This window comes from Echiichthys vipera (genome assembly GCF_963691815.1).
Source record: "Echiichthys vipera genome assembly, chromosome: X".
Lineage (NCBI taxonomy): Eukaryota > Metazoa > Chordata > Actinopteri > Perciformes > Trachinidae > Echiichthys > Echiichthys vipera.
Genome location: NC_139825.1, coordinates 43,986,220 through 44,130,398, shown reverse-complemented (window position 1 = coordinate 44,130,398; position 144,179 = coordinate 43,986,220). Strand labels below are relative to the sequence as shown.

General features: G+C 43.3%; 1 protein-coding gene across 11 annotated transcripts; it reads right to left on the bottom strand.

Moving 5' to 3' along the window:
- Positions 1-59,222: 59,222 nt before the first annotated feature.
- slmapa (sarcolemma associated protein a) lies at positions 59,223-141,419 on the bottom strand. Of its 11 annotated transcripts, XM_083938993.1 has the most exons (26): positions 139,707-141,419; positions 109,553-109,700; positions 108,887-108,959; positions 97,134-97,170; positions 93,306-93,368; positions 92,183-92,278; positions 90,037-90,108; positions 89,781-89,921; positions 88,178-88,315; positions 85,255-85,423; positions 84,971-85,021; positions 83,394-83,540; positions 79,523-79,588; positions 74,342-74,401; positions 73,487-73,561; positions 71,362-71,442; positions 70,894-70,953; positions 70,572-70,697; positions 70,035-70,109; positions 69,813-69,913; positions 69,487-69,661; positions 69,275-69,392; positions 66,431-66,602; positions 66,110-66,244; positions 63,920-64,007; positions 59,223-61,360 (listed from the first exon to the last, which is right to left on the bottom strand). In XM_083938993.1, exons 1-25 carry the CDS (start codon positions 139,902-139,904, stop codon positions 63,924-63,926), a joined length of 2,661 nt encoding a protein of 886 aa, XP_083795119.1. In that variant the 5' UTR covers positions 139,905-141,419; the 3' UTR covers positions 59,223-61,360; positions 63,920-63,923. The 11 variants fall into 11 exon arrangements, with proteins under 11 accessions (XP_083795119.1, XP_083795116.1, XP_083795120.1 ...); XM_083938990.1 differs by lacking the exon at positions 63,920-64,007; XM_083938994.1 differs by lacking the exon at positions 63,920-64,007 and having other exon boundaries at positions 83,394-83,513.
- Positions 141,420-144,179: the final 2,760 nt, after the last annotated feature.

The following is a 144,179-nucleotide window of genomic DNA, read 5'->3' as shown; positions in this document are numbered from 1 at the left end:
ATTACTGTATGTAGAATTATTTACTGTGCTTACCATCCATACGTCTTCAACCGCTTGTCCCCGACGGGGTCGCGGGGTCCTGGAGCCAATCCCAGCTGACGGGGAGCAAGACGGGGTCCACCCTGGACAGGGCGCCAGTCTAGGACACATAGATACAAACAGAGACAGACAACCATTTACACCTACGGGCAATTTAGAGTCATCAATTACCCTAACACGACCATATCGTTGGACTGTGGGAGGAAACCGAAGAACCCGGAGAAAATCCCAGCCGGGATTTGAACCAGGAACCCTCTCAGTGAGGTGACAGTGCTAGCCACCACATCACCGTGTCGCCCAATTGTGCCAACTGTGCTGTGCTTAAGAGGCACCATCCGTCTATCTTCAACCCCTTGTCCCCGACGGGGTCGCGGAGGGCTGGAGCCGATCCCAGCTGACGGGGCGCAAGACGGGGTACACCCTGGACAGGACACCAGTCTGTCCCACATAGAGACAAACAGAGGCTGACAACCATTCACACTCACATTCACACCTACGGGCCATTTAGAGTCATCAATTAACCTGACACCTGCATGTCTTTGCACTGTGGGAGGAAACCCACGCGGACACAGGGAGAACATGCAAACTCCACACAGAAGGGCCCCCAGTCCGGATTCAAAACGATAACCCTCTTGCTGTGAGACAGTGCTAACCACCACAACACCGTGCCGTCTACTATTCAATTCAGTTCAATTTTATTTATAGTGCCAAATCATAACAAAGTTTTCTCAGGACTCCCCACAACAGGCAGGAACGTCAGACAGACCCAGCTCTGTGGAGGACAGCCATCTGTCCTGACACAATCATCTTAAAAATAACAACATAGCTGAGGGCTCGTAAGCCTTAGCTGTAAGCTTTATCAAAGAGGAAAGTTTTAAGTTTATTCTTAAATATGGGGACAGTGTCTGCCTCCTGAATAACACTTGAGAGTTTGTTCCACAGGAGAGGAGCTTGGTAGCTGAAGGCTCTGCCTCCACTTCTACTTTTGGAGACTCTAGGAACGACACGTAGCCCTGCATTCTCAGAGCGCAGCGATCTAGTCGGGTAATACGGTACTATGAGCTCTTTAAGATACGACGGAGCCTGAACAATAAGAGCTTTGTAGGTAAGGAGAAGGATTTTACAGGTAGCCAGTGGAAAGAAGCTAAAACAGGAGAAATATGTTCTCTTCTATTTGTTTTAGTTTGTACTCGAGCTGCAGCATTTTGGACCAACTGGAGACTCTTAACAGACTTATTGGAGCAGCCTGATAATAAGGAGTTGCAGTAGTCCAGCCTAGAAGTAACAAATGCATGGACTAGTTTTTCTGGTCTGATAAGATAGGATTCTGTGGAAAGACTATTAAGTCATTAATTTCACACCATAAGCGAAAACATGGTCGAGGGTGGGATTAAAACAGTGTGTGAATTGATGTACACTCTGACTAAAACCAATTGAATCTAATACTACGCAATACTAAGGCTACTATTATCAACGTCCACATGAATATTAAAATCTCCCACAATGATTACTTCATCAGATTTAAGGACTTAATGACAAGAAACTCTGTGAATTCAGATAGAAATTCAGAGTACGGACCAGGAGCACGGTACACTGTAACAAGTATAATTGGCTGAACAGTTTTCCAGGTTGAATGTGAAAGATAAAGAACAAGACTTTTAAATTAATTATAGTTTAGTTTAGGTTTAGGGTTGATTAATAGGCCTGAGTCGTAAATAGCTGCAACGCCACCTTCTCGACCACTGCCTCGAGGAATATGAGTATTAATATAACTGGGATCGGCTCCAGCACCCCGCGACCCCGACCCCGGGATAAGCGGTTTAAGATGAATGAATGAATATATGACTGGGAGGAGTGGATTCATTTAGGCTAACATATTCTTCATGACACAGCCAGGTTTCAGTCAGACAGAGAACATCAATATGGTTATCTGATATCAGATCGTTTACTAATACAGCTTAAGATGACAGAGATCTGATGTTTAAAAGTCCACATTTTATTTTTTGATTTTGTTGCATTATCGCAGATTTGGTGTTGATTTGTATCAATTTTTTCTGTATAGCTCCTCTTCTGTTTGATTAAATTAAGATGATCGTGAGGCAGACAGCGTTTGTATGGGATACTGAGCTGTAAAGTGATCCACAGGGAGCGAGGAGAGGTGTGTAAGACTGCAACTATGCATCCTGATCCCAACACTGGGTTGTCAGGAGGTGGTGGCGGTGCAGGACCGGACAGTCAGGTCAGTGTTGACCGATAAAAGTCTTGACCCCTCTTGGTTAGTGTGCAGGCCATCGTGTTTAAAGAGCCTGGGTCTGTTTAAGAAAGCCGTAAAAGTTGTCCACAAATGGAATACTTTTCCCCAGGCAGTATCCTTTAAGCCACAGGTGCAGCTGGCGGAGGCGGCTGTACATGACGTCACCAAAACATGGCGGGGGAAGGGGTCTGGAAATAATCAGACGCTTCCCTGTGTCTAGCAGGTGGTCCACCACGGACCTGAAGTCCTGCTTGAGGACCTTGCCTGGAGGTTTTTTAAATTGTTGGTACCGGCTTGCAGGACCAGCATGGAGGCCAACTGTGCTGTGAACACAGCTGGAGGGTGGAGGTCTCAACCTCCCTGACGCGGGCTACAGGGCCTCACAAGCCTGACAATCGAGGTCCGACAACCAGCATGGAGGGGATGCACTGTGCCACGGGCTGCCTAGAGGTGCAACGCCTCGCGGCTGCTCCTAACAAAGACGAAGGGAAGGGATCGGGTAGGGCAGTCGGACCCTGGCTCCTGGGTTGGCGAGAGCCACGACCCTGATCCTGGGGATGAGCTGGAGCGCTCACCCAACGGAGGGAAATCCTGCGGGCTTAGGACGTCAAACCTGTTATCCAGTGGTAGATCCGGAGGCGGAGAAGTGAGAGATGGGTGAGCCCCAGTGCCCCTGTTTACCACTGACCAGGGTTCACTCGGCTTGAGTGGAGTTGAGCTCACCAGACCCGGAGCCACCGCTCCGTCCTCCCTGGTGGAGCACTGCCACTCCGCGGGCGAAGGCAGGAGGCTGAGGGTGCCAATGACTTGGGCTTGGTGAGTGATGGTGCCGAAGATCCGGTGAGGATGGAGACAGTCCACGGCAGGGTGGTATTGTTGGCGGCCATCATGGTCCGGTCGCCATTACCGGAAGCCTTAAGATGAGCGAGGAGCTTCCCCTGATTCGGGGGGATGGCGGAGAAATCCAGGAGGATTTTGTTCCTCTCCAAGAGGTCAGCCTTCAGGCCAGAGACATTCTCCCTCAGTTTTGAGAGCATGGGGAGACAGGACTCGCATACAGCCATCATATCGCAGCCTGTGCTGGGGATCCATCACCCCGGGACACAGAACCACCACAGGGAGGTGAGTTTAATTCCGGCCCTGGAGCCGAATGTCCAGAGAGACCTTCTTCCCTCCTGGGCAGGGAGCCCACTTCACCAGTTGTTTGTAGATCCCACTGTGTTGACGAAGTCCTTTAAAAATTGGCGCCTCGCTATTGCTATTCGGTGTCACGACCTCCGTGTTTTTCTTCTCCGGTGTATTCAGAGGCAACCACAGGCCCGATGGTAGAAAGCTTCAGTCCATGGTTTAAAGAAAAAAAATACAATCAAAGCTAGGCACGAGTGATTCCAAATATGGAAACGATGAACTTAGTTAAAAATAATATTTTCCGGAGCCGAAGTGACGGGAAATCCAGTGAAATCAAGCGATGCTGTGCATGCCGATGCGTAGATGACGTAGACTGATGACATAGACCGTACAATGCGATACAATGCAATACAATACAGACCAATACAGACCAATACAGACCTCTTGGTGGCGGTGGCAAGAATCCCCTTTTTTAATGTATTTTACATTGAGCTATCGGCAGCATTATTTTTTAATTATGATTATATTGTTAATAGGCACACCAACAGTTGGGGGTTCAGTGCCTTGCTCAACAGCACCTCGGCAGTGCCCAGGAGGTGAACTGGCATCTCTCCAGCCACCAGTCCACACTCCATTCATGGTCCACACAGGGACTCGAACCACCTATGGACTGAGCTACTGCCGCCTGCCGGGTCTCCCCTGTTTAACCTTATCATATGACTAGTACATAGTTTGTTTGTGCTAAATGGATGACATAAATAACTGCCTCATGACGGTATAATGGCATATTTGTGCTGCTGTACATCCTGTCTCTTGCAGATAACTCATGACTGTGGACCCTGTTTTAGAGACCTTGACCTATGTAGACCCTGTTTTAGAGACCTTGGCCTGTGTAGACCCTGTTTTAGAGACCTTGGCCTATGTGGACCCTGTTTTAGAGACCCTGGCCTATGTGGACCCTGTTTTAGAGACCTTCGCCTATGAAGACCCTGTTTTAGAGACCTTGGCCTATGTGGACCCTGTTTTAGAGACCTTGGCCTATGTGGACCCTGTTTTAGAGACCTTGTCCTGTGTGGACCCTGTTTTAGAGACCTTGGCCTATGTGGACCCTGTTTTAGAGACCTTGGCCTATGTGGACCCTGTGTTAGAGACCTTGGCCTATGTAGACCCTGTTTTAGAGACCTTGGCCTATGTGGACCCTGTTTTAGAGACCTTGGCCTATGTGGACCCTGTTTTAGAGACCTTGTCCTATGTGGACCCTGTTTTAGAGACCTTGGCCTATGTGGACCCTGTTTAAGAGACCTTGGCCTGTGTGGACCCTGTTTTAGAGACCTTGGCCTATGTGGACCCTGTTTTAGAGACCTTGGCCTATGTAGACCCTGTTTTAGAGACCTTGGCCTATGTGGACCCTGTTTTAGAGACCTTGGCCTATGTAGACCCTGTTTTAGAGACCTTGGCCTATGTGGACCCTGTTTAAGAGACCTTGTGATGAGAGAAGTTCAAAATGTTCAGAATTGTAATGTCTAAGGCATGTTTTGTTTGGTCTAAAGAAGTCAACCAACCAAGGCTTAGCAAAGTGATCCAGTAAAGGGTCGCTGTGGCTGTTTTCATTCCAACCAATCAAAAACACACCTGATCCAACAAATCAACTGTGTGAAGACAATTCAGGTGATTGCATGACTCAAGTCAGGTGTGTTTTTGCTTGGTTGGAATGAAAACCTGCAGCTACAGCGTCCCTTTATTGTATCACTTTGACACCCCTGCTCTAATAGTCTGAACACCAGTGGGCTCTGGGTCATTTCTCCTAAACTCTGAGCTTTGTGAGGAAGCAGGAGTGAACGTATTTTTGTTAGCAGAGGAAATACTTTGTCAAATAAACCACAGAGAAAAAGCTGATCCTGTTTGTTGATCTTTATTGAAGAAATCCATTTGCACAACAGGAGTCAGCATTAAAGAAAGGACTTAGCGAGAGAAGGACTGGAGGAAACATGTCCAGCTGATTCAGTCAGAACAGGACGACAGCTGAGTGAAGGCTGAGTGAACCAGACCAAGGAGTCAGCAGGTTAAATGACCACAGCTCTGCGTTCTGTCTGTTCTCCCTGAAGAGAAGACGTCACTGCATGTTCTCATCAGGATTTTATCTGAGCTTCAGCTGTGTTTAGTTTCCAATAAACTGCAAGTCACGTTGGCAGCACTTCTCATGAATACCTGGAATGCACCATTCCTGTAAAAGTGTCAGCTGCAGCTCGCTGTTCAGATGCTTGACTCCCTCAAACTATTTCCTAAATCTAGAGATGAGGCTAAATTCAACATTGTCTCTGATTAGAGTTTAATGTATCTCTCTTGATATTGTTATAAAGTCGCTGCATTAAAGTTCTTCTACTAGTTTTTAAGTGTCTTAACGGTCTTGGGCCTTCTTTCCTATCTGATTTGCTTTTACCTTATCGGCCGACGCGGACCCTGAGGTCCTCCGGCACCGGCCTTTTAACCATACCACAGGTAAGTTAAAAGCACGGGGAGGCGGCTTTCAGTTATTATGGGCCCCGACTGTGGAACAGCCTGCCGGAGAGCCTCAGGGTCGCGGAGACTGCTGAGGTTTTTAAAAAGAGGCTTAAGACCCATCTTTTTAACCAGGCGGCTAGAGGGCTCTGCACCTTGGTGCGGAGGCTCCTGTCTGCTCAGGTTGGGGTGGTCTCTGTTGCGGTGCTCCCTGTGACCTTGGACTGGGATCTCTCCCGGTGTGGTTGGCCCCCCAAAGGTAGCTTCCTCTAGACTCCTCTGTACCTCAGGTCTCGCTGCCCGGCCTTGTCTCTGTAGTGACAGCTAGTGTTGGTGTAGGTGTGAGTCTGTGTATCTGTGTGCCTGTGTGTGTTTATGTGAATGTGTGAATGAACGTATATACATTTGCATGTGTCTCTGTGCATGACTGTGGGAGGGTTGGGTTCTTTTAACTTTCTTCTCCTGATCTTATTTGATGTTTCTCTTTTTCTGTACATCTCTGTAAGGCACTCTGTATGAAAAGCGCCAAATAAATAAAGGTTGATTTGATTTGATTTGATAAAGGTCATCTCGTGTCTCGATCACGATAAAGCATGTTTTAATTTCATAGTCTGTGTGAAATAACCACGTGGTGAAGCCTATTTTAGTCCTCCTGTGTAAATTTAACACTTGACAAATGAAAAGTACTGAGTAAATCCTCACTTCATAAAGAACTTTATTGCAAAACGAGTGCAGTTTCAGCAGCAGTTTCAAGTGAAAATTCTAATAAACTCCACGTGCTTTGTTTACATGCACACACACAAATATTGTGATGTAAAATCAAAACTGTAATCTTCAAATGATATTCCCTCAAAATATTTCACATATGTTTTCTGAGAAATTTGAATTAGTAGGTGGTTATTAACAATTTAACAGTCGTTTGCTGGACTTACTGCAGCTATGAAACAGATTGAAACGCACTGGAAGCCTCCACACTCTGTCTATGAAGTCCTGGTCCGTCTCCTTGTTGAATTTATTTTACATGGAGCTATCGGCAGCATTATTCTTTATTTTTTAATTATGATTATATTGATTATTGTTTGGTATATGTTGATTATTTGCCTTGATTTGCCAACTTGTACTTCATTATTGTCATATTTGGCAACAAATTTTGTTTTGTTGTTGTTTGCTTTGTCATATAATGATCACAAAAAAACAATATAGACATTGTGTTGGGGCTTAAAGCCCTTACCCAGGGTTTGACCATCAAACTATCAGCCTCTGTGGAAGAAACATGACTGAAAAAGTGAATAACAGGGAATTATTTCACAACCACAATGTCACAGTGTACTTGAAACAGCTCAAATCCTGTTTAGAGCATAATAGAACTATATTTGGGCATGTATGATGACGACTCGACACAAAGTAGACCCTACAGATGGTCAATATATGAGTGTGAATTGGAAAATCTGATGGGGCGTGTAAACGTTGTCAGCACACGAACCTCAGTATAAGAGGGGGAGTTCTGTTAAGAGACACTGACCTTTATTCAATAAATTCCCCTTGATGGCTGTGAGACTTCTCTGCTGATTCCTTCTTGTAGACCTTTCTATTTTTATAATACATTGTTCTGGTTGGTGACCCCGACGTGATATATAAAAATGAAAACACTGCTTTCCTCTTTCCTGACTGTCAACTGTGCAGATCATCCGCTAGATTATAACTAATCTAATCTGAGTGTTTACATCCACCATATCCCTCCTGAAGTCACTATTTGTGATTTACCTTGTATTACTCCCCCGGTGTAATACTGAACGCCAGAGGAAGTCTTTTCTTCCGGCGGCCATCAAACTTTATAATTCATCTCCCCCTGGTCAGGTAAGGAACAGTGGATCCTGAGAAAATGTCACTTTGTCACTTTATATCATCACTGCACCACTTTATTCAGTTGTACTGTAACTTACTTCAGAAAGTAATGCTGCTATACTACACTTTATATCACCACTACATCACTTTATTTATTTATTAATGGTTTACTGTAACTATCTGCTGATACACTTACTGTGCTTTAGGACATGCTGCTACATTTCACTGTGGTTTACTGTCACTTAGTTCTGTAGGAAATGCTGCTACATTTTTAACATTTTTAACACTTATAACTTATTGCTCCTTCTCACTTATTTAGTTTGTACTTATTTTATTTCATATGCTGCTAAACTGCACGCTGCGTATTCTTGTATATTGTATAAACCTACGTTTAACCACAATGTCTGTTGCACTCTGTCACACTTAGTTCATTGCTTGATTTATCTTATGTTAGCTTTACTTTGATTTGATTTATGTTTTTATGCTTATTGTTACTCTGATCCTTTCCCACCTTTGTATTGAAACTGTTGCAAAATAATTTCCCTCGGGATAAATAAAGCTTCTTGAATCTTGAATCTTGAATCTTGAATCTTGATTGTCTTATTACCATAAAACCTGTAACTATCCTCTGGTGTATGATTATGATGTAACCTTTATAATGCGACTTACACTCTAATATTGGATAGCTTACCCATATGAAATTCATGAACATTATTGTAAAATCTTAAACAATAGTGGAATAATATGTAGGTGAATGTGTCAGAATCGTCCATCATCAGTCCTTGAAGTCGCAACTCCGCCAATGCCAGTATTCAGTGGTGCAATATTAGTGCATGGGAGGATATCTGTTAAAGAAATGCATAAAATATTATCAGAAATGTCCTTTTTCATGCATATAATCCAAAATGTTTTTCTTCAGAGTGTTTGTTGCAAAGTGTGTGCCTGCATATCTGAACCAATTATATTTGACCCATCTGGGTAAAGTCTGATAACGCGTTCCCTCCCTAAGAGAACTGTGGGAGAAAAAGCAGCTGTGACCTTGTAGAAACTCTTGTGTGGAAAATAGTATCTGTATGTAACTGGTTAATGATTATTCATGTACTCTAATGATTATTCATGTTCTCTTTAATAAAAAGACACGGAAGGAGAATGGAAGACGAAGAGAATTTGTAGAGGGACAGGCCAAGTCGTGCTCGTTGACCTCCTCTCTTCCTGTGTCAGATACGTAAAAAATCTCTTGTCTCTGATTGATGAAAAGGGGTATTCTCGAATAAGGGGATACCAGGAAGTCCCCATGTGTTGTTTTGTTAAGACAACAGAAATATTTTGACAATATCTCATGGCACAGTCCTGATGAGCCCTCTCTCAGTTAGTTTATTTCCATTTTACCATCCTCCTTACTGCTCCAAAAGAGAAAAAGAGAGAATCTGAAGCCAGATAGAGATTCCATGTTATGGTTATGTGGGGCGGACCCCTATCTTTCCTGTATTCATGCTTTTTGCTGAGCTGGTGAGTTAAGAGATATAATGTTATTACACCTTATGTTGAATATTATAAGCATGTTTGAGTATGCGGATTATACAGTAGATAATATGTCTGTGTCATTAATATTGTGGTTTTGGTTAATTTTGTGTCATTTCAGTTGTTTACCTGGCGAACGGCATGGTTACTGTTCAGGTGCTAGTTAGCACAGCCCGTGTGTAAAGGAAAGCTTATGCAAGACAGTAATCAGATATCCGAGTTTGCGGTTTAACACACACTTTACGGTGGGAGTTATTAGAATAATGTAGTTAGTTTATTAGAACCATGCAATACTGCGACTTACTACTTCTTTTGCAGGTCTAGTAGTGACCTCAACCTTAGGGAGTAAGATTGTTAAAGCAGGTGTCCTGTCTAAAGGGGTGGTCTAAGCTCCTTATTGGGAGATTGGGTGTATAACCTGTCTTTAGAGTAGGTACACTGGAAAAGGACTCTGAACGTCTAACTGTGCCTTTGTGTGATGAGACCTTAGCATCTAAACTCTGTTCTAGTGGTGATATGTGTGATTCTGAGATGTCAGCTCTGGATGGAGCTGCCACCTTATGGATAACTAAGGTAACTTCTGAGCTAAACCCTGAGTTGGACGCTCTGTCAATATTTCCTTTTCTGGGTCATGGGTTAGACTTTGATTTACACTTGTGTTTGACGCCTGTGTAGTTGCATCATACTCATCTGATTCCTGCCTCCGATCGGGCAGGGTCATTGTTTGGATCCAGCCCTTCAGGCATAACGTTCTTCTTCCTGGCAACAACATTAGTGTCAGCAGATAAATCTGCAGCATTTTGCTTTTACTCTCACCTGACTCTGTTTCCTTTGGATCAGCTGCTACCTGGGCACTGGTGCAGTGATTGAGATGGTACCATGTTGTGCTCCCTCCACTTGAACCGCCGTTGGTGTCCCTTGAACCACGGTGTGAGGACCCTCCCTCCTCCGCTCGTGCCACCTTTCCGCAAGATTTCTGTGTACACCTGGTCCCCTGGTCCCACTGGTCTCAGGATCTGTGAGCTGGGGCCTGGTACCCTGTTGTTCTCCCATAAATAGACATCACTATAGCCACTGTTAATGCTCCATTCATTGTATGTACATTCGTATGTTTTCCAAGCGTCTCACCAATCAGTGTGTAGATCTCCAACTGAATCTTGAATCTGACCTCAGTTGCTAGTTTGTGTAAACTCCATGAAACACAAATCACAGTCAGACGACGACAGCGAGGCGGAGCAGCCTCCTCCTCTGTTACCCCTCTTCCTCCTCTCTCTCTCTCTCTCTCTCATCTGTCTTCAGCTCTTCTTCGGTCTTTTGTTCATGTGGCAGCAGATCTCCCAGGACTAGATCAACAAACTGACATTTCAGAAGGAAACTTCCTGTTTATTACAACTTTGGTCTTATTTTCATAGAGATATCCATCATTTCTTCCTTTGCACTCTGTGCACTAATAGAGTTAATATCTGGGACCATGATGGCTTGACTGATGGCACTAAGGAGTCATTGCGGTTCACAAGATGATCAGACAGGTTAGAAACAAAACTTCAGGTTACCAAGTAGGTTTACACATACAAGGAATTCGCCTTGTTGTTGTTTGGTGTGCTCAATAAAAATATTAAAAGGAAACCAACACTAAGAAAAGTACTTCAGCGTGAATATAGAATAGAAAATTACACCCATACAGTGTTAAATAATATTAAAAAGATGGAATACTCTTTAAATATCTATATTTAAAAAAGAAAAAGACAGGAAAGCTGCATAATGTTGTGTAAAAGTTCCCTTTTCCATCACAGACCCACTCCTGCTTTGACCTTGACCTACCTTACTTACTGTAGTTGTGTGCACACAGTTTACCTGTGCACTGAGGGATTAATAGCAGGATTTTTCACCTTCAATTGGGAGTTTATCAGACTTTGTGCAGCTTCCACTGGAGCCACAAAAGGCCTCATGCAGCTTCCTCCACATGTGCATTAAAACAGCGTACACATACATACAGTTGAATGACAAACAGCTGAACAATTCCAGGTGGTCAGTATTTTGGTTTCACATTTAAAAGCATGTTTGATTACAAAACTATGAACATATCACAAGTTAGCAACAGTCTCTCAGACGCAGGCGCAAAAATTTGGGTTTGTTTTGCGTCACTGAAAAGATGGAAGGCAGTGACAGCACGGGGGATTTCTTCTTCCAAGAGTCTAAGTCTGAAATGTGGTCGTATTTTATTTTTTATTAGAGAGCTGAGAGGATCACAGATGTTATTAGTTCAATATTTATGCAAACAAAAAGTGCTGCTAATATATTTATTAATGGTTTTCAATATAAAACTGTGTGTTAGTACTTTTTGTTCGTTTTAACAACATCGCTGTAATCCTGATTCATCTCTAGTGAGGACAACACGTTTAGCACTGATGGAAATGATGGACCCAACTGTGAAAGTAAGACTTGAGTTTAAATAACAGAATTATCCTTTAAGTCCATTATTTATCTGCACCAGGCACTTATAAACATGCATTTATTGTATTTTATTCAGTGTATTTTAGTGATAGACCAATAATATCGGCCCATACTTGCGTTTTTTAGGTGTATCGGCCGATGCGGGCTGCTGCGTTCACCGACATTATTTATTTACAGACGGACGTCCACAAGTAGCTCTGTGTGTGAAACCTGAGACTCGTTACATTTGTTATCAACGTGTAATTTTTAGGATGTTATTGAGGGATCAAAAGTATCGGCTCCAAATATCGGATTGGTCACCGGCTGAGTCTGATGAAAAATAATAAAAGGGTATCTGCGTGAAAAAATCGATATCGGTCGATCCCTAGTTTATGTCTCAGGAAAGTGCATGTTTGAAGCAGCACTGTGAATATGCCAGAACTGTTTCCTCTGTAATGACCTTTAAAGTCCCGTGAACTCTTCCATCAGTGTCACCAGCAGCTTTAATATGGATCAGTGCTAATGAGACGTCCTGGTGCAGAGAGTTAATGAGATGAAATCCCACTGGAGAATGTTTCAAAAGAGTGACAGACGGCACTTCTTCTGTGGTGTTTGTGAATGTGGCTGCTGAATGTGAAGAAATGGCGTTGTTGCTTTGTGGAACCGGCCGCCTCGATACAAACGCCTTCCTTCCTACAGACTTCTCTTCTCTCTCTCTGTCTCCCTCCCCCCTTCCTCCTCCTCCCCCCTCGCTGTAGCTGCTCCATCCTCCATGTTGGTTTTGGTTGATTTGCCGGCTGATATCTTCTTATCCCTCTCCTCCCTCCCTGCCCTCTAGCCATCCATACTGCAGCCTGTCCAAGCCATATTCATTGGCCTTGTCCTGGCTCTGCTGTACTGGTGTTTCGGCCAGTTGTGGTAGAAAGGTACACACCGACATGACATCAGTCTGTCTCTTTGCCGGTCTCTCTTTTGCCTCCATCTGTCTCCATCATGTCTGTAAGAGAAGAGGACGGAGGTGAAAACATGTTCTGTCTGTTCTGGCTCTAGTCGGCCATATAATAACATGAAATGGAATATAAATACTTTAGAATTATATTCAAGTACAGTATTTAGATAAAAGTAGCTGACAAAAACAGAGAGGAGACGTGTGATGTCATACTGAACACGACAGTGTGTGTGTGTGTGTGTGTGTGTGTGTGTGTGTGTGTGTGTGTGTGTGTGTGTGTGTTTACTGACATTAGCTGAGTGTGTGTTCACACGACAAACACACATAAATCATCCTGCAGGAGCATGATCTCATCTTTATGAGGCGGTTGCAACACGTTGCAGGTTTTAATTCTGCTCAAAGAAAACTTAATATTTCAGGAAGGTTTTCATTCTTGTTTGATGTTGGAAACGTTAAAGGTAACTTAAAGCAAAATAAAGAGTTTTCTAAGGACGCTAAACGACTGAAAATAGACACAAAACGACCACAAAGAGAAGCTAAATGACTGAAGAATGGACACAAAACGACAACAAAGAGAAGCTAAATGACTAAAAATAGACACAAAATGACCACAAAGAAAAGATAAATGACTGAAAATAGACACAAAACACCAACAAAGAGAAGCTAAATGACTAAAAATAGACACAAAACACCAACAAAGAGAAGCTGAATGACTGAAAATAGACACAAAACGACCACAAAGAGAAGCTGAATGACTGAAAATAGACACAAAACGACAACAAAGAGAAGCTAAACGACTGAAAATAGACACAAAACGACAACAAAGAAAAGCTAAATGACTGAAAATAGACACAAAACGACCACAAAGAGAAGCTAAACGACTGGAAATAGACACAAAACGACCACAAAGAGAAGCTAAATGACTGAAAATAGACACAAAACAACAACAAAGAGAAGCTAAACGACAGAAAATAGACACAAAACAACAACAAAGAGAAGCTTTATGACTGAAAATAGCCCCAAACGACCACAAAGAGAAGCTAAATGACTGAAGATAGACACAAAACGACCACAAAGAGAAGCTAAATGACTGAAAATAGACACAAAACGACCACAAAGAGATGCAAAACCATCACAAAAAGATGCTAAATGACTTGCTTGCAAATGATTTGATATCAGATAACCATATTGATTTACTCTGTCTGACTGAAACCTGGCTGTGTCCTGAAGAATATGTTAGCCCAAATGAATCCACTCCTCCCAGTCATATTAATACTCATTTTCCTCGAGGCAGTTGTTGAGGAGGAGGCGTTGCAGCTATTTCTGAATCAGGCCTATTAATCAACCCTAAAGTCAAGACAGATGTCCCTCCTCCACAGATGTCAGATGTCATAGAGTGTGGTCTTTACCTACTCTGTAAAGTGTCCTGAGATAACTTTTGTTATGATTTGGCACTGTAAATAAAATTGAATTCAAACTAGATACAAAACCACCTCAAAAAGATGCAAAATGTGGAAAACTAGATGCAAAACAACCACAAAAAGATCAGAATATCTAAAGATTGACGCAAAACCACCACAAAAGATGCAAAATGTCTAAAAATAACCATCAAAAAAAGATGCAAAATGTCTAAAAATAGATGCAAAACTCCACAAAAGATGCAAAATGTCTAAAAATAGACACAAAATCACCACAAAAGATGCAAAATGTCTAAAAAATAGATGTAAAACCATCAAAAAAAGATGCAAAATGTCTAAAAAATAGATGCAAAACCACCACAAAAAGATGCAAAATGTCTAAAAAATAGACACAAAACCACCACAAAAGATGCAAAATGTCTAAAAAATAGATGCAAAACCACCACAAAAGATGGAAAATGTCTAAAAAAATAGATGCAAAACCACCACAAAAGATGGAAAATGTCTAAAAATAGACACAAAACCACCACAAAAGATGCAAAATGTCTTAAAAAATAGATGCAAAACCATCAAAAAAAAGATGCAAAATGTCTAAAAATAGATGCAAAACCACCACGAAAGATGCAAAATGTCTAAAAAATAGATGCAAAACCACCACAAAAGATGCAAAATGTCTAAAAATAGATGCAAAACCACCACAAAAGATGTAAAATGTCTAAAAAATAGATGCAAAACCATCAAAAAAAGATGCAAAATGTCTAAAAATAGACACAAAACCACCACAAAAGATGCAAAATGTCTAAAAAGTAGATGCAAAACCATCAAAAAAAGATGCAAAATGTCTAAAAATAGATGCAAAACCACCACAAAAGATGCAAAATGTCTAAAAATAGATGCAAAACCACCACAAAAGATGTAAAATGTCTAAAAAATAGATGCAAAACCATCAAAAAAAGATGCAAAATGTCTAAAAATAGACACAAAACCACCACAAAAGATGCAAAATGTCTAAAAAATAGATGCAAAACCATCAAAAAAGATGCAAAATGTCTAAAAATAGACACAAAACCACCACAAAAGATGCAAAATGTCTAAAAAATAGATGCAAAACCATCAAAAAAAGATGCAAAATGTCTTAAAATAGACACAAAACCACCACAAAAGATGCAAAATGTCTAAAAAATAGATGCAAAACCATCGAAAAAAGATGCAAAATGTCTAAAAATAGACACAAAACCACCACAAAAGATGCAAAATTCAAAAAATAGATGCAAAACCATCAAAAAAAGGTGCAAAATGTCTAAAAATAGACACAAAACCACCACAAAAGATGCAAAATGTCTAAAAATAGATCCAAAACCACCAAAAAAGATGGCAAATGTCTAAAAAGTAGATGCAAAACCACCACAAAAGATGCAAAATGTCTAAAAATAGATGGGAAACCACCACAAAAGATGCAAAATGTCTAAAAATAGATGGGAAACCACCACAAAAGATGCAAAATGTCTAAAAATAGATGGGAAACCACCACATAAAGATGCAAAATGACTAAAAACAGATGCAAAAGCACCATAAAAGATGCAAAATGTCTAAAAATAGATGCAAACCATCAAAAAAAGATGCAAAATGTCTAAAAATAGATGCAAAACCACCACAAACGATGCAAAACCATGAAAAAAGATGCAAAATGTCTAAAAATAGACACAAAACCACCACAAAAGATGCAAAATGTCTAAAAAATAGATGCAAAACCATCAAAAAAAGATGCAAAATGTCTAAAAATAGACACAAAACCACCACAAAAGATGCAAAATGTCTAAAAAATAGATGCAAAACCATCAAAAAAAGATGCAAAATGTCTTAAAATAGACACAAAACCACCACAAAAGATGCAAAATGTCTAAAAAATAGATGCAAAACCATCGAAAAAAGATGCAAAATGTCTAAAAATAGACACAAAACCACCACAAAAGATGCAAAATGTCTAAAAATAGATCCAAAACCACCAAAAAAGATGGCAAATGTCTAAAAAGTAGATGCAAAACCACCACAAAAGATGCAAAATGTCTAAAAATAGATGGGAAACCACCACAAAAGATGCAAAATGTCTAAAAATAGATGGGAAACCACCACAAAAGATGCAAAATGTCTAAAAATAGATGCAAAAGCACCATAAAAGATGCAAAATGTCTAAAAATAGATGCAAACCATCAAAAAAAGATGCAAAATGTCTAAAAATAGACACAATACCACCACAAACGATGCAAAACCATCAAAAAAAGATGCAAAACCACCACAAACGATGCAAAATGTCATATACAGCCTTTTGGTTTTAATTGTTGCTGTATATGTAGCTTCAACTGTAATCTTCTTCTTCTCCTTCTTCTTCTTCTTCTTCTTCTTCTTCTTCTTCACCTAATGACTGTTTCCTGCAACCAAAGCACGTTCAACCATCTCTTCCACCTTTTTCTTTTTCTCTCGTCCTTCATCCGGTCCTCCTCGTTACTTCGTCTCCTTGTTCGATTTTATTTCGTACAAAACCTTAAAGACATGTTAACTCTCTCACAGGTTTTATGCATCTAGTAAGGATGAACCCTGGGCGCCACCCTAGGGAGGTGTTCCAGGCACGTCCAGCTGGGAGGAGGCCTCGGGGAAGACCCAGGACCAGGTGGAGAGATTAGATCTCCACACTGGCCTGGGAACGCCTCAGGATCCCCCAGTTAGAGCTGGTTAATGTGGCCCGGGAAAGGGAAGTTTGGGGTCCCCTGCTAAAGCTGCTGCCCCCGCGACCTGACCCCGGATAAGAGGCTGAAGATGAGTGAGGAAACAAAGGAAGCGAACTAAACTGAGGGAGAAAGCCCAAAAAAACCTCTCGCAGCAGTCCATGAAATCACAGGCAGAGCAGAATCGACAAGGTGAGAGCTGAGCATGTGGCATGACGAGTGACAGAGGCTGCATGAGAATGGGTTTTAACCCTCCTGTTGCCCTCAAATTTGACTAACACCATTTATTCTAGGGGTCAATTTGACCGTAGCACTTTAAACATCTGGAAAATGATCAAAATCAATGTGTGACTCAAGTTAAGTCGGGTACTTTATGTTTTTATTTAACAAAATGAAAAATATCACTGATGTTAAACTGCATGGAGGGATTTCTGTGTGTGTGTTTTAAAGTAAGTCTGTTATTTTAAGTGCTATTTTGTGTTATTTGTAACATCTGGAATGAAAGTAACGTCCGTTATCAAGGACAGCAGCATGAATTTGACCTCATATAGTATTTGAATTGTAAAATAGACAATAATAATAATTATTAAATCATCCAGATTATCAAACTGACCCAAAGGAACACAGATGCCACAAGTACATGTACGATAAAAAAAGCAAAAAAGGCGCAAAAAAATGCAAAAAAAACACAAAAAAACGCAAAAAAGACACAAAAGAAGACAGAAAAAGACAGAAAAAGACGACAAAAGGACGACAAAAAGACACAAAAAAGACACAAAAAAACAAAAGAAAACACAAAAGTAAATAAGTGACGTTTCACTCTGGAGGTCGACAAAATATATAAGTTAATTCATCAGTTTATTAACCCTCCTGTTGCCCTCAGATTTTACTAACACCATTTATTCTTGGGGTCAATTTGACCGTAGCATTTTAAACATCTGGAAAATGATCATAATCAATGTGTGACTCAAGTGAAGTCGGGTACTTTGTGTTTTTATTTAACAAAATGAAAAATATCACTGATGTTAAACTGCATGGAGGGATTTCTGTGTGTGTGTTTTAAAGTAAGTCTGTTATTTCAAGTGCTATTTTGTGTTATTTGTAACATCTGGAATGAAAGTAACGTCCGTTATCAAGGACAGCAGCGTGAATTTGACCTCATATAGTATTTGAATTATAAAATAAACAATAATAATAATGATTAAATCATCCAGATGATCAAACTGACCCAAAGGAACACCGATGATACAAGTACATGTACGATAAGAACAATAAAAAAATATATATAATCATGACAATTTCAGGTTTTTTATGAGTTGTCCCCATAAAATGAGGAAAAGTCATAAATAAAAAGCAAAAAAACAAAGAAAGATGTCGTTATTTAGAGATGTTAAACATTAAATGGGGTCAAATTGACCCTTAGGAGAACAGGAGGGTTGAATGAGACTGGGCGGGAGGCTGATGAGGATAACGAGGGCCAGTTGTGTGAGCGGGTGGTGAAGCACAGGTAAAGGGAATGAGGTGATTGCAGGGCAGACGAGGCAAGACCTGCGATGACAGGATCGTTAGCAGATCAGTCCCTAAGGAGGTGATCACATGACACCCCTGTATATATCATTTCCCAACGATTACAGACACCCCTATAGTTGACCGTACCATTTAAACCACACCTCTGTGTTGCAGAGACTTCTTTGGCTTTAACAAGGTCTCATTCTCTGATAAATTTTTGTTGAGATGTGTAATGGTTAGCACTGTCGCCTCACAGCGAGGAGGTCCCAGGTTCGAACCCCGGCTGGGGCCTTCTGTGTGGAGTTTGCGTGTTCTCCCCGTGTCTGCGTGGGTTTTCTCCGGGTTCTCCGGTTTCCTCCCACAGTCCAAAGACGTGCAGGTGTTCGGTTCATTGATGACTCTAAATCACCCGTAGGTGTGAATGGTTGTGTGTCTCTGTTTGTGTCTATGTGTCCTGTGATAGACTGGCGTCCTGTCCAGGGTGGACCCCGCCTCACGCCCGATGTCAGCTGGGATCGGCTCCAGCCCCCCCCCGGGACACCGACCCCGGGATAAGCGGTTGAAGATGAATGAATGAATGTTCTTATTAATAAAAATAAAATTAAAATATCCTAAATGATTAAAAATATATTTCTAACTCCACATTTCTCTCGTCTTCTCCACTACAACACAAATCAGAGTTTCTTATGCCCTATAAACCATCATTCATTCATTCATCTTCAACCGCTTATCCCGGGGTCGGGGTCCCGGGGGGGCTGGAGCCGATCCCAGCTGACATCGGACGTGAGGCGGGGTACACCCTGGACAGGACGCCAGTCTATCACAGGACACATAGAGACAAACAGAGACAGACAACCATTCACACCTACGGGTGATTTAGAGTCATCAATGAACCGAGCACCTGCACGTCTTTGGACTGTGGGAGGAAACCGGAGAACCCGGAGAAAACCCACGCAGACACGGGGACAACATGCAAACTCCACACAGAAGGGCCCCAGCCGGGATGGTAACGTGGAACCTTCTCGCTGTGAGGCGACAGTGCTAACCACCACATCACCATGCAGCCCCTATAAAACCATTTGTATCATATTTGCTACGCTAGTTTCTGAGAGCTCTATTTTATCAACATTATCAAAACTTTACTTAAAAACCTGTTGTATACGACTTGAAACCTGTAGTCTGCCCCCTAGTGGATTATCACCCCAATGCAGTCATTGGAGGGGCTTTTTTTGACCTTTTCAAAATGGCTGCTGTCATCAGATCAGCCACACACCTTTTCAAAATGGCTGCCATCTTCAGATCAGCCACACACCTTTTCAAAATGGCTGCCGTCATCAGATCAGCCACACACCTTTTCAAAATGGCTGCCGTCATCAGATCAACCACACACCTTTTCAAAATGGCTGCCATCTTCAGATCAGCCACACACCTTTTCAAAATGGCTGCCGTCATCAGATCAGCCACACACCTTTTCAAAATGGCTGCCGTCATCAAATCAACCACACACCTTTTCAAAATGGCTGCCGTCATCAGATCAGCCACACACCTTTTCAAAATGGCTGCTGTCATCAGATCAGCCACACACCTTTTCAAAATGGCTGCCGTCATCAGATCAGCCACACACCTTTTCAAAATGGCTGCCGTCATCAGATCAGCCATTTTCAAGAACTTACAGTCAGAATAAAAACATTTTTGTTACTCATTTCTCATGATAAGTATCTTCTGTATTGAAACAATGCATATCTATTTAATAATTAATTCTTTATATTAGAGTTAAATCGTGTTAAAAATGAGTGTATCATATTTGATACTGTAGGTATATAAGGTGATTTATCCCTGAACTCTCATGTCACAATTTTGTAATATAATCTACATCAATACATGTATTACAATACACAGACTATTTTGATGATTTGATTATTCTAATTAATGGCTGAAATTCATTCATTCATTCATCTTCAACCGCTTATCCCTGGGTCAGGGTTGCGGGGGTGCTGGAGCCGATCCCAGCTGACATCAGGCGTGAGGCGGGGTCCACCCTGGACAGGACGCCAGTCTATCACAGGACACATAGAGACGAACAGAGACAGACAACCATTCACACCTACGGGTGATTTAGAGTCATCAATGAACCGAACACCTGCACGTCTTTGGACTGTGGGAGGAAACCGGAGAACCCGGAGAAAACGCACGCAGACACAGGGAGAACATGCAAACTCCACACAGAAAGGTGCAGGCCGGGATGCGAACCTGTAACCTTCTCGCTGTGAGGCGACAGTGCTAACCGCCATCTTAAATTACATTTTATGTGGAGAAAAACAAAATATCAATCAGTCCATATCACTGCATGTGTTGAGGAAGGCACAGGTGACGGCTGTGACGGGAGCAAAACTACCTGAAATGCTCTATATTGTCAAAATGTTCTGTTTTTGTATCTAAAATTAACATAAGTTGTGAACAGAAAGCTCAAAACAACCCCTATGTATCAAATGTGATACAAAAAATACATCATAAACAAAATGATGTGTCAAAAAAATAAATTGGGATTTTGTTTGAGGCTATAATAAACATTTCAGTCCCAAAAAATTTGAATTTTCTGACTATTTTTCCATGGGTCAGGCTTTACAGGGTTAAAATAATCGCACACACTGGGAGAAAAGGAAGAACTGGGAACACATCACATGCCCGAGACCCTTGAAATTAAGATTTACTAATATAACAGTTAAATAAGCACTCACTGCGTTCACATGCACAGCAGTAACTCGAAAATGGCCTTACTTACTTTAAACTGACCTTACCTTATTAGGGGCGGCAGCAGCTCAGTCCATAGGTGACCTGGCTGGGAACCGTAGGGTTGCTGGTTGAAGTCCCTGTGTGAACCATGTATGGAGCGTGGACTGGTGGCTGGAGAGGTGCCAATTCATCTCCTGGGCACTGCCGAGGTGCTGTTGAGCAAGGCACAACTGCTCGGGGGCGCTGGTCACTGGCAGCCCCCTCGCTCTAACATCTCTCTATTAGTTGCATGTATATAGGTCTTGTCTGTGCATGTGTGTGTAACATGATTAATAATAAGAGTGAAATAATTAAATTTCCCCGTTGCGGGATAAATACAGTAATTCTTCCTCTTCTTCTTCTTCTTCTTACCCCAGTTAAGGAAATGATTGGATAATTGAAGTCCCCGCGCATGAGCAGGGGGTTGAATGGGAAAATGACAGAGAAACTCTTCCTCCGGTACACTAGGTGGGGCTCCGCCAACATACAGCTGGTTGGAATACGGCTTTTTTTCCAGTTCACCTTTCCGGTTACTTGCCGTTGCGAAGTCCTCCCCTCGGTTTAAAGGTAACGCTCTATTATTGTTGTTTTTTCACGTTGTTTTCAGCGCCGTTGCTTCCTGGAGCCACTGCCGCGGAGTGGGGAGCATGCGCAGACGGGAAACCGTATAATAACCCAAGAACGCTGTTTTCGTTGCCACTGTACTCTACAGAGGAAATATTGGGTCTGTGTAAATCATAAATAAGTCACAGAGTGTGGTCTTTACCTACTCTGTAACGTGTCCTGAGATAACTTTGGTTATAATTTGGCACTGTAAATAAAATAAAATTGAATTGAATTGAAAATGAAAACTCTGGTTTTACATGGTGTTTAAGAAACCGGGGTATGCCCTTAACCCGACTATATTTGTGTTTTTAAGCTGCATGTAAACGCAGTGAGCGATATGCTGTTGGCTCTTTAGGACAAATAAACAAGACAGGTAAGCACAGTAAGGCAGCACGGTGGATTGGTGGTTAGCACTGTCTCACAGCAATAGGGTTCCTGGTTTGAATCCCGGCTGAGGCCCTTCTGTGTGGAGTTTGCATGTTGTCGCCGTGTCTGCGTGGGTTTTCTCCGGGTTCTCCGGTTTCCTCCCACAGTCCAAAGACGTGCAGGTGTTCGGTTCATTGATGACTCTAAATCACCCGTAGGTGTGAATGTTTGTCTGTCTCTGTTCGTCTCTATGTGTCCTGTGATAGACTGGCGTCCTGTCCAGGGTGGACCCCGCCTCACGCCCAATGTCAGCTGGGATCGGCTCCAGCACCCCCGCGACCCCAACAGGGACAAGGGGTTGAAGATGGATAGATGGTAAACACAGTAAATTAGTCTACATACAGTAATTTTTAAATTATATGAAGTTGTGATTTATGGTGGCATGTCGACAGTTTTTGTGCCCCCCCCCCCCCCCCCAATTCTGACATTGGCCCCAACAGACTCTAAAATCGCCTCTGGAGCCCTTTAAAACCTCAACACAGACAAAATAAGAAATCCCAGCTGCCAATTAGCAGCCAATCACCCGCCAATCATCAGCCAATCAGGCTCCGTGAGTACTTGTTAAAAGTCCGAGCCAACTTCAGTCATCGAGGACACACAGCGGGAGCAGAGGCACGCTCCCCAGACAAACTCAACCCAGAGCCCGAACCAGAACCCTTCATTCAAGATGGCAGCAAAAGAGGAGGACCTGGCCGACAACGCTCCGTGGAAGAAGATCCAGCAGAACACCTTCACCCGCTGGGTCAACGAGCACCTGAAGTGCGTCAACATGCGAATCGCGGACCTGCAGCTGGACCTGGGCGACGGCCTGAGGCTCATCGCCCTCCTGGAGGTCCTGAGCCACAAGCTGATGTTCAAAACGTACAACAAGAGGCCCAACTTCAGGCAGATGAAGCTGGAGAACGTGTCCGTGGCTCTGGAGTTCCTGGAGAAAGAAGAGATAAAGCTCGTGTCCATAGGTGAGTAATGGCAGTCCATTCATTCACCGCTCACACCAGACTCCCTTTGGAAACACAGCATTTTTAAAGTGTAACTGCGTTTACAGCATAAATATACATCAGAACTTACTTTAAAATATAAACTTTGAATCAGTTTGACCCACTCTTCAATTCGGCTTATATTTACTTCACACACACAAACGTTTTATTCATTCTCGCGCACGCCTTTTTTCTGTCGCGCGGACTTCCAATTAATAAAGTTTGATTGCGTTTAAATCATAAATGTAGCATCATAACTTTTTCTTTAAGTGTGCCGTTTCAATCAGTTGGACCCACTTTGCAATTCGGCACATTTTATACATAAAAAACAACAAATCTTTCTTATAAAATGTTTTTTTTGGGGAGTGATTCACTCATTTGTTGCACAGCTCGGTGGAAATGAAACCCCTTAAAAGTTGTTGTCATTAAAGTGGCTTTTAAGCATTTTCTGTGGTGTTAAGCATGTTCTGTGGTGTTAGGCATGTTCTGTGCTGTTAAGCATGTTCTGTGGTGTTAGGCATGTTCTGTGGTGTTAGGCATGTCCTGTGGTGTTAGGCATGTCCTGTGGTGTTAGGCATGTCCTGTGGTGTTAGGCATGTCCTGTGGTGTTAGGCATGTCCTGTGGTGTTAGGCATGTCCTGTGGTGTTAGGCATGTTCTGGGATGTTAAGCATGTGTTTTATAATGTTTGACCATGTGAGACCGAAGTCCAATCCTTACATTTGTCCTTTTGTGTGGAAGTTTCCCTGATTTCTTATCATGATAATGATGATTTTGGTTAATGACAACCAAAGTCTATCCAATGAAAGTTCCTCTTGTAGCAGAATAGAGAATATAACACCATGTTATTGAGATTTATTCTGATTTAAGTGAGTTTGCGTGGTTGGTTCTCCTGTATGCACCACCAGCCCAAGTCACTTAAGAATCCTGCAGTTTAATATTAAATATTACCTCAACTAACATTCAATCACCTAAAATGATTTTGTTTGAATATTTACAGAACTGAAAATGCCTCATCTTCAAATCGGCAAAGTCATGATACACAGTTGAACACAGGGCTGTACACTATCATTCGTCCTCTTGATCAAAAAAGGTTAAACTGCTATTTTATAACATTTAAATTGAAAATCTCAGTGTTTCTGAGGAAACCGTGCTCCTGCTGCCTCAGTTCTGCAACATTCATGTGGAAAATGAGACCTGGAGCCACAGCGCCTCTAAAACGGTCCCTTAACTTAAAAACAGATTTGGGGTCCCACAGTAATTACTGGTGAAATGCATCCTGTTGTGAACAGCAGCAGCACTAAAATGACAGATTTGTGAATGGGGTTTGGCATGTGTGTGTGTGTGTGTGTGTGTGTCCAGTCTCCACATGGCAACAGCAGAGTGTGTGTTAATGAGCGGGCTCATACAGAGCGATGACACACCTGTGCTGATGTTAATGAGCTTCACCTGGAGAGGTGAAAATGCTTCACCCCAGAGTTTGTTAATGAGAGTGAACATGATCAGCCTCACCTGCTGCTTACAAAGCCGTCTCTCCCAAACATCATCAACCACACATCTGATTTGAATTAAGGCCGTTTGGCTTCTACCCAGTCCGCACAATACTGACAGATACTGCTGTTATCTTTGCTGAATGTTTGCCATATAAACAACAGTATGAGACAATAATTCAGATGGTTTTGTAGTAACAAATGTGTTTTTTTAATGAACTGATATGATGCTGCTTGTTTTAAATGAATTTGATTTGTTCTGTCGAGCTTCCAAATGTTTTTCTTTATACTTTGTCCAGAAAAAGTCTAGATTTAGTCTCCTGCTGTGATGTTTGGTGTCTCTGCTGGTGTTGCATGTTGCAGACGTAGCTGCTCTGTCACACAGCTGTGACACTTTAAAATGTGCAGTCTGTGATTCTCTGCTGGAGGTCCTATTCTTGTGCAAGTGTGAGAAGTTTTAGGGTGTATTTTTCAGTCAGGTTGGAGTCTTGTTCTGTGACGGAGATGCTTGAAATGAAAGAATAAGGTTTCAAAAGTAAAGCGGTGAAAATGTCTGTTTGAGAAACGCTCTGAAAAGTGAACACTGCTGCTGTTTGTTGAGCAATTTGTTGGGTGTAACTGGAGGCCCATCGATCTCTTTGGCTGCTTGTCATGCAAAATGCTTGTTAGGACGCACGCACGCACGCACGCACGCACGCGCGCACACGCGCACGCACACGCGCGCACACACACAATCCAACAGTATCCTCAGTAACTCTTCCTGCACTTTCATCTATATTTCCCCTGTTTTCACAGTTATTCTGTGGCGTTTTTGTCTTTAATAAAAGGACCAAAGGCGTCATCCGCAGTACAGGTTTTGCCTCTTGACAAATCAGTTCTTCACCGTTCATTGCTGCTTCTCTCAGACCGCTCGCTCTGCAGAGAGGCGCGGTGACAGCAGTGACAGCGGTAAACAACTGGAAGGGACGCTGTGACTGACGGGCAAGAGCTCGGCAAATAATTTTAATCGGACGGGATAAAACGATCGGTCAGACTTTAATCAGAAATGTAGGAACTGAATACTGAGTTTGAGCCCCTCTACCACATTTGTGTGCCATACGCTCATTAGGAGCACTTTAAGATTACAATAAAGGGGCGACTGTGACTCAGTGACAGAGTGGGTCGTCCTCCATTCAAGAGATTGGCAGGTCGATCCCCACCTCCTCTGGTCCACATGTGGAAGTGTCCTTGGGCAAGACACTGAACCCTGAATTTCTCCCTGTGCTGCACATGGGTGTGTAAATGTGTGTAAATGATTAGATTAGATGGTCTGTAGATGTCCACTGCCATCAGTGTGAATGTCTGTGTGAATGGGTGAAAGTGACAACACTGTGAAAGCACCTTGAGTAGTCAGAAGACTAGAAAGGGGCTATTTAAGTCCAAAAGTGTATCCAACTTTGACACAATGTTGAATATTTGCTCCGCTTTATTTTTGTAGCTTTGTTTTGTTTTTGTGATGAGATGTTTCTGATGAAACTTTGATTAATGACTTTAACCCTTTTTATGGAGTCAGGTTTAGCTCTTTAGCTGTTTTCAGACAGTTTGTGAGTCTCTTTGCTGTTGAACAGGAGGAACTCTTCATGTCCACCTGGTTGCTGTTTTCGGTCTTTCGAGGAGATCTGTATTCAAAGTCAGACTACACCAAGTATCCTATAGAAGTCGCACCGGAGTTCACTTTGAATCCTGACTACTGTTCTGAGCTGGCATTTCGAGGTTCAGTGTTTCCTGCTTTTATAGAGAGTTTAACACGTCTAATAAACTCTGGTTCAGGAGTTTGAAAGTGTGAAACGGTCTTGAGTCACTGAGTCCGGTCAGTGTTTGGTGATGGGAGTCGAGGTCGAGCTGAGCGGTGACGTAAAACTGTGACGGTTTGATTTTCCACAATAGAAAGGAAATGACTGGGTGACAGAAATGAATCACCTTGAAAAAAAGTGACTCAAATCGATTAATCCATGGATTAATCTGTGCGGCTCTTGTGCAGATGTTTGTTAATGGGACATCCGCAATAAGATGGGATCACTTCACTTCTTTAGATTGTTTTATCTCCAGATGCCTGTGCAGGTTCTCATTTGTCCTGGTCGTCGTTATCCTCAAAGCAATTTCAGTCAAAAGCAACTGGACTTGGTTATTTGTCTAGGAAGACGTTTCACCTCTCATCCAAGAGGCTTCATCAGTTCATGTACGCATCTGACCAGGACCAGGACCAGGCTGGGACTTGACCAGGACCAGGACCAGGCTGGGACTGGACCAGGACCAGGACCAGGACCAGGCTGGGACTGGTCCAACTATCTGGTGTGAGATCCAGGTCTTTAACCTCTCACAAGGCCGATGATGTCACTGGAACCCTTTGTGCTCCAAGTGCCAACGACCGCCGTTAGAGTGACAGTCGTTGGTGGGAAGTTGGTTTGGACTTGGTTAGTGCTCTATTGAGTCTGAACGACAGTCGTTGGGGTCACCCAGGCCATGTGTGAACAGTTGTTCTTTGAGGTTAGATTGTTGAATGAAGGGATGAAAGGGCAGCATTGTAAACTGGAGATAAGTGGTGTCTCAGACCTCCTCCTCTGTTTAGCGATGGTTTCTCTACTTTTACATAGACAGCTTCTTTTGCTCCTCTTTCAAACCATCTGTCCTCTCTGTCCAGGATGTGGACGTTGCTGTCATCAAAGGAGTGGGCTTTCTCCTTGAGATGTAAGTGGACAGCAGAGTCCAGGCCTGAGGAGTTAGCTCTCCTGTGTTGGGCCGTGCGTTTATGCAGTGGTTGTTTTTTCTCCAATGTAAAGATCTTTGCATTCCTCGTTGCATTGGACAGCATAAACCAGGTTGCTTTTGTGGGTGTGTGGTGTTCCGCCCTTGGGATGTACTAGTCTCTGTCTGAGTGTGTTACCGGGTTTGAAATACACAGGGATGCAGTGTTTGTTGAAGATCCTCCTGAGTGTCTCTGATACCCCAGCCACATACGGGATGACTATGTTGTTTCTCTTGTTTTCTTTCTCAACCACTTTGGTTTTCTTTCTGGAGGCAGCTGGCGTTTTCACAAAGGTCCAGCTGGGGTAGCCACAAGTTGTGAGGGCACCTCAGGTGCTTGCGTTCTTCCCCTTGGGCCTGTGAGCTGGTGGGTACGTGATCAGCTCTGTGTTGCAGTGTTCTGATCACTCGCATCTTGTGCTCCAGGGGGTGGTGAGAGTCAAACAGTAGATATTGATCTGTGTGAGGGGGATCAACAATCTAACCTCAAAGAACTGTTCACCAATGGCCTCCTGTGACTCCAACGATTGTCGTTATGACTCAATAGAGCACTAACAAAGTCGAAACCAACTTCTCACCAACGACTGTCACTCCAACGACGGTCGTTGGCACTTGGAGCAAAAGGGTCCCAGTGACATCATCGGCCTTGTGAGAGGTTAAATACCTGGATCTCCACACCAGATAGTTGGACCAGTCCCAGCCTGGTCCTGGACCAGAACCAGGCTGGTCAGATGCGTACATGAACTGATGAAGCCTCTTGGATGAGAGGTGAAATGTCTCCCTAGACAAACAACCAAGTCCAGTTGCTTTGAACTGAAATTGCTTTGAGGGTTTACCTCCAGAAACGTGAATCTGACCTCACGTCCGTCCCTTTCTCTCCTTTAGACTCTAAAGCCATCGTGGATGGGAACCTGAAGCTGATCCTAGGTTTGGTCTGGACTCTGATTATGCACTACTCCATCTCCACTGTGGACTGCGAAGACGAGGCTAAAGAGGTAAAAGTCCAGCTGAGTTTCTATCAACGTCTGTTCATCTCTTGACTTCAGATGAAAATAAAGTGTTGCAGGAACGAGTCTTAAACCTGTAAATGAGTTAGTATTTGGCACTTACTGCTCCCTCATCTCAAAGTCATTAAGTTCTTTGACTCAAATAAGGATGAACAGATTTTAATGTTTTGTTCTGCAACGTAAAACACGTCAGTAAACATTCCACTTTTGAAGCGTGTAAGTGTCTTAAAAAGGCAGCTGCTAAAGTGGCTAAATGAAAACGCTTGCTCTGGGGCAAATACTTTTAATTTTGTCACTCTAAAAAATAAACAGAGAAACAATTAAATAAATTCATTTTCTGCAAAAATGCAAAATAAAAACCCCATCGTCTTTTTTGCAGAGGGAACCAGGGTGATGCTCACTTCAGCGTCAGCCTTTGTAGTGATGTAGTGATAAAACCTGTGAAACAAAACTACAATAAATGTTAGAAAAGCTGACTTTGTTTGTGTTTTCAGGCAGAGTCAAAGACACCTAAGCAGCGTCTGCTGGGCTGGATCCAACACAAAGTCCCTGATCTGCCAATCAACAACTTCAGGCAGGACTGGAGCAACGGCAGGGCACTGGGAGCACTGGTCGACAGCTGTGCACCAGGTACTGTGTGTTTATAGTAGAGCCCTTACTGTCCTGCGTCTGCAAGTGGTTTTTGGTTGACAGTGTTGTTGTGTGTGTCGTTTGCAGGCCTGTGTCCAGACTGGGAGTCCTGGGATCCAGTGAAACCAGTGGAGAACGCCTCTGAGGCCATGCAGCTGGCTGACGACTGGCTGGGCGTCCCACAGGTTAGATTCCCTCTGACATTGCTCAACATCTGCTTCTTTACTGAAGAGCAGATATTTTATTCAACACTTCACTTGGTTATTAATATCAGTTTGGTTTTTGGGTTGGACGTTATTCTTTGTCATGTTCCTCAGTTTTTCTTATCTCAATAATAATTTCATGACTTCTCGAAGGGCTGTTATAAAGGAACAGTTGAGATTGAATGTGCAGGTGCTGTCTAACTTTCATTTTCATTATTTCAGAACTAGCTTTGACAAATTTGACAGAAAAATGCAAAGTAAAGCAAGTATAGGGTTTTATTTATTGAACATGGTAGCATGCTTATCTTTCAAAAAGCTCCCTGTATGTTAAGAAGAAGCTGTATATCTGTGCTCTCACTGCAGGGGAATATCGTGCCCCAAATCATCTCATGGCCGAGTAACCCATCAAGTTTTTTTTTTTTTTTAGTGTATAAACTATTAACAGAAATCTGCTAAAGTGACCAAAAGCTTGACATGGCTAACACTGATTAGCTCGGGGCATTAATGGTACATGCATTAAAACAGCTTCTCTAACCACTAATACTCTCAAAATAACACCAAACCTCTGCAGTAGCACAATAAGAGTCTTTACACATAAAACAAAGCACCAACAACGTAGTTAGTGAACCCAGAGTTTATTAAGAGTGTTTTAAAGACTTACCAACTGGCCCCTGTACCAGCTCCTCTCATAGTAAAGTCCGTTCAAGTGGATTACCAAAGTCAATCCCAAAGGAAGGGAGACTCCAGCCACCCTCCTGAGAAAACCCATTTAGGCCGCTTGTACCCATGACCTCGTTCTTTGGGTCGGTACCCATTTCATCACCATAGGTGAGGGTAGGAACGAAAATTGAAAGCTTTGCCTTCCTCAGCTCTCTTTTCGTCACAACGGTGCGGTAGAGCGACTGCAACACCTCCCCCGCTGCTCTGATTCTCAGGCCAAACTCACGCTCCATCGTCCCCTCACTCGTGAACATGATCCCGAGGTACTTGAACTCCTTCACTTGGGGTAAGGACTCATTTCCTACCTGGAGTAAGCAATCCACCTGCTGAGAGCCATGGCCTCAGATTTAGAGATGCTGATCCTCATCCCAGCCGTTTCACACTCGGCTGCGAACCGATCCAGTGAGTGCTGAAGGTCACTGACCGACAATGCCATCAGGACCACATCATCTGCAAAAAGCAGAGGCGAGAGCCTCAGCCCACCGAACAGCACCCACCCCCCCCCCCCCCCACCACGACTACGCCTTGAAATCCTGTCCATGAAAATCTCGAACAGGATTGGTGACAAAGCGCAACCCTCTGGCCGAGGCCAAGCCCCACCTGAAACGTGCAGCAAGCAAGCGATCAGGCACATTTTAAACGAGCTGCACTAGTTTCATTAATTCAGGGTTGAATGTTTTCGTGGCCTCATTACGTTATGCTCCTCTTCCTGTCAGTCAGCTGACACCCACAGGAAGTCCCCTCCAGAAAAAACATAGCTGACAAACTTCACTGGTACACCTATGGCGTTAATTAAGGCCTCATTTCCGTGCTGGAAAAGCCATTAATTCCAGTCAAGGTTTGACTTTTTAAATCTCCATAGCCTGTAAAACTGACATGTGGGGGAAAATGCTGAACATGGCGTCAGCAGAAGGGAAAGAGCGGGGACTGTTAATGAGGCCGGTGTGACAGAGTTCAGGACTTCCCTGTCTACGTACCGGGACTGTTTCCTGGTTTGAGCTCCTCAGTTCCAGTGAAGGGGAATCTTTATGCTGCAGATCACAATGATATTTCAGACAATGGTGTGACTTTGCAACAGCAGTTTGATGAAGGTTTCCTGTTCCTGTTTCAGTGCTCCTGTGCAAAAAGTCGGCTCCATACAGAAATGTTTTTCCCAGTTTAATGTAGAAGAACTGGTCTGCACAGAGCTCTGACCTCATCTGGCAGGGGCAGACCATGAAATTAGCTGAATAGAGTTTAAACAATAATAGCTCCTTTTTAGTGCTTTAACATATACAGATCAAAATACACACATACTACTATAATTGTTTGTTTCTTTACTGTTTATAGTGTAAGTTCCATATTTACTTAGTAGTCATTTAATTTATGGATCTGGCAAAGGAATAACAATGATGAGAAAAAGATAAAAGATGGATAATGCTAAAGATAGACAGCATCATATTATTGCCCCAAAAACTACATCCATGTGATCACAGATATATTCGCCCAACCTTATCCTGATCTGTGTGTGTGCGTGCAGGTGATCGCTCCAGAGGAGATCATTCATCCAAGTGTGGATGAACAGTCCGTGATGACCTACTTGTCTCAGTTCCACAAAGCCAAACCGAAGCCAGGAACTCCACTCAAACCCAAACTCAACCGCGCCTACGGACCAGGTACACACACGCACACACACACTCACGCACTTTGACCTTGAGAAGGAAATACCTGGAGGTAGGAGGCAGCAGGACACACCAACACACACTCACAGTAGCTTGTATTTGGGTTTATATTGTGAAATACACTCATGGTACGATAACTGTCTCAGAAAATGTCATGGTGTCACTGTATATGGAATTACACAGTTGAATGGTAAATGGACTTGTACTTATATAGCGCCTTTCTAGTCATCTGACTACTCAAGGCGCTTCAGTGTCTGTCACATTCACCCGTTCACACAGACATTCACACTGATGGCAGTGGACATCTTCATACCATCTAATCTGATCTAACCATTTACACACCCATGCGCACGGGGAGCAATTCGGGGTTCAGTGTCTTGCCCAAGGACACTGCGACATGTAGACCGGGGGGAGATGGGGATCGATCCACCAATCTCTCGAACAGAGGACGACCCACTCTGCCACCAAGCCACAGCCACCCCTGAATAGACGTGTATAGAACTTATCAGATACAGTATATTCAGTATAAACATGGTATTTACTACAGTGTTGTAGGTGGCACTGCCCTGATTGAACGTGCACACAAAGTGCCCAACCCTACATGGGTTTACAAAACATCAAAATTTCTGTTGCAGTGTTCAAAGATTTAATTTCAGCTCAATCTTCAACAGAATATTCTGCCTTCTCTCTCAGGCTTAAATACAATCTGCTGCAAAAAGTTTTTCAGTCATCCAGTCAAAAGAATTCAACATAAAGGGAGGACATTTTAGTAATTAGTGCATCCGTTAAGTCCTCGTAGACAGGACAATGAAACAAAACCTTATTCTCAGTGTGACAGTACAAATAAGCATACAAACAAACAAAGACGTCATGTCGTTGCAGAGATGCTCACAGTGAAAATGTTCAGTGAGTCAACTTGACCGTTTGTGTTTTCTTCTGCTGCAGGTATCGAACCGACGGGCAACAGAGTGCTGCGTCCTGCTGTGTTCACAGTGGACACGTTCAGTGCTGGTCAGGGTCAGGTCACCGTCTACCTGGATCATCCGGACGGCACCAGAGAAGAGGTATGCCACCGACCACACCTGAGCAGACCAAATAAGTCACCTTCTCCTCATCTTAGTTGGTCTTTCCACTGTTCCAACAGTCACCAACTCCGGTTTGGTCAAATTAAATCCTCAATTAAGTCATTTTACTTTTTAGATCATCGTGAAAAACAGTTAATTTGAACTGGATTCAAACCTGCTGTGGTTTTGTGACATCACTTAATCATCTTCTTGTGTCCATCAGCTGGGGGTGGAGCCTAACGAGGGCAAGAAGACATTTAATGTCACATATATTCCTCGAGTCATGGGACTTCACAAGGTAAGCTTCATTTTCTGTAAACATGAATACAATAATTAAATGCATTTAAATTATTTTATTTAAATCTGGTGAAAGAAAATGTTCATATTATAAAAAGGAAGAACTATCACAAAAAGTGGATTATTGTCGTTTCTGTGTCCTAGGTGACGGTGACATCTCCAGGCCAATCGTTTCTCAAAAACACATTTGAGGTGAACGTGGACAGGGCGCTGGGCGATCAGGTCATGGTTGAAGGCCTGGGGATCAAACCTGTGGACAACTTCGGCAACAAACCCACATACTTCGACATCTACACTGCAGGTCAGAGACACAAACGACCTCTGAGGGCGTTTCACACACAGAAACACACAAAACGACCCTCGTCACTCAGGCCTGAGACAGGAAGTGATGTCACAAACTGTACAGCTGCACATTGAAGCGTGGTTGTGTAACTCACCTCCCAACACCCACGCCTATTGTTTTCCATGTACGCACACGCGCACACACACACACACACACACACACCGGAGCATTCTCGACATGAGTCACCATGTCAGGATGAGTGTTGGGCAAGTGACACCTGACGTGTACCAGTGAATGTGTTTCAATAAAGTTTACAACAGAGCAAAAAAAACAACCCTCACAGGGACGGTGAACGTGACAAAATGTAAGCTTTGTAAAAACAGGCTCACCTGCAGTTTCATCTTACCACCAAAGAGGGCGCTAGAAACAATACATTTCAATTCTTATGGAGCACAACTTTAAAATGAATGCTTAAATAGACGAGTAGCCAGTGGAGTGAAGTTAAAATGGTTAAAAGACGTGCAGCTGCGTTCTGCACCAGTTGAAGACGTGCGATGGAGGATCCACTCACCCCCACATAAAGTGCATTGCAGTAATCCAGCAGTGGTCACAAAGGCGTGGATTACTGTTTCAAAGTGCTAATTGTTACAATGCATTCTCAACCTCACCCACCATAACTACATGTCCAACACACCGTAACAGTGAACGGTACTAAAGCTGCTCTCAACTGCTGCTTTTGTTGTTTCGCACCTATTCTGTCCCCTCTTGGCTAACGTGTGTGCGCGTCCGTCTGTCCGTCCACAGGGAATCGGATGGATACCATGTCCGACACGTCAGACACTCAGAGTCCCAGCGTGGACCGCAGCAGTGACGACACTTCAGGTCAGTGAAACACAGACGAACGAGAACGATAAGTTATAAGTAACCTCCAGAGAACTAAATATTCTCTAAATTATATTGAGATGTATATTCTAATATTTCTATTGATGATGCAGAAACTACATCCACAATCTATCTAGAACTAGGCTACACTTTGCGCCTGTGAATGTTCTCATGTGTCCAGGTCGTCGTTATCCTCAAAGCAATTTCAGTCAAAAGCAACTGGACTTGGTTATTTGTCTAGGAAGACATTTCGCCTCTCATCCAAGGGGCTTCATCAGTTCATGTACGCATCTGACCAGGACCAGGACCAGGCTTGGACTGGACCAGGACCAGCTTGGACTGGTCCAGTCCCAGCCTGGTCAGATGCGTATATGAACTGATGAAGCCTCTGAAGGTGAAACGTCTTCCTAGACAAACAACCAGTCCAGTTGCTTTTGACTGAAATTGAAATTTGACTTAGGATAGGCTACACTTTGTGTCTTCGTTTATCAAATAAAGTAATGTTGTCTTTTTAAAATTCTTTGTAAGCTTGTGAGGTCCTTTTAAAAATGTAGTCCTCATTAGAAAGAAAAATGTGTGTTTCAGACGGCACCATGGACATCCAGGACCTGAATGAACCACAGAACAGAGTAGCTCAGCTCAAAGGTAACCATGGCAGCTCATCTCTGCTTTGTCCTTCATCAACAGTAACGGCGGTTAAATGATTCAGTGACCGTCCTGTAGGGGGAGCTGTGCACTCGTGTTGGTGGCTGCAGAGACTTTATTCTTTCTACATTGCTGTTATGTGTGTGTTAAAGAAAAAAAGGGGTTGAATTTGCGCGTGTGTGTGTGTGTGTGTGTGTGTTTCAGAAGGCACCATGGACATCCAGGACATGAATGAACCACAGAACAGAGTAGCTCAGCTCAAAGGTAACCATGGCAGCTCATCTCTGCTTTGTCCTTCATCAACAGTAACGGAGGTTAAATGATTCAGTGACCGTCCTGTAGGGGGAGCTGTTCCCTCGTGTTGGTGGCTGCAGAGACTTTATTCTTTCTACATTGCCGTTATGTGTGTTAAAGAAAAAAAGGGGTTGAATTTACGCTTCTGTGTGTGTGTGTAGCGGAGTTGCATCGGGCGAGTCTAGATCTTGGAGACACGGAGCAGGTCTTTTACAACCTCCGCAGGGAACTTCTGAATGCCCGGGAATTCGCCAACACTGTCCAGCGGAATTGTCTGGATCTACAAGGTAACTAAGAGTATAAAATAATCCTACGTAAATGTAACTGACTAAATCTTTGCTCCAATCAGCATTTGCAGGTTCTTAAATGTCCTCCCTTGTTACTTGATATTCTAAAAATCAAACTGTTAAATTTCACGACTGAGCAAGAAGAGATCTGTAAGACGACCACCTTCCTTTTTAAGAATCATTTTTGGAAAAAATACTTTTTGATGACCAAATCTTGTTTAACACAAACAAGTATTTTCCCTCAAAGTTATGATTTCAAACCCCAAGCCCCCACCACAGTGACTTCCTGGTTGATCCAATCAGGAAGTGCCAAATCAGCAGTTCTCCAAGTGTCCACCAGGGGCAGGTTTCATCATAGAGCAGTTTCTCAGTGATTCCCGTGTTAAAAAGGCCGTTTTCACAGCATCATTAAACCTAGGTAAGGCCAGAGGAGTATACTACGAAGCGCCCTGAACATACACAGGGTTTAACCTGGATCGACAAATACGAAACTCTCCATCAGAGTTCAACTGTACCATGAAGCTCAATTTAGAGTTAATTTGTCAAGCCAGGGTTTCTGCTTTAGTTTCAATTCGCGTTCCCATATAAAGAGCGCGTATTGCGTCATTTGACTAACCCTTTGGATCAAGGGCCGCATCATAGTTCACTGAAGAGGAGCAGATCATTGTAATGAAATCCTATGAGCAGTTCAAGAGTATAATAACAGCAAGGGGCAACACAGGTGCACATAAGGCTACTTTGGTGTCTCAGCTGAACCAGCGCGACAAACCTGCTAACCCACTAATCAAGCTTCGTAGTACACCCCACTGGTACAAAAACATTCTCGTCTGTATGTTTAGGTCATATCTCCATGACAACACTGTGGAGGTTAGTTTAAATTTGTTGTAGGTTAAAGTTTATGAATTAAAGGCGTGGCCTCTTGAGTGACAGCTAGCCGTTAGCCCTCACTTCCCCTTGGAGGTACACGTCAGCCAGATGGACCCAATTTCACATAAATGCCCTTTTTGGTAAGAGGAAATGATGCTGAGTCAAAGATAAGGCCGTAACTCCAAGAGGCGAGTACGATGGGATCAAACTGAACTCAACGTAAAGGCCACATCAATTTTTTCAGTCCACACGCAGGTATTTAAGAGGCCGTGTTTCTCTGTCCATTTAGTCTTTCAGACGCACGGAACCGCAGTTGTTACGAAAGACTTTCAGAGCGCACAAGAGTCCAGCGTGAACTTTTTTTTTTTTTTTTAGAAAAGTCCGGTTTCGGCAGTCGTTTTATGGCAGCTCCTGTGTTTGTGTGTGTGTGTGTGTGTGTGTGTGTGTGTGTGTGTGCGTGCGCGCAGAAGTGTTGCATCAGGCCTGTCTAGCTCCTGGAGACACAGACCAGGTCTTCCACCACATCCAGAGAGAGCTTCTGAGCACCCAGGAAATGGCCCACACTGGTAAGCAGAATTGTCTGGAGCTACAAGGTAACAGTATAAAATAATCCTATGTATGTTATTGTGACTAAATATTTGCTCCAATCAGGATCTGCAGGTTCTTAAATATCCTCCCTATCATATGAGCAGTTCAAGAGTATAATATCAGCAAGGGGCTACACAGGTGCACATAAGGCCGGGGAGGTGTGCTGGCAAAAATTAAAAAAACTAGCAGATCGTGTAAATATGTAAGTGAAAAGATTGTGCATATTGTATATAAGATAACTGTGCCAAATGCAGAATTGATCCTGATTAATTCCAATAGACTCATGATGATTTAAAAATGCAACGGCAACGTCCATCTCATCTCATCTCCAGCCTCTTATCCAGGGTCGGGTTGCGGGGAGAACAGCTTTAGCAGGGGACCCCAAACTTCCCTTTCCCGGGCCACATTAACCAGCTCTAACTGGGGGATCCTGAGGCGTTCCCAGGCCAGTGTGGAGATATAATCTCTCCACCTGGTCCTGGGTCTTCCCCAAGGGAAGAACCACCTGAACCACCTCAACTGGCTCCTTTCAACACAAAGGAGCAGCGGCTCTACTCACGTTAGTTCCTCACGGATGCTGAACTTCTCCCCCTCTCTCTAAGGGAGACTCCAGCCCCCCTCCTGAAGAAACACATTTCGGCCGCTTGTACCCGCGACCTCGTTCTTTCGGTCATGACCCAGCTTTCATGACCACAGGTGAGGGTAGGATCCAAGATTGACCGGTAGATCCAGAGCTTTGCCTTCCTCAGCTCTCTTTTCATCACAACGGTGAGGTAGAGCGACTGCAGCACCGCCCCCGCTGCTCTGATTCTACGGCGAAACTCACGCTCCATCGTCCCCTCACTCGTGAACAAGATCCTGAGGTACTTTAACTCCTTCCCTTGGGGTAAGGACTTATTCCCTACCTGGAGTAAGCAATCCCCCGGTTTCCTTCCCATTAAACAACAAACAATGACCAGTCAGTTTCAAACTAACTGTTGGTCAACAAAAACAAAATCAAGTGATGCGTTCTACGTCTAATAGACCAGTTATGTAAATCTCTAACACAGCCAAGAAACATGGAGGCTCCTTGTCAATCACCGTTATATTAAAACAGCATGAGAACTCCTCAGTTGGCCGACTGAAGGAGTTCTCTAGGTCTGTTAACCTGGGAATGAGAACTTTGATGTTACATGTTCACATGTTGTTTAAGAAACCAGGGTGTGCCCTTAACCCAAATATATAATCTGGTTTTTAAACTGCATGTAAACGAACTGTCATTCTATGTTACATGACATCACAACAGATTAATATGATCACCATGTAGGTGTCTGTTTGTCTGTAGCCCTGCTGGAGGAATATACTAAAGAGTGGACTGCACAGATCCTCTACCTGCAGGGTAAACGCACACACACGCGCGCACACACACACTAAGCACCTGTATATGTCATGAACTACCTCGCTCCTACCTCACTTCACTTTGTTTGTTTGTGTTTAGGTCAGCTTGGGAAGCTGCAGACTGACGTGGGGGAGCTGTTGAGGCAGGAGAGCAACATCTGCACCACCAGAGAGAAGCTCAACTGCGCCCACGAGATGGTACCACTCCCGCCTATTACCCTATGACTCCCTCTGATGCCTCTGAGCTCCTTCTTATTTGCTCACGGACTGTGTTTTTGGCATCAGATTCTCAACCTGCAGCACGCCATGGGGCAAGCCGAGGAGGAGCGGGAGCGTGCTATCACCGCCCTGCAGGCCGAACTGGACAACGTGCAATCTGAGCTTAAGCACTGGAGGGACATGGTTGCCGTGTACGAGGGGGAGATCAGCCAGCTGCAGAAGTCCTTCACCCTACAGCAGGGTGAGAGAGAGAGAGTCCAAATGACAACGACTAACAGTTTGTTTGTGTTTTTACTTCTTCTCAATAAACAAATTATAACTTCTTCCTTCTTCAGCGGAGTGTGTTGCGTTGCAGCAGCAGAGTGTGAGTTTGCAGCAGGACTGTGATAGCCTGAGAGGTGAACGGGAAACTCTGACAGATAGACTGCACCATTTGGAGACTGAGCTGAGCAGGTAAACACACACACACACACACACACACACACACACACACACACACACACACACACACACACACACACACACATGACAGGTTTTGTTAGTATGTGTATTTTACATACCTTTGATGTTCTTGGGAGAAGCTAAAGACAAATTTAAACCGAGTTGGACAACAACGTCAAATAAGTCAGTCAATCTAAAAACTGTGCGAGGGTGTTCGTTAAAGCTGGACCTGGAAGTCTTTGTGACAACTGTGATCGAGTCCAATCAGTCCATTCTGGCTCAGGACAGCTGACGGGGCTGCCGCCAAGTCCACGACAGGTTCAGAGTTTGGAGTCAGCATTAAAGAAAGGACTTGGGGAGAGACGGACTGGAGGAAACATGTCCAGCTGATTCAGTCAGAACAGGACGACAGCTGACTGAAGGCTGAGTGAACCAGACCAAGGAGTCAGCAGGTTAAATGACCACAGCTCTGCGTTCTGTCTGTTCTCCCTGAAGAGAAAACGTCACTACATGTTCTCATCAGGATTTTATCTGAGCCTCAGCTGTGTTTAGTTTCCAATACACTGCAAGTCATGTTGGCAGCACTTCTCATGAATACCTGTAAAAGTGTCAGCTGCAGCTCGCTGTTCAGATGCTCTACAACCTCAAACTATTTCCTAAATCTAGAGATGAAGCTGAATTCAACATTGTCTCTGATTAGAGTTTAATGTATCTCTCTCGATATAGGTCATCTCGTGTCTCGATCACGATGAAGCATGTTTTAATTTCATAGTCTGTGTGAAATAACCACGTGGTGAAGCCTATTTTAGTCCTCCTGTGTAAATTTAACACTTGACAAATGAAAAGTACTGAGTCATTTCTCTCTATGAAGAACTTTATTGCCAAACGAGCGCAGTTTCAAGTGAAATGCTTTGATTTTACATCACAATATGTGTGCATGTAAACAAAACTGTAATCTTCAAATGATATTCCCTCAATATTTCACATGTGAAATTTGAATTAGTATGTGGCGAATAACAATTTAGACGTCGTTTGCTGGACTTACTGCAGCCAAGAAACCGATTGAAATGCACTGGAAGCGTCCACACTCTGTGTCTATGAAGTCCTGGTCCGTCTCCTTTTTGAATGTAATTTTTGAGAAGAAGGCTCCATCAGTCATCAAACTCCATGTTTGTGTTTCTGTGCAGCACCAGGGAGCAGAGTGTGGTCCTCCGCACCAATCTGAGGGACAAACTGGTTTCTCTGAAGAATCAACACCTGCAGGATGCAGACAAGCTGAAGAGCCAGCTGGACCAGGCGCAGGCCCACACACACACACTGCAGAAAGAGGTAAACACACACACACACACACACACACACACACACACACACACACACACACACACACACTGCAGAAAGAGGTAAACACACACGTGCGCTGAGGAGAATTAAAAAAAACTCAAAGTTGTTAAGCCGCTTCTTTACGGATATTGATAGAAATAAATTAATGATAAAATATGTGATAAAGAAGTGTGTGTGTTTCTGTGTTTTGTGTGTAGTATGAAGACACACAGTCCCAGCTGTTGGACCTCCGTCAGCGTTATGAGAGAACAGAGGAGGAGAAGCTGAACATCCACCAGGAGCTGGAGCAGTGCAGGAGCAGCCTGAAGCTGCTGCAGGACAAGACCAGCTCTGTGAGCACACACACACACACACACACACACACACACACACACACACACACACACACACACACACACACACACACACACACACACACACAGTTACTTTACACAGTGTTTTTTGTTTCTTTGCTTAAAGATCAAAACACCAGGCTTGCTCATGGACACTGTGGCGGTATCAGACTTGCTCGCAGTAACACACACTTCCAGTTTAGACTCCCTCCTCACTGCTTATTTGCTAACTCTAGACACAGAAGCGTCTCACCAATCAGTGTGTAGATCTCCAACTGAATCTTGAATCTGACCTCAGTTGTTAGTTTGTGTAAACTCCATGAAACACAAATCACAGTCAGACGACGACAGCGAGGCGGAGCAGCCTCCTCCTCTGTTACCCCTCTTCCTCCTCTTCTCTCTTTCTCTCATCTGTCTTCAGCTCTTCTTCGGTCTTTTGTTCATGTGGCAGCAGATCTCCCAGGACTAGATCAACAAACTGACATTTCAGAAGGATACTTCCTGTTTATTACAACTTTGGTCTTATTTTCATAGAGATCCGTCCGTTGTGCTCCAAGTGCCGTCGTTAGAGCGACAGTCGTTGGTGGGAGGTTGGTTTCGACTTTGTTAGTGCTGACTGACTTGAGTAGTGTTTTGAACTTTCATCTTATGTTTGAATCGTAATGTTTGCCGTGCTAATTCATGTGCATTGACCAAAAAATAAGATAAAATATTGATTTTTGGATTTTAAGGGGTTCATAAATCTTTTAAATGGTCTTTTTTTATTTGCTGCAGTCCTCCCTGCTCTCTCTCCCTCTGCTCCTCTTCTCTCTCTCTTTCTCCTCTCCCTATCAAGTCTGTGTGTGAAAGTGTGGACGTGTCTGTCGGCTGATTTGATTCTCTGTGTGTCGTCTCTCGGACAGAGCGGCTGGAGCCCCTGGACGCCGGTCATCGCAGTGATGGTCGCCGTGACTGCAGCCGTCCTCTACCCCAAGCTCTCCAAGAGCAGCTCCATCTAGGACACACACAGCGCTGTAAGGAGAGCATCACTGCTTTACTTGTATAGTCTAATTGTACATAATTGTAGAGGGAATTTAAAGGTTGGGGTTTTGTTTTTTTCATTTTTGGGGGCAAAGAAAAGGGGGTCAAAGTGCCTCTGATGTAACTATCACCACAGTGTGTGTACATGTGTGCGGACCAACACACATAACACACACCTTCTCTGAAAAACACACACACACACACACTTTGACTGCCAGAGGTCTGTCAGTGTTCAGAGTGCGGAGAGAAGCTGAACTATGGTGATCAGCAATGTCTTAGAAGCTTTTTACAGAGCGTTTGACTGCTAACTCTCTGCTGATGAGCCCGTTAGAAGACAGTTAAAAGCTCAGGAAAAGGTTCGTTAATTGACATAATTTAAGAATATTTTTGTTAAATAATCCGTTAATCTCCCAAGTATTTTCTCAATTAATCTTTTTTTCTATAAATGACAAAAAAACTTGGATTTTGTTTAACTATTTTTTATAAGTATTAAGATTTCTTGTTTTGTCCAAAACCCAAATATTCTCCGTTTAATATTAAATACAACAGAAGCAGCACATCTCCATATTAAAGAGGCTGAAAAGGGCATTTGCAGTTAATCATTGCAGGTCTTCTGCCTTTTCTCGTGCACCATCCTCAGTACAAACTTTACCTGCAGTTATTATTAATTTCATTATCAATTAATCTCCAGATTATTTTCTCGATTAATCGTCCGGTCCATCCCAATTCTTCAAAGTCCAAGGTGAAGTCTTTTAAATGTTTTGGTTTTTTCATCCCAAAACATAGAGATTCACTTTATTATTATATGCAACAGGAAAGCAGCTTGTCTCCATATGTATTGTCGCCATTTTTGCATAAAAAGTTACTTTAACGATTAACAGAATATATTGGCATTATTATATAACTAATCGCTGCAGCTCTACTTCACTCTTGCACAATCCTCAGGACAAACTTTACGTTCTTTTGTCCCACGAGTAAAAAGTATGAGTGTGTTGTCTGCAGCTTTCATCCATGTGAAGGTGTTTGTTCCTGTGAACCCTCAGAGCTGCAGTAAAAAAAACACGAAAAAAACCAGCTTCTCTCCAAACTAACGTAAAAACCCTTCAGGCCTCTGCTGAAATGTTTTCATCTGACATTAAATTATTCGGAGGTGTGTGTGTGTGTGTGTGTCGGCTCACACTTTGGACCCCTCGTCATCGTTTGTGTACTCTGTCTCGTTCCCTGTTTTTAAAAAAAAGAAAAATGTTTAAATAAAATCGAACGAAAATATTCTCAGGGGCCAATTGTCTCAGAATACATCCGTGGATTTAATGCCTGTAATTTGCTATGGAACAGTAATATTACCAGTAGTGTTATTTCCACGTTTTTATTCTAGATATTTACCATTACAGTACTTTGAAAATGTGTATTTGTGTTGTATTTTACACTTTTAGGTGTTATGTGTTTTGTGTGTGTCGTCAAGCACACACAAATCATCCTGCAGGAGCATGATGTCATCTCTATGAGACGGTTGTAACATGCTGCAGGTTTTAATTAAGATGTTGATGTTGGAAATGTTTAAAGTAACTTTTAGCAAAATAAAGAGTTTTCTAATGTTTGAAAATAATAAAAGCTCATCTGACACTTGAGAAAGGTTTGTTCTGTTTTTCTTTACGCAGTATATCAGAAACTCCTGGAGGGAATTTCTTGAAACTCGTCACAAAGAACTTTGGAGGTCGATAACTCATCCTCTTTCACACAAAACGACAACAAAGAGAAGCTAAATGACTGCAAATAGACACAAAACAACAAAGAGAAGCTAAATGACTAAAAATAGACACAACAACAACAAAGAGAAGCTAAATGACTAAAAATAGACACAAAACAACAACAAAGAAGCTGAAGGACTGAAAATAGACACAAACGACAAAGAGAAGCTAAATGACTAAAAATAGACACAACAACAACAAAGAGAAGCTAAATGACTAAAAATAGACACAACAACAACAAAGAGAAGCTAAATGACTAAAAATAGACACAACAACAACAAAGAGAAGCTAAATGACTAAAAATAGACACAACAACAACAAAGAGAAGCTAAATGACTAAAAATAGACACAAAGCAACAACAAAGAGGAGCTAAATGACTGAAAATAGACACAAAACAACAAAGAGAAGCTAAACGACTGAAAATAGACACAAAACGACCAAAAAGAGAAGCTAAATGACTGAAAATAGACACAAAACGACCACAAAGAGAAGCTAAATGACTGAAAATAGACACAAAACGACCACAAAGAGAAGCTAAATGACTGAAAATAGACACAAAACAACAACAAAGAGAAGCTAAATGACTGAAAATAGACACAACAAAGAGAAGCTGAATGACTAAAAATAGACACAAAACGACCACAAAGAAGAGCTAAATTACTGAAAATGGACAAACAATCACGAAGTGGAGCTAAAAGACTGAAAATAGACAAAAAAACGACCCTAAAGAGAAGCTGAATGATTGAAAATAGACACAAAACGACAACAAAGAAACTAATTGACTGAAAATAGACACAAAAAAATGCAAAATGTCTAAAAATAGACCCAAAACCATCACAGAAAGATGCAAAATATCTAAAAAATAATTGCAAAACAATCACAAAGACATACAAAACAACTTTTCCCCAGAAAGTTTTGAGCGTCAAACACATTTTGTTCTTGTAAAGGAAAACACAGGTAACAGTTTAAAATACAATACAATTACTTGCAGCAACCTCTTCTATTAGGATTCTTGATGGGACTTTGTGTTACTGTCCCATGATGATCGGCTCAGTCACAATGATGGAGATGTTCTCTGAGTGGGGTCGGAATGAGAGATTTGGGAATTGACCGCCTGGTGCAACCAGTCCAACACATCATCAGTTGTGTACCACAGTCTCTTAGGGCTTTTCGGCCTTTTCTCACAAGATGCCCTCCTCCATGGCTGGCCCACCACAGGTTGATCAAACCTGGTCATGTGTCACACTGGGAGTACCCCTGCGGCCATCTGGCAGCCCAAACGATCTCCTTTTTGGCAACACTGGCTAACTCCTTGATGGTCTTCTGTTGAGTCTGCCCTCTGATTCGGACCCCTTCAGGAGTCTTGTGGTGGAACTGGCTACAAATCCCCTACAGCCAACCTCCACTGGTCGCACCTTAACGCTCCAGCCCTGATCCTCTGCATCAGCTGCTAAGCTGGCATACCGCAGGCTCTTCCTTTCGTATGCTTCATCAATGGCCTCCTCTCACGGTACTGTCAATTCAATGATGAAGACTCCTCGACAGGTTTAGGACCAGAGGACCAGGGGCCTCATGTATCAATGTTGCGTACGCACAAAAACGTGGCGTACGCCATTTTCCACGCCAACGTTCGGATGTATCAAAAGTGAAATGACCGTGGAAATGTGCGGTGCGCCACGCAAACTTCATGGCTGGCGTACGCACGTTTCTACAGCTATTGTTTCGTTGGCGACACTTAGAGGTGATGCTGGAAAACTGTTAATCATGTGAAAACAATTCATCCTCAGTGTAATGTGCGCATCAGAGACACATTAATGGACAATTAACACACACGTGTTTGCAATCGTAAGGATATAAAATAAGGATAAGGATATAAAAGCATGCGCAATTTAATAAAAAATGGAATTAACAATGGCAGCCTTGGCCTTGTTAGAAGACATCGCAAATGGTTATGTCAGCCGTGAGAGGTTGTTTAGAGAGCGGGAAGATCTGTTTGCAAATGACGACAACTGGCTCATGAGTCGTTTCGGGTTGCCGAGGCCAGTGTTACTGGAGCTGTGCGCGGAGCCGCGGCCAGACTTAGAACGACACACGCCCAGGAGCCAGGGGTTGTCCATTCCCACACAGGTGCTGACCACTCTGGGATTTCTGGCAACGCATGACTCGTTCAATCTAAACAATAGCATGGTTGGTAACAGGTTGGAGGCTGGCACGGTGCGCGATGGGTGGCTTCTCGATGAGTAAATCATTTATCCGTTTAATGCGCCCCGAATTTAAACCAGCACAATGCCCGTTTGGACACGCGCATTCAAATATGTGTATTTGTTTTTTTCCCTGGTGAAAAAAGAATGTCTCCTTGTTCATTATTCGTCTCAATAAACGCGTGCGTAAAGTTGGAACCTCTGCAGTCATTAATATAAGTGTGATCAGTCTTGTCAATCCTTGTAATGCAGTTATTTTGTCCTGTTTGTTTTCCCGCGAACAGTAGTGTGATTTATATATATATATATATATATATATATATATATATATATATATATATATATATATAGTTACCCCCTGAGAACGTGGCCGTTGACCCCTCTCACTAACCCCGGCACCGACCAACAGGGGAGATACAACGACCGCCATTCCCGAACTCGGGCAGTGGTGGAGAGGGCAATTGACCTATTGAAGGGGCGCTGGCGCTGTCTAGACAGGTCGGGCGGGGTGCTGCTGTACACACCTGAGAAGGTGTGCCGCATCATGCTGGCCTATGGTGTCCTGCACAACTTGGCACACCGCCATGGCATACCACTGCCAGAGCACCCCCCCCCGACCGGAGGAACCGGATGCCGGACCCGTCAACCTCGACCCACCCCGCAAAGCGATACGGGCCCGGCAGCGTCTGATTTCAATGATGTAAAGAGGCAAGGACACGATTTACTTTGTACGTGCATTTATTGCATGATAAATATCTCCCAGTGCATTGACAATTTGATCTAGAAGATCACTGACGCCACGGATTGCTCTCACTATTTCCTCCTGTGATTCCAGCACAGCTTGTGAAAGGACACGGCCAGTCGGGCGGACGTCAGCTGGCGTGGAGTCGCCGGGGCGCGTGGTGCTGGAGGTGCCGGTGGAGACGCCAGGGCGCACGGTGCAGAGGGAGGAGCCCTCTCCTGTCTCATCGTCTATTGAGAAATAATAATTAAAAAAAATGAAGTAATTAAACATGAGTCAATGTGTTTATATCCTGGCAACTTAACGCACGAGCATGTGTAATGTGAGCAGCCTAGTATAATGACATTTCTGAGTTTAACACATTTACCTTGAGGATGATCTGTGTCGCCTTCATGGCCCCCCACAACTCCGCTTAGAGCTGTTCCCTCCACAATAGCCGCCACTCTCTGATCAACAGGGGGTCAGTTCCTCCCCTCCTGTCACCCCGCCCGTTGCGGTGATACTTCGGCGGTGGGCCGAAATCCTCCGCTTCACGTCGGACCATTTTTTTTTTTATTTCAGTGGTTGTGCGCTGCTCCGACCCCACAGCGTTCACTGCCTCACACACACACTCCCCAGAAATGTCTTTTTCTTTGTGTTTATCCCTGAAAAGAGGCTACCAAATAACACAGCTCTTCGGTCTCCACTTCATTTAATAAAATTTCGAGCTTAGACTCGTTGAAGTTGCGCTTCTTACCTTTACTCATCGTTTAAATCTGATAGTGCAGAGAGGGAATCCCCGGTGCAGGCCCTATTTACATTGATTTGCATATTTAAATGGGGGCGTGGACAGGGAGGAGTTTAGCACTTCTGCATGTGCGCTCAATTCCACGTTGATTGGGATGTACAAAGGAAAAGTGCTTGGATCCATGCGTACGCACACATTGATACATCTGAATTTTTTTGTGCTTACGCCAGTTTCTGGATTCTAGCGTACGCCATGTTTTAGTAAGAAAGCCACGCAATTCTTAGTACATGAGGCCCCAGGTCTGGACACAGGTTGGTCGCTGCAATTTCCGATGGGAAGGAGAGCCTCTGGCCTAGGTCAATGCTCATTTCCCAGTCCCGGTCTGCATCCAGCGGGCTTGAGTGGTTCAGAGACTTGATAAATTGCTTCTCTCCCTCCCGTACACAAGCAGTTTTAGAGAAGGTAGTCTGGGCTTTCAGGGACATGGTGCTGGTGGTTACCCTCTTCTTTTCAAGCTCAGCAGCCAAGCATTTCAACACCTGATTGTTGCGCCAGGTATATCTGCCTTTGATGAGGCTGGTCTTGCAACCCACCAGGATGTGTTTAAGGGTTGCTGGTGCAGCACACTTGGGACAGGCTGGGTCCTCCCCGAACCAGAGATGTAAATTAGTTGGACAGGGTAGTGTGTCATATGTTGCTCTAATGATGAAACTTACCCTGTTGGCCTCCATGCATCACATTTTGCTCTAGGTGATTTTCCTCCTCTCCACACCTTCCCATTTCATCCAGCGGCCTTGCTTGGCTTGAGGGACCACAGTGGCACATCTGGCTGCTTCTTCCTAGTGGCACACCTCATCCACCATCAGCTGCGAATGTCCAGATGAAGTTGCCTTCTGCCATGTGGGTGTTGTTCCTAGTTCTAGGCCCTGTCATCCTTGTTGGACTTTTCCCCACTATGTCTCTGTGTCTCAGAGCCACCTTCGCCTGTGCCACTGCTGTAACAGACCTCCATTTCCTACCTGTTGCCAGTGAGAGCAGCACCTCTGACAAAAGGATCCCAGGATTCTGTGAACATCGTCTGAAGCCTTGTTTTAGCACATTTGTACTCCTCCACCAGGCTTGAAATTGGCAGTGAGAGGGCTCCATTACCATACAGGCCTATGGTGCTGAGGCATTTGGGTAGTCTCAGCCATTTGCTCACTTGCACGTTCACCAATTGTTCCAACCGATTCACATGAGAAAAGGTGATCCCGTACATAGATATAGGCCACATGAGACGAGGCAGCATCCCAAACTGTAAACACCACAGCTTCAACTTGCCTGGGAGAGCAGTGTTGTTGATTTGCTTGAGGCCACAGATGGTGTCTTGCTTGAGTTGCTCCACTTGGTTGGTATCTTTGAGATTTGCGTTATACCAGCAACCAAGGCTTTTGATGGACTTCTCCTGTATCGTTGGTATCGGCTCATCATTGATGTGGAACCTCTCATTTGACAGTTGGCCTTTGATCAAGGATATACTGCAGGACTTACTGGGTTTAATCTCCATTCGTGCCCATCTGATGTTTGACTGGAGTTTGTCCAGCAGTCGTCTTGTGCATGCCTTTGTTGTTGTTACAGTCGTCATGTCATCCATATACGCCCTGATTGGAGGAAGCCGCAGCCCACTCTTCAGACGTTCTCCTCTGACCACCCATCGAGATGCTCGAATAATGAGCTATATGGACATGGTGAAAGCAAGTGAAGAAATTGTGCAGCCTGCCATTATCCCTACTTCCAGGCACTGCCAGGTAGTTGTAACAGACTTTGTTGTGTTAGAACTTTATTCTGAAAACCTCACAACAGCGGCCCTAATATTCAGCCTTTTAGTTTTTGTTGTTGTTGTATAAGTGCAGGGACGCCTGCATACTCTGCAAAAAGATGCAAAATGACTAAGGAGAAGGAGGACTTTCTTGCCACCGCCATCTAGAGGTCTGCATTGGTCTGTATTGTATTGCATTCTATTGCATTGTACTGTCTACGTCATCTGCGCATATGCATGCGCATTGTCCCTTGATTTCACTGGATTTCCCGCCACTTCGGCTCCGGAAAATATTATTTTTAACTAAGTTCATCGTTTCCATCTTTGGAATCACTCGTGCCCAGCTTTTATTGTATTTATTTCTTCAAACCATGGACCGAAGCGTTTAACAATCAGGCCTGTGGTTGCCTCTGATTACACCGGAGGAGTAAAGCACTGCAGTTGTGACGCCGAATCCCAATATTGAGGCGCCAATTTTTAAAGAACTTCTTCAACTCAGTGGGATCTACAAACAACTGGTGAAGTGGGCTGCCTGCCCAGGAGTGAAGAAGGTCTCTCCGGACATTCGGCTCCAGGGCCGGAATTAAACTCCGCCAGGGAGGACGGAGCGGTGGCTCCCGGTCTGGTGAGCTCAACTCCACTCAAGCCCAGTGAACCCTGGTGATCAGGGGCACTGGGGCTCGCCCATCTCTCCCTTCTCCCCCTCCGGATCTACCACTGGATAACAGGTTTGAAGTCTGCACGATTTACCTCCGCTGGGCTGAGCGCTCCAGCTCGTTCCCGGAATCCATACATACAACCGGTCGTGACCCTCGCTGACCCAGGAACCGAGGTCCGCTCGCCCAACCCGATCCCTCCCCTCTGTCTCGGTTAGGAGCAGCTGCGGGTCGGTGCACCTCTAGGCAGCTCGTGGAACAGCGCATCCCCTCCTTGCTGGTTGTCGGGACCTCGATGGTCAGGCAAGTGAGGGTACACTCCGGCCAGACCTTCTGCCGCCCTGGAGCCCGCGCCAGGGTGGTTGAGTCCTCCGCCTTCCAGCTGTGCTCACAGCACAGCTCGGCCTCCATGCTGGTCCTGCAAGCCAGTACCAACAATTTAAAGAACCACCAGTCCGAGGACCTCAAGCAGGACTTCAGGTTCATGGTAGACCGCCTGCGATTATTTCCGGCCCCCTTCCCTAACACGTTTTGGTGACATCCCGGCTGCACCAGGCTTGCAATTACTCTGTCTGACTGAAACCTGGCTGTGTCCTGAAGAATATGTTACCCTAAATGAATCCACTCCTCCCATTCATATTAAAACTCATATTCCTCGAGGCAGTTGTTGAGGAGGTGGCGTTGCAGCTATTTATGACTCAAGACTATTAATTAACCCTGAACCTAAACTAAATTATAATTAATTTGAAAGTCTTGTTCTTTGTCTTGCACATTCAACCTGGAAACTGTAGCCAGGCTGACAGAGAGCCACAGCTCTATTGAGCCATGTATTCATATAACCCTCAATAGTAACGACTTCATGACCCTCTTTAATGACAAAATTATAATTATTAGAGACAAAATCAATTTGCTTGGCACAAATTTTTCTTCAAACCCAGGAACCTTAGAAACAACTGTATGACCTGATATGTTCTTGGACTGATTTTCTACAGTTGACCTCTTCTATTTATCAAAGCCTTCTATTTGTCTCCTAGACTCTATTCCAACCAGGTTACTTAAAGAAGTGTTATCTTTAGTTAGCACTCCTGTATTAGATATGATAAACATGTCTTTATCAGCAGGTTATGTACCACAGTCTTTTAAAGTAGCTGTAATCCTCCTCCTTTAAAAGCCCAGTCTTGATCTTGAGGTACTAGCCAACTATAGATCTATATCTAAACTTCCTTTTCTCTCGAACATCCTTGTAGCGGCATGGATGTGTTGCTTGTCACTAGGAGGTAATATGTGTGTCTCGAGGTATGTCTATGTGGGCGCGGAGTCAAGGGTGTGTGTGTGTGTGTGTCACTGGAGCCTCCTTACAAGATTCCCGAACCACCTCAACTGGATTGTTTCAACGCAAAGGAGCAGCGGCTCTATTCCGAGTTCCTCACGGATGGCTGAACTTCTCACCCTATCTCCAAGGGAGACTCCAGCCAGCCTCCTGAAAAACCCATTTTGGCTGCTTGTACCCGTAACCTTGTTCTTTCGGTCATGCATAACGTGCATGCAGTGGTGGTATGAGTTTATGTATATTTCTATGAGAGTTTTCATAAGCAGTGTGTTCCCCTTACCGACTTTTTTCTTTCTGTATCACAGCTGCTGACACAGCCCAATGTTTCAAATTCTTGTTATATTATAATAAAATTTAAAGATTTACAGCAGCTGTCCTGCATTCTTAAAATTCTTACCATTTTGGCACCTTCTGCACAGCCCCTGCAATGGTGAGCTCAGCTGTCGTCCCAGCGAGCAGGTCCAAACCGATCACGTCGGGGTCACCAATTCATGGCAGAACAATGTATTATAAAAATAGAAAGGTCTACAAGAAGGAGTCAGCAGAGAAGCCTCACAGCCATCAAGGGGAATTTATTGAATTAAGGTCAACACACTCTCATAACAGAATTCAAAGTGTCTCTTAACAGAACTTCCCCTCTTATACTGAGGTTCGTGTGCTGACAACGTTTACATGCCCCATCGGGTATTTCGAATACGCACTCATACATTTACCATCAGTAGGGTCTACTTTGTGTCCAGACGTCATCATGCCCAAATATAGTTCTGTTGTTCTATTATAGTCATGTTTCTTCCACAATGGATAATATTCTTAAGCAACACTTCACTCTTTTTCTCCGTCAACACGTCAACAACAACCCTACTTCCTGGATCACACGTTCCTGAACTAATGCATCAGAGGCTAGAGAGGCTTTACCTTAAGCAACTGTAAGCAATACCACAGAGGCAGATTCAGGAGATTAACATAACTGTCTTTTAGGTTCTAAGATAATTGTTTAAACATGTAAATATATAAATAATAATTGTAACCATGAATGTGTAAATAATTACTGTGTAAACATGTAGGTGCTCTGGCCAACCACCCAATGGGCCGGCGGACAAGAGACTCTGAACTAACCTAAATAATGACCCAAACTTGGAGCAAAACCAAAACAGTAATGCCAGCCTATCCTTCCCTAGCTAAGTAAATTTTAATGAAAATGAAAACTACAGGAAACTGTTGGATTGCTTACTCCAGGTAGGGAATGAGTCCTTACCCCAAGTGAAGGAGTTCAAGTACCTCGGGATCATGTTCACGAGTGAGGGGACGATGGAGCGTGAGTTTGGTTGGAGAAACGGAGCAGCAGGGGCGGTGTTGCAGTCGCTCTACCGCACCGTTGTAACGAAAGAGAGCTGAGCCGGAAGGCAAAGCTCTCGATCTACGGGTCAATCTACGTTCCTACCCTCACCTGTGGTCATGAAAGCTGGGTCATGACCGAAAGAACGAGGTCGTGGGTAGAAGTGGCCAAAAGTGGTTTTCTCAGGAGGGGGGCTGGAGTCTCCCTTAGAGAGAGGGGGAGAAGTTCAGCATCAGTGAGGAACTCTGAGTAGAGCCGCTGCTCCTTTGTGTTGAAAGGAGCCAGTTGAGGTGGTTCAGGATCATCTGGTAAAGGTGTGTGTGTGTGTGTGTGTGTGTGTGTGTGTGTGTGTGTGTGTGTGTGTGTGTGTGTGTGTGTATGTGTGTGTCATCACAGTAAAATGTGCTCCTGTAGCGCAGAGGCAGTGTTATAGCGTATTTTACCAGGTGTTTAAACGTCTGATAGTGTTGCAACCGCACAATATACAGTTGTGAATCATTCCAGGTGTTTAGTGCCGATCAAAATGAACGTAACAACCGTGTGGTCCGTGAAGAAGAAACGGTCCAGGTGTGTTGAGAACAAACTCAAGTGCTGCAGGAATGAGTCCTGAAACCTGTGAGAGAGTTAACATGTTGGCAGTTGTATCCCACCTGGCGTGTGTGTCACCAACCCTGCAGGTATGTCTCATGTCTCGGTTCTAAGAGGAGACTGAAAGTGAAATAGAGCAGTAAAGTAGTAAATTAAACCCTTTTATTTCTCCCCACAATAACTCACACCAACCGTTAACCTTTTTCAATTCACTGTATTGTTTTATGTTTCAATGTTTCAATGTTTAACGGTTTGTTTCACTTTTTTCCCGGTAAGTTAAACACTAGATTTAAATAGATTGTCATCACTTCAATACACTTTCTAACAAGGACTTTTAACTTGTACACAATTGGCATTGACAAAATGTAAACACACATCTGACTAAATTTAAAAAAAAATTATCAATACCGAAACAAACATGGCAACTTAATATTCATTCATTCATTCATCTTCAACCGCTTATCCCGGGGTCTGGGTCGCGGGGGGCTGGAGCCGATTCCAGCTGACATTGGGCGTGAGGAGGGGTCCACCCTGGACAGGATGCCAGTCTATCACAGGGCACATAGAGACGAACAGAGACAGACAACCATTCACACCTATGGGTGATTTAGAGTCATCAATGAACCGAACACCTGCACGTCTTTGGACTGTGGGAGGAAACCGGAGAACCCGGAGAAAACCCACGCAGACACGGGGAGAACATGCAAACTCCACACAGAAGGGCCCCAGGCCAGGATGCGAACCTGTAACCTTCTTGCGGTGAGGCGATGCTAACCACTACACCACCGTGTTAATAATCACCATGAAATTAAGCGATAAATTGTATTCAACTTTGTATCAATTCACAAATAAATTGTTGGGACCCAACCAAAAGAAAATAAGAAAAATTTGAATTCTCAATAAACAAAACAAATGACACTTGTGTCAACAGTGTCACAGGCGGTGACGGGCAATACATGGAGGATTGGACCCAAATGCAGACACAAACTCAGGAGTCAGTTTTAACAGATTTAATAAACGTACTTAACAAAAAGGGTGCACAGAGAACAAAGGGAAAACACGGAGAGGACTGGGAAAAACTGATCACGGGGCATGAGCACAGGAGGGAGGTACGCTGGGAGACAGGCTGGCAGGTAGGAAAGCAGGCTGACAGGCAGGTTGACAGGGAGACGGGCAACTGGAGCAACAAAACACTAGGAACAGCCACAGGTCGATAGGAGTGAGGGGAAAAACATTGACACAAGGATGAACGGCAGCCCGGCTACACGCTACACGCTCCTGCTCCTGCTCCTGCTCCTGCTCCTGCTGCTGATATAATGATATATAATATAATGAATGAGACTCAGGTCCGACTTAATGTACAGAGAGGCAGGTGATTAGAGCCAACTAGAAACACCTGCCGGGAAAACGAGCTCACAACAGGGAAACACAGACAGAGGGAGACAAAAACACAGAGACTAGAAAGGAGAGGAGGGCTGCCCTGCTGTCATCATGACAAACAGGGTGATTATGAGTCAGTCTTTGGTTACTCAACCCAAGTTTGTGAATGTTTCAGTTTATTTTTGAGTGCACTCAAGTCTCCTACCACCCTTTATGAGAAAGACTGTCCATTCTGGCTACAGACGATAAAGGCTGTGAGGTGAGTAGAGAAGAGGTAGACTGAAGACGGTGGAGATGATGACTGGAGATCCAGTGAGCAGTGATGGGGGATGATGATGAGGGGGAACCAGAAGGCAGCGGGATGAAGGCAGCTTAGGCACTCGATCCAATCAGAACAGCTCAACAAAAACCAGCCGGGATATTCAATAGCCACGTCGTTCGGACAGGTCAGGGACCTCCACGACGTTGGACGACTTCTCTTTCCACAAAACACTCTTCTAGCGTAGCCTCACTACTTCCTACCTTAAAGACAAGTAGTGAACTATTGTTTTGTGCCAGCAGCAGTCCTCCGCTGATGCCACCAAGCTCACACTCCACACTCGTGTCTGTTGTTTTCTGACTAGAAACACTCGTCAGTGCACCACTTCCTATTGCTCAGTTGCACCACTATGCGGCAGCGGTGAGCAAAACATGGATGATATGGTACTAGAATGGCTGTTCAGACTGTCGGGCTACACTCCCCCCCTCTAAAACCGCATGTGTGCACCTCAATGAATATTTAAAGGGCTGATCTTGGATTGGGGAAGTGAAGCTTGTAAACTTTCAAAGAATGAACTAAGCGCAAGAATCAGCGGCTTTCCTAGCTCATCAAAAGGTCATTTTTGTGGCGTTTTTGTGACGTCTCTCTCAAGCAGAACGTCTGGGCTCACCAGGTTCACTTTCAGATAAAGCTACATGTCTTGGCTGAAAATTACAACTCTGCCCTGACTCATGTAAGTTACTTTTGTCCTGTGCCTGCCCTGATGACTCTTGTGTCGGATTTCCAGATTGTGGAGGGAGGTTTAACATGTCAGTGTCAGGAATGTCTATGATAACATGATCAGATGATGTCAACACCGTCTCAATTTCTGGCTCAGGGGGATGGATTGGGAAGTCAGGTGAATTCAATGGCCTGAAGGTTGAGAGCAGCCAGAGATCGCCTGGTCTCATCTCCTGCGAGATGTACGATGGGGGGTTTTGTTGTCACCTCTATGACCGTCTCTGTCCAATAACCATCCTCTTCATCACTCAGGTTCTCCTCTCGATCACTCTGATCCATTTCCCAATCTGTGGCTTCTCTGTTTCTCAGACTTCTCCTCCGGAGTACTTTTGTCTCAGTCTCGTCTTCAGGAACTGCATTGACGGGCAGGAATCTGCAGGGACGAAAGGAGATTGGAATGTAAAATGCGATGTGGACCGTTCCCTTTCTCAGGTTTGACCATGTAGACGGGCCCTCCATTGATCCTCTTCACCACCACATGTTCTCTCTCATCTGTCTGCCAAATTGTGCTTTCCTCGTATGTTAACATTCGACACCAATACTCTGTCTCCTGTGACGAGTTCAGCTGTCCTCACTTTAGCATCAAATCTGGATTTGTTGTGTTCTCCTGTCTTATGAGCTTGATCAGCAGCTAATACACAGCTTTCCTGCAGGCGCTGGCGTAAATTATGAACATACTCTGAATGAGAACTGCAAGATCAGGATTGGTTCCCCGGACGAAGTCGACTGGCAACGCAGGCAGTCTTCCAAAGAGAAATCCGTACGGTGAGTAGCCAGTTGTGTAATTTCTTTAACAATTATACGCATGCACAAGTGGCTTCACGTAATCCCTCCAATAATGCTTATCTTTCTCCTCAAGGGTCCCGAGCATACTCAAGAGTGTGCGATTGATCGCTCCACCGGGTTCCCTTGAGGGTGATAAGGTGTGGTGCACACCTTTTCCGCTCCTATGATAGAACATAGCTCCTTTATAGTGCTGGACACAAAATCCAAATGTCTCTGTGCAGCTGTGCTATAACAGCCCCTGGACTGACCGGAGTTTATATATTTTATATTATTTTTAGATCGCCTCGTTAACCGTTAACGTCCTGACAGGCTTTTCTGTCTGAACAAGAATCGCAAAGTGGTCATTTTAACGCACTGTGGACACGTGATCTGGAGGTCCGGTGTTTTCTGTTGCGTTTAAATTCCTGTTCCTTCTTCCTGTTCATGTGCCCGCTCACACTTTTATGTGAATTCAGTTTGTCTTTGGTCGGCCTTCGTGCCAAGCACTGGAAGCTCGTCTGCATGTGGATTTCAGTTTGTTATTATATATTATATATGTTCTTTATTTTATTTAATTTAAACATTTTATCACCCACCACCACAGTATTCGTGTTCTCTGTTTGGTCAAAGGGTTTTACTGAAGCCTGACACTTTTTATAGCCTGATGTGCAGAGGTGACCTGCATCGATACAGCGTGCGTGCTAACGCAGGTCGAGGGTTTTATAAATGCTTCCTTTTCGTCTGAGCTGAGGTAGAAAAACACCCTCATGGCCGGCCTGCTCCACGGTATCTTGGCGCCCTCTGCTGACTAATTTAATGTCTGTACTGGAATATTTCTTTATTCTATTTTTATGTTTTATTATTTACTATTATTCTCATGTGACTTTAAGGGGTCAAACACTGTTTGTTTAGGGAGGAGACCACAGAAGTTCAGTTTAGTGGTTAGTTCGAGCTGGAGAGCGTTTTTTCTATGGGAGTAGCCCTCAGATCGGTCACACTGTTACTGTCTCTTGTTTTATGTTGTTTTTGTTCTGCTTTATGTGCGTTTGTGCCTTTTATTTTGTTTTGTTTTTCCTTTTACCTTCCTCTCCACTCTCTTCCCCCACTACTACAGATTACTTTGGGTCATGCAGTGTCATTCTAACTTATTATTATTGTTCCTATGGCTAATGCTGTAAAGACAGGTACTGGAGAGCGTCTGATCTCCTGGAAAACTAAGGGAATGAACAAAGCGATCAAAATCGGTAAGGTCCTGACACAGTTGCAGCACCTTCAGGGGGATGTGATGTTTCTGCAGGATCAGCTGACACCTCACGTATAAAGAGGGCGTGGATGAGCCACTTAATCCATTTGAAATGTACAGATAGAGTTAGAGGGGCAGCTATCATCATTCATAAAAGGGTCCTGTTTGAGCTGACCAATGTAATCCTAGATACTAACGGCCGTTATTTCATAGTTTAGGGCACACTTCAGAACACATCGGTGGTCTTAGTTTCAGTTTATGTGCCCACCTGGGACGATGAACAGTTTTTTACGAGGCTATTCGCCAAAATCCATTACGCTGACAGTCACAGTCATTATCATGGCTGGAGACTTCAACCTGGTGCAGGATGTGACTCTTGACAGATCTTTTCCCACACAGGTTACACTATCCTCATCAGCACACACGGTAAAAACATGTGCATCGCAGTTGGGAATTTCAGATCCCTGGAGGTTTAAAAACCCCCATGGTAAAGCCTTCTCCTTTTTTTCCCATGTACACTACACACATTTCTACTCAATAACAATCTCCTCGATTGCGTGAATGCGTGTGAATATCACCCAATAGTCACTTCTGACCACGCTCCTACCACATTTGACATTAGTTTTCCACGAGATACAATTCCACGTGCAACATGGAGGTTCAGCTCACACTAACTGTAAGTTTAAAAATGTTGTTGCGACTCAAATCCACTCTTACATAGAGTTTAATGACACCCCTGATGTCAGCAGCGGTACTCTGTGGGAAGCACTTAAAGCTACTGTTCGAGGACAAGTGGTATCCGATATTTCTCAAATGAGAAGGGCTGAACGGGCTAGGCTGGTGGAAATTGCGGAGGAACTGGTAAAACTCGCTGGAACCTACTGCACCTCTCCACCCCCCCTGCCCCCTCTTTATAAGATTCTTTAACGATATTAATGAAAACAGACTGGATGAGACCTTGTGGGCAGTTATGGGGGGCTTTGAGCAATTTGTAAAGTGTAAAGAGCATGAGGAAGACGGGCAGACGTCTGCAACTTCACAGCAGAGCAAATATAAAAGCTTATTAATGTTGCAGGCACAGAAGTAGTGGTGGACATTAGGGAGTGCGAGTCCCCTTTCAGGTTTAGGGAGTTGAAGAATATGATTTGTGATACGGGCTGGTTTATTTTGACAGATAAAGGTGTTGAGTTGTTGGTCTAGGGTTAGTGAAGAACGATTTGTTCAGACAAATTGGGAGATGCTGAAAAAGGTACAGACACTTTGGTAAAATGACCATCTTAATAAGAATAACCCAGCCTACAAGGGACAGGGGGAGGCCCGCCCAACTAGACAAGTCTGACTTGCATTTATCCAATAGTGACTGGAAGTTCTTTTGAGAAAGGTCCCTGAAGGAGCTGGTGACAAACACCCCCAAATACTTGAACCCCTCATCAGCTGTTTTAAAGGGGAATATGGATCGTGGGAGTGATCTCCAAACAACCCTCACCTATCTGAATTTTCAATTTATACCCCGACAGGTGTCCAAGCTAATCCAGGATTGATAAAACTGGGGGAGGGAGGTTGTGGGGTTTGAAATAAATAAGAGTAGGTCATCAACATATAAGGAGAGTTTGTGGACCCCTCAGCCCTAGATCTTTCAGTAGGCGAGTTGTTGAGTCTCCCACAAAGCCCCTAGTGCCCACCTCCACTGGGAAGAGTCGTGTCCTCCAACCGCTCTCCCTGCATTCACGACTAGGTCTGCGTACTTCGCTCTCTTCCTCTCGTAGGCTCCATCCATCCCCTCCTCCCATGGCACCGTCAGCTCCACCAGCAGCACCGACCTCCCTGCCTTGGTCCACAGCACCATATCTGGCGAAGTGTGGCGCTGCAGACCAAGTCCACCTCCATTCTCCACTCCACACCCGGCGACAGAAGGGTGGGTGCAGGTCTCCTACAGACAGTCCCCCCGCTTCCCCCTCCCTCGGGAACTGGGTCCACCGTTGCTCGCCTCTTGCCTTCTCTTCTCCACAACCTCCGCCAGCTTCCTCAGCACCTGATCGTGCCGCCATCTGTACTGTTTTGTTTTCTTTCTTTCTTTAATGTTCAGGGAAGTTTGTGAGTAAATGAAGACGACAGAAGCGGGTTTGGTGGGTCAGCTTGCTACAACTTTATTCCAAACATCTCTCCATATTCAATACACCATCACCATCATATGCTCTATACAACTTCCTCTCATATCTCTAAACAATTTTAACAAAATAAGTCTAGTAACACATCATTCAATAACATTTTATTTTACAATTCTCTCTCTGTACTGTAGTGTTTTCATCTTTAATCATATTTGTTCGTTGGATTTTATTTAAATCTTTTGCTTTTTTAAAAAACACGGAACGAGACAGAGTACACAAACCATGACGAAGAGTCCAGAGTGTGAGCCGACACACACACACACACACACACACACACACCTCCGAATAATTTAATGTCAGATGAAAACATTTCAGCAGAGGCCTGAAGGGTTTTTACGTTAGTTTGGAGAGAAGCTGGTTTTCTTCGTGTTTTTAAGAACATTACTGCAGCTCTGAGGGTTCACAGGAACAAACACTCACGCATGGATGAAGCTGCAGACAACACACTCATACTCTTTACTCTTGGGACAAAAGAACGTAAAGTTTGTCCTGAGGATTGTGCAAGAGTGAAGTGGAGCTGCAACGATTAGTTATATAATAATCCCTATATATTCTGATAACTGTTAAAGTAACTTTTTATGCATAAATGGCGACAATACATATGGAGACAAGCTGCTTTTCTGTTGTATATGATAATAAAGTGAATCTCTTTATGTTTTGGGATGAAAAACAAAACATTAAAAGACTTCACCTTGGACTTTGAAGACTTGGGATGGACTCGAACGATTAATCGAGAAAATAATCAGGAGATTAATTGATAATTAAATTAATAATAACTGCAGGTGTAGCTGGTACTGAGGATGGTGCACGAGAAAAGGCAGAAGACCTGCAATGATTAACTGCAAATTCCCTTTTCAGCCTCTTTAATATGGAGATGTGCTGCTTCTGTTGTTTTTAATATTAAACTGAGAATATTTGGGTTTTGGACAAAACAAGAAATCTAAATACTTGAAAAAACTTGGATTTTGTTGAACTATTTTTTATGTCATTTATAGACAAAAAGATTAATTGAGAAAATACTTGGGAGATTAACAAAAATATTCTTAATTTATGTCGATTTACAAAACTTTTCCTGAGCTTTTAACTTCTAACGGGCTCATCAGCAGAGAGTTAGCAGTCAAACGCTCTGTAAAAAGCTTCTAAAACATTGCTGATCACCATAGTTCAGCTTCTCTCCGCACTCTGATCACTGACAGACCTCTGGCAGTCAAAGTGTGCCTGTGTGTGTGTTTTTCAGAGAAGGTGTGTGTTATGTGTGTTGGTCCGGACACATGTACACAAACTGTGGTGTTAGTTACATCAGAGGCACTTCGACCCCCTTTTCTGTGCCCCGAAAATGAAAGAAAACAAAACAGAAAATAAAATAAATCTGATTTTTATTTCAATAATTTGGCTTCAAGTTTCAACGCCCGACCCCCTAAAACTCCCCCGAAGAAAACAAAACAGAGAAAGAAACGCCTACGTGGCCGACTACAGCCAGAACAGAGCGGAGCAGGACTTCCTGACACACCTGAACACTTCCCAGCAGACTGACGGACTCTTTGTCTTAATGTTACAGCGCACACGGACATTTACTGTGAAGGAGATTTTACGGACGTGGATTCACTTCACACTGATGGTTTTCTGATATTTGGAGCCGATTTTGTCTTTTCCTCTGACGAGACTTAAGGCTGCCGGAAAGTGTTCGCTCACGGATGTGAACTTCACCTCTGGCAGGTGTTTTGTGTGGAGGCTCAGCCTGCTGGAGAACGCTTCGTTAACCCACCCAATCAGCAAAAGACAAAAACCCCCCAAAAAAGAAGCCCCCACCACAGCCGAGAGAGAGCCGAGAATAAAAACGACGAAACTCTCCGCCCCAGGAAAAAAAAACACGAAAAACGAAATCAAAATAAACCCAAAAAAGCTTCTGAATCTTCTGTAGAAACCACAACCTTTATATTCCCTCTACAATTATGTACAATTAGACTATACAAGTAAAGCAGTGATGCTCTCCTTACAGCGCTGTGTGTGTCCTAGATGGAGCTGCTCTTGGAGAGGTTGGGGTAGAGGACGGCTGCAGTCACGGCGACCATCACTGCGATGACCGGCATCCAGGGGCTCCAGCCGCTCTGTCCGAGAGACGACACACAGAGAATCAAATCAGCCGACAGACACGTCCACACTTTCACACACAGACTTGATAGGGAGAGGAGAAAGAGAGAGAGAAGAGGAGAGGGAGAGAGAGCAGGGAGGACTGCAGCAAATATAAAAAAAAGACCATTTAAAATAATTTATGAACCCCTTAAAATCCAAAAGTCACTATTTCTCTTATTTTTTGGTCAATGCACATGAATTAGCACGGCAAACGTTACGATTCAAACATAAGAGTTTAAAACACTACTCAAGTCAGTCAATACAAATGTCAGACCGTCCTTAAGCAGATTTATTTTTTACATATAGATCTATATATATATATATATATAGATCTATATCTATATATAGATCTATATATATATATAGATAGGGGATTCACAGAAAGAAAGAAAGAGGAAGCAACAAAGTACGTAAACAAGGTTGAGAAGTTTACCTGAGCAGAACAAAAAAAAGAAAAGGTCACTGTTAGACATTCCCAAATAAACACACAAGCAGCAAACACGGGACGGAGACGATGGACACAATGCTGTTACAGATGAAGAAACTGCAGTGAGTCCAAAGAAAGACTTGGAGACAACAAGATGGATGAGCCCACGTGTGTGTGTGTGTGTGTGTGTGTGTGTGTGTGTGTGTGTGTGTGTGTGTGTAGACAAAACAAACCTGTAAGCAGGTAAAGGTAGATGGAGAAAAATAACAGATTAAGCAGCAGACTGGATGCAAAAAATGGAAGTGAAATGAATAAATTAAACACAAACTCTGCCGCAAGAGAACAGCACGCATTAAAAGAATACATGAAAAAGCAGCAACAACACCCTGAAAGGGAGAGGGAGCTGTGAAGAGGCTGTTAATGAATGAATGAATGAATGAATGAATGAATGAATGAGGCCGCAGGAAAGAGTTATTAACTGAGTCTCATACAGATGTGAAGGACAGAGCACAACTCTTTAAAAGGGGACACTTGTCTTCACAAGACATTTCAGAGGAGTCCAAAATAAAGACTGAGATCAGGAAACTTTGTTGTAGGAGCCTGAGGACAAATGTTCCCTTTAAAGAGCAGAGTTGATTCTGTGTGTGTGTGTGTGTGTGTGTGTGTGTGAGAGAGCGAGCGAGACGGCCATGCAGTTAGAGCTGCTCACACCAGAAGACAACGACAGACCGCAGCAATGATGACGACGATGATGATATTCAGTCTTAAAGGGAAGGGAGGAGGTGAAGATAGCGTCCTGATGATCAGAATTCAGGGTTCAACAACCTTTGAGTTACAGCAGCATAATTACACGTACAGTGATCCTCTCTTCTCATTGGTTAATGTCGTTGTAAAGGGATGACATTTACGTACTACGTCAGGGACTTAAGTGACGAATCTGCAAGCTTGTGTTTAGTTTGCGTCCCCCCACCCCCCTCCACATTTTGACACGCATGCTGGACCGTACATTTTATAATATTTATTCATTATCCTGTTCTGATTTCATTTATTTTAATAATAATACACTTTCACCCTTTGCGGGTCACGCCCCACACACCTTTGCGTTCTTTGAGCTGCGTTCAAGTGTCATGGGAAGTCCACACTTGAACGCAGCATGAGCAGCACAAGTGAAACCGAGCGACGGACGACCGGCAGGAAGCTCTGCAAGTAATTTTATTTGGACAGATTTAAATGATTGGTCAGACACGTGTATGATTTATTTTACATTTAAGTGCCGTACGCTTATTAGGAACATTTTAAGATTACAAAAAAAAAGTGTAAAAATGTCAGAAAGGTCAGAATTGCTTTGAAAAACAAACTTAAATGGAATGTTTTTTTTTAATTATGCTGTTTTTCTTTTATTTTGAAAAAACTAATAAGGAAATGACACATGGATTCATCGACGCTGGGGTGGACCTGATCGCCACTGGTCGCTCAGCACTACGTCACACGTGTATAACGCGCCCAAGGAAATTGAAAATGAACTCCAGACTAACGTGGTTTCCTGATTTGGTTTGATGTCAGGCAGCAAACAAAACAGATTTTCTGTCTTTCTTTATATTTTGATTCGCTGATTTAGCTCCATGCCTAAGAATAAAGAAAAATTGTTTTTAGCGTCTCAATCTCCGTAAAATGACTAATTTCACTGTCAGACTCTGATCGATAGGTCTGATAACATTTAGAAAGCTGCAGGATTTAATAACTTTAACTCTATTTAAGATAGCACTGGAGTGACTCTAGTCATTATGGCGTGATTTTAGTCAACTGATTTAATTGTTGTTTTTCAAATATTGTCCTGACAACTCACCCTAATTATAACCATCGTGGTTCCATACAGATCCATTTAATGCCAGAAACACTACTTTATATAGGAGCGCTGAAGGTTAAAAGGTCGTGAGTGTAGTTTAGATTTGGGAAGAATAATAATTCTCAACACGTTACCCTGAATTCATCACAGATCAGGACGATGTTTTCACCTCCGTCATCTTCTCTTACACACATGATGGAGACAGATGGAGGCAAAAGAGAGACCGGCAAAGAGACAGACTGATGTCATGTCGGTGTGTACCTTTCTACCACAACTGGCCGAAACACCAGTACAGCAGAGCCAGGACAAGGCCAATGAATATGGCTTGGACAGGCTGCAGTATGGATGGCTAGAGGGCAGGGAGGGAGGAGAGGGATAAGAAGATATCAGCCGGCAAATCAACCAAAACCAACATGGAGGATGGAGCAGCTACAGCGAGGGGGGAGGAGGAGGAAGGGGAGAGGGAGACAGAGAGAGAGAAGAGAAGTCTGTAGGAAGGAAGGCGTTTGTATCGAGGCGGCCGGTTCCACAAAGCAACAACGCCATTTCTTCACATTCAGCAGCCACATTCACAAACACCACAGAAGAAGTGCCGCCTGTCACTCTTTTGAAACATTCTCCAGTGGGATTTCATCTCATTAACTCTCTGCACCAGGACGTCTCATTAGCACTGATCCATATTAAAGCTGCTGGTGACACTGATGGAAGAGTTCACTGGACTTTAAAGGTCATTACAGAGGAAACAGTTCTGGCATATTCACAGTGCTGCTTCAAACATGCACTGTTCCTGAGACATAAACTAGGGATCGACCGATATCGATTTCTTTTCATGCAGATACTGTTTCTTATTTATTATCAGACTCAGCCGGTGACTGATACGGACTCCTGATTTTCTTGAGCCGATATTTAGAGCCGATACTTTTGATCCCTCCATTAACATCCTAAAAATGACACGATGATAACAAATGTAACGAGTCTCAGTTTTCACACAGAGCTACTTGTGGACGTCCGTCTGTAAATAAATAATATCGGTGAACGCAGCAGCCAGCATCGGCCGATACACCTAAAAAACGCAAGTATGGGCCGATAGTATCGGTCTATCACTAAAATACACTGAATAAAATACAACAAATGCATGCGATGACGTCAATCAATGCGTGTGACGTGTTACGGCGTGATGACGTATAGACAGCAGGAAGCATTCTCGCTAAGGCCCAGGTAGTGTGAGTACAAACGGGCCTGGGCCGCGGGGGGAGAGGAAGGGGGGACAAGTACCCTAAAGCACGGGGCACGGTACGGACGGACAGTGTGAGTGCGCCCTGAGAGACTGTTGCTAACTTGTGATATGTTCATAGTTTTGTGATCAAACATGCTTTTAAATGTGAAACCAAATTACTGACCACCTGGAATTGTTCAGCTGTTTGTCATTCAACTGTATGTCTGTGTAACGCTGTTCTAATGCACATGTGGAGGAAGCTGCATGAGGCCTTTTGTGGCTCCAGTGGAAGCTGCACAAAGTCTGGTAAACTCCCAATTGAAGGTGAAAAATCCTGCTATTAATCCCTCAGTGCACAGGTAAACTATGTGCACACAACTACAGTAAGTAAGGTAGGTCAAGGTTTAAGCAGGAGTGGGTCTGTGATGGAAAAGGGAACTTTTTTATTGAGCACACCAAAGAACAACGAGGCGAATTCCTTGTATGTGTAAACCTACTTGGTAACCTGACGTTTCGTTCTAACCTGTCTGATCATCTTGTGAACTGCAATGACTCCTTAGTGCCATTAGTCAAGCCATCATGTTCCCAGACATTAACTCTATTAGTGCACAGAGTGCAAAAGAAGAAATGATGGATATCTCTATGAAAATAAGACCAAAGTTGTAATAAACAGGAAGTATCCTTCTGAAATGTCAGTTTGTTGATCTAGTCCTGGGAGATCTGCTGCCACATGAACAAAAGACCGAAGAAGAGCTGAAGACAGATGAGAGAGAGAGAGAGAAGAGGAGGAAGAGGGGTAACAGAGGAGGAGGCTGCTCCGCCTCGCTGTCGTCGTCTGACTGTGATTTGTGTTTCATGGAGTTTACACAAACTAACAACTGAGGTCAGATTCAAGATTCAGTCGGAGATCTACACACTGATTGGTGAGACGCTTCTGAGTCTAGAGTTAGCAAATAAGCAGTGAGGAGGGAGTCTAAACTGGAAGTGTGTGTTACTGCGAGCAAGTCTGACACCGCCACAGTGTCCATGAGCAAGCCTGGTGTTTTGATCTTTAAGCAAAGGAACAAAAAATAAACTGGGGGAAAAATAATCATGGACACTTCTGGATTTAAAGCTGAGCAAACAAGATCAAAAGTTACAACACAAATAGTTCACATGGTCTTTGGTATATTAAAAAATAAAGTAACTGTGTAAAGTAACTGTGTGTGTGTGTGTGTGTGTGTGTGTGTACTCACAGAGCTGGTCTTGTCCTGCAGCAGCTTCAGGCTGCTCCTGCACTGCTCCAGCTCCTGGTGGATGTTCAGCTTCTCCTCCTCTGTTCTCTCATAACGCTGACGGAGGTCCAACAGCTGGGACTGTGTGTCTTCATACTACACACACACACACACACACACACACACACGCACACACACACACACGCACGCACGCACGCACGCACAACAACAAACACACACAATTCTCTTCAGTGCGCGCTAGTGTGTGCGTAACTCTTTCTGCATGTGTGTGTGTGTTTACCTCTTTCAGCAGTGTGTGTGTGTGTGTGTGTCTGTGTTTACCTCTTTCTGCAGTGTGTGTGTGTGGGCCTGCGCCTGGTCCAGCTGGCTCTTCAGCTTGTCTGCATCCTGCAGGTGTTGATTCTTCAGAGAAACCAGTTTGTCCTTCAGAACCGCCTCCTTCTTCTCCAGAAACTCCAGATTGGTGCTGAGGACCACACTCTGCCCCCTGGTGCTGCACACAAACGCAAACATCCTCACCTGACTGACTGACGGAGCCTTCTTCTCATGACGTGCCTCTATAATAATACACTCTGCTGTTTGTTTGTATGTACCTGAATCAGGAAACACTGCAACATGAACAGTTGGGACACATTTCACTGTGTAAATCTGCTCTCTTTAGAGCTGCTGAGGATAAATATTTCCACTCAAGTAGGGCCGAGCGCTATACAACATGTTCTTTGTTTTCTTAATTTTTTTGGCTTTTTCTCTCTTTATATGATAGTACAGCTGGAGGCTGATTGGTTGATCGGTGGTCGAACCCTGGGTGAGGACCTTAAGCCCCACCACGACGTGAATTGTGATCAAATGTATTTATTCTTATATGACAAAGAAAACACGAAACAAAATATGTTGCCAACCACGACAATAATGAAGTACAAGTAGGCTTATCAAGGCAGATAATCAACATATACCAAACAATAAACAATATAATAATAATTAAAAAAATTAAAAATAATGCTCCTCTCCGAGAACCTTCACCTATTTGTGGTGGAGAGGTTTGTGTTGTCTGGAGTCTAGTGCTCAAGGTACGGTCTACCATGACGGAGTAGTCTCAGGCGAGGGGCCGGACTAAGAATGGTTCACTAAGACTCTATGGATCAACGACGAAAAGGAAGAGAGACCCTGCCTGGAGGAAGCCCAGGGCCCCTGTCTGGTGCCAGGCCCCCACGGAGGGCTAACCCGCGAGCGCATGGTGGTCGAGTTTGCCACGGAGACTGGCCGGGCACAGCGCGGAAAAGTGACGTGGCGCTTCCCTCCTCTCCATCCTGTTGGCCCACCACTCGCAGGAGGAACCGCTGGGGTCCGGTGCGCTGCTATACGGTGCGCTGCTATACGGTGCGCTGCTATACGGGTGGCAGTGAAGGTGAGGGGCCTCGACGGACCAGACACGGGCAGGAGAAGCTCTGGGGACGTGGAAGGTCACCTCTCTGTCGGGGAAGGAGCCGGAGCTTGTGCTTGAGGTGGAGCGCTACCAGTTAGATCTGGTGGGGCTTACCTCCACACACAGTCTGGGTTCTGGAACCGTTCTCCTGGATAGGGGTTGGACCCTATTCTTCTCTGGAGTTGCCCAGGGTGTGAGGCAGCAGGCGAGTGTGGGGATACTCACAAACCCCCGGCTGAGCGCCGCGGTGTTGGAGTTCACCCCTTGTGGACGAGAGGGTTGCCTCCTTACGCCTTGTTTTGCATATGCACTGAACAGCAGTTCAGAGTATTCGGCATTCTTGGAGACCCTGAATGGAGTCCTGAATGGGGCTCCAGCAGGGGACTCCATAGTTCTGCTGGGAGACTTCAACGCCCATGTGGGCAATGATGGAGACACCTGGAAGGGCGTGATTGGGAGGAACGGCCTCCCTGATCTAAATCTGAGCGATCGTCTGTTATTAGACTTCTGTGCTAGTCACGGATTGTCTATAACTAACACCATGTTCGAACATAAGGATGCTCATGAGTGTACGTTGTACCAGAGCACCCTAGGCCAAAGGTCGATGATCGATTTTGTAATCATATCATCTGATCTGAGGCCGTATGTTTTGGACACTCGAGTAAAGAGAGGGGCAGAGCTGTCAACTGATCACCATGTGGTGATGAGTTGGGTCAGAGGATGGGGGAAGATTCTGGACAGACCAGGTAAGCCCAAACGAGTAGCGATGGTGAACTGGGAACGTCTGGAGGAGGCCCCTGTCAGGATGCCCCCCTACCTGTTCCAGGCACGTCCAGCTGGGAGGAGGCCTCGGGGAAGACCCAGGACCAGGTGGAGAGATTAGATCTCCATACTGGCCTGGAACACGTCAGGATCCCCCAGTTAGAGCTGGTTAATGTGGCCCGGGAAAGGGAAGTTTTGGGTCCCCTGCTAAAGCTGCTGCCCCCGCGACCCGACCCCGAATAAACGGATGAGGACCAGATGAGATGGATACTAAAATAGGCCTTATCACGTGGTTATTTCATACAGACTGTGAAATTAAAACATGCTGATCGAGACACAAGATGACCCTTTATCAAGAGGGATACATTAAACTCTAATCAGAGACAATGTTATATTCAGCTGCAGCTGACATATGCACTTTTACTGGAATGGTGCTTTCCAGGTATTCATGAGAAGTGCTGCCAACATGACTTGCAGTTTATTGGAAACTAAACACAGCTGAAGCTCAGATAAAATCCTGATGAGAACATGCAGTGACGTTTTCTCTTCAGGGAGAACAGACAGAACGCAGAGCTGTGGTCATTTAACCTGCTGACTCCTTGGTCTGGTTCACTCAGCCTTCAGTCAGCTGTCGTCCTGTTCTGACTGAATCAGCTGGACATGTTTCCTCCAGTCCGTCTCTCCCCAAGTCCTTTCTTTAATATTGAATCCAAACTCTGAACCTGTCAGGGCTCGTGGACTTGCCGGCAGCCCCGTCAGCTGTCCTGAGCCAGAATGGACTGATTGGACTCGATCACAGTTGTCACAAAGACTTCCAGGTCCAGCTTTAACGAACAGTTTTTAGATTGACTGACTTATTTGACGTTATTGTCCACCTCTGTGTAAATTTGTCTTTAGCCTCTCCCAAGAACATCAAAGGTATGTAAAATACACATACTAACATAACCTGTCATGTTCTGTGTGTGTGTGTGTGTGTGTACCTGCTCAGCTCAGTCTCCAAATGGTGCAGTCTATCTGTCAGAGTTTCCCGTTCACCTCTCAGGCTATCACAGTCCTGCTGCAAACTCACACTCTGCTGCTGCAACGCAACACACTCCGCTGAAGAAGGAAGAAGTTATAATTTGTTTATTGAGAAGAAGTAAAAACACAAACAAACTGTTAGTCGTTGTCATTTGGACTCTCTCTCTCTCACCCTGCTGTAGGGTGAAGGACTTCTGCAGCTGGCTGATCTCCCCCTCGTACACGGCCGCCTTGTCCCTCCAGTGCTTAAGCTCAGATTGCACGTTGCCCAGTTCGGCCTGCAGGGCAGCAATATCACGCTCCCGCTCCGCCTCGGCTTGCTCCATGGCGTGCTGCAGGTTGAGAACCTGAAGGCAGAAACACAGTCCGTAGGCAAATAAGAAGGAGCTCAGGGGAACCAGAGGTTTGTCACAAAGATGTCAGAGGGAAGTTGGAAGGAATCAAAGAGGCATCAGAGGGAGTAACAGGGGAGTCATGGGTAACAGGCGGGAGTGGTACCTTCTCCTGGGCGCAGTTGAGCTTCTCTCTGGTGGTGCAGATGTTGCTTTCCTTCTGCTCTATCAGTGCCACCATGTCAGCCTGCAGCTTCCCAAGCTGACCTAAACACAAACAAACAAAGTGAAGTGAGGTAGGAGCGAGGTAGTTTATGACATATACAGGGCTTTAGTGTGTGTGTGTGTGTGTGTGTGTGTGTGTGTGTGTGTATGTGTGTGTGTTTACCCTGCAGGTAGTGGATCTGTGTGGTCAACTCTCTAGTCTGCTTGGAGTAACCCATCCTCTTCTCCTCTAGCAGGGCTACAGACAAACAGAGACAGCCACATGGTCATCATATTACTCTGTTGTGATGTCATGTAACATACAATGACAGTGCGTTTACATGCAGTTTAAAAACCTGATTATATATTTGGGTCAAGGGCACACCCTGGTTTCTTAAACACCATGTAAACATGTAACACAAACAAGATTTGGTCATCAAGAAGTATTTTTCCAAAAATGAAGATTCTTAAAAAGGAAGGTGGTCGTCTTATATTTGGGACGGTACGGTAGTAAAACTATAATGTCAAATATTAGAAGGAAACTCAACTGAGGGAGCCAATACGTTCAGATCTCTTCCTGCTCAGTCATGAAATTTGACACGGTTTGATTTTCAGAATATCAAGTAAAAAGGGAGGACATTTAAGAACCAGCAGATCCTGATTGGAGCAAAGATTTAGTCACAGTTACATTTACGTAGGATTATTTTATACTGTTAGTTACCTTGTAGCTCCAGACATTTCTGCTTGCCGGTGTTGGCTAATTCCTGGGCATTCAGTAGCTCTCTGTGGAGGTGGTGGAAGACCTGCTCCGTGTCTCCAGGATCTAGACTCGCCCGATGCAACTCCGCTACACACACACACACACACACACGCGCAAATTCAACCCCTTTTTTTCTTTAACACACACATAACAGCAATGTAGAAAGAATAAAGTCTCTGCAGCCACCAACACGAGTGAACAGCTCCCCCTACAGGACGGTCCCTGAATCATTTAACCTCCGTTACTGTTGAAGGACAAAGCAGAGATGAGCTGCCATGGTTACCTTTGAGCTGAGCTACTCTGTTCTGTGGTTCATTCAGTTCCTGGTCGTCCATGTTGCCGTCTGAAACACACACACACACACATATTTCTTTCTCTGATGTGTTTCTAATGAGGACTACATTTTAAAAAGGACAACATTACTTTATTTGGTAAACGATACATATAAGAGCATTTTAATTTCAGCAAGTGTCAAAAAATATTAATATAATTTAGAGAATATTTAGTTCTCTAGAGGTTATTTTTAACTTGATGAACTTATTAATGACTAGATTCTCTACATGTAACAGACGCAGACTGATGAGTGAACAGACTTCAACAACAATAAAAGTAAATTTCAACAGTTAAAAAAACTGATAAAGGGGACGAGTGTGATGAGATAAAACCTGAGGCTGAGATACAATCACACAAACAAGACTTTAATTCAAAAACTCTTGCTAAAACGTGACTCGTTCGTCTGTGTTTCACTGACCTGAAGTGTCGTCACTGCTGCGATCCTTGCTTGGACTCAGAGTGTCTGACATGTCGGACTCTTTGGCATCCATCTGATTCCCTGTGGACGGACGGACGGACGCACACACACACGTTAGCCAAGAGGGGACAGAATAGGTGCGAAACAACAAAAGCAGCAGTTGAGAGCAGCTTTAGTACCATTCACTGTTACGGTGTGTTGGACATGTAGTTCTGGTGGTTGAGGTTGAGAATGCATTGTAACAATTAGCACTTTGAAACAGTAATCCACGCCTTTGTGACCACTGCTGGATTACTGCAATGCCCTTTATGTGGGGGTTAGTGGATCCTCCATCGCACGTCTTCAACTGGTACAGAACGCAGCTGCACGTCTTTTAACCATTTTAACTTCACTCCGCTGGTTTCTCGTCTATTTTAGATTTAATTTTAAAGTTGTGCTCCATAAGAACTGAGATGTGTCGTTTCTAGCGCCCTCTTTGGTGGTGAGATGAAACTGCAGACAAGCCTGTTTTTACAAAGCTTACATTATGTCACGTTCACCATCACTGTGAGGGTTTTTTTTTTTTTTTTGTTCTGTTTTAAACTTTATTGAAACACATCACCTCTCTACTTCCGGTCCGTCCCCTACATGTTCCCCTCTTAAATGCGCACGCACGCACGCACACGCACACGCACGCACACGCACACGCACACGCGCACACACACACACACACACACACACACACACACACACACACACACACACACACACACACACACACACACACACACACACACACACACACACACACACACACACACACACACACACACACACACACACACACACACACACACACACACACACACACACACACACACACACACACACACACACACACACACACACACACACACACACACACACACACACACGTTCCTATTACACTTCTGCCCTTACTACAACCCTGACTCAGAAACTGGAACTTCCCGATTACAAGTGAACGCAGCATAATTGTTAGTGAAGATCTGGGCCTACAGACCAACCGCTGTCAGCAGAGTCACTAACATGGCGGCTTGTTTACATCTAGTCCGCGAATGTCGCCACAGACACGGATATCGTAATACTCGGTAAAAAGACAAGTAGAAGTGTTTTCATTAGTGGCTCAAATGATCAATCACCATTGTTTTAACTCACTCTTTGATAGACAGGAACTTTAAAAAAAAAAATCTTACGGATTACATCTTTAAATCTCTAAACAGTCTTGCCCCGTCGCACCTCTTCACACCCCGCCGATCCCTTAAGTCAGCTGATCAGCTGCTCCTGAAGGTTACCAAAACTAGGCTGAAGTTCAGAGGCGACAGAGCATTTTCTGCCGCAGCTCCATAATTATGGAACGAGCTGCTGCCGCACATTAGACTCTCTTAGCCTCCTCACTGTCTAATTTTAAAACTCACCTCTTTTTTGGCTTTTCACGCCTCGTACCACCACCGGTTGTTGATTTTAAGTGCACAAGATATTTTATCTGTTTTATTGTGTATTTTATCTTTAGTATTTTGTCTTTTTATCATGTTTATCGTTTTTATTTTACTATACAGCACTTCAGAAACCTTTGTGTTTATTTAGAATTGTGCTGGATTTGAAGTGGGTTCCTGAAAAGTACATAAATAGGTAAACAATATACATGTATGTATGTGTGTGTGTGTCCAGAGAAAATGTATTGTGTGTCAAAGCGTCCACACATGTCTGCTGGTGAGCCTCAGCATTGTGTGTGGATGACAAACAGTCAGCTCTCTCACAACAGCAAGGTCAGAGGTCAGAGGTCAGAGGTCACTGTAGTATGATTTCTCTGTCAGCACTTTCACCCTTTGCGACAAAAAGTCAGTCGATGTAACAACTCAAACATTTCCAAGTAGATTTCTGAAGAAGCCCTACGAAGAAATCTACGCAGGATATATTCTCTTACATTTTCTTATATAACCACAAAAATTAAAGAAGAACTGGCACAAAATAGAATTGTAGGAACGTTTCTGTTGTTGTTTTATATCAAAAAAACATACAAATGTTATCCAACAACATCTAATATGTTTTGTGACTCCCATTAGACTTTTGTGTCCAGCATAAATCCAGTGTGCGTGTCCTCTACCTTTGAGTCGATCAGGGCTCGCCAGGATGTCGTCTTCGGCCGTCTGGTTGTTCTGAAGATGAGCGTCCATCACTTCTACAAACGCACAGATAAACATGAGGGCTTCATTTATATTTTGTGCCCATTTGTGATGACAGAATAAAGTTCATATAAGTCTTAGAATTTGTAGAAACTAATTTTAAATCACTCTCCTTAGGGCGCACTCACTCTGTCCATCCGTACTGTGCCCCGTGCTTTAGGGTACTTGTCCCCCCCTCCAGGCCCGTTTGTACTCACACTGCCTGGGCCTCGGCGAATGCTTCTTGCTGTCCATACGCCATCACGCCGTAACACGTCACACGCACTGATGACGTCATGGCGATGCGTGGCTTTGTTTCCAGAGCTTTCTGTAGACCTCTGAGTTTTTGTGCGTCTTGTCGACTGTTTTTGAATATTTTCATCGACCAAATCTGCAGTAAACACTCCACCTCCGCATCACACCAACGTGAACCTTTCACCGCCATTGTTTTAAATGTCCGCGCATGGTCCCTCCTTCTTTTTTCAATGTCCCAACAGGCGCACAGGAAATTACCTCAGAACCGCCGTAGGCCTCGTGCTCGTACACGTGCGCATGCTCGTGCTCGTACATGTGCAAACGTGCTTTACAAAAGCCCACCTCTCCCAAACGGGCCGTGGAAGTTTGGGAGAGGTGGGCCGCAACTAGAAGTGGTATGTTTGCACTGGTTAAACAAACTAGACTTTAGACGTGAAACCTGTTTGGGCACGGTACGGATGGACAGTGTGAGTGCGCCCTTAGATTCAGAGTTTGTTTTCTCTGAAGTACTTCATATATTTGAAGCTCTGTTGAGTTCTTACCATCAAAGTTGGCCAGTTTGTGGATTGAAGAACTTACAGTCTCCTTCAGCTGTTTGACCGCTGCAGGGGGGGAAACAAGAAAACCAGGAGAATCAGTGAATAAAGTCAGTTCAAAGTAGCTTTAAAAAAAAAAACACAGTTTGAACATGAATCAATTAAATCTGTCCCAAACTCTGCAAATGTCCAATAGACCAACTTAACATCCTGCCAATAAAACAATCAGCAATCAAACAACCATTTACACTGACTCTGTTCTCAGCCGCATTAGTGGCTGGTTAGTAAAGATGTTAAGAGTCTCTGAACTAATGTTTGACTAACAACTGAAGTTGCTCAAAAGAAAAGTCATTTTTTTAAAGACATTGCGCATTAAAAGAATCAGTAAAAAATTAGCTAAGACAGTTTTGGGTTGAAAATACTTATTATACTTTATCACATTAAAAAGGATTGGTTGCAGGTATTACATAATTTGTATGAAATAAATGTTGTAAATTAACAGTTGTGTAGCTGCTTTGGACAGGGGCATCAGATAAATTACTAAAATGTGTAAAGTACAGACGTAAATAAACAAGCCGTCATCACTTCAGTGGCATCTCACTTGTATATCTGCGATACGACACTACAACACTCTTCCAGGAAAATAAAACCTACCACTGTACATGTTGAAATAAAGCCCAATTCAACCAAATAACTAGATTTCTATTTATCGAAAAATGCACAATAAACATCAAAACACCACAAACCTCAACTGAATTCGATTCACATCTATGAAATCCTCCTGATCTAATGCCTAAACGCGCTGCATGTAAGTTATGTTTCCTTGTCGCATAGAAGAGAGTTCTGCTTTGTTTCCTGTTCTCAGTACCAGTGAAACAGCGTTCAGTGCGACCGTCCCTGCAGTAACAACAATGTAACTAGAAGACACATCTCAGCCAGAGTCAGAAATTAAGGAAGCAAAGTGCAAAAATACCCCAAGGAAAACCAGAACGCCCCTAAAAAACTGCCCCAAAGACTGATAATATACACAGACACACACATTTGCAAGTTTAGGTCAGTATCCTACTACTACATTAAGTCATTTCATCTACATTTAACTGCACTGATAATAGCGATAGTTTGCTTTTTATTGACTTCTGTTGGCACAAGGTGGTGATTTATGTTTTCATTTTAATCTTTCAGATCTAAAAACAGCAACTATAAGCACCAGATGCTATTTTTTAAAAAAGCCCTCAAAATGTTGTAAATTCAAATTTTTTGGACTGTTTTTCAGATTCCCTTCACTGATTTCTGCCTTTATACCTAAATATCCACTTTCAACATTACAACCTGCCAAGGCAGCAAGCTGGACAGCTTAATGATGCTGCTATAGGCCTAGTCTGCCGGGGGATAATACTTTTCCTGATCCTCTGAGCTTCTCTCCTCTCTGTCTGTATCATTCATGTCTCATCAATGCATGTTACTAATTCAACTTCTTCCCCGGAGTTGTTTGTGCTTTGTCGTCTCTCAGGTCTCTGCTGATCGTGGTGGTGCCTGCTGCCGTGGTCCTGCATGACGCTTCCTGCTGCTGTTATAATCTATCACCTTAGCTGTGCTTGTTTCTACTATTCTGCTGTATTAATAAGTCATATTCACATTACTATAGATATTATTATAGTTACTGGAAGTGTGTCTGTCTCTGTCTTTGTGTCTGTCTTTGTCTCTCTCTGTCCATCTGTCTGTCTTTTCTCTCTCTCTCTCCTTCTCTTCCTCTCTCCGGCGCAGACAGATGTGCGTCCTCCACAGAGCTGGGTCTGTCTGACGTTCCTGTCTGTTATAGTGAAGGTTTTCAACGCCACCGTACTCTACGGGGGAATTGTTGGGTCTGTGTAAATCATAAATAAGTCATAGAGTGTGGTCTTTACCTACTCTGTAAAGTGTCCTGAGATAACTTTTGTTAGGATTTGGCACTATAAATAAAATTGAATTGAATTGAATTGAATTGGACTGACAGTAATGTTGCAGAAACACTTGTTTGCTATCGTCACATTCATCACTGCAGCCACGGAGAACAAAGGGACAACCGTTCAACATCGGCTAAAGATGTAACTCGTCAAGGGGAAGTTTCCACAGACTAGATACTTGAACTGCTGCAGGTGTTTAATTTGTTTAAAAAGCTGCTGAACAAATTCTTTTTAAAGCAAAGCGACCAGAATAAAAATAAAGAACCGATGACAAAAGAAACAGGGAGAAACCAGGAGGCTGAGAGCTGATCCTGTGAAAAGCTCAGAGAGGCAGCATTCAGAAACAAAGGAGGTGACGGTCTGCTGAAGAAGAAGTAAACAATTGTGAACCAACCAGTGAGTCAGAGGAACCACCTAAGCTACCAAAGCACCAGTGAAACCTGTAACTACCAGACAAGATCTTCAGTGACCTCCAGCATGAGACACTGATGTGGTACACAATCTACAAGTCTGTTTGTTTGAAGGGTGAATTCACTCAACATCAACATCTCTCCTGGTCACTCAATCAACCACCAACTACAATAACTCTCAGGTAGTTTCCAACTGGTGCAAACTGGTGACAGTGATGTCTGTGGGTTATTATAAATAATGGGGACATTGTACCTGGAGAGAGAAGCCGCTTTAGGGTTTTTTCAAATGTAATTTTTCAACGCTTTCTGCACCGCAAATAACATTTCTTCCACGTGCACTGGGCCTCATGCAAGAACAGTTTCATACTCTCGTTTCAACTCTCTCGTGCTTTAATACCCGTACGGTATGCGTGCGCTACGTTAACACTCCAAACTTCAGAAAATAACTGACCCACAAAACAATGACACAATAACACCATAAAAGGCTGCGTGTCCTGTCTCATATTCCCAGAAATGGGTAAAAACCTTACAAAGTCCTACTTTCAGAGCTCCGTAAACCATATATTTAATTGCATTGAAGGGCCTGCTGAAGTCCAGGGATGGGAGAAAGTGTCGTTAACGGATAATGGGTCGCACTGGCACTTTAAAAATAAGTGACAGTAAAAAGTTTGATGTGAAAATGGCTTCAGAAAAACATCTCGACACAGACGGACGATCGATGACTACAATGGGAACTGCAGGGGTTAAGGAGAAGTCTCGGTCACTGTGATGTACGAGAGAGTAAGTGACGAATGGAAGATGTTTTAATTTACAAATGTGACCAGATTTATCTCCCTCTTATCCCTTTCTTTTATTCTCCTTTGTCCAAATATTGTAAATGTAACTTGTGCCAATTTGAATAAATAACAATAGGCTACTAGTAGAAATATATAAATGTATATAAAGCACGATTTTTACATTCAAAATTACTTCAAAGTAATGAAAAATAGAAGAAAAAGTTACATTACTCCTGCGACAGGTGTGGATCATGTAACTAGTGTTTGTAATTCAGAGAAAATTCAAAATACGATAAAATTGGTGAATGCAACCAATTCTCCTAAACCACTCAGACAAGTCATTAAGGGCGCACTCACACTGTCCTTGTGCACTGCGCCCCGTGCTTTAGGGTACTTGTCCCCCCTCCCTCTCCCCCCGCACCCCAGGCCCGTTTGTACTCACACTGCCTGGGCCTCGCGCAAATGCTTCTTGCTATCCATACGTCATCACGCCGTAACACGTCACACGCATTGATGACGTCATCACGATGCGTCGCTTTGTTTACAAATCTTTCCACAGACCTCAGAGTTTTTGTGCGTCTTGTCGACTGTTTTTGAATCTTTTCATCGACCAAATCTGCAGTAAACACTCCACCTCCGCATCACACCAACGTGAACCTTTCACAGCCATTGTTGTTGTTGTTAAATGTCCGCGCATGGTCCCTCCTTCTTTTTTCTATGTCTGAACAGGCGCACATAAATTACGTCAGAACCGTCGTAGGCGTCATGCTCGTGCTCGTACACGTGCGCACGCTCGTGCTAGTACATGTTCAAACGCGCTTTACAAAAGCCCACCTCTCTCAGAGGGGAAGTGGACGGCCAGCTGGCCGCAGTTATGCGTGGAGCGGTTGCACTCACACTGGTCAAACGCACTCAGCTTTACCTGAAAAAAATGGTTTTGGCCCAGTGCGGAAGGACAGTGTGAGTGCGCCCTTAAAAACGGATCTGTTGATACGAGTGGTTTTTGCACGAGGCCCAATGTGTTAAAATCTCAAAACCTCAAAATAAAACCAAAATGATCTGTGACCGATCAAATCAAAGATGTCCCTCACCTCCAAGAATTATCAACTTTACTTTAAAATTAAGAATAAATTATTGCCAAGACATCAGGTCTGTCAAGAAACTAGTTCTTCCAAGACGTCACAATGGTGTCTTTGAGAGAAATATATTTTTGGGGGTATGCAGACACTTTACACGTCACAGCAGAGGCTCTTTATCGGTTTAACTGGCAATTAAACGACTTCTCATGTGTAGGGCTGGATAAAAAAATAAAGATATAAAGATAGGACAATAGGAGTTTTGGTAAATACTCATCAGTAATGTGGATATAATGACTAAAGTGGGTGAAAGCGAATAATAGAACAGCTAAAACAGACTAAATTAGGTCACTTAATTGTAAAACTTGTCAAATTACGATATGGAAAATCTAAATCATATATATTTATAGATATATAACAATGTCGATATATCAATATTTTGCCCATCAACCCTATGAACATGACTCTGAGTCATAAACACTCTTCAACCAAGAGCGTGTCAGCAAATGATCCACAACATGCTCCTTTAAAGAGACGTCACATAAATATTGAAGCACATTTCCACCGGGAAAATAAAATAAATACACTTATTAGGCATCTTCATAAAAATAACCACGCTAAATGAAATGAGATAATAACTACAAAATCATTGCTTATTAAGTCAAAATTATGAGAAAGACAATGAAATAATTAAAAATCTTTAATTTTACGTCAAAAAACTTCTGACTTTATATCAAAAAAGTAAATTTTGAGGTATTAAATATGTATTTACTTTCACTGAGAATAGATTTACCATCTTATAATTTAGAATTAACAAGTTTGTTTTAAAAATATATATTTTCCTGGCAGTAATGGGCGTCCGGTCTTCTGTGTGTGTGTGTGTGTGTGTGTGTGTGTGTGTGTGTGCGTGCGTGCGTGCGTGTATGAGTGTGTGTGTGTGTGTGTGTGGCAGCATACAGCAGGAATGGCTGTTTGTACTCACGCTGACACTCAATCAACTGTTGGATTCTAGTCGAGTCTCCTCCGCTGTTGTTAACATGACAGTTGTCTGATAGAAACACAGAGCACTGACGTTACCACGATGACTACCAAGGGCAGAGTTTGGGTTTTTAATTCAAGGATTTATCGATTCTGCTCATCGATGCCACATATGTAAGGTTTGAAGAAGATTAAGGCTGCCAATTGTGTTTAAAAAATATATATTTTTGGTAAAATATGCAGTTAAAATAAACGGTATAATCTATCTAACCAGTTAATGTGTCTTCCTTCTGGTCCTATCAGCTGATTAAGAGGCATTATGACAAATTATTATTATATTGTATTAATTATTATCAAAACTACTTATTTCACTTTAACATTTAGTCTTCTATATTGTGACAATATACTCGTGTTGATGCATTTATAACCAGCTTTACATATTGAAGAGCAGAAGGTCCTTTTATAACTTAATGGGATCGATGAGCAGAATAAAAAAAGCCATATTTCTGTATAAACACTCGGTTCCTCTCAATACCCAAACCTGTATTCGAGAGGACGAGACAGAAAGAGCCGCAGACAGAAATCATGACGGAGAAAAGACAGACAGGTACAAGCAGGTAGAAAGCATGACAGAGCTAACGAGTAACAGAGAGATCGAGAACTACACGAACAGATAGATGCTTTGATCAACAAACGGTGCAGGGCAGAAGTCAAAGCCAAACATGGCAGATATTTCCAGACAAATAAAAAGGTAGAAAACAGTGTTTCTGGACAGATACCACAACACTGTAACAGCAGACAGGATGTGGACAGGCAGGCAGACAGCTAAAGCGTACATTTCTGTCCCTCAACCACTTCTCGGTTCAACATCTCATCTCATCTTCACTCTCTTATCTGGGGTCAGGTCGCGGGGGCAGCAGCTTTAGCAGGGGACCCCAAACTTCCCTTTCCCGGGCCACATTAACCAGCTCTAACTGGGGGATCCTGAGGCGTTCCCAGGCCAGTGTGGAGATCTAATCTCTCCACCTGGTCCTGGGTCTTCCCCGAGGCCTCCTCCCAGCTGGACGTGCCTGGAACACCTCCCTAGGGAGGCGCCCAGGGTTCATCCTTACCAGATGATCCTGAACCACCTCAACTGGCTCCTTTCAACACAAAGGAGCAGCGGCTCTACTCCGAGTTCCTCACGGATGCTGAACTTCTCCGCCTCTCTCTAAGGGAGACTCCAGCCCCCCTCCTGAGGAAACCCATTTCGGCCGCTTGTACCCCCGACTTCATTCTTTGGGTCCTGACCCAGCTTTCATGACCACAGGTGAGGGTAGGAACAAAGATTGACCGGTAGATTCAGAGCTTTGCGGTAGAGCGACTGCAACACCGCCCCCGCTGCTCCGATTCTCCGGCCAAACTCACGCTCCATCGTCCCCTCACTCGAGAACATGATCCCGAGGTACTTGAACTCCTTCACTTGGGGTAAGGACTCAACATATCACATGTAAAATTTGGAATTCAGCACCCAGTGATAGAAATCCAATATCTCATCAATCTATATTAGGAGGAGTTTCTGCATCAGAGCATGAAATCTCACCTCCAGAGTCAAAGCGGAAACTCAAGACGACCAAAACAAAAAGTGAAATCCAAAAAACCCACTCGAAACGACCAATAAGACACCACACGTGCAGTCGCCATGATCCATGCAGATCAACCAAGGGCTCAACCTCCATCGCCCAAACAGCCTACAAGACAAATCTACAGTAAAATCCCTTCAAGTGAATCACTCTTTTAATATCAGGCTCTTTTAATCCTTGTGCAACCTTTAAAAAAGTGTCTCTGATGTCTTTAGAGGACCAAAATGCCAATAAAATTACATATTTATATTCTTTCACTGAGTTAAATCATTAAAATCAACTTCAGTCCTGAGCATAACTACCAAATACTCACTCATTTCCTGAATTTTAATCCTTTAAATGTCATTTTTTTTGTTTTTTTTTACAAAATGCCACTGTTTTAATGGGGGGGGAAATATTATCTTCTATATACTTAATTTTAGGGAAAGGCATCAAAAACTGCAGTGCTCCATAACACAGCGCGGAAACCAAGAAAATAACATATTTTATATAACCTCAGGGAAATGGCAGATATAATATATACAGATTTATGCTGTAATGGCTGTGGGATATAAATTGTGCTTTTAAATGTTGATGGAGTTGAGGTTGAACTTCCAAAAAAAGAAGAAAATTAAATTAATTTAAAATTAAAATCGCAAAGAAAGGTTCTTAGGGCGCACTCACACTATCCTTCTGACCGGGGCCAAAACCGTTTTTTCAGCTAAAGCCTAGTACCTTTAAGCAGTGTGAGTGCACCCGTTCTGCGCATAACTGCGGCCAGCGGGCCGTCCACGGCCCGCTTGAAAGAGGTGGGCTTTAGCGGAGCCGTTTGCACATGTACGAGCATGAGCGTGCGCACGTGTACGAGCACGAGCACGAGCACGAGCACGAGCCCTACGGCAGTAGCGTTATGTCCGCCTGTTCGGACATGTAAATAGAAGGACGGACCATGCACGGACATTTAACAACAACAACGGCGGTGAAAGGTTCACGTTGGTGTGGTGCGGAGGTGGAGTGTTTACTGCAGATTTGATCGATGAAAATATTCAAAAACAGTCGACAAGACGCACAAAAACTCAGAGGTCTGTGGAAAGATTTGTAAACAAAGCCACACACACGCGATCAATCCGTGTGACGTGTTACGGCGTGATGACGTATGGACAGCAAGAAGTATTGGCCGAGGCCCAGGTAGTGTGAGTACAAACGGGGCTGGGGCGCGAGGGGAGAGGGAGGGGGGACAAGTACCCTAAAGCCCGGGTCGCGGTGCGGAAGGACAGTGTGAGTGCGCCCTAAGACTAAGAAGGTAATGTCTTTGCAAATGAACCAGAACTGTTACATCATATTGGTCGCATAATGCACGTTATAACACAACAATGAACGAACGAACAAACAAACGAACGAACGAACGAACGAACGAACGAACGAACGAACGAACGAACGAAACTGGAACACTTGTCAAAGTGGAACCTCCAGGTCGCTAACTCGGAGGAGCTCAACCAACCCCGACCTCACCAAGATAAGTCGGAGAACAATGCCGGCGCCCGTGGAGAGACAATTTGTGAGAGACGAAACGTCAAAGAATAAACGTTACTTCCCTGCATGTAGCGTTATATTAGATACTGGAGACAATAAATCGCCCTCCATTGAGTGTGTGTAGTGTGAAGGTGCCTCCGTGATAGCAAACAGCAGAAATAGCCTTAAAGCTGCTGTGTGGTGAGATGTTCTACCAACTGTGTAAGGAACCCAGAACTATTTTATAAAAACAAAACATGAGCCTTTACGAACACAAAAGTGGATACAGGTGATAAGACGTGGCACATCAGCATAAATAGATTTCCATATGCTAACATAACGTGTGCAGCAAGCAGTGTATCAGTCAGATATCTAAATGTTAGATTGAGGCTAAATATGTTTAAAGTTAAGCTTAAGAATTGGACGGTAGTGTTGAAATGTGGATAAATCAGAAGGATGTGCATTATTATGTTTGCCTGCTAACACATAGCTAACATTATCTCACCAACAGCTAACTTGTCCTCTCTGGTAAACACATGGTGCTAAAATAACCCTTTGAAATGCTTAGATCTAATAATTGCTGACTAAGTTTCAGCTCTAGCCGCTGATTGTTTTCCCCTCCGGCCGGTGTGGTTGTCAGAGTTTGACGCGCTGCGTTCTGTCTCTATTATGTTAAAGTGTTTACTTTTATTCTGTATATCCAACCCTGCTAAAGAACAGTGCTTTATAAAACTTAAGCTGTATGATAATCAAACTGACTACCATCAACATCTTCATCTTCACCAAATGCACCATCATCAGTGTCTGTATCCTCCTCATCCTCGTCTTCCTCCTGGCTGTCAGGTGTCTGCGGGCTCTGTTTGTCTTCGACAGGCTCCTCTACTGGTCCGTGGGAGACAATGTCGACATCTGTCATGTGACCAGATCATATATATGTATACACACACACACAAGTTTGTCGAACAACATGTTCATGACCAAATGATGGCAGATTCCTTCACAAAGTGGCTTCTGTGGCGGAGTGAGCAGTGAGACAGCAGTCACCTCCAGCATTCATATTCAGTGTTTTCATTCAATCACCAAGAAGTCAATCAGTGACCCGAAGCTCGTTTTCCCCAGAAGAAGAAAAACAAAGCAGTGGACAGTTCAGCAACCACAGAAACAACCCAGATGATCCAGAAACCCCAACAAGCCCCGTTCAGGCTCAACAGAACGCCACCGTGTTCCTGAGACAACCTGCCTCCTCTGAAGCAGCCGCAGCCACCCCGTCACTCAAAGATCACGTTTGAAATCCTCACACAGGGCACAGTTGACGTTGCAGGTTTACGTCACACACTTTGGCTAAGAAAGTCTTCTCATACACAATATGGATGAGATTTTTTAAACACTAAATTGGGAAATTTCTCTGTGCTTTGTCACAATTTAAGTTGAATGAAAAAATAAAAATAATCTCAATCTTTTTTCGCCAGAGAATGATTTAAATCCTTCTGCGCTACGAGGCTAAAAACGTGCAACTTTTTCAGCTTACGCACGCGCTGAGCAACTTTCATTGTAATGATTTGCACATTTTTGAACCAGGAGTCCAGTTCTCTTAATACGGCCAAGGTGCAGCCAGGCATCCTGTCTAAGGAGTCCCTGTGCTTCTGCACAATATGAGCACTATTACACCACTAGACATGTTATTGGATTGTACACTTTAGTATACATTTGTTTAATAGAATATAGTTTCAATAGGTATTCATGATTGTTTTAATGTTATTGTACTGACTCCTACTCTAAAATAAATTATTTGAATTATTAGTAAAGATTGTAATTCAGCAGTGAAAGTTATTTGTTGTTTTGAATTTCTTTATTTCGGTGGTCTGATGACTGGTGTTGCTAACAGTAACCGGCCTGCTGTTATAGGCAGCTGCCACTGTGACTGTGTTGAGGTTTCTGAATGTAAATCATGAAAAGTGACGGTTTATTCTTTCTGAATGATTTAAGATCTTGACAGGGATGTGCTGAGGGCTTACGTGGACTGTACATCAGTAAAGTATGGATTGAGCGTGAATCAATATCACATGTCCCTTTAAACTACAAGATGACACCTGAGGGCCAGACATCAAGCAACCATAAACAACACCAAGACAGAAGAAAGACAAGAGACTTCCACTGTGACAGACAGAGAGACAGATGAACAAAGAGAGCAGCGAGCAACAGGAAGTTACATGGACACCATGCAGGAACTTGTCATGCATCATTAGTGCAGGATGAGGAAGTGAAGTTTGTGGCAACAGAGACAAACGGCGGCGGAGAGGACGGGTGTCCCAGAGCAGACCAGAGACATGTGCACTCACCCAGGCTGTTGTTTTCTTTAATGCTTTTCTCTTGTAGCTGTTCTAACCGCACTGTAAATAACAACGACAACAACAACAACAGCAGAGAGAAGCGTTGACTGACAGGAAGTCCCAGCTGAGCCCCCTGATTGGTAAAAGATGTGTTGTGTTGAGCCAGTGGTTGCTCCTGTGTTAAAGTTAGAGTGATTGGCTTGCAAGGTGCAGTATGTCAGCAAGTTAAAAATGAGTGCTGGGCTCTGAGTGTGAGTGTGAGTGTGAGTGTGTGTGTGTGTGTGTGTGTGTACCCTGCAGGGCAGCAAGCCTCTCGTTGGTGAAGTCATTGTCGGCCTGCAGAGCTTCGATGCGAGCCTGGAGAACCTGCTCCTTCTCCTCCATCTCCTCGATCCGCAGCTCCAACTCCCTCTTCTCCGTCGCTCCCCGCTGGGTCAGTTCCTCCTGCCGGCCCTCCGCTGCCTGGAGAGGGAGAGGGAGGGAGGGGACAGAGGAGTGAGAAGGAATAAAGAAGATGATAGAACAGGAAAGGAGAATAAGGTAGAAGAAAGTGGAATAAAGAGCGAGTAAATAGAAAAAGGTGAAAGATAAAAGAGGAGGAGAAGGGAAAACAGGAGACAAGCGGGGGAAAAGGAGGGGAGGAGAAAGAAGGAAGACAAAATTTAAAGTCACAAGGAAAGAAAAGGATTGTTCTGGAGGCTGCATGACAGCAGGTGATTTAGCCAGGTCCAGCCACTAGGGGCGCTATCACGCTCTACTGGGCAGAGTGACGCTGCTTGTGAGAGAAGAAGAGATTGACGGAAGTGAGACCTGTGTGTGGCTGGCAGAAGTTGTGTTGGTTCAGTGTGCGGCCAGAGAAACGTGAGTTATATTGTTTATTTACTGGATGCATTTCATTGCTGTATATTTAATTTGTTTCATACGTCTGTTAGTTGAGGTCATACTTTGTGCTACAATGTGTATTCTAGCAGTGTCAGCTAATGCTTCTGATGGTTTAAATGGTCATTAATGTTACATTTATGGCACTGACCGTTCTCTAAGTTGTCAGTTATTGTGATATCATGTATATTACTTCAGTATGTGACGTATATGTTTCCATGCTAATGATAATTATATTATTTTGGATTGTGTGCTATGATCAAGCATATTGTGACCTGTGTTATTGATGGCTGTTATTGTTTTTGGTTTATTCCAGAACCACACAAACACACAACACAACTGTGTACTCTGCTAATATTGGAATAAAGCGCCATAAAGAAAAAATATATAAGGAGATGATTTTTACAAGGTACAGAAATTAGGAGGTTGTGTGATTATTACTGTGTGTATATTGTTTATTTACTTTGTTATTTATGTATCTACGTGTTATCTTCAGTATGTGTGTGTGTGTGTGTAATATTTACGTATGTATATGTGTATATATATGTGTGTGTGTGTGTGTGTACGTCCGTGTGTATGTGTGTTTGTATAGGTAGCTATATCGTACTCTGTGTCATCTTCAGTATGTGTGTGTGTATGTATGTATATGTGTATACATATATATATGTGTGTGTGTGTGTGTACGTCGGTGTGTATGTATGCTTATATAGGCAGCTATGTTGTACTCTGTGTCATCATCAGTATGTGTGTGTGTGTGTGTTATATATTATAATAATATAAAGACTAATATAATATTTTATTAAGATAAACATCTTTGTAACAGAATTATTCTTTGTTAGATACAGAACAAGGATAATTGAAGAATGACAAATGGAAGTTATTATTATTGTTATTATTACTTTATAGATAGAAGGAAAAATATTTCAGTAATATTTATTAAAAAGGGGTGGAATTAAATAAGTTTATACTTCTTCCCACTCCTTTTCGGATATGTAAACAGAGTTTTATTAATATTTTTCAATTTACTTTGTTAAACTTTGTTATTGTACATTTATTTTTCTCAGTTTTATTTTTCCTTTTCTTTACGACTGCACATTAATGTATGATAATTTAGTTTTTCCACATATTCGACATAAACTAACTAAACTAAACTAAACTAAAAGGGATTGACTGTCTCCTGCTTCCTCATTCACTTAAGTCTTGGGGGAACTTTATGGAGCGCGTTCTAACCGATGCACACTTCGCAAAAACAAATCAGAGTAGCCAGTCTGCATCCTGTAAGACTTCGTCACAAGGACAGAAATATGACAAAAGGGTAGAAAGAGAGGATAATAAAATGAACACTATTAAAACACAGGGCTCAACGCTAACGTTTAGAAGTGGTTGCCAGGTTAGCAAAAAGAACCAAAAATGTACAAATGTAATTTTTCTTTATGTAAAATGTTTGTTTCTGGTTCTTTGTCAGATGAATGAATTTGCTAACTTGTTTGAGAGCCTGCTCACACTGTCCTTCTGGCCTTCTGGCCGGGGCCAAAACCGGTTTTTCAGTTAAAGCCTAGTACCTTTAAGCAGTGTGAGTGCACCCGCACTCGCGCACAAGCGAAAGAGGTGGGCTTTAGCGGAGCCGTTTGCACATGTACGAGCACGAGCGTGCGCACTTGTACGAGCACGAGCACGAGCCCTACGGCAGTAGCGGTATGTGCGCCTGTTCGGACATAGAAAATAGAAGGAGGGACCATGCGCGGAGATTTAACAACAACAACAATGGCGGTGAAAGGTTCATGTTGGTGTGATGTGGAGGTGGAGTGTTTACTGCAGATTTGGTCGATGAAAATATTCAAAAACAGTCGACAAGACGCACAAAAACTCCGAGGTCTGTGGAAAGATTTGGAAACAAAGCCACACACACGCGATCAATGCGTGTGACGTGTTACGGCGTGATGGCGTATGGACAGCAAGAAGCATTTGCCGGCCCTGGCAGTGTGAGTACAAACAGGGCTGGGGCGCGGGGGGGAGAGGGAGGGGGGACAAGTACCCTAAAGCCCGGGTCGCGGTGCGGAAGGACAGTGTGAGTGCGCCCTGAAACGTTGTTGAACTTTTCACCACACAGTGAAAAAACTTAATTTGCTTCTCTGAAACACAAACATGTGTAGTGTTGTCTGATGCAGGTGTCTAGTTTTATTATGGGGCGCGTACAGTGCCGTTTTCTATCCCTATTCTTAACGTGTTAAAACGTGGACGCCACTGATCACAAACCGAAGAACATGAATCTGTTGAGCCCCGATTTAAGCATGTGAACATGTTCTAGTAGAAACACACCAGTGTCTGTGCAGGTACCTTAATTTTGTCGGTGAGCTCTTTGATCTCGTTGACGGCGGCGTTGTACTTGCTGGCGAGCTCCCTCAGCTCCTCCTGGCCCCTCTCAGACATCTCCTTCAGGTGGGTGCACTCATCCTCCGTGTTACTGAGTGAGCGCTGCAGGACGGTAAGAACAAAAAATGAGCATCATGCCTCAAAATGATAAATGACCGCGATGGCCTGGCCAGTCGAATCATTGAAAAGGAAGTATCTCGTAAACCAAAGTCACGTTTTCTGAATATTAAACCGGACAACTTTGTGACCTCCAAAAATTAAAAATCCTCACTCAATATCTGTTTTCTGGAAGCTAAAATATGTAAAGCCTGTTTATGGAAAAGGGATAAACCTTTAACTACTTCGCAATGGTTAACAGGGACGTCTTTCTACTTGGCTTTAGAAAAATAAGCTACACCGCGAAAAGTAAGTTTGACAAGTTTTGGAAAATCTGGAAGGTTTTCTGTAATTTACTTATAGAAAAATAACATTGAAGTAGATGGAATGATGAGCTGAACCGAAGATTTGTCTATCTTTTCATTTTATCTTGAATTAGTATAAACATTTAGACCTTTACACATATATATATATATATATATATATATATATATATATATATATATATATATATATATATATATATATATATATATATATATATATATAGAGAGAGAGAGAGAGAGAGAGAGAGAGAGAGAGAGAGAGAGAGAGAGAGAGAGAGAGAGAGAGAGAGAGAGAGAGAGAGAGAGAGAGAGAGAGAGAGAGAGAGAGAGAGAGAGAGACCATCTCGCTTCTGTCCACACAGACAGGTGGAGACAGAGCAACACTTCCTGTTGTACTGCGACACATACACTGATCTCAGAACCCTGATATACACTAAAATCACAGGTTCAAGCCCAGACTTCCCCAAACTATCCGACCAAGAAAAGCTACAACATTTACTGGGAGAAAAAAGTGGCACTGCTGTAGATGCAGCGAGATATGTGAACGCCTGCCACAGGAGAAGAGACGACCTGCACAACAACACCTGACATGATTTCCTCCACATGAGTTGACCTGCACACTGATATGCTGCTTATTATTGTTATTGATATCATCATTATTATTATTATTGTTGTTGTTATTGTTATCATCATTATTATTATTGTTGTTATTATCATCATCATCATTATTATTATTATTGTTATTATTATTATCATCATCATTACTTTTTTCTGTAATTCTGTAGCTTTGGCAATATTGTGAACCACAGTCATGCCAATAAAGCTTGTTGAAATTGAAATTGAATTGAGAGAGAGACGCACTTATTCTTCATCTATTCATTATTTTCTTTCTACCACCATGATTCTTACACATGCAATGATATTTTGTTTTGTGGTTAAAAGTGTTATTAAAAGTTACTTATTAATTAATTTTACTTTCATTATTATTGCTATTATTATTGTTTTCTTGTATGTTTGTAGGTGCCTTCTTGTTCTATGTTCTTCACCGTTTGTAAATTAACAAAATGTGCAATAAACATATGTTTAAAAAAAAGACATGAGCGTGATCGAGTGTGAATACACAGTAATGTAAAAGGGCGCCTTACCTCCACCTCAGACAGCTTCCTAACCACCTCAATCTTCTCCTGCAGGACTCTCCTCAGAGACTCCTTTGCTGTTGTCTCGTAGTTGTGTTTGTCCTCCTGAAGAGCCAAGAGCTCCTTTCGGATCCCTTCCTCCGTCTGGGACTGTCGGAGAAGGTTTTTTAAATGGATGATAATGTTGATTTCATTTTGATCCACTTATTGCAGATGGTTATTTATTTTATCATGAGATACTCCGCCACATGAGTGTGTCTATTACCTTAGAGTACGCCTGTAGCTGACTGCCCATCACCTCCAGTCTGGAGAGCAGACGGTCTTCGTCAATCAGAGCCTGGTGAGGACACACACACACACACACACACACACACACACACACACACACACACACACACACACACACAGACAGACACAGACACACACAGACACACTCAGTTTCCAGCAGCGTTGGACATGTTTGTTCATAACATATGACATAAAAGTGGATGATGGGTAAATCAAACTAATATTAAACGATTGTTGAGTTGTTGTACACGATAGATTTGCACTGATGTGAGGCATATTTGACTGCTTTACATTTTTAACTAAAATTAAATTTCCTGTCATTATGACGACTAGGATTTTGAGATTATATATATTGATGGATAGATAACTTTATTTATCCCCGAGGGGAAATGAGGTCATCGTAGCAGCGGTAAAAGCAATCAGAAGTACTAAAAATAAAATATAAAATACAAAATATGAACAACAATAAAGGACAGTATCGCAGATAGACACTATATCACAATAACACTACAATAATGGTGTTTACCAATTGGAGCATGTAGTTTCAAAATTACGTGATCACAGCAATACAGTTAAATCTTGTACATTACAGTAAAATATACATATAATCAGAGGTGGGAGATCAGAGTAAAATGTATCACAAGATGCTGTAAATGTAGACAGCGGTATCATTATACAGGCAATATTTGGATATGCAACATAATGCATCTAAGATATATCATGTTGTCAGTGTGACAACAGGAAACAGCCCCCAGAAAATACATTAAAATACGTTTCCAGAGAGTCTGAAACTCATAGATAAAAAAGCCAGCCTTCAGAGACTGCAGGTGGCGTGCAATGACGCTCTGAGGATACTTTTAAAAAGGCCCAGATGGACCAGTGCGAGTGAGCTGTTTGTGAGCACGGGAGTGAACACACTGCACGCAGTTCTGAGAAATGTAACGCACGGGTTCATCTGCCTGAATCTAACTGTTGTGGCAGTGGTGAACGTTATGTATAGTGACACACGCTGCACGTCTCTGTTCTGGGGACACTGGTATAAGTGTCCTTTAAAAATCAGGCATTAGATTATTATGTTTTTTGTTTTTATTATTATTTTATTGTGTGATTCTTTATCCTTTTGTATTGTGTGTCTTAATTTGACTTTTTTGTATGGACCTTGAGTCTGAAATAAAGCTTATCTATCCATCTATCTACCATCATATACTGTGTTGATCCGTTGATTCATACAGTAAGCAGCTGTGTTTTAATTTCACCTATTTTTATTTGCATTTGAAGAAGATAATTAGAAAAACCGTATGGAAATGCCAAAATCCAATAAATCCTCCTCAACTGAGCAAAACACCCTCTCTTGCTTAAGGTGGTTTTGGGCTTTGTGGAAAAAAACGTGCTAAATGGGAAATGGAAACATCTTAAATAAGCTGAATAAGTTCTGACGTAGCAAACATTTACCTCAGTTGACTCATCAGCTGTTTCCGCTGTAGATGGTCAGTTTGCTGTCTCTACTTCTTCTACTCTACTGATGGATTACAACCATGCGCAGCCAAAAACACCAACTTGTGCACCGTTGTCTAGTTTATTCACTTCAAACCAGTTGATGGAAACATATCTAATTCGCATTTCTGGGGTTTTTTTTTGCAACATTTTGGAAGTTTTTCTTAATATTCCAGCGATGATTGAATAGAAAAAGGTCTCGTGTCTGAGCCTGTGCTTGTGTACAGCAGCCGTTACGTTGCGGAGGAAGTTACCAAAGGCTAAAGTGCCAGAGAGAGTGAAGAGGAGCCTTCCCAGCACTCATAAAGCTAATCAGAGAATATGAAACGGGATTTACGGTCAGTGTGTTTATGCCGCAGTAAAACTTTACGTCTCAATATTTCAGAGTGTGTTTGATCAGAGTGTGTTCATTAAGTTAAAGACACACACACGCACGCACGCACGCACACGGTCATTATAGCATCATCAGCTGATGATACACGGTGTGCCGACCTGTGTAGTGTGCGGTACAAATTGATGAATCTTACGTAGATGTTACATTTCCAGCGTGTGGGTTATGTGCATGTGACTGTATTATAAGTGCTGTATCATGATATTTGGGCTCAAAGCATGTTAAAGGTATTTCTTACCTGCCAGCTGCTCTCTGAGGCCTCCTGAGTGTTGGCTAGCAGACGCTGCAGAGTGGCTAGCTTCTGCTCCAACATCTGCTCTCTGTGTAAGGCCTCCTAGCAAACGGGACGGAGAGGGAGAGAGGTAAGAAAAATAAAGAAACCAGGAAGAACAAAAGCAACAAGATATAAGATAAGATAAGTTATAGCAGAGAGAACAAGGTCTAAAGATTTATTTAAAATAAACTGTAAACATGTAATTCTATAAACATTGACTTGCTGGTGGCTCTTGTTTTTTTTGTTGGTATAATTTTGAGTAGGAGAAAAAATGAATAATTTTCGCTTTGCGCTGTGTAATTCGGTCAGTTCTTATCATTGAAGCGCTGCAGGTTCTTGTCTTCTTCTTTGTCCTGTCTACACTGAAAATGTTCAGGTAACTTTTAATGATTTAGGGCGCACTCACACTGTCCTTCCGTACCGCGCCCCGGGCTTTAGGGTACTTGTCCCCCCTCTTTCTCCCCCCGCGTCCCAGGCCCGTTTGTACTCACACTGCCAGGGCCTCGCGCAAATGCTTCTTGCTGTCCATACGCCATCACGCCGTAACACGCATTGATCGCATCTGTGTGGCTTTGTTTACAAATCTTTCCGTAGACCTCAGAGTTTTTGTGCGTCTTGTCGACTGTTTTTAATCTTTTCATCGACCAAATCTGCAGTAAACACTCCACCTCCGCATCACACTAACGTGAACCTTTCACCGCCATTGTTGTTGTTGTTAAATGTCCGCGCATGGTCCGTCCTTCTATTTACATGTCCGAACAGGCGCACATACTGCTACCGCCGTAGGGCTCGTGCTCGTACACGTGCGCACGCTCGTGCTCGTACATGTGCAAGCGGCTCCGCTAAAGCCCACCTCTTTCCAACTGTGGACGGCCAGCTGTCCGCAGTTATGCGTGGAGCAGGTGCACTCACACTGCTTAAACGTACTAGGCTTTAGCTGAAAAAACGGTTTTGGCCCGGGACAGAAGGACAGTGTGAGTGCGCCCTTAATATTAAATACATGAACCAACTTGAATACTCCTCAGATTTGCTGCCTCTGATCTATGGTGTAATTTCAAAGAATAACCAGTAGGTGTCAGCGTGTTACCTGTAGATACTGGGAGAGCTCGAACAGTTCCTGAGAATACATACTGGGAGTGTTGGCTGCAACCTAGAAAACACATGGAGTTCATTCAGCTTTGTGTTTGAAAAGAAGGTGGATAAACAGATGAAAGCTCACGAAGGTAAAAAAAAATGGCTATACACACACACACACACACGCACACGCACACACACACACACACACAGAAGACAGGAGCACAGACAGCATTACACAAACTCGACACACTCACTGCTCAGCATTTGGGATGAGCCTTCAACTACCTAAAGTCAGATCTACAGTAGTGCCGATAATCATAGACTAGTGAACCGGTTGTACGCAATGACACAGCAGTCATTTGTCACAAGCATATCCCGACAATCTGTGTTTTTTACATTTAGAGGTGCCCGTAGTTATATATTTTTTACCTATGACAGAGGCTAACAGGGCTAACAGGTTCCCTGTTTTCCAGTCTTTATGCTAAGCTAATCCAGCTATGTACTGTACTTGACACGCAGTCGTGAGATTCATATCCACCTGAACATTTAAGCGTATTTCCAAAAAAGCAGAACTGTTCCTCACCTGATTTAAATGGTTAAAAAAAAGCCTCATGGCGTTTCAACCAGGTGCATCACGACCCATTTGCTGTGAAGCCACTGCTACATGTAGTCTTGTCCAAAACCCACACTTTCTTTCTGTGCATTCAGTACATTTCCACCCTTAAGTCTGGGTGTGTGTGTGTGTGTGTGTTTCTGAGCGTGTGATTCACTGTGTGCACGTTTGTCCTTTGAGACTCGGGAGGTGCAAGGATCCTGTTGTAAAGACACTTAATTATGTTAGAGAAGTGGTTCAAATCTAATCACAGCTCCTCCCTGACACACACACACACACACACACACACACACACACACACACACACACACACACACACACACACACACACACACACACACACACACACACACACACACACACACACACACACACACACACACACACACACACACACACACACACACACACACACACACACACACACACACACACACACACACACACACACACACACACACACCATCAGCTCCAGCCTACATTCCTCAGACAGGTTACACTGAGGCCCTGTTGTTCTCAACGTTGCAGGGAAACACAGAACTGGGTGAGGCAACAGAGAACGCTAACATGGCACATACAGTATGGTCCGAATATAAAATGATTGTGTGTGTGTGTGTGTGTGTGTGTGTGTGTGTGTGTGTGTGTGTTACCACATTATAGTGTTTTGCATTGCAAGTATGGTACTGTTTGTCATGTATTGGGCGGTCTCGGTGTGGGACGTGATGAGGAGCGATTCGTTGGTTTAGTCCAGTGTTGTTTGATGAATTATACGCTGGATGCCTGCAGCTCCACGCTGATTCACACGCTCCCCGTAAAGTAGCACGTGTCACATTTAAATGACCACAGCTATAGCGTGTCTAATCAAGGGTTTTTGAAGCAGATACCATTTCATATTTTTTACATAAACACATCACATAAACAAACAATCTTGATCCAGATTATGTTTGTCGTTTGAATAATTAGTATGTTTATATGCTGTTAAATGCCAAGCAGCTTATTCGCCATCCAGCCCGTGAACTGTGTTGTTTGATCGCTAATTCAACAAGCTACGGTGCGCAGGGACAAGCGTGTGTTCAAGTTGGTAGGCTGGGTAAGAAGGACACTTTAGCAGGAAAGCTGTGGGTTATAGTAAATCATAGAGCAAAGATTTTATTAAGTCATATAAAGTGTATGTCATATGCATGCATGTATGTATGTATGTATATGTGTTTATATATATATGTGTGTGTGTGTGAGTACGTCCGTGTGTATGTGTGTTTATATAGGTAGCTATATTGTACTCTGTGTCATCTTCAGTATGTGTGTGTATATGTATGTATATGTGTATATATATGTATATATATATGTGTGTGTACGTACGTCTGTGTGTATGTATGTTTGTATAGGTAATTATATCGTACTCTGTGTCATCTTCAGTATGTGTGTGTATGTATGTATATGTGTATATATATATGTGTGTGTGAGTACGTGTGTGTATGTGTGCTTATATAGGTAGCTATACCGTACTCTTTGTCATCTTCAGTATGTGTGTGTGTGTGTGTGTGTATGTATATATATATATATATATATATATATATATATATATATATATATACATATATATATATGTGTGTGTGTGTGTGTGTGTTTGTATAGGTAGCTATATCGTACTCTGTGTCATCTTCAGTACGTGTGTGTGTGTATGTATGTATATGTGTATATATGTGTGTGTGTGTATGTGTGTTTATATAGGAAGCTATATTGAACTCTGTGTCATCTTCAGTATGTGTGTGTGTGTACGTCCGTGTGTATGTTTGTATAGGTAGCTATATCGTATTCTGTGTCATCTTCAGTATGTGTGTGTATGTTATATATTATAATAATATAAAGAATAATATAATATTTTATTAAGATAAACATCTCTGTAACAGAATTATGCTTTGTTAGATACAGAACAAGGATAATTGAAGAATGACAAATGGAAGTTATTATTATTATTATTATTATTATTATTACTTTTTAGATAGAAGGCAAAATATTACAGTAATATTTATTAAAAAGAGGTGGAATTAAATAAGTTTATACTTCTTCTCACTCCTTTTCAGATATGTAAACAGAATTTTATTAATATTTTTCGTTTACTTTGTTATTGTACATTTATTTCTCTCTCCTTTTCTTTACGACTGCCCATTAATGTATGATAATTTAGTTTTTTCACATATTCGACATAAACTAACTAAACTAAACTTAAAAAAAAACTAAAGTCTGTCTACAGAGAGTGCTGCAGGAACGAGTCCTAAAAGGCGGTCGTGAGTTAGCAATTACGGTTTGCTCGTGTTGGAGTCAGTGGGTTTTTGGTTAAACGCCATAATAAGGTCCGCGGTTAACACGGGCTTAAGAGATTTAACGTCCTGTTCTAAGAGATAAAATACGTCGTAAATTTGAAGCTTGTACGTGTCTTTTAAAGGCGGTTAGAAGAGGTTAAATGAGACTGCAAACATCATCAAGTGAAATCAGTGGGAAGCTACGTTAGCTTTTTACTTCAGTTGCATTTACGCTTCAAAAATCATAAAAGTGGCGTGAATTTGTGACGATGCTGAACAAAACGTGTAAGTAACATAAACTTTTGTTCGCCACAGAGCAGTAAACAAAATTATATCAATCAGTGCTAACGTCAGGGTCAGCCTACAACGAAACATCGTCCCTGCAGTGCTCTACAAACAGACACCACAGCATTACTCCATCAAATTATTCACAACCGAGGGGCACCATCACAAAATCAAACAATATCTAAACATAAATTTCCCTTTTCATGTGTTTCCTCTAAAGAAAACACAGGACTTTGTTTTCAGAGCAGAAAAAAATCGATTTAATTTCAGTTGAAGTTTAAACCGTTTTAAAGAAACATAAAGACACAAAAGACTGTGGGAAAAAAATAAAACTCTGCTCCACATGACAGATTTCTGTAGTGCAGCGACAGAAACTGGCAGAAATCCCTGCATTCCTCCATCAGCTGACTACTCCACTGAGTGTGTGTGTGTGTGTGTGTGTGTGTGTGTGTGTGTGTGTGCATGCAAAGACTACTTATGTGCGTGAAAACTACCTAACAAACACACACACACACACGTACGTACACGTACACTAGTACTCACACACGTACGTACATGTACACACACACGCACGCACGCACGTACACACACACGCACGCACACACGTACAAACACACACACACACTTCTGTTCTTACCTTGTCTACAGGTAGTGGTGACGGTGTCTCGGTGACACTAAAAGAGGAAGAGAGAGGAGAAGACATTTTGTCACCATGGAAACTGCAAAGTGGGAAGACGCATATAGTAACCACGGCGACAGGGGGAAAAAAGCCTTTTGAAGGTCCTGTGTGTTTTTTCACCTCCTTGTTAGATAAAAATCCCACCACATCAACAAGTGTCGACGTTACTTCAAGGACTTTTAAACATCTGTGAAGCTTTCTGTCATTTAAAATGATTATTTTCCATTAGTGTGATTTTTTTCCCCCTGGTAGCTGTTAAATAGACGTGAACACACACACACACACACACACACACACTCACACACTGGTCTCCCAGTGTCGTCAGAAATTGGCACTATAGGCTACACATGGGTGTAATCCACCAGTAAACAGAGTAGAAGAAGCAAAGGCTGCTGACCGGAAACAAAACAAGTTGCGTTGTGCATCTACAAGAGAAAAATTGAGAGAGGTCTCCAGTTCTTTCACGTCAGCTGGTACTGTCCATGTTTCATGCTCTCTGGAGACAAAGACTTTAATATTATGGGCTTATCCAAGAAGACGGCGACAGCAAAAACAGCTGATCACTCGTGAGTTAAACGTCTGCTACGGAGGAACGTTTTCAGAAAAGGCGTTTCCATATCCCATTTAGTGCGACTACTCTTTTTAGGTGAGGAATTTTTATGGCTTTTGTAATTCATTCATTCATTCATCTTCAGCCTCTTGTCCCGGTCGGGGTCGCTGGAGCCAATCCCAGCTAACATCGGTCCACCCTGGACAGGACGCCAGTCTATCGCAGGGCACATACAGACGAACAGAGACAGACAAACATTCACACCTACGGGTGATTTAGAGTCATCAATGAACCGAACACCTGCACGCCTTTGGACTGTGGGAGGAAACCGGAGAACCCGGAGAAAACCCACGCAGACACGGGGAGAACATGCAAACTCCACACAGAAGGGCCCCAGCCGGGATGCAAACCTGGAACCTTCTCACTGTGAGGAGACAATGCTAACCACTACACCAATTTGCATTAAAAAAAGTACTACTAAATACTGAAGAAACACAGCTAATGGTTTAAGAACTAATTTAACTACCGTATTTTCCGCACTATAAGGCGCATGTAAAGACCTTCAAATGTCTCAAAAGCCGACAGTGCTCCTTATAATCCGGTGCTCCTTATATATGGACCAATATTGAGCCACAACAGGTCTCCAACTACGGTGAGCAGCTGCCGACTCTATTTTCTCCGTAGAAGAAGTAACGCGCGGTGCATGTTGAGATATACGACTGTGTGAAGCGTGACGTTTCATTTCCATGTGTGTGTTTGTGTAAAGAGCCCAAAATGGCTCCTGTTAAGAGACACGCTTACGACGCAGAGTTCACACTCAAGGCCATTAGTCACGCAGTAGAACACGGGAATAGAGCAGCAGAGAGAGAGTTGAACATGAACCAATCAATGGTGCCGAAGTGGAGGAAGCAACAAGACGACCTGCGCCAAGTAAAGAAGACTAAACAGAGTTTAGAGGGAACAGAGCGAGACGGCTGCAGCTGGAGGACAAACTCCAACAGTGGGTTGTTGAACAGAGAGCAGCAAGTAGAAGTGTCCGTACGATCACTGTTCCACTGAAGGCAACGCGCTAGCACGATACTGTCCAGCTGCAGACCCGGAGCACAAGCCCCTCACTTGACGCAAGCCCCTCACTTGTCACAAGCCCCTCGCTTGACACAAGCCCCTCACTTGACACAAGCCCCTCACTTGTCACAAGCCCCTCGCTTGACGGAAGTGACAAAAGTTCGGCTTCGGGTCTGCAGCTGGATGCTTCTCGCGCTAGCACACAAACTTAACATCAATGAATTTAGAGGCGGTCCTTAATGTAACCCCAGCCTCGACTGTAGCGTCTGTTCTATGCGCCTTATAATGTGGTGCACCTTATAGTGCAGAAAATATGGTGCACTTTAGCTCTTGTTAAAGTACAGCCTAAAAAAAGAGTTCAACAAAACATTATGAGCTTCACTCAACTGCTTTTCCCTTTAGGAATACACTGTTAATCCTTTCCTGCCATTTAGTGCACCCTGTGAATAATTTTCAAAGAGGTCGCTGCAGTGAAAGCACAAAAATAACACACTGACTGAAGGCTCCAGGCTAAAGGATTAGTCCAGCAGATAAGTGTGTTAAATCTGTGTGTTGAGGTCAGTCAGTAAAGCAATAGCATGAACGGGGAACGTAAAAGTACTTTAAGTCGATGGCAGATGTTACAGGTCGCTCATACAGAGCAGCCTGAGGCCAGTTTTCAGAAATGCAGCTTTACGAAGGACAAGTTCGCCTTCATCCTACAGATCTGAACCAAATTCTTTACAAATTGATATACATCATAAAAAGTTCTTCATCACAAACACATCGCTGTACCAGAGGCCGGTTGTTTTAATGTGCTTATATGTGTTAATATGGTCACAGGGAGAGTTTTTACCACCATCCTGTAGGTCGTATTAATTTAATGTACACAGGTAGGACAGTACGTGCATGGTTGCTTTAAAACAGTTTTAAAACGTTGCTGTCTTCTTTTGGTATTTTGATCCGTGTGACTGATACGCATGACTAAAAAACAACACATCAGAGCAGTAAACCAACACAGAGTTACACTGTCCGCCTTCAGTGTCTTTCCTAAACCAACATGACCTCCCATTTAGATATGTATTCAATGTATTGTGTCTAACGGGAACACAAGGTCACACAGGTTTGTTTTAGTGGAGGTGAAGATAATCCAGAAAACAGTCAGAGTTCAGGAATGAAGGTAAAATCCCACTCTGTTAATGTGTAACTACCTGGTAACAGGAGAGGGGGAGACTGCAGCAGCTACAACAACTATGAGGACATAAACACCACCTTCTCTGCGTAAATTCATAAAACAAGTGCATGTTAAAAACACTGTTACACTACAGGGAAATGTTGGCATTTCCGATATTCATATTCAAATATTTGAAAAACTTGTGCAGTTGTTAGATTTTATATTGTCCACCATTTACCTTGCTTATCCTTTCCCAATTTACATAAGCGCAGGTTATGTGTCTACTCAGAGCAAACCCTGAGGTACATGGGTAAAAACATGGATGCACGTTTTAACCTGCTGTAGAACCTTCTTGGTGTGAAGCGACATCTAAGGGCACACTCACACTGTCCTTCTGCACCGGGCCAAAACAGGTTTTTCGGGTCAAGCCTAGTGCGTTTGACCAGTGTGAGTGCAACCGCTCCGCGCATAACTGCGGACAGCTGGCCGTCCACAGCCCGTCTGAGAGAGGCGGGCTTTTGTAGAGCGCGTTTGCACGTGTACTAGCACGAGCATGAGGCCTACGACGGTTCTGACGTATTTTATTTCCGCCTGTTCGGACATAGAAAAAGAAGGACGGACCATGCGCGGACATTTAACAACAACAACAATGGCGGTGAAAGGTTCACGTTGGTGTGGTGCGGAGGTGGAGTGTTTACTGCAGATTTGGTCGGATGAAAATATTCAAAAACAGTCGACAAGACGCACAAAAACTCTGAGGTCTATGGAAAGATTTGTAAACAAAGCCACACACACGCGATCAATGCGTGTGAGGTGGTACAGCGTGATGACATATGGACAGCAAGAAGCATTTGCGCGAGGCCCAGGCAGTGTGAGTACAAACGGGCCTGGGGTGCAGGGGGAGAGGGAGGGGGGACAAGTGCCCCAAAGCCCGGGGCGCGGTGCGGAAGGACAGTGTGAGTGCACCCTAAGAGTCCAGTTGCACCAGCTGTCTAAAGCTCAACCTTGGCCAGGGTTCCTACATATTTTCCAAAGTCAAATTCAAGCACTTTTTAAGCATTTCAAGGCAGGATAGTTTGGCTTTTTTGAAGTGTGGTTGATGGAGGTTCTTATCTGTAGTCAGTGTGTTACCTACAGTAGACGATGGTTAGCATGCTGGCTGCCAGTTTGGAGAAGCAGGCAGGAGTACCCACACAGAAGCTGCTGTGGACGGGTGCAGCAAGAAGTATTTTAAAGAAGGCACTTAAAAGAAATCTATATCAGTTTATGTGTATGCTATATTTAGGGTATTTTCACCACTTTACCTTGCTGTCGACAAGAACACGACACTGTTGCACTTACTAAAGGAAAGGTCCTTTGGCACTACATATAAGTGCAACAATGAGCACTGTATTGCACCACTGTGTGAGTCAAACTTTCCAGGGTTTATGGAATAATCAAATACAAGAAAATAAAAAATAAGTGATTATAACAGCGAGGACAAAATTCCTTTCACTGTGGAGACAGCCAGAGTATACAGAAGAAGAACTGTGGGGGACTGAACAGCTGAAAGAGAGAGAGAGAAACTTCTCTGGAAACTGGAGGAGAGCGCTGTCTGACAGCAAGGTAAAGTGGCAAAAATATTCTTAATATAGCTTACGTTTAACAGACATGAAAAAGGGTCAGGGGTGAGAAAGGTGAGAAGGGCGCGCGAACGGGCGGTTGGACAAACGGACACTGTAGGGTGCCTGCGGATATAATAAATATGCATGCCAGCCTGTCACTTAGGGCACACACACACACTGTCCTTCCGCATCGGGCCAAAACATGTTTTTCAGCTAAAGCCTAGTGCGTTTGACCAGTGTGAGTGCACCCACTCCGCGCATAACTGCGGCCAGCTGGCCGTCCACGGCCCGTCTGAGAGAGGTGGGCTTTTGTAGCGCGTGTTTGCACATGTACGAGCACGAGTGTGCGCACGTGTACGAGCACGAGCACGATGTCTACGACGGTTCTGACGTCATTTATGTGCGCCTGTTCAGACATAGAAAATAGAAGGACGGACCATGCGCGGACATTTATCAACAACAATGGCGGTGAAAGGTTCACGTTGGTGTGATGCGGAGGTGGAGTGTTTACTGTTGACGTGTTACGGCGTGATGACGTATGGACAGCAAGAAGCATTTGCGCGAGGCCCAGGTAGTGTGAGCACAAACGGGCCTGGGGCGCGAGGGGAGAGGGAGGGGGGACAATAGCCCTAAAGCCCGGGGCGGGGTGCGGAAGGACAGTGTGAGTGCGCCCTTAGTCTAACATTTACAATAAATATATGAGGCACAATGTGGTAAGGGCACCAACCAGTTAGAGCTGGTTAATGTGGCCCGGGAAAGGGAAGTTTGGGGTCCCCTGCTAAAGCTGCTGCCCCCACGACCCGACCCCGGATAAGAGGCTGAAGATGAGATGAGATAAAGGTTTTGACTCACCAAGACATTCCTTAAGTTTTAACAATGCAACCAGATTTAGTAAATCACTGGTTTGAGAGAAGCTGGTGATAGTTACAAACTTAGGGAAGACTTTACACACAAACAGGGATGGATTTACAAACAGCTGGTGCGACTCAATCCTGGTTATAATCTCATATAAGGTTTCTACTTGAGGAAGAATAGAGAGACCGAGAGAGAGACACACCAACACAACTGCGATGAAGCCAACTCAAATAAAGGTAAAGTATGTTTTAGCTGAATTTTAGACAGAGACGTAGACAGAAGATAAAGAGTTCAAGTAGGAGAAGTACTTTCATTAGTGCTGCTTTGTACTTGAGGCCAGATCTTAGGTAAGGGATCTGGTTCTCTGGAGAAGTCAGGGTTTCTGCTTCCAGAGCAACATCATCCATCACAGTCAACACCAGACACTGATTTCCCTCTGCTGTGTTTTCAGAGCTGCATTACAATGAGCCGTGCTGCCCCTCGATCACCTGACACACACAAGAATTGCAAGTATCCTCCAGGAAATAATTCTCCTTAACATGTGTTTATGTAGTCTTCTTTAAGGGCGCACTCACACTGTCCTTCTGCACCGGGCCAAAACCGTTTTTTCCGGGTAAAGCCTAGTGCGTTTGACCAGTGTGAGTGCACCCGCTCCGCGCATAACTGCGATCAGCTGGCCGTCCACGGCCCGTCTGAGAGAGGTGGTCTTTTGTAGAGCACGTTTGCACATGTACGAGCGCGCGCACGTGTACGAGCACGAGCACGATGCCTACGACGGTTCTGACTTCATTTCTGTGCGCCTGTTCGGACATAGAAATTAGAAGGAGGGACCATGCGCAGACACTTACAACAACAACAATGGTGACGAAAGGTTCACGTTGGTGTGATGCGGAGGTGGAGTGTTTATTGCAGATTTGGTTGATGAAAATATTCAAAAACAGTCGACAAGACGCACAAAAACTCTGAGGTCTATGGAAAGATTTGTAAACAAAGAGACGCATCGCGATGACGAGGCCCAGGTAGTGAGAGTACAAACGGGCCTGGGGCGCGGGGGGAGAGGGAGGGGGGACGAGTACCCTAAAGCCCGGGGCGCGGTGCGGAAGGACAGTGTGAGTGCGCCCTAATACTTCTCTGAGCTGATTAATGTTGAAGAAATCCTAATTACACACAGTATACTTTGCAAAAGGTTACTGAAAACTGGAGAGGCAAACTGGCTGCACTTTTAAATTAAAAAAGTACACATAAGTCAAGACTATCTATTTCTAAAGTGCTAGATTTACACTGCATAATAGCGATTAAATGTTTATTTTGTAGCAGTGTCTGATTGCCGCTACACCTGTGGTGGGTCTTCCTAAAGAGGACTTAATGTCCTTACTACTACATCACTACTACGTGGTTCCACTAATTTGTTTCTGCTACATTCATTCAGTCACAGCCGTCTGTCGCGCTTTAATTCTCATCACCATGGCACTTACTGTGCATAATGTTGTATTATTTATCACTGCTGCCTGCAGCAGTGCTGTCACTCAGGCAGCATCACCACAGCAGGAGGCCTCATATCCATAATGAGTTTTTTTTTTTTTGCTAGTTCATAAATCAAACAGCCATTATTCACAGTAGGAATTTGACAACGTATGACCCGGGGCTTCACTCATAAGCAAGGTTTTTCAGTGCTTTTTCACTGTATTTTACAAAACAGAGATCTCATCTCATCTCATCTTCAGCCACTTATCCGGGGTCAGGTCGCGGGGGCAGCAGCTTTAGCAGGGGACCCCAAACTTCCCTTTCCCGGGCCACATTAACCAGCTCTAACTGGAGGATCCTGAGGCGTTCCCAGGCCAGTGTGGAGATCTAATCTCTCCACCTGGTCCTGGGTCTTCCCCAAGGCCTCCTCCCAGCTGGACGTGCCTGGAACACCTCCCTAGGGAGGCACCCAGGGTTCATCCTTACCAGATGATCCTGAACCACCTCAACTGGCTCCTTTCAACGCAAAGGAGCAGCGGCTCTACTCCGAGTTCCTCATGGATGCTGAACTTCTCCCCCTCTCTCTAAGGGAGACTTTTCCAACTTTGGCTGCAAATCTTTGTTGTCAGTGTCATGAAAACTGAGTTAAGATTAAAACTCTTCAGCAGGTGTTTACAGACCGCCTGCATCCAGAAAATCACTTTTCTTTGTCCTCAAACACTGACTGAAAGACCAGCACTCCTCCACATGTGCACATTTTAAAAGAATGGGAAAACTCCACATAACATGACCCAAATTCACAGCTCTTAAACTAAGGCATCCCAGTTTTGCATGAAGTCCAGCAGACTGATGATGGAAAACACTGTCAGTAGTTTCCATCTGTACCCTGCTCCACTCAAGAGGCTTTACAATCACACAGTGACTCAGACCTGCCATGCAGGACTCATGAACCCGCACTAGAGATCATTTCGACCTGTCCCGCACATTCAGCATTGTCTGAAAAACGTCTGTCGCTGCTCAAGTCAAGCACCAAAAGCTGCATCAGACGTCCTGTCAGATTAGTTCTCTTCTTTGATCCAATAGTTCCTGATATAAAATCTGAATTTTGCCAATTTTATGCTATTTTATTTAGGCTCAATACAAGGGTTGCCTTGGTTGTAGATCTCATCTCATCTCATCTTCATCCTCTTATCCGGGGTCAGGTCGTGGGGGCAGCAGCTTTAGCAGGGGACCCCAAACTTCCCTTTCCCGGGTCACATTAACCAGCTCTAACTGGGGGATCCTGAGGCGTTCCCAGGCCAGTGTGGAGATCTAATCTCTCCACCTGGTCCTGGGTCTTCCCCGAGGCCTCCTCCCAGCTGGACGTGCCTGGAACACCTCCCTAGGGAGGCACCCAGGGTTCATCCTTACTAGATGATCCTGAACCACCTCAACTGGCTCCTTTCAACGCAAAGGAGCAGCGGCTCTACTCCGAGTTCCTCACGGATGCTGAACTTCTCCCCCTCTCTCTAAGGGAGACTCCAGCCCCCCTCCTGAGAAAACACATTTCGGTCGGTTGTAGATGTATGAGGCAATTAACACAAAGATTCACAATAAGTAAACCTGCTTCTGTATTTTTTAAGTAATCTGTATTTTGATAATGAATAGGACAAAAACATGGTTACGGTATTTTTTAGGATTATAAGTTGCAGTTTTTGTCGGGGGTACGACTTATACCCTGGAGCGACTTATGTGTGAAATTTTTAACACATGCCTGGGCTATTATTTATGTCAGTCACGTAAGAGACTAGGCGTATATCAGCAATCGTAACACACACACGTCAACCAATCAAAATCCGGCGGGGGCGGGTCATGGCAGAAGTGCGTTGTGAAAATAAAGATGCTAGCTGCTACTTCCGTACCGTTGAGTTGGCGGAGTTGTTCAGAAGTGACACCGAAGAATAAGAGTTCATTGGATTTAGTGATTGCAATTTAGAAATACAATTTGTGGCCGGAGTGCGTGATAAAAGGCCGAAATGCAGGATTGTCTCGCTCAGTGGGTGACACTTGAGAGCTCTGACTGTAATTGTATTATAGTCATGTATGTTATAACGGCAGCTCATTATTCTCGTCAGAAACGTTATCAGTCGTTCCGTCTGTCTCAGGACACTCTGAAAAAAGGGATGTTTAACTTCACTGAGCTCTTCCCGTAAAATAAGTAAAAGATCCTCCAGCCTCTCAAACACAGTGTAATGCTTAAAGCTAATAACGCAGTAACATTAACGTTACATAGTCAAAAACATAAACCTGTAACATTTTCTCCTGGTTTAACGGCGTTAGCCACCACCAGAAAGCAAACACTTTTCAAAAATATGTAACTTAAAGAACGGCAATCTAAAAGTTAACCTCACACAAAGCTAACATTAGCAGTCAGTGCAGCTGAGTTTAACACACAGACGTTGCATTCAGCGTAATTTTTAAGTGCAACTTAAGTCTCAAACTCGTGTCCCCGTCTCTGGTGTCAGGTGAGGATTTGTCACAGGACAAAGTTCACTGCTCGGCCTTTATCTCAGCCTGACTCAGCTGCTCCTGTGAGAAAATGAATCCTTTCTTCTTACCTCATTTTCTCTCCTAGTGAGCAGCTGATTCCTTTATACTTTTCCAAAGTGTGAGTAAAGCGAATGCTCCTCCTCCTCCTCTGTGCAAAGCAGCTGAGCTTATTCCTTCAATGTGTGCAATTTACTGTAGCTCCGCCTCTCCTGGCCCTCACTGTGAGGAAACAAGCCCCCCTCTCAGCTGAGGCTGTCCTTCACCGCCGCACCTTGTGTCCTTGCACCTTTATGGTCTGTGGGAAGCTAAAGGTGTGCTGATAACTAACCTGGCATTGCATGAGGGGGCGGGGTTTATCAATTTACAAGCTGCCATTCAAAAGCTCAGCCTGGGAGAGCGCACTGGTTCTGCAAATGAAACACTCTCTCTAACCACTTCACCAGGAGTGTGTGTGAGAGTGTGGGTGTTTTAAGGAAATATGGCAGGTGACTGCAGACTGATAAGGGAAACAAAGGAGAGCTATTGTCATGAACTAAACTGTGACTGGAGATTAACAACTGTGGTTCAACCTGAAACACTTTAGAGGCGTTACAACTTCAGGTTTGCCTTCATTATCTCACATTTATATTTTAACTTAGCAGAATTATATTTCACCAGAGAGAAGACAAAGTTGCATGTGCTGAAACTATGAGACATTTATTTTATAAAGTAAGAGTTAGAGCTTTTTTTTTTTACAACTTGCTCTCTTTTTTTGTTGTCACCACATTAATAACAATAAAATGTCTCCACACTGAAACACAGAGAGGCTGCACATTTTCCTAAACTGCTTTGGCCACACCCTCATCAGTGATGTCACTACAGGTGTTTTGAATTAGATGGTAAACACAATGATATGTGTGTGTTCACTAGGTTTTATCATATAAAATCTAATGGAAGTGGCTGGAGAGAGCTCCGACTACAGAGTTTTTAAGGCCACAGATTTGGTTAAATGTATTAATACAGGTGCTTTGCTGGCACACAGAGGGCGACTGTATGTAAAGATGCATTTGGCGGATTTCCAGATGACTGATGCTTTACACACGAAGAGCAGAAACATTCTTCAGCTATTAATAAATCTGTCCGATTCAGCGTCACATCACTCTCTCTCCAGCTGCACTCTACGGACAGAGCTGCACTGAGCTGCCCTCGATTAAAGACCACGCCCATTTGACGTTTGAGTTATTGCCATATGTGGATTTGTGGTGGTTGGTGGCACTCTTATATTGTTGTTTTTTTGTGGGAAAAGTTCTATAAACCCACTGTATTTTGAGCAGAGTAGACCAAGAACTCTTAATTTTAGTCTGTATTGATGCAGATCAGGATGCTGGTCTGTGTTTTCCAGACTGAGAGCTGGAGCAGGGCAGCAGATGGCACTGCCCCCATCATGGCACTGTGCCTCTAGGCATCACACATAGATTCCACATTGAGTCTGCAGTAGCCAATTAAAAACTCACAGACACAATCACAGGTCAGGTGGGACTCCCAGTACAGTAGGAAGCTCCATGCTGGGTCAGCTGCTGGTCTGCTACGGCCCATTTAACTCTACGCACACACACTCTTATGGTACTATAATTTGTAAACACAATATGCTTCATTCTTCAGCACCCAGCATGAACTTATGTAAACATCCAATGAGCACTTGTCCAACAGTAACAATAGGTTCAAATGGTTATAACAAAGATTAAAACATGAACGAATGCACACACACAGTTTCCCTCACAGCTTGTTCACAAAATGAGCGTCCTCATCAACAATTAGACTGACACTAATCACAAACTGTGCGTGTGTGTGTGTGTATGTATGTATGTGTTTGTGTGTGTGTGTGTGTGTGTGTGTGTGTGTATGTGTGTAATAGCAACCAGATAGGTAGTAACAGCCTCATTTACAGTAACCACAGCTCTATTCAAACCAGTTCCATTAACAAGCAGATACCAATCTTTCATTCAAGCCTTGTAACGATGTTAAAACCACCAACCAAAACATGTGAGTGATCGTTATGAAAGCTTCATGGATCAGTGTAAACTATAGACTTGCATTAGACCCCCCCAGTCGCTAGCTGCAGTATTGGTTGGATGGGACATGGGAAAGTAAGAACTCAAAGTACACCTCATATAAATTTTTCAAAGATAGTTTTTGTCATTTTAGGTACTTTTTAATCACACTGCTGTTTGTTCAAGTGTCATGAATTAGTTACTTCATGCCATAAAAACAGGGTGAAACATCATTAACTGCAGGGATTGACTTGCATTCGGTCAGGCGGGTGTATGGACGTCACTTCGATGACGTGACCCTACCGCCCGGTCACTACTGCGCAGACGATGGTTGCAAATTTACAACATAGCGGCGCCTGTATACGGATATTTTAGCTTCACTGTTCCACAGATGGAGGAAGTGGAGCTGCGTAATCCATCTTTATATACAGTTTATGGTGTTAACCAATGAGAATGCTTACTCGCTTCGTCGGCGTGCCTCCATCCCATCAGGTAGGAAGAGTTTGATTGTTGACACGATGCAGCCATGGGTGACTAGAAACACAGACAGACAATCATCATGTTAACGCACAACTCTTCACTACAGGGTAGCAGTTCCCAAACAACATGGAAATAGATAGCGGAGAGCCTGATGATTGTCTTTCTTCATCCCGGCTGTACATCTGGATACTAGCTCCAACTTAAATTAATTTATTCATAGTTTTATCTCATGTCATTCTATGTAATTCAGTGGTTTGGCAGTGTTGTGTTTCTTTGCAGGTTGAATGCACATTAGGTTTCCAGGATAAAAAAAGGGTTTTAGTGGAGCTGAAAATCTGACCTCAATATCTGCTCTGCATTTTGTATGCGAACAGTATCTCTGACCTTACCAAAAAAAGCCCTAAGGTACCCTTGAGGGTTAGTCAAGTGCATTTATTTCACCGTTTTTCATGTGCATTGTCAGCTACAAGGCTAGTAGAGGAAGGAAAACATCTCTCTGTTCTCCCTCACAGTAACCATTTTTCTCTTTCCATTCTGCATCTTGTGCAACATGCCATAAAATGTGTCCAATATTAGCAGTGTTTGTGTACTAACATCACCGGAATCTAATATTTTAATGTGGACACGCATACTGTATGTGCATGTACCTTTGCGTGTGTTCTCAGTCACGTCGACGCCAAACTGAATGATGTCACCAGAGAGAACCTCACAGGGCGGGCTCTCCTCCGAGCCGCGACTTAACCTCTGGCTGTTGATGAACGTCCCGTTGCTGCTTTTAGTGTCCTGCAGGTAGAACTGAAACACACACAAACATGGCAGGTTAGAACGACGAAGGTGAAGAAATTACAATGTCACAAAAACAACAGACATGTCAGACTGCATTGTTGAAGCTGGATGCAAAATCAGGGGATCACCAATGTCAGTTCATCCTCTGTAAACCATGAATGTGTTAGACGTGCATCTAATACTTGTTGATCCATTTCAGTCTGGTGCATCAACCAACACTCATTCCAAGTTTCAACTTGTCTAGTTGCAAATCTTTGGTCTGAACTGGGCTTAGGTCTGACGCCAAGGGGCTTTCATCACCCTGCATATACGCCAATTTTCTTTTTGCCTCCAACTTTGCCACACCAAGCATTAAAGTGTGGCTTGTTCCATAGACTTTACACCGAAAAGACGGGGGAGAGGCTTTAATAGACTCTGGGGAAGTTTTAGAAGTACAAAATATTCCTTGTCTGCCTTTCAATTTAGCCTGTCGACATCAGGTTGTCAAAACACGGCTTCAATAACTGTAGTCAATAAAGGAAATGTTTTTGTTGCAGTGCTGCCCTTGATTCACAATGAACGTATCACTACTCTCCTACTGTCAGTAATTAGAGCTATGTCAGTAGTTGTTTAAATCCAACTACATTAATGTAGCTCTACAGTCCAGAAATATACAATGATACTGACAGCACAGCAACAGTTCATGTCATTTAAAAGCACGTAGACACAATCAACAAAGCAGAAATCCATGAAGACGACAACGGCAACAAAGACAAAGACAGTAAAATACAAACAAACAGCAAGAATCACATCAGCTCTATTCACAAACCATTAAAAAACAAACAAACGCTGAAATCAATTACATATTCAGAGACATAGACATGAAGTGTAGACGCACACACAAATCAGGCACATGTATAGACAAACACAAGGATTAAAAGCTAACATTTAAACACAGACATAAACCTAAAGCAAGAACACACACAGACAGAGTCAGGTATAAATTACACCACACACTCACACACAACCACACACACAGTTAGCGATCTGATCTGGATGCCTGAGGCCTGTCTGTCTGTCTCTCTGTCGTTCCAGGAGTTTCATTCATCAGCTCTCAACTCTCCGTCATGACTCAAAAGCCCTGTCGATCTACCAGAGAGAGAGACACCGACTGAACACTGAGGAGAGGAGGGATGGACTGACGAGGAAGAGAGAGAGAGAGAGAGAGAGAGAGAGAAATAGAGAGAGAGAGAGAGATGCCGAGACAGACTGGATGTGTTTATCCGACTGCAGTGTGCTACGAAAAGCTACCAATTCACAGATCATGATAGCTATACACACACACAGACACACACACACACACATTTACCTCCTGTCCCCATGGTAACTTGGAGACAGGGAGGGAGGGACCTAACTATAGAGATTTTCACCCAGCAACAACACACTCACACAGCATGCGTCACATACCTCACATATGGCTCTCACATACTTATACCTAGTGTCTCATGCACGCACACACGCACGTACGCACGCACACATTTATTGACCTTTGAGCAGCAGACTACTGGTTTAGTTGTTCAGAACGTACTGATACTGTTACACCCAGTTACATATAGAAACCCACAAATAAAATTAGTAGCACTTTTTGTTTGCATAAATAATAAAAACAGCCTTTCTCAGCAATTTCTGGATGTCCATCTTTGATCAAAGATTCCCTCCGCACTCTTATTAAAACCAAAATCTGTACTCCACAATATTTTTATCTATTTAATTGTCTTTTAAGATGGTGGTGATTGATCATATGACCCACTAATGAAAACACTTGTTGCCGCTTTACCGAGTATTATAATCTGAGTGTCTGTGGAGTCATTCCCTTCATAGATGCACGCAAATACGCCGGTTATGCTGCGTTCACTTGTAATCAGAAATCTGGAACTTCCAACTTCTGAGTCAGGCTTGTAGTAAGAGCAGAAGTGAAATAGGAATACGTGTGTATGTGTGTGTGTGAATGTGTCTCAATAAAGTTTACAAAAGAGCAAAAAAATAAAAGAAATAAGTCAACACATAATGACCGTGACAAGACGGAGGGCTCTGAAATAACAGACTCGCCTGCAGCTACATCTTACCGCCAAAGAGGCCGCTAGAAACAACGTACCACAATTCTTACGGATCGAGCCATTTTCACAACAACGTGAGGAAAATCAGGTCCAGGGTTCTCCTGAAACCCATCGTCTCTCCACTTAGGGCGCACTCACACTGTCCTTCCACACCGTGCACAGGGCTTTAGGGTACTTGTCCCCTCTCCCTCTCACTCACACTACCTGGGCCTCGGGCAAATGCTTCTTGCTGCCTATACGTCATCACGCCGTAATACGTCACACACATTGATTGACGTCATCGCGATGCGTCGCTTTGTTTACAAATCTTTCTGTAGACCTCAGAGTTTTTGTGCGTCTTGTCGACTGTTTTTGAATCTTTTCATCGACCAAATCTGCAGTAAACACTCCACCTCCACATCACACCAACGTGAACCTTTCGCCGCCATTGTTGTTGTCGTTGTTGTTAAATGTCCGCGCATGGTCCGTCCTTCTATTTTCTATTTCCGAACAGGCGCACATAAATGACGTCAGAACCGCTGTAGACATCGTGCTCGTGCTCGTACACGTGCGCGCGCTCGTGCATGTGGAAACGCGCTTTACAAAAGCCCACCTCTCTCTCACACTGCTCAAACGCACTAGGCTTTAGCTGAAAAAACAGTTTTGGCCCGGTGCGGAAGGACAGTGTGAGAGCGCCCTTAGACATTTTCATTGCCATGTTTCTGTAAATCACCCTTCTTCTTCTTCTTCTTCTTCTTCACCATATGAGGTTCGTTATGCTGCGCTGCCGGCCTAATTTAAACCTCATCAAGATGCCCCATTCATTGCGGTGGAAAGACCAGAGAATAAGCGGCTGTAATTCACAAATGGGCTCACTCTGAGATTACCCAGTCTTTGTACTAGGGAGCTGGCAGAGTAAACTGTTTGATGTGTGGTCTGACTGACTCGGATATTCACCCATACAGCCCTGCTGGTTAATGTGTAGATAATTTTAGGTTTGCAGTGCTAGTGTGAATAATCTCTGGAGCAGAGTGCCTGTAGAGTGTCACTGCCTTTCTGCCATGTTTGTACTGACACAAAATAAACCTAGATTTCACTGCGTCTGAGAGACTGTTGACAACTTTGGTTGATGCTGGACTGTATTTACTGTGAGTTATTCAACTGCAGTAATCAAAAATGGTTTCACTAACTGTTGGAAACTCTACGCCATCTGTATTTATTAAAGGATTTAACATCTGCTTGTTTAACAGAATTAACAGTACCCAGCTAGAGTAACTGAGGCTACGTCCACAAGATCGAAAACGTCCTTTTTTCCCCTCCGTTCTTGAAAAGTTTCGGACTCTGCTCAAGAAATATCTGCGTCCACACGAAACCAGTGAAACCAGCTAAAAACGTTGTAATACACATGCCGGGCCTGGGTGTGGCGCTGTAACTGCCACAGAAATACACCCACACGGAGAAGAAGAGACGGAGCTCCGCTGTTGTGTAGAATCATAATATAAACACCGGAGAGAAATCTGTCGAATGTTTCTGATGTTATTGGAGACTTTGTGGTGTTTTGGACTCTGATGCATGAATCACTCTGTAGTTAGTGTCCTCACCGTGCAACAGGTGCTGCTGTGAGCCCCTTCCCCGTCACAGAGCACTCACAGGCGGCACTGTCTCGCTACTTTTTGCGACCTTCTTGGCAACTTTATTTATTAAAAGCTACTAGCGACCAATTTAGCGTCTTATTCAGAGCATCAGGGAAAAGGGAGAAATATGTGGTCGGCCTAATTCATTCTCATGCAGCCGCTCAGAGTCCAGTTCAGTCTGTGGGTCTGTGTCTCTCTCCATGCAGCAGTACTGTTGTTGTTATGTGACGCTGCAGAGGTGAGCGGTCCGAGGTGTGGAGACGACGGCATAGTTAACAAAGTATGAGGTTTCACCGTCCAGGCGAAAACACCACGGGGGGCATTCTCAAATTTTCCCACTTTGGGACAGAAAAGACCGTTTTCAGGCTCCGATAACGCCGGCTGCGTGTGGATGGTCGACCAAACCGGTATTAAAAATATGCGTTTATAGGAAAACGCATTCTCGTGTGGATGGGCCCTAAGTGAACAGCAAGGAAATGGTAAGTAAAACAACACTACAGCTTCGTGCAACCCCCTCGGTCCTTTAAATGGGATCACTGAATTGGAACAGGAGGTTTTTTATTTTTACAAAAAGCACAAAAATGTATTACCTGACTGAACTTTAGCACTTCATCAAGTCATTCAACAACACTTGTTCCTTTCAAAAGCTGCTCATCAGTGAGAACATTTGCACCTACTACACCATCTCTTCATTTCAGAGCACAGGAAAAAGACAGTTCTCCTTCCAGTAGGTCCTCAGAGGAGCTCCCAGTATCCTTTTTATCGGTTACAGGTTGTTGTGAGCATCAGCCGGCGTTTGATCTCCCAAAGTAATTTTAAACACCTCAACCTCACAGCATGAATCATACAGGAAGTCTGTTTCATTTCCCTGAAACAAACTGTGGTCAATGAGGAAATAAGTAACTGTGATTCAGCAAAAGCCCATAGTAAGAAGGCTGGCTAAATATGAGCTTTGAGGCGACAACGTTCATCAACAGCCAGTCATTTTCTCAGTACAGTAATCCCAGCTGACGATGAAAAACCAGCGCAGTAAAGACACACTTCAGTCTGAAGTGTTATGAAGACATAACGCTGCAGAATGACTGCCAACTGTCTGACTGCTCATATGTGAATGAGTGATGACAGATTCATTGGTTACAGGGTTGCAAATTAGCCAAACGCTGGTTAAATATGCAAGTCGTTACTAGATTGCTTCACTCTCCCGCCAAAAGAAACAATTTTAATGGCTGGAAGTAGTGATGTACACATCGCAGTTATGTTGATGTTCCCATCAAGAGACACGTGTATGTGTGTGTGTGTGTGTGTGTGTGTGTGTGTGTGTGTGTGTGTGTGTGTGTGTGTGCATGCGTGTGTGTGAATTTACATACCAGGAACAGCAGGTCTTATTATTTCAGAAGCTTAAAGGTTAATTATGTAGAATCTTTATTAAAAGCTATCCTCAAAGCAATTTCAGTCAAAAGCAACTGGACTTGGTTATTTGTTATTTACTTGGTTATTTGTTATTATTTGTTATTTATTTCCTAGACAAATAACCAAGTCCAGTTGCTTTTGACTCAAATTGCTTTGAGGATAACGACGACCTGGACACATGAAAACATTCACAGGCTTTATTAAAAGCTATATTTGTCATTAAAAATAATACACCCACGGCCGTTTTGAGGGGTACAAGACAAAATATTGCTTTTCAAAATAGCATATATATATTTAGTCTGGAATTAATATTTTAAAAGAAATTGACAGGTTTGACAATGACTTTCTGTCAGGTTCTGTTTACATTGTAGCAGCCAATAGCGGACGGCATTGCGGGTTGCCAGGGTTGTCTGTTGTTAGGCTACAGAAACCAGGAATCCTTTTTAGTTGAGAGCTAGCTAGCTAATCAATTACACACCACTCAAAAAGACTTCCAGTTGAAATCTTGCTAACGTTAAATACTGTTGTAAAATTAATTAATTGGTTAATAATTGATTAGTTGAAATGAGTGGTTAACCTGTGTGATTCATCACTTGACATGGCACAGGCTCGCCGCTTGACACACTCTGCAACAAACTTGGCAACCCGACTGCTGGAATTATTTTTTGTTGTTGCCACTACGATCTTGTGTTCTGCTCATTCTCCCTATAAGTGGACCTCCATTGCGGAGATAACTGTTGAATATTCACATGAACAGTGTTTGGCGCTCATACAGGGACTGGTAGAGGCGGAGTGAGTGTCCATGCAGGTGTCAAAAGCGGAGAACATAATTAGTTTGGGTGGATGGCAGGTGGATTATTAAAAGAGTACACGCAGATTCGGATGGTGTCAGAGCTGCATCTCTAGCTGGTAGAACAAACACAGTGGCAAGTTGACAAAAAAGATTATTTTCCAACCATGACTGGTGAACATGTGACTTAGAGCGTGCTCACACTGTCCTTTTGGCCGCGGCCAAAACCGTTTTTTCAGCTAAAGTCTAGTACCTTTAAGCAGTGTGAGTGCAGCCGCTCCCCGCTCAACTGCGGGCAGCTGGCCGTCCACGCTATGAAAGGGGTGGGCTTTAGCGGAGCCGTTTGCACATGTACGAGCACGAGCGTGCGCACGTGTACGAGCACGAGCCCTACGGCGGTAGCGTTATGTGCGCCTGTTCGGACATGTAAATAGAAGGACGGACCATGCGCGGACATTTAACAACAACAACAATGGTGGTGAAAGGTTCACGTTGGTGTGATGCGGAGGTGGAGTGTTTACTGCAGATTTGGTCGATGAAAATATTCAAAAACAGTCGACAAGACGCACAAAAACTCTGAGGTCTGTGGAAAGATTTGTAAACAAAGCCACACACACGCGATCAATGCGTGTGACGTGTTACGGCGTGATGGCGTATCGACAGCAAGAAGCATTAGCCGGCCCTGGCAGTGTGAGTACAAACGGGGCTGGGGCGCGGGGGGGAGAGGGAGGGGGGACAAGTACCCTAAAGCCCGGGTCGCGGTCCGGGAGGACAGTGTGAGCAGGCTCTTAAATCCTGAACCAACAGATCAGTTAATTATTTTTTGTAAATGCTGAGTTCAGGTGTTTCGTATCTGGGATAGTTTATTTCATCTTCCCTTCCAAAACCGCCTACACAGCAGATCACAGACTGCCTCGCTGACACACTAAGCATGGATACTGTCTGACGTGTGTGTGTGTGTAAAAAATTTTCCCTGTTCAATCAGCTGGTAAACGCGACTGGCACATACCAACGTCTCACAGCTACAGCCTCCGAAGTGAAGGAAGCGACAAAGAACAACTCTGGTTTATTGTGTCTTGAGTTTTCATTTTGACTGCACAAGAACACTGTGTACACACAACTACAGCAAGTACAGAAGGTCAAAGTTTAAGCAGGAAATGGGTCTGTAAACTGTGATGAATGATTACACCATACAGTTTGGGGGTAATCATTTTACTATTGGCCCTTCATTTCCTCTTAGGGCGCACTTACACTGTCCATCTGTACCGTGCCCAAGCACGTTTCACGGGTAAAGTCTAGTTTGTTTGACCAGTGTGAGTGCAACCGCACCAGCTTGCCGGCCACGGATCGTTTGGGAGAGGTGGGCTTTTGTAAAGCACATTTGCACATGTACGAGCACGAGCACGAGGCCTATGGCGGTTCTGACGTCTGACGGACCATGCGCGGACATTTAAAACAATGGCGGCGAAAGGTTCACGTTGGTGTGATGCGGAGGTGGAGTGTTTACTGCAGATTTGGTCGATGAAAAGATTCAAAAACAGTCGACAAGACGCACAAAAACTCCGAGGTCTATGGAAAGATTTGTAAACAAAGCAACGCATCGCTATGACGTCATCAATGCGTGTGACGTGTTACGGCGTGATGACGTATAGGCAGCAAGAAGCATTCGCCAAGGCCCAGGTAGTGTGAGTACAAACGGCCTGGGGGGGACAAGTACCCTAAAACACGGGGCACGGTACGGATGGACAGTGTGAGTGCGCCCTTAATCTGACCTGCAACTAACTTATTTCCATTATTGAGTCATCTACTTAAAATTTTGGGCTTTTTTTGTTAAATAAGTTGTCACCCATCACCAATACATCCCCATAGAAAGACTGGAACCATCAAATGTTGAATGTCAAATATGAAAATAGATGGCATACAGTATATCTTCCTTCTCCTCTCTTTCTCTCTTTCTCTTCTCTCCATCTGTGTTTCTGTATCAACGTTCATCCTGCTGTTTCTCTACTTCAGCTATTAGTGATTAATCTCCATCCCCATTAACAATTATGTAACAAAGACAATTTTCCTGCCAACCTTACAAAATATTGGTTTCTATTAATTTCAGAACTGTATAAAACAATATGTACAAGTCACATTCACCTCACTTGGCGATGTGATTAATTAAAATAGTCTGCTGCTGTTGTGCTGAGTTCAAGTGCAAGACGAGAGTGTTTGCCATCAAAACAAAAAAACATCTTTGAAAAATATATTTTCGAGAGCTCTTTGTATTCGTAAGACTAAAATAATTCTAAAATAGGAAGAAACATTTTCCATAAGACATCACACAAATGCATCACTTTTCAACGCAATCTACACTTGGGACACTGTCACCAGTACCAACATTCCTGCACCATTTCCACCCACTAGCAGAATATTTCTCTGGGAAACACTGCATCCCTTTATCCCTCTCTGTCCTCCTCCTCCCTTTCTCTCTCTCTCCATCTCCCCTCCCACATTATTGTCAGCTAAACTAATGCCATGTAATTGTGTTTGGATATTTTTATTCACCCTCAGCATCCAAATAAACAGAGCAAACCGGCCGCCAGCCAACAGGCACGACAACCACTTAACCAGTCAGCAGGTCGGCACATGACACCAGTTTGGTCGGATACTGCACACAAACACACACACAAGTTAATAAACAGACAGACTCAGGCCGTTATTTATCAAGTCTCTCAGATTCACTCGTAGGAGTTAAACCTGAAGACCATTAAGAGATCGATACCTAATGTGCATCCAAAGTGAGTGTATTTTTCCACAAAACAAAGACTGTGGACTGGTCAAAGTCTATCTGCAGTTGATGTGAAGCGTTAAGCTGTCAACTCAAGAGGGTATATTACAAATGTATTATTGTCCCCTCTGATACTAGAAGGGGTGTAATGATACATCATTCTGGATCAATCACTCATTCACTCCTCTTCAACCGCTTATCAGGCATCGGGTCTCGGGGGCAGCAGCTCTAGCAGGGGACCCCAAACTTCCCTTTCCCGGGCCACATTAACCAGCTCTAACTGTGGGTTCCTGAGGCGTTCCCAGACCAGTGTGTTATGACCATAGGTGAGGGTAGGGACGAAGACACAGCAGAGGCTGCAGCCCTTCTGCCCCGTCGGTATCTTTGTGTATCTTTGTGTGTATATTTCTGTGTGTGGGAGGTTTGTGTTTTCATAGTGTTTCTTTGTTGGTCATGTTTTGTTTCGTTTTTTGTTTTGCTTTAATTTTCTGTAAGGCACTTTGTGCTACTGTAAAAAGTATGAAAAGTCCCATATAAATAAAGATTGATTTGATTTGAATCACACCTCACTCGAGGTCTCCATCGTTGCCCACATGGGCATTTAAATCTCCCAGCAGAACTATGGAGTCCCCTACTGGAGCCCCATGCCAGACTCCATTCAGGGTCTCCAAGAAGGCCGAATACTCTGAACTGCTGTTCGGTGCATCTGCACATACAACAGTCTGAGTTTCCCCCCTACCACCCGCAGGCGTAAGGATAGTAACCCGAAAAGCTGGGTCATGACCGAAAGGACAAGGTTGCGGGTACAAGCAGCCTGAGAGATAGGGTGAGAACGACCCTCTCATCCATCGGGGTAAACTTCAACACCACAGCGCTCAGCCGGGGGTTTGTGAGTATCCCCTCACCCGCCTGGCGCCTCAACCCTAGGCAACTCCAGAGAAGAATAAGGTCCAACCCCTATCCCCTATCCAGGAGTCCAGAACCGAGACTGTGCGTGGAGGTAAGCCCCCACCAAATCGAACTGGTAACACTCAACCTCACCTTCACTGCCACCCATGCAGCAGGTGTGACTCGCAGGAAGAACCGCTGGGGTCGAATGTGTACCCAACCCCAAGTGGCAAACAGGATGGATAGCGGGGAGGTGCCACGTCACTTCTTCGGGCTGTGCCTGGCTGGCCTTCATGGCAAACCGGAAACCAATAAAGAGCCCATCAACAGTGCAAAACCTTGTGATAGTTTTTGCCTTATCATACACACAATCTGTCACAACAGGTGGCCCAGACAGAGGGCCCCAAGCAAAAAAGGAATACTTACAGGAAGCAAAAACTGTTTCAAGTACATATGGGCATGGAAGCAATGTTTAAAGATGAACTAATGTTTTTATCTACACAATATCTTTGAGAGGAAGCGATGAGTATCTTTAAAGAAGGTTCTGTACATCCTGTACTTCATCATCAAAGACGTGAAGATTTCCATACAATGATTTGCTACCTACTGGGAAGTCCTAACAGGTCAGAACAGCTCTGCTGCTCTCCTGCATGTAAAGATAGGATGACTGTCCTTGGTTAGGAAAGATAATAAAATACTTTTAGGCAGACTAAACATCTGTCACACTGACAATCTTGGGCCAGTCAGGACATATTTCAAGCTCTGAATGGCTTGATAATAAATGTTTCCTGAACCCTCATGGCCCTCCAGAAAATGCTAAAGCAAAGTGCTTTTGCCAAAGTAGGTAAATCTCTGCACAAATACTGCCACTCAGCAACTTTAGTCCAAAAAATATCACCCTCAATATGATCCGAATTACCTGAACACTCAACTGAAATATCCCAGCTTTACACACACACAAATAAAAACAAACAACCCATTTCACAATTTGAAAAGAATCACAATTTCTTTTTGCTTTGAGTCTTGAGTTATGTTGTTTGTATATAACCTATTCAATTATTAAAAAATAAAATAAAATGGAATGAGCATTAATTAATTTGTTTAGGAGATTTTTCATTTGGCCAAGTATAATAGCCAAAACACATGTATGAAGGTTTACATGGTAAATGGACTTATAGAGCTCCTTTCTAGTCTTCTGACTACTCAAGGTGCTTTCACACTACTTGACACATTCACACAGACATTCACACTGATGGCAGTGGACATCTACATGCTTCTAATCTAATCTAATCATTCACACACATTTACAAACCCATGCACAGCACAGGGAGCAATTCAGGGTTCAGTGTCTTGCCCAAGGACACTTCGACATGTGGACCGGGGGAACTGGGGATCAAACGGCTGATCTCTTGAATGGAGGACGACCGACTCTACCACTAGGCCACATTGCTCACCCTATCACTAAGGGCGTACTCACACTGTCCTTCCGCACCGCGACCCGGGCTTTAGGGTACTTGTCCCCCCTTCCTCTCCCCAGCCCCGTTTGTACTTGCACTACCTGGGCCTCGGCCAATGCTTCTTGCTGTCCATACGCCATCACGCCGTAACACGTCACACGCATTGATCGCGTGTATGTGGCTTTGTTTACAAATCTTTCCACAGACCTCTGAGTTTTTGTGCGTCTTGTCGACTGTTATTGAATATTTTCATCGATCAAATCTGCAGTAAACACTCCACCTCCGCATCACACCAACGTGAACCTTTCACCGCCATTGTTGTTGTTGTTAAATGTCCGCGCATGATCCGTCCTTCTATTTTCTATGTCTGAACAGGCGTACATAACGCTACTGCCATAGGGCTCGTACACGTGCGCACGCTCGTGCTCGTACATGTGCAAACGGCTCCGCTAAAGCCCACCTCTTTCAAGCGGGCCGTGGACGGTTTTGGCCCCGGCCAGAAGGACAGTGTGAGTGCGCCCTAAGAGCAAGTGATACATAAACACAGCAGCAAGAGACGGAAGTCTATAATAAAGAATAGCTGGAAATAGGGAATACTGTCAACGTAGGGTACATACTGATGCAAAAGAGAATTTACTGTAGGAATACTGGAAGTAGTGGTGCAGTAAAATGTCAACATCATTTTTTATTATACAGATGAAAGATCAGAAGTCAAAGCCCCGGCAGTCAAGTGAAAGGTCAAAGGGTAAACAAAGAAGAAGCCATGGAAGCTGTGTTAATAATTACTGGCAGTAAAAGTATGAAGAGGCTCCATTGTAAAGCTGGATGTCAAAAGATTGGTCACACCACAGGGCTGGAAGTGAGGCATGGGATTTTCCTCCATACATTTTATTAAATGAATGAATCTGTCACACTGAAGGAAGTGAGTAAAGCCTGGTTTGATAACCTGTTATATTAACACTGCTCTTGAGCAGAGAAGAAGGTGACAGTAGCCTGTCAGGCAGAGAAAGAGAGAAATGGACAACAGTAATGACCGCCTTTCACACATGGAAGTTGTCACGCTGCTGCGTTCCTCCATCTGTTTAAACAATGTATTTTTAGCATTCACACATAGGCCTCTCTTGAACAGGTCCATGTTCACCGATCGAACTAGAGATGTCCTGATACGCGTCCTTAACATTAGGAATCTGCAGATACGGTCCCATCTAATATTTTCAATTAAATACATCAATATAACAGGGCAACCTTTTGGTGCAGGTGTCTGACCCACTGAAATAACATCAGACTACTCAAGTGCAGAAGTAGACAAAACACAGTCGGGTAAGGATCAGGGTTTGATCTGCCTTTTATTATCCGATACCGGTCCATTAAAACATGTCTAGAACAGCACCAATACAGATTCTTAGGCATCGCCAGTTCAAACCTAATGGCCCCATTTTGGATACTGCCGCAGTGCTCACAAGATATTTGGCAACTTCCACATGAGCCGAGCCAGAGCAAGAAGATATGTATCATGGACGTGGTGAAATATAGCTCGGAACAACATGCCATTAAGCCGTCCTGTTATCTCCTCATCAGCGGAGTGGAGTGAGAGCGAGTCTTTGATTTTTAACTCAAAGTTTACTTGGGGTGCTTTGTAAAACTGGCAGAGTATTTACAGGTTACAGAGAGTGCACGTCTGAAAGAGGCTGTAGATGGAGAGAGTCTGTTGATCCCGGTGTGTGTCGGCGCAGAGAGCCAGCTGCCTGAAGCTTGGACTCTTGCCACGGTTTCCAATAGGCAATTTTCTACTACTGGCAAACAGAAAGAGGGTTTTATCAGTCAACATGTGAGCATATTCCTGCAGGACAGTGCACGCATTTCCTTGAAAGGATGAGCGTTGGTGATTTAACCAGCAAGAAAAAACAGGTAACTAACCCTGTATTTGTGTTTTACCTATGACTCCTAAACAGTATGCCAGAGCTTTTGATGCTATTCCATCTGGTGTACTCATGTTATCCAAAAGTTACGTCTGTTTCTGTACTTGATGCTCCCTTTACTGATGTAACTGTGATGTAACTTCCTCAAAGATTTGTGTGGTTAATAGGGTGAAAGAAGTGTCATTTAAAATGATTCATCGGTTACCCGGTTAAATCCTTCTCTATCGAATTCAAATATGTTGATCTAGATCTGAAGTGTGTCCTTTGGGACTCCCATACTGAGACTGTTATTCATCTGTTTTGGAAATTTGAATATACCCGTAAACTGTGGCAAGATATTTGTAGATTAATTTTAGATGATATCTGCTGTGAGTTTGAGCTCCTCTTGCAAAAGGTCCCTTTTGGCTTTGTAAAGACTGACGCTCCAGCTAAAAAAATATAGTTTTTAATTAATATTATTTTAATTTTTGTAAAGTTTTACATTCAAAAATGTAAATTTTCCCCATGTTTTGTGTTTCCATGAAGTAACTGGAGGTTTATTTCAAGTCAATATCCTCTGCTAATAACAATAAAGTTATCAAAACTATAAATATGTGCTCCCACTTTAATATCTTTAATTTAATTTAATTTCCAGTGCTCATGTCCCCTGATGTATCATAATTTTGTTCCCCTTTTTTTAAAAACACTTGAAGCAAAAAACTGACACTCCAGCACAGAAAGAAACACAAAACAGATGGGTTAAGAATTTGTCGGACAGAGATCTTACCCACCCAGGGAAGGAGGTCTAAACCAAGGGCTTGAACTTTGCCATGACACCAAAAGAGGTCCCCATAGTGGAGTTGATCACAGCTACAGAATCTGCTATAAAGACAAACAACCTTACTGGAACTGAGGCTGAACAGCTAAGGTTAAGGGCGCACTCACACTGTCCTTCTGTACCAAAACCGTTTTTTCAGCTAAAGCCTAGTACGTTTAAGCAGTGTGAGTGCACCCGTTTGAAAGAGGTGGGCTTTCACGAGCACCAGCAAGAGCGTGCGCACGTGTACGAGCATGAGCACGAGGCCTACGGAGGTAGCGGTATGTGCGCCTGTTCGGACATAGAAAATAGAAGGACGGACCATGCGCGGACATTTAACAACAACAACAATGGCGGCGAAAGGTTCGCGTTGGTGTGATGCGGAGGTGGAGTGTTTACTGCAGATTTGGTCGATGAAAAGATTCAAAAACAGTCGACAAGACGCACAAAAACTCCGAGGTCTACGGAAAGATTTGTAAACAAAGCCGCACACACGCGATCAATGCGTGTGACGTGTTACGGCATGATGACGTATGGACAGCAAGAAGCATTTGCGCGAGGCCCAGGTAGTGTGAGTACAAACAGGGCTGGGGCGCGGGGGGAGAGGGAGGGGGGACAAGTACCCTAAAGCACAGGGCGCGGTGCGGAAGGACAGTGTGAGTGCGCCCTAAAAGTGTCAGCAGCGTTGTCCCAAGCTAAGGTCCTCCCCTTCAACCTCACCATTGAGGAGAGAAAAGCAGTAACAGCACTAAGCAAAGACCACAACATCACTATCCTTCCAGCAGACAAGGGTAGATGCACAGTTGTTCTCAATACAACTGATTATCAGGCAAAGATCTCTGCACTACTCAGTGACTCGAACACTTACGAAACTCTGAAACGAGACCCTACCAGCGGTTACAAAAAGAAGGTTACAGAGTGTCTACAGCCAGCAGTGGATACGCGATAAAACCCTTCACCTTTTGCTGTATATCAGGCGCGACAACCCCAAACACAACACGTTTTCATTTTTAACACTGTTTAAAGTAGCAGCTGGAGCGCTTTAGGTCGGTGGAAGCTGCCCTTGTTCCACCCAAAGGTGTCTTGATGCCTGTTGTTTACAAACATTCAGAAATGGCTTATAAAAACTGTAATTAATTTGATGTTTAAGAGTTAAATATTAAAGAGGTCACTTGAAAAAGGGTAAACTGATGATATAAAATTACTATTGTTGAGATAATTCATGAATAATTGATTACATTCATGGTTAAAAGTAATTGTCTTAATTCATATTTATGAATTAATTGTGTGTTCATGTATTTCCTTGATTGTTTGGTGATATATTTCATGTTTAAACTGAGAAGATGATGAAATCTCATAAGAAACTGAGGCAGAATCAGATTAAGTTACTTACAATTACGCACTTTCTGTGTAGGTTGTTTGTTTTCCCTTTGCTAGCCTGAAGTACTGTCCAACAAATAAAGAAAAAGAAGATTAAGATGGCGAGCCCAGCCCAGCGATTCTGAGAGAGAGAGAGAATTGGAGACGCAGTGTGGCGAGCTGCAGAACCTAGCTCCACGACTCCAGCTCATCTGAATCTCAGAATCTGAGAACAGATACGACACACACACACTGCTCACCTACCCAGGTAATAGTAGTGGTAATTACATTAATTGAGGACAAAAAAATTTACATTGATCCACAGAAAACATGCATTGGATCCTTCTTGAACTGAACTCAGGGCGCACCCAAACTGTCCTCCCGCACCGGGCCAAAACAGTTTTTCCCGGTAGAGCCTAGTGCGTTTGACCAGTGTGAGTGCACCTGCTCCGCGTCTAGCTGCGGCCAGCTGGCCGTCCACAGCCCGTTTGAGAGAGGTGGTCTTTTGTAGAGCGCGTTTGCACATGTACGAGCACGAGCGTGCGCACGTGTACGAGCACGAGCACGACACCTACCGCGGCTCTCACGTCATTTTATGTGCGCCTGTTCGGACATAGAAAAAAAAAAAGAGGGACCATGTGTGGACATTTAAAACAATGGCGCCGAAAGGTTTACGTTGGTGTGATGTGGAGGTGGAGTGTTTACTGCAGATTTGGTTGATGAAAATATTCAAAAACAGTCGACAAGACGCACAAAAACTCAGAGGTCTACGGAAAGATTTGTAAACAAAGAGACGCATCGCCATGACGTCATCAATGCGTGTGACGTGTTACGGCGTGATGACGTATAGGCAGCAAGAAGCATTTGCGCGAGGCCCAGGCAATGTGAGTACAAACGGGCCTGGAGGGGGGGAAGAGGGAGTGGGGGGACAAGTTCCCTAAAGCCCGGGGCGTGGTGCAGAAGGACAGTGTGAGTGCGCCCTTAGAATACTGAGCAGGAGAGCTCGGTTTCCTTGGACTCTTTGTTTTGTTTTTTATTTTACGGCGCCTTATTTTGGTAACAAGTGTACAGCCAGGCTGTTGATGTGTATTAATTGTTTTGCATTGATATTAAAATATCATCTGTTCAAATACCCACTCCTTATTGTGGGCCACTTCCTGGTGCAACTCCTACCAGACCTAGAGCGAGTGAGTGTCCCTTAAATCTCAAAGTTAGGACTAAAGGTGCTACAGTGAGCAGGCAGATATCAGCTGCTTATTGAGATAATACCGATTTTAGAGGGGAGAAATTCACCATTTACCGATATGACGGCTGGAATGAAAATGGCCTTTTCTATGTTGTTTGTACACCGATGGTAATCAGGAAGATATTTAACATTATTATACATTATACATGAAATGTATCACATTGTCAACTGGTTTTAAAAGTGAACACTGAGAAAATAAAGCATAAGTAAAAATAAGATAAATAGCTAAATAAAAAGGATGTTCACTATCGGCTATTTAACCCCCGGAGGCCTACGCCTGCGCCGGCGCGTCCAAGTGATGTTTTTTCACTGTTTATATCAATATCTTAGCGATTACACAGCGTACAAACGTGATCTTTATGTTGCTGCAGACGGCAGATTCTCCTCTTCCGCATTATTTTTACTGCAAACTCATAGGTCACTGGCACGGCCAATTAAAACACAGGAAAGAGCACTTGTGACTGACAGTGTGTGGCTGGTGGACCGTGGTGCCCGCCATCATTTTCTGTAACTAACCAATAGACACTCAGATAATCCCTGAAGACCCACCCACAACCGTCAGCAAGTTAGTCTGATCCTTTTACTGCATCCTGACGCTGGCAGCAGATCACAACAGTGGAAAACACAAGTGCTGTTCTGCAACTGATTTGGCCACGGCGAGAATTATGGTGCTTCTGTGCCACAGGGTTGATTCCTGCGACAGAGACGAACAACAGAGATCCATCTGAAGATGAGGAAGTGTCTGTACTTCACAAAAACGATGCGTAATTGTGACCACATATGCCAAAGTGTGCTTCTGTGCACAATGCGTAAATTGGTCTGTGTATCAAAACTGACTGTCCATTAGTAAAGTATTACTCTGTCATAGTTTTTTAGTTTTGTATTATTGATTAGTGAGCTTCAGTGCCAGTAAAGGGCCGCTGTGGCTGCAGGTTTTCATTCCAACCAAGCAAGAACACACCTGACTCAACTTATTCAAACACCTGAATCTTGTGAGCGACGTTCATTGTTTATGGTCTGATTAGCAACTTGAGACGCGCGGTTGGAGTTGAGAGATGACGTCTCTTTAAACAGATATCTGCATATGAATACAAATAAGTAATAACGAAAAGCTCAAATGTCGTCAGACAACAGCCCGTGGGTTCCATGATTGCATTTCGGCCGATGCGTTTCGCCTCGTTTGCTCTCCACACGGACTGTGTACGTGTATGCAACCAAAGCATGCTCAAACATGATTTTTAAAACACTACTCGGACTACAAATGGAAACCAGATCCCTTCCACATCCCAAATCTTGTCCCGTTGCCTCCAGATTCTACATTCACATGCAGAATCAGTTTATAGGGACTACAAGACAACGTTCTATGAAGTGACCTTTATCTGGATAGAAGATTTTGACCATATCACCCAGCCATACATATATGCCACATGCCAGGTTTTAGCATCTTGTGTTCTGGTGGTGACTTCGAACAATAAGCTCATAAAGGCAGATTGTGTCGACACTTTCCTCCTTCCTGTCTAAGGAAGTGTTGAAAAGCTGAAGACTCAGGATGAGTTGCTTCACCAGAAGAAAGCACAAACTGGTTCACCTGTCGACTGGAGTTTGTTCTGGTCGACGTGTTCTTCTTGCTTTTTGACGACGACATTCCTACCAGGCTGGATAATGTTCAGCTGCGGTTGGTATGTTAATCTTTTCTAACGTTCACAGGACACTTTCACTGATTTACCAGCCTCCACATAATGGTTGGTGTAAAAAACAAAAAAGAGTGGTGCAACAGATGTATAGGTAGTAAATAGGCTTTACCACCCCCTGTGTTTGTATCATGCATTCACAAGTTATGGGACCTTCATCTAGCTCAGCATGTTTAATTATAAAGTTCCAGACGGTAAAAGTACCACGTCAAACACTCACACCCCCAACAGAAAGTTAAAAAGGTGTAAATGAAGAAAAATAGATTTTACACATTTTGATATTACAAAATCCAGTATCGCTCTGATGCTTTCCCTTCTGTCAGCCATAGGATTTGGTGTTGAACCTCAATACAACAAAAATATCTGAAATATCTCCATGAATTACTGTCCAGGCACTGTGAGCAACAATTAATCGATTAGACGATCGACAGAAAGATAGCTATTTTGATAAGTGATGAATCCTTAAATGGATTTTTCATGCAAAAATGCCAGAAAATTATGTTTTTAAAGCTCCTAAATCTGTAGATTCCTGCTTTTCTCTGTCTTATATCATATTAAACTGAATATATATTTGGGTTTTGGACAAAACAAGACATTTAGGGCGCACTCACACTGTCAAAACCGTTTTTTCAGGTCAAGCCTAGTGCGTTTGACCAGTGTGAGTGCACCCGCTCCGCGCATATCTGCGGCCAGCCTGAGAGAGGTGGGCTTTTGTAGAGCGCGTTTGCATGTGTACGAGCACGAGCGTGCGCACGTTTACGAGCACGAGGCCTACGGCGGGTCTGACTTCATTTATGTGCGCCTGTTCGGACATAGTAAATAGAAGGACAGACCATGCGCGGACATTTACAACAACAATGGCGGTGAAAGGTTCACGTTGGTGTGATGCGGAGGTGGAGTGTTTACTGCAGATTTGGTCGATGAAAATATTCATAAACAGTCGACAAGACGCACAAAAACTCTGAGGTCTATGGAAAGATTTGTAAACAAAGCGATGCATCGCGATGACGTCAATCAATGCATGTGACGTGTGACGTGTTACGGCGTGATGACGTATGGACAGCGAGAAGCATTTGCGCGAGGCCCAGGTAGTGTGAGTACAAACGGGCCTGGGGCGCGGGGGGAGAGGGAGAGGGTTAGTACCCTAAACCCCGGGGCGCGGTGCGGAAGGACAGTGTGAGTGCGCCCTTAAAGACTTTGAGAAATTGGGATCAACATTTCTCACTATTTTCTTTACATAGCAAAAGATTAATTGAGAAAATAATTGGCAGATTAATCGATAATGAAAATAATCATTAGCTGCAGTCCTGAGGAAGAAGACTGTCAGCTGTTTCCAAATTAATGCAGGAAATGAAAAAGCTGCGCAGACCCACACCTTTCGCTTCTTTTTTTTCTATTTGTCATACAGTGAAATTCATCAGGACTAGTTTTAATTTTGCAGTTCAGTGGACAGAGGACACAGGTTTATGTATTAAAGCAAGAACGAGTTATGATTAGACAATTGATTCAATCCGAGAATCTAATCATGAGATTCCCAAAGAGTCACACCCTTTCTCCACACAACACTAAATCATGGTGTCCTGCTGCGGTATCTGGATGCAGTATTTCCTCACACCGAACACACACACGCACAATGCCAGAGCTGAGTTTGCCTTTTCCTGCCAACAGTGTCTTATTCCTTCACACTCACACAGGTATGAGAGGGCTACAGAGCTGTGTCCTGCCCGTGTGTACCAGCGTTCCTTTGCTGCGTTGGTATTCAGACTGAAGCCATTACCAAGCCTTGGCGTACTGATACCAGACAACAGCTCTGCCCTCAGCACCGCTCTCCATCGGCTGCCTGGTTGACTGACTTCTCTCTGGTTATCTTTATCATGAACCAACTACCCGTGCGTGCAACAACAGACTAAAGAGGCTGGTCCAAAATTATATTTTTTGGTGTATCTGCCCATCCCTGGTTAACTAAAATATGTGTCAACTAGCCATAAAACTTCCCTTTGTCTATAAAAACAACAAGCATTATTTGACTTTGTGTTGAGTACCTGCTGAACACGCTGCAGCTCACTGAACTGGCGTCGCTGTCATAAAAACATAAATTTTTTCTCACCCCTTATATGTAAAGCGTCACCTCTACCGATTTTCTTTTAACCCTACTTCCACCATGCTCTTCGTTTTTCCTTTGAGGTTGATCTACTCCAGCAATGTGCTGCCACACAGACTTGCAGACTCGCTTTGCAGTTAGCGCAAAATTCTCCTCTGTGATATCCGGCTCTGTAAGCTACCTAGATAAATAAAGGGTAACCGTTCCAACTGTGGACAGCGAGGGTCAATCGAAGAACTGCTATAAAATGATTTATGGGTCATATGTTGCATGTTGCCACCAGTGTGCGAAACAAAACGTAGTCGTCAATTTATGTGTTGTAGTGATGAGATTTTGCACTGAAGTAGGGTGCTAATTTTGGAGCCTGTGGATGATGCTGTACTAAAATCCTCCCCTGACTAACTGATAAACTCTCTAAGTGTGGCATGTATCTTGCAGTGGTGTTAGCACAGTGAGCAGTGAGCCTGTAGCAATGACCACGTATGTTTTGCTTAACCATCAGTGTTTTCATGGACACCATATTTACACTGAAATTTTAGGACTGAGGCAATTCCAAATACATGGCAACACTCATAGCTGCACAGTTTACGATTCTCAACATGCAGCTATTCATCATACGCATTAAGTTTGAGCTCACTGAATGTTACCATTCATTCACACCAAAAGCGATGGAGGCGATGAAAGCATCAAGCTGCCATTCAAAATCAATGTAAATGACGCAATCACACGCAATGTCGCTTCGGGCGACGAGTTCTGAGCGATAAGAGCTATGCGATGAAGTATCCATCGCAGGTGTTGAAGCTGAAGCTGTGCAGTGACAGCCAATCAGCTTTGAGATTGCGGTAAGCGTCACCATGTTCTCTGTGAAACATCCAGGGGCTCACCGGGCTCATCAAAGCCGCCATTGTTGCAGTCCTCGGGGGAAACCAGACTATTCCTGTGAATATAATATAATGGATACAAGTATGAACTGTGGGTGGCAGTGACGTGCCTTTAGGCATCTAGTCTGTCGGAAATCCAGAAGAAGAAGAAGAAGAAGAAAGCCGTCAGTGAAGAGTGGTCTGATCTACCGGAGACCGGGCAGCACCTGTACAGCTATGGAGGTTAAATCACTGACGGCCTGATCTCACTACAACACAACGGCTCTTTTAAGAGCCACAAAGCATTCAGACCCCTGTTAGCACTAGCATCACTGCCATTTAGCACAACAGCAAAGTAGGCTGAGCCGGGGGTTAGCTTCAGTTAGCTAGCCGCCTCAGCTGCTACCTGCGGCAGATGCGATGATCAAAAATGTGACAAATATGAGCAAGCAACACCATACTTGCGTTCCAGGCGATTTAATTGTCCGTTTTGGTGTGAATGCACAGTAAGGAGGCGCTTGTGTGTGTGTGTGTGTGTGTGTGTGTGTGTGTGTGTGTGTGTGTGTGTGTGTGTGTTTTCTCATTATAACCTAACATCTACGCTGTCAATAATGTAATCTTTCCCCCAGCACAAACAACACTAGATGAGCGTCTGATGAAAGATCCTGGAAAAAGAATTGCCCTTGGTCTGACATTCCAGTTAAAACTATTTACTTTAGCCTTAAATCAACACCACAGAATTATAAACCCTTTCCGTTAGTACATAAATAAGGCTGTAAAGTGTTATGAACACCAGACACTGAAACACACTAAAAACCAAAACAGATGGGTATTCTATAGGTATAGTACGTTTTTCCAGAGGGTGTCACAAAAGCAGAGGACCTGTTACTACCAAAAACAAAGGATATATCTTCCAAAATTATTTGCATAACGCTTCGTGCTTGTCAGCCCACCTTAAGGGCGCACTCACACTGTTCATTTGTACCGTGCCCCGTGCTTTAGGGTACTTGCCCCCCCTCCCTCTCCAGGGTCATTTGTACTCACACTACCTGGGCCTCGCGCAAATGCTTCTTGCTGCCTATACGTCATCACGCCGTAACAAGTCAGACACATAGATTGACGTCATCACGATGTGTGGCTTTGTTTACAAATCTTTCCATAGACCTCAGAGTTTTTGTGCGTCTTGTCGACTGTTTTTGAATCTTTTCATCGACCAAATCTGCAGTAAACACTCCACCTCCGCATCACACCAACGTGAACCTTTCGCCACCATTGTTTTAAATGTCCGCGCATGGTCCCTCCTTCTTTTTTCTATGTCCCAACAGGCACACATAAAATGACGTCAGAACCGCCGTAGGCCTCATGCTCGTACACGTCACACGTACTTAACAAAAGCCCACCTCTCCCAAACGGGCCGTAACCAGCAAGCGTACCGCTCCTAGGCGCGGTACGGTTGCACTCACACTGGTCAAACGAAGTAGACTTTAGCCGTGAAACGCGCAGTGAGTGCGCCCTAACACCCTTCACTTTGATTAGCAGGTAGCATACAAGACACAAGAACTTGGCTTGGGTCTTGAGCAGCTTTCGTACTTATTATAGACTGTCCAACTGTACACACTGCTACATAAGTTTGACAAAAATATTGAAACTCCAATACTACATTTCACAACAATATCCACAGTTGATAGTATTGGAAGTACTGAAACTATGGATTAAAAGAAAAATCAGATTTTCAACCCAATGCTGCTCAGATGAATTAATGGGGGGGTGATCCTATTTGTGTGCCATTTCCTTTTATCCTTTTTCCTTGGTGCAAAAATGTGTAGGTGGCGCATCAACACCAGTGTTTCCCCTACCATTATATTAGGGGGGTGCCACACGCCACAATCACATCTCACTAACCAGTTTCAGGGGCCCAACAGCACCATATCACAACAGAAGTCATTTAAGAGGATAATCTATAAAGGATACCTTTCCTATAGAACAGGTCTATATCTTGTCCTTAAACAAACTAAATAGCCTCTTATTTACATGACGACATGTCCTTTCTATCTCTATTGGTTGCATGTTTACTATTCTCCTCTGCTCTCTGTATCGTGTACGGCCGCACCGATGCGGACAAAAATATCTGCGTTTTTGAAAGAAATGCCCCCCCCACCCCCCCCCAAAAAGCTGTAAACCTAGGGGAAACACTGAATACTGTTTAATGACCTGGTTTTGTATACTGTACACTAACTTCCTACAACAGCTGGTCACTGAGTACATTTGTTGGGGACTACTTTCAGCACCGTATTCATACACATTTGGCTTTTTTAAAGCAGGAGTACTTTGAATTCAATGTCTCCATGTTGAGAAAGGTACTTAAATCGAACTTAGGACTGTGATAAACAACTCACATCCAACATTTGGGACACAAGCATGGTTTCTATCATTTTTGTCTAGCTTTCATGTAATGTAAACAAACTTCAGCTGTAACAGTAATGATAAAACAGATGCATGGAAGATGGACTTGGATGCACGGCAAAAACTGTTGTCTTAACGGCAAAAGCCATTATATACAGCTTTTATTCACATTTCTAGAAACGTTGTCTCAAAGTAACAGAGGAAGGAAGAAGTAAGCATCCATAAATGACACAGCACTGACATTTCATATGACTGTCCGTCTGAGAAACAGTCTGGTCCTCTGATTGGCTGGATGTCAGCTCCTCCAGCAGAGTGGATTCCCAAACGAAGGTCCCAGGACCTCTAGGGTTAAGGGAGAAGCAGCTGGCTCTGATCTGACCTTCCCATGGTGGCTGCTGCTTAAATAAGAACACACTTCATTATTTCCTCTAAGAGCCCTTGAGATATTCATCCCACCAGCTGTGTTCGTGTCAATTAGTTCATCCTCCCTTCACAGTAGTCTGTGTCAAGGCAACGGTCTCAGAGGGAGGCTGTGACATCAGCAAGCTACAGTACATAACATGTAATCACAGTGCTCCGAGTCTCAATCCTTAATCACATTTCAGTCTGGCTACGTAACAATAAAACTGGCCTATTATAAAAGATGCCTCATTGTTTCAGTCTAGTAGCCCTTTCTCTGACATACAGAAAGATAACATCAACGATAAAGCAATCTGTCGGATCACTGAGCCAGCTGATTGGTTCATCAATCACAGGATGCAACCAATCACAACTGTTTGTCTTCAGCGAACACAGACAAGATGGAGCTGAAAAACTTCTGAGCACACAAGAGTACCATTTTACTTTATTCTACTTTTTCCTCATGAAAGGTGTTCAGATAGCCATGCTCTCAGAGCTGGGCGATAATCCAATGTGATAATTTATCTTTAAATGCAATCGTATCGTTATGAAATCATATATGGTGATATCTTGATACACAATTACATTGTCTAATTGACAACAAGCACGACTCAGAAATTACTGTCTGAAGTACTATAAATGGCAGTTTTAGACGGATCTACATTGTCAAATCAATATAAAAATGTTTTTTTGTTTCTGTCGCGATTAAGAAAAACAGCAAACTGCATGATGATAGGCAATATTTAAATCATTTGGACGATGCTTCATTATCTGATCCTTGCACGTTATGTTCATTTTGCACTAAAGTTCTTAATAAAAGGAGAAAATACTCAGTATTTGTCAGGTATTAAATTCCCACAGGAGTATAAAAAAACAGGCTTTAATGTGTTTCATATTGAATTACCATAAAACCTGATCTATAATGTAATTGAGCCCAACTCTCAGTCACAACACAGAACAATTTAGTGGAAAGCAACACACTCAGTTTCAACATATTAGAGCAAAGTGAAACTGCCGTCTGGTTTTTGAACAAAAACTGCAGACTCATGTGACAAAGAATGTTCTTACTACAAGAGGAACCTGCGGTAATGAGGTATTGGTTTGGCAAGACAGGTCTATGTGCTTAATTCCCCGGAAGAGCTCCTCCAGTCACCAGCCTGTCAAACGCCTGAAGTTTGCAGACGACATCTCTGATGGGGATGAGTCTGCCTACAGGTGGGAGATGTGGTGCAGGGAGAACAACCTGGAGCTCAATGCTTCCAAAACAGTGGAGATGATAGTAGACTTCAGAAAGGGTGCAGCCCCACCGTCTCCCATCATCCTGCGTGACTGCCTCTTCCAAGGACAGGTGCAGACTGCAGCGTATCATTCGCTCTGCAGAAAGGGTGATCGGCTGTAACCTCCCTTCTCTTCAGGATCTTTACTCCTGAGAGCTAGGAAAATAGCTGCGCACCCCTCTCACCCCGGACACGTATCGTTTGTACTTCTCCCGATAGACCGCAGCCGATAGACCCGATAGAAGGCTGTGGTCTATCATGATCAAAACCTCCCGCCACCAGGACAGTTTCTACCCGTCTGCCATCAGGCGTTGGAAAAAGCCAAAGACTGAATGAAACTTATGGACCCACGACTCACATATGCATTGCACCAACGCCCCTTCAGAAAGGGTGATCGGCTACAGAAAGGGTGATCGGCTGTAACCTCCCTTCTCTTCAGGATCTTTACTCCTGCAGGACCCTGAAGAGAGCTAGGAAAATAGCTGCAGACCCCTCTCACCTCTAGACCCGATAGACCGCAGCCGATAGACCCGATAGAAGGCTGCGGTCTATCATGACCAAAACCTCCCGCCACCAGGACAGTTTCTACCCCTCTGCCATCAGGCGTTGGAACAAAGCTAAAGACTCTGAATGAAACTTATGGACCTACGACTCACATATGCGTTGCACCAACGCCCCCTCATCACTGGACACTTTAACTGCACACAACCTCCTGCACTACTTGTGTAAATACACATATGTATATACTTTCTATTTTCATGGTTAATAGTTTATTATGCTTAGGTTTATTTTTATGCTTATGTTTATGTCGGTTTCCATGTGAGCACCGTCAAATCAAGGGAAATTCCTTGTAATGCAAATTACTTGGCAATAAACCTGATTCTAGTTCTGGGGAGAGTCCTCTAGTATTTGGACCGAGTTCGTATTCAACATTCATTCAACACTGGTGAAATCTACTTCAGCAAGTTATTCAGCGGTGACCATGTTCATAATACAAAGTATACAAAAGTACCAGCTCAGACCTTTTCTGAGCCATAATTAACCTTTGGGGATGATATCAAAAATTATTGATTCCATGCGTGTATCCATTTATCCCTGAAGAGAGGAAAGGATGACGCTACTGGAGTCATTATAAATAGCTTTTGTTGTGTGCACACACACACACACACACACACACACACAGTATTTCAAAGTCCCTGCATGCCACATAGTTGGGTAATCCCTGTCTCAGCCTGTTCAACCTGTTCTACAGGAACACTACAGATAAGGTGAAGCTACACAATGACAGATGCTACAATGCACATATCTGATCTGCCGGCTTCAGATCTCAGATCTGTGGATTTTAAATAAATTACAGGTTGATTTTCCAGGCAAGGAAAATGTGACTGACTCACTCTTGCCATTTGTACCGTGCCCAAGCACGAATGACGGTTAAAGTCTAGTTTGTTTGACCAGTGAATGCAACTGTTACTTTCCCAGGCACAGCACGCTTGCCGGTCACGGCCCGGTTGAGAGAATTTGGTTTTAGGAAAACACGGATGCAAATGTACAAATACAAACATGCGCACATGTAAGAGCACGAGCATTGATGGCAGTCCTGAGACTTCTTATATACGACTGTTCCCAACGGGAAGTTTGGGGTTCCCTGCTAGAGCTGCTGCCCCCGCGACCCAACCCCGGATAAGTGGTTGACGATGAGTAATGATGAGTGATGTGTTCCCAACGACGGACATTTAAAAAGATGCCGCTGAAGCGTTCGTGTCGTTCTGATGCAGAGGTGGAGTGTTTACTGCAGATTTGGTCAGATAAAATATTAAAAAAGAGTTGGACAAAAAAAAATCAGACATGGGGTGAAGACATCTATAAGCAAGAAGGAATCGAGCCGAGGTTCTGATCATTTCAAGTAATGTGAGTGTAGGCGGGTTTGGGCCGTGGGAAAAGAGGCAGGGGGACAATCACGCTAAGGGTTAGGGTTAGAATGAACAATAGGGCTAGTACGGCACGGATCATCAATACCAAGTGTGAGTGCGCCTTAAGTCTACTACTACACTGGACTAAGGACTTCTTCAGTGGAAATCAACTGCGTTAAATTTTGTTTAATCTAGGACAGAGACTGGAGCATCCAATTGGCATTAGGGAACCGCATTAAGCTGGTTTAAGTCCTTTTATCAGATAGATCTCAGTTTGTACATGTTAACGACAAATCCTCCATGCACACTAAAGTTAGTCACGGAGTCCCACAGGGTTCTGTCCTTGGACCGATTATATTCACCTTATATATGCTTCCCTTAGGAAATATTATAAGAAAGCACTCAGAAGACCATCAAACCAGAAGAAACCGATCAGTTAGCTAAACTTCGATTGTGCATTAAGTAAATAAAAAGCTGGATGATCTGCAATTTTCTGATGTTAAACTCAGACAAAACTGAAGTTATTGTACTTGGCCAAGAAGGGCTCTGTAACACAATATCTAAAGATATTGTTACTCTGGATGATGTTGTGTTGTCCTCCAGCACCACAGTAAAGAATCTGGGTGTTATTTTTGATCAGGATATGTCCTTCGATTCTCACATAAAACTAACGACAAGGACTGCATATCTTCACCTGCGTAATATTGCAAAAATTAGGAAGATTGTGTCTCAGAAAGATGCATAAAAACTAGTCCATGCATTTGTTACTTCTAGGCTGGACTATTGCAATTCCTTATTATCAGGCTGCTCCAATAAGTCTGTTAAGAGTCTCCAGTTGGTCCAAAAATGCTGCAGCTCGTGTACGAACTAAAACAAACCAAAGAGAATATATTTCTCCTGTTTTAGCTTCTTTGCACTGGCTACCTGTAAAATCCTTCTCCTTACCTACAAAGCTCTTATTGTTCAGGCTCCGTCGTATCTTAAAGAGCTCATAGAACCGTATTACCCGACTAGATCGCTGCGTTCTGAGAATGCAGGGCTACTTGTCGTTCCTAGAGTCTCCAAAAGTAGAAGTGGAGGCAGAGCCTTCAGCTAACAAGCTCCTCTCCTGTGGAACCAACTCCCAAGTGTTATTCTGGAGGCAGACACTGTCCCCTTATTTAAGAGTAAAACTTAAAACTTTCCTCTTTGATAAAGCTTACAGCTAGGGCTTACGAGCCCTCAGCTATGTTGATATTTTTAAGCTGATTTTGTTCTGCTTAATGATGCAGCTATAGGCCTAGTCTGCCGGGGGATAATACTTTTCCTGATACTCTGAGCTTCTCTCCTCTCTGTCTGTATCATTCATGTCTCATCAATGCATGTTACTAATTCAACTTCTTCCCCTGAGTTGTTTGTGCTTTGTTGTCTCGCTGATCGTGGTGGTGCCTGCTGCCGTCGTCCTGCATGACGCTTCCTGCAACTATTATAACTATTAGTCATATAAACCATCACTGATCTTATAAACTATGGAATTTGTAGCCGTAGAGGCACCATCGGTGGTATGTCTCGCTGTCTCCTAGCTGCTGTTGCCGCTGCTCATCATTTAACATGTTTGACACCATAATTATTATCATTTTCATTTTCTATCACCTTAGCTGTGCTTGTTTCTACTATTCTGCTGTATTAATAAGTCATATTCACATTACTATAGATATTATTATAGTTACTGGAAGTGTGTCTGTTTCTGTCTTTGTGTCTGTCTTTGTCTCTCTCTGTCCATCTGTCCGTCTTTTCTCTCTCTCTCTCTCTCTCCTTCTCTTCCTCTCTCCGGTGCAGACAGATGTGCGTCCTCCACAGAGCTGGGTCTGTCTGACGTTCCTGTCTGTTATAGTGAAGGTTTTCGTTGCCACCGTACTCTACGGGGGAATTGTTGGGTCTATGTTAATCATAAATAAGTCATAGAGTGTGGTCTTTACCTACTCTGTAAAGTGTCCTGAGATAACTGTTGTTATGATTTGGCACTATAAATAAAATTGAATTTAATTGAATTTAACTCCTGGTCTGTCTGGATAATGAGTAGCTGTTATACTCTGCTCTATTCATTATATATATATATATAAATGTTTATATAAATTACTTTATACAGTGACAAAGTACTGTGTAAATGTATAAAAAGAAAACGACAGCGCCAATTTGATTAGCGGATTTACAGAAAATTGATGATCTATTTTCGTAATTAACTGAAATATAACTGGTAGAGTTTGCCCTTAAATGGTAATTTTCTTTTCAAGTTAGTTATGTAACGAAATGGTGCAGTTGAGAATAAGATAAAGACATGAAATTAAATGGGAATATAATGAAAATATCCCTAACAGACGACCTTTACTGGTTTTAAAACAGTTCATATTCAAGTCTCACAGGTAGCTTGTCAATTGAACAGCTTTTGCAAGACCATCTTCACGTAGGATAGATATTTTTTGCAGGGGGTGGAACATAAATCCAGAATCAACCGTACTTTATTTCTGCTCTTCCCAGCATGAGTAACAGCATCTGTGTCTTTCCATTCATAATCCCTTCAGTTTGGGGATCATTTCCCGTACTCAACTGGGTTTATGAGATACCCTCCAAGACCGATGTTGGATATGTCTACAAGAGGAAAAGCTCCAGAGTTTGAAGTTTCCCTCCAAACAAGCATGATGTGAATGTACCCTTAAACAAACTGAATCTGTTCATGCCTGAGCAGATTCGCTGGTCTTGCTTCAGGGTGTTCTCATGTATGTAAAAGTGTACGTGTTTGTGGCAGCACTGCTGGAAATTTAAATATGACTGAGAATTGTTTTGAGGTGGTCATTTGTGAAGAAGATACGGTCGGTTAGGCTTTTGAAGAGGCTTGTCTGCTGGAGAATTATGGTAAATGTGTCTAAACTATTCAAGTGTAATTGACTTTTCCACAGTTTAACACCAGAATCCTCTGAAGTGCCAAATGGAAGTCACTCCTGTTGGGAAAACACATCAACAAAATGTTATCTTGTCATCTTTTCTTACCTTTCCGGTCTTGTGGTCGAACCAAACCAGGGCATGATTCCTGGACAACACCTTGCAGTCAAAGGTGGCATTGTTCTGGGCCGGCCGACACCGAGCCACAGACCTGCCGATCTTGACTGGCTCATCCAGGTACACATGCCGCTCCTGGAATGGGTGCGAGTTGGGTCGGCAGGCGAACACAGCCAGCGCTGAAGGCATTGATTTTGGCTTAAGAGTATTACTCCAACCAGACACGAGGGACAGGTTTTCTTGATCCAGAGTGGCAGTCTTCTGAAGCAATCCCCAATGAATAATCTACAATATCTGTGGCCTATATGCAGGCCGAATTGTTAGTCCTCCAAGTTCCTAGGCACTACCTGTTTAACATTGTCCACTGTGCACAGCCCAGGCTGCACCACTTTCCCACTTAGGTTCAACAAGACTCTCCTGGGTTTGAAACAAATGAAAATAAAAAACAAACCAACAGGTATAAAAAAGACTACACATTCCCCTCACTGACTATCCACCAAAGCTACATAACGATACTGACAGCAGGCACTATGTACAGACCAGGGTGCCATATGTCAAGACATACATGACTGAGTATAGCACAGACAGCCTGGAAAACAGCCTCCCACGTCCATCAAACTATTACAGAACTGAAGCAGGCAAAAGGAGCCAGTCAGCCACCGCCAGACTTGATGTTTAGCCCCCAAGATAGCAACAGCTCACACCAGTAATTAACTACTAATTAAATGAGTTATGAATTCAGATAAAACCATCCATCTAATGCATATTGGGGGAAAGTTACCGATATTGTTGCGCACTTTCTACCTAGCTGTGTGAGGTCTTGTCTTGCACCAAGCTAACAAGCAGGCACACACCCCAATGTGCACCACGCCGGTCGGTTTACACACAGTTTAGTAATGTGTTATAATCTACTGGTCATTTACAGACATAATCTGAGTGACATTGTTGCTACCTGACGTCACCACTCCCTCCACAGAACACCTATAAAGGTCGCTAACGAAGACCTAGCAAGACTAAACGTCAAAACACACCCCTGAGGTATATTACACATTTATGTTCTTTAAAGCCAACTAAAGCAGCTCAGTTTCCACTCTTCGTCGTAATAAACTTAGAAACACTCAGCCTGGGGATGAACGGAGGGGATTAGCAGGTCTTCTTGTGCAACTAAAATGCTAATTGGCTAGCTCGCAAAGCGCTAACTCTTGGCCAACGGTTTTCTGGCGTTGTACCAGCAAGCTAGGCTAGGCTAAGCTAGGCTAGGCTAAGCTAAGCTAGGCTAATGAGTACTGACAAACTTACCGACCGGGTCTCAAATGTTTTCTCTCCGCCCCTCTCAACCAGTACGCTTACAGAGTGGAGGCGAAATGCCATCCCTGTCTCTTGAAGCAAATAAAAACCAGAAAGCTAGCCCGCCTTTTAGCCCTACAGGCGAACGTTATTAGCATGAAGGTGGTGAGCTAAATCAGGGGAGTTTCTTCTTGACTGCGGGTCCTCAACGCATCACACCACCAGCCCCGATTATCTATCCAGGAAAAAAAAAAAAAAAAACCCTCCGTAAAAGCGCACACTTTGCCGCTGCTGCCGTCGTCTGTCTCCAGTCCAGTGGCCGTGTTTTGCCACGACAGTTTTGAGTTACAGAAGCCGTCTCCAACCGACTGTTTTCTGGAAGGAATCTGGAAGAAGTTGTCCTCCTCCTCCGTGAGTCCCGGCCGCCAGACTGTAACCAGAGCGCAGAGCTCCGCAGACAGGCGCGGTGCGTTCATGGCCCCGAGTTCACATCCACCCCTCTACACCACCGCTGAGCGCATCAGATCTGTGCACCATACATGTAGAAATAAAAGGCTCATGAGAATGTTTTTTAGTTTAGTTTTTTATTTCGGACACGTGTGAGGAATAACCACATAAAGATAAATAATAATAGACAATAATAATAACAAAACAGAATAATATTTGGGTTTTTTGTGTTGTTTTTGACAGTAATAACACACAAAATAACCACAACATGTTTATTTATTTTTATAAATATAAATAATATAAAGATAAATAATAATAATAACAAAACAGAATAACATTTTTGTTGCTTTGGTTATTTTAGACATCAATAACACACAAACTAACCAACAAAACCTTTTTTTTATTTTTTATATAGTTAAATAATATAAAGATAATAAATAATAATAAACAATTATAATAACAAAACAGAATAATATTTCGTGTTTTTTGTTGTTTTTGAAAGTAATAACACACAAAATAACCAACAAAATATTTATTTATTTTATTTATTTATAAATTTATTTATATTTATTTATTTTTTATAATGATAAATAATATAAAGATAAATAATATGAACAATAATAATAATAATATTTTTGTTGTTTTTGTTATTTTAGACATTAATAACACACAAACTAACCAACAACATTTTTTTTAATGATAAATAATATAAAAATAAATAATATTGAACAATAATAATAACAAAGCAGAATAATATTTTGTGTTTTTTGACAGTAATAACACACAAAATAAACAAAAAAATAATAGTTTATTTTTATGGAGATAAATAATAATAAACAATAATAATAACAAACAAAATAACCAACAAAATATTTATTTATTTAACAGTTTATCATGTCCAAAAAGGAGTAGTTAGAAGATTAGGTTATTTAATACTACCCCTTCTCCATTTTCAGACTTTATCACATATTGAAACCCTTTTTAAATTTAATTAATAATATACAGTTTAGACACGTTGCCCCAACACATTTTTTCATTCTTTTATTTTATTTCAGTACATCTTTATATTCTTAGCTGAACAAACGTTAATTTTGTGACAAAGGCATCAAATTTGGTGCTATCATTGCTGAATACATGTTTAATGAACCTGGATATTGGGCCATCCAAGTTCATTTTTTGCTGACCCAACAGCTGCTGTTTCATGTTTTCAGCATCACAAATATAATTTATAAACATGTTAAAGTAACAAAATATTTATTACAGTTTAATAGAAAAGAACTGAAACTTTGTATAACATGTTATGAGATCTCAATATTAAGATTCACAGTCTGTGGCCTCCACTTTGGTTTCTATTCTTCTGTTGTGCTTCGATCACAAAATATACAATTCTTGTGATTTATTGAGCTAATTCGCCCCACAGGGGATGCACATTTTAAGAGGGGGCTACCCACACGTTTAGCGCCGGACAGGACGCCAGTCTAGAGCAGTAAACAGTTAAAGTTTTGTTTACCTGACTAAACGATATAGAAGTTATACAAACGTCAAAGCAATACTATGATATTGTTGTTGTGTTATGATACTTTTATATATATATATTCTTAATATCACAACATACTTTCCAGCATCTCTTCCAGTTTATCAATAAGAAAAACAAATGACAATATCTTACATTTCCATTATGAGGTGTTATCCAGGTGACTTGATTTACGGCCTGGGGCCGCAGGGTTGGGCAGGGTTGGGCAGGGTGACGTGTGGGGGGATCAAATTCTGCTTATGGCTCCAGAAACGTCCCCGCTGTGTTCTGGTGAAACCGACAGCTGAGACCAAATCAATGCTGGCAGAGACAGTAGGGCGGTCATGTATGGGAGGATAAAACACCACTTTGCTGCTCATTTTTTACTTAATCAGGTCATTTTGAACAGGATATGAAAACAAAAAACAACATTTATAGCAGTTAATTGTTAATGTTTCCAGTTCATGCATCTAAAGCGCAGATGCACCACAGTTAATAAAGTGAGTTTCCTTATAAGAGAGCCATTCTTCGCATTATGTGGTGCAATAAGAACACAAATCAACTATTAAAACCATATATTTTTAGGTGCATGAATAAAAAAACTACATTATTATAGCTACAAGCAGCTGAACTATCAAATAAGTCAGGAAGAGATTTAAATATTTTAACATTTTGGTTCAAAATTCACAGAATAATAGTTAGTAGATATTTCACAAATTGCAGTATAGCACCCCCATTGGAGAACTGATCCCACAATCTTAGCAGAGACTGGGTTTATCTGCAATGTTTAGTGTTTTTCCCCTTCATGTGGAGTTGTCTGTAAAGTATATTTTACTTTACCATGGTGACAAAACCCCAGGAAGTTACTGCTATAGGTAGATTTTGTTACAGTTGCACTGAGCCAGGCTATAGTCTCCTGCTGTTTCCAGTCCCTCTGGTTGCAGATTCACATTTATCCTGCACACACACACACACACACACACACACACACACACACACACACACACACACACACACACACACACTGCACACACTGCACACTGCACACACGTGAGTAGAAGGCTCTTAAAATCATCTCATCTCATCTTCAGCCTCTTATCCGGGGTCTGGTCTCGGGGGCAGCAGCTTTAGCAGGGGACCCCAAACTTCCCTTTCCCGGGCCACATTAACCAGCTCTAACTGGGGGATCCTGAGGCGTTCCCAGGCCAGTGTGGAGA

Coding starts and splice junctions, on each gene's coding strand:
- slmapa (XM_083938990.1), bottom strand. CDS start 139,904: ATGCCTTCAGCGCTGGCTGTGTTCGCCTGCCGACCCAACTCGCACCCA. Junction 71,443..73,486: donor GAGCCCTGATCGACTCAAAG/GTAGAGGACACG, acceptor GTCCGTCCACAG/GGAATCAGATGGATGCCAAA. Junction 61,361..66,109: donor TGCAGGACAAGACCAGCTCT/GTGAGTACACAC, acceptor TCTCTCGGACAG/AGCGGCTGGAGCCCCTGGAT.